This window comes from Stenella coeruleoalba, assembly GCF_951394435.1.
Source record: "Stenella coeruleoalba genome assembly, chromosome: 3".
NCBI classification, from domain to species: Eukaryota; Metazoa; Chordata; class Mammalia; order Artiodactyla; family Delphinidae; genus Stenella; species Stenella coeruleoalba.
Window position 1 is genome coordinate 173,389,122 of NC_137148.1, and position 133,891 is coordinate 173,523,012.

At 63.1% G+C, this 133,891-nt stretch overlaps 8 protein-coding genes across 19 annotated transcripts; 2 read left to right on the top strand and 6 right to left on the bottom strand.

The window, feature by feature from the left end:
* Positions 1–1,343: 1,343 nt before the first annotated feature.
* FAM174C (family with sequence similarity 174 member C) lies at positions 1,344–4,029 on the bottom strand. Its single transcript, XM_079916762.1, has 3 exons — positions 3,720–4,029; positions 2,482–2,598; positions 1,344–1,714 (listed from the first exon to the last, which is right to left on the bottom strand). Coding segments are annotated over exons 1-3 (402 nt in total). The 5' UTR covers positions 4,004–4,029; the 3' UTR covers positions 1,344–1,713.
* A 721-nt stretch (positions 4,030–4,750) lies between these two features.
* On the bottom strand, positions 4,751–9,751 carry CIRBP (cold inducible RNA binding protein). Of its 2 annotated transcripts, none has more exons than XM_079916761.1 (7): positions 9,662–9,751; positions 8,490–8,598; positions 8,299–8,405; positions 8,067–8,205; positions 7,905–7,986; positions 7,718–7,788; positions 4,751–5,395 (listed from the first exon to the last, which is right to left on the bottom strand). In XM_079916761.1, exons 2-7 carry the CDS (start codon positions 8,590–8,592, stop codon positions 5,391–5,393), a joined length of 507 nt encoding a protein of 168 aa, XP_079772887.1. In that variant the 5' UTR covers positions 8,593–8,598; positions 9,662–9,751; the 3' UTR covers positions 4,751–5,390. The 2 variants fall into 2 exon arrangements, with proteins under 2 accessions (XP_079772887.1, XP_079772886.1); XM_079916760.1 differs by lacking the exon at positions 4,751–5,395 and adding an exon at positions 6,569–7,341.
* Positions 9,752–19,236: 9,485 nt separating this feature from the next.
* Positions 19,237–28,579, bottom strand: MIDN (midnolin). 2 transcript variants are annotated; one of them, XM_079917610.1, is made up of 9 exons: positions 28,512–28,579; positions 26,671–27,298; positions 25,542–25,629; positions 25,272–25,334; positions 23,196–23,324; positions 22,807–23,112; positions 22,506–22,653; positions 22,032–22,277; positions 19,237–21,294 (listed from the first exon to the last, which is right to left on the bottom strand). In XM_079917610.1, the coding sequence occupies exons 2-9, from the start codon at positions 26,901–26,903 to the stop codon at positions 21,017–21,019; spliced, it is 1,491 nt and encodes a 496-aa protein (XP_079773736.1). In that variant the 5' UTR covers positions 26,904–27,298; positions 28,512–28,579; the 3' UTR covers positions 19,237–21,016. The 2 variants fall into 2 exon arrangements, with proteins under 2 accessions (XP_079773736.1, XP_079773737.1); XM_079917611.1 differs by lacking the exon at positions 23,196–23,324.
* Positions 28,580–31,771: 3,192 nt separating this feature from the next.
* ATP5F1D (ATP synthase F1 subunit delta) lies at positions 31,772–33,956 on the bottom strand. Its single transcript, XM_079918263.1, has 4 exons — positions 33,697–33,956; positions 33,053–33,206; positions 32,472–32,560; positions 31,772–32,352 (listed from the first exon to the last, which is right to left on the bottom strand). Exons 1-4 carry the CDS (start codon positions 33,835–33,837, stop codon positions 32,230–32,232), a joined length of 507 nt encoding a protein of 168 aa, XP_079774389.1. The 5' UTR covers positions 33,838–33,956; the 3' UTR covers positions 31,772–32,229.
* A 2,152-nt stretch (positions 33,957–36,108) lies between these two features.
* CBARP (CACN subunit beta associated regulatory protein) lies at positions 36,109–44,479 on the top strand (the record flags this gene model as incomplete). The annotated part of the gene is made up of 10 exons (XM_079917953.1): positions 36,109–36,696; positions 38,442–38,555; positions 38,634–38,773; positions 39,038–39,102; positions 39,447–39,591; positions 39,791–39,962; positions 40,176–40,313; positions 40,722–40,932; positions 42,223–42,424; positions 43,429–44,479. The coding sequence occupies exons 2-10, from the start codon at positions 38,463–38,465 to the stop codon at positions 44,477–44,479; spliced, it is 2,217 nt and encodes a 738-aa protein (XP_079774079.1). The 5' UTR covers positions 36,109–36,696; positions 38,442–38,462.
* Positions 44,480–44,802: 323 nt separating this feature from the next.
* Positions 44,803–63,188, bottom strand: STK11 (serine/threonine kinase 11). Of its 5 annotated transcripts, none has more exons than XM_079915653.1 (10): positions 62,782–63,089; positions 54,725–54,808; positions 53,833–53,922; positions 53,112–53,244; positions 52,885–53,021; positions 52,001–52,128; positions 49,738–49,795; positions 49,323–49,516; positions 47,155–47,368; positions 44,803–46,350 (listed from the first exon to the last, which is right to left on the bottom strand). In XM_079915653.1, the coding sequence occupies exons 1-10, from the start codon at positions 63,069–63,071 to the stop codon at positions 46,128–46,130; spliced, it is 1,551 nt and encodes a 516-aa protein (XP_079771779.1). In that variant the 5' UTR covers positions 63,072–63,089; the 3' UTR covers positions 44,803–46,127. The 5 variants fall into 5 exon arrangements, with proteins under 5 accessions (XP_079771779.1, XP_079771781.1, XP_079771782.1 ...); XM_079915655.1 differs by having other exon boundaries at positions 46,215–46,350; positions 47,155–47,373; positions 62,782–63,188; XM_079915656.1 differs by lacking the exon at positions 44,803–46,350 and adding an exon at positions 46,371–46,798 and having other exon boundaries at positions 47,155–47,373; positions 62,782–63,188.
* A 19,950-nt stretch (positions 63,189–83,138) lies between these two features.
* Positions 83,139–126,716, top strand: SBNO2 (strawberry notch homolog 2). 5 transcript variants are annotated; one of them, XM_079916890.1, is made up of 32 exons: positions 83,139–83,238; positions 95,719–95,910; positions 100,385–100,458; positions 101,053–101,161; positions 112,921–113,082; positions 114,257–114,340; positions 114,632–114,728; positions 115,056–115,210; positions 115,317–115,450; positions 115,531–115,621; positions 115,720–115,863; positions 117,478–117,595; positions 117,881–117,986; positions 118,405–118,558; positions 119,280–119,456; positions 119,945–120,042; positions 120,787–120,869; positions 121,774–121,965; positions 122,212–122,381; positions 122,940–123,071; positions 123,531–123,666; positions 123,740–123,852; positions 123,979–124,050; positions 124,162–124,270; positions 124,376–124,450; positions 124,538–124,684; positions 124,762–124,856; positions 124,929–125,021; positions 125,179–125,310; positions 125,527–125,603; positions 125,705–125,895; positions 126,004–126,716. In XM_079916890.1, exons 2-32 carry the CDS (start codon positions 95,758–95,760, stop codon positions 126,480–126,482), a joined length of 4,152 nt encoding a protein of 1,383 aa, XP_079773016.1. In that variant the 5' UTR covers positions 83,139–83,238; positions 95,719–95,757; the 3' UTR covers positions 126,483–126,716. The 5 variants fall into 5 exon arrangements, with proteins under 5 accessions (XP_079773016.1, XP_079773017.1, XP_079773020.1 ...); XM_079916891.1 differs by having other exon boundaries at positions 124,541–124,684; XM_079916894.1 differs by having other exon boundaries at positions 124,934–125,021; positions 126,004–126,164.
* Positions 126,717–128,277: 1,561 nt separating this feature from the next.
* Positions 128,278–130,696, bottom strand: GPX4 (glutathione peroxidase 4). Of its 2 annotated transcripts, XM_079917955.1 has the most exons (7): positions 130,567–130,696; positions 129,460–129,554; positions 129,238–129,382; positions 128,980–129,131; positions 128,840–128,864; positions 128,621–128,680; positions 128,278–128,548 (listed from the first exon to the last, which is right to left on the bottom strand). In XM_079917955.1, the coding sequence occupies exons 1-7, from the start codon at positions 130,648–130,650 to the stop codon at positions 128,516–128,518; spliced, it is 594 nt and encodes a 197-aa protein (XP_079774081.1). In that variant the 5' UTR covers positions 130,651–130,696; the 3' UTR covers positions 128,278–128,515. The 2 variants fall into 2 exon arrangements, with proteins under 2 accessions (XP_079774081.1, XP_079774080.1); XM_079917954.1 differs by having other exon boundaries at positions 128,278–128,680.
* Between the last annotated feature and the right edge of the window lie 3,195 nt (positions 130,697–133,891).

Here is a 133,891-nt window from a genome sequence, read left to right on the forward strand (position 1 = left end):
GGCAACAAGGTGGGGTCGAGAAGGCGTGCGAAACAGGGCCCCCGACTTCGAAGTACTTCCCCACCTGTACAACGGTTTGCCTCAGGCCACCCCAAGACGACAGGGCAGCATGGTAGAGGCCGGGCAGCACAAGGCTGCCACCTGGTGGCAGCTCCTCCTAATGACAGCTTCTGCTAACGACACGGCCTCGGTGCCTCCGGCCAGCGGCCCGGGGAGACCTCAGGCTGTGGGCAGCCACAGGCCAGCCCCACCTCTCCCACTCTCCAGGACCACAATGACAGGGTGCGGGCGGGGAACAGGCCAGAGCTGGACTCCGCCTAGAAACAAGGCCCACAGAGGAACTCATCAAGCCCCTCACCAGGGATGGGGACTGAGGTACCCCGATGGGACTCAGGTGCCCAGTATGGATCTCAGATGGCCAGGATGGGGATTGAGGCACCCCAATGGGGTGCAGGTGCCCGGGATGGGGCTCAGGTGGGAAAGGAGGTCAGGTGCCCAGGATGGGGGTCAGTTGCCCCAGTGGGATTCAGGTACACAGGATGGATCGCAGGTGGCCAGGATGGGCAGTCAGGTACCCCAGGGGGGCTCGGGTGCCCAGAATGGGGCTCAGGTGGGAAAAGGGTTAGGTGCCCAGGGTGGGGGTCGATTGCCCCAAGGGGATTATGGTGCCTGAAAGGGGTTCAAGTTCCGGGGATGGGGCTGAGGTGATCAGGATGGGGGCCGAGGTACCCCCCATGGGACTGGGGTGCCTGGGATGAGGGTCAGGTGCCCCAGTGGGACTCAGGTACCCACGATGGATCTCAGATGGCCAGAACGGAGGCCTGAGTGCCAGAATAGGCTTCCTGGGATGGCGGACCAGGTTCATCAGTGATTCCACAAGAGGCTGATGGGGGAGAGGCAGGGTGGGCACAGGGAGCCTCGGGCTGCACAAAGCTCCAGACCCGTACACTACAGCCTGGGGTTCCCTAGGAAACACCTCCAAAATAGTGGTGTGAGTGTGGTGAGGCAGAGAGCATGGCCCTTAGGGGCCCCAGGCTGAAGGCATTATGGACCGGGGAGCCCTGAGCAGGAGCTTTGCTGGATGAATAGGAGTTCTCCCTAGGCTCAAAAACCATGACTGGCAGGGTCTTTTTCCAGGCAGGTGGGAGTAGTTCTCCCCCATCTCTTTGTCTCCTTTGTGGGATTCTTCACGGGACCCTCTGGACACCTGAGGATGGGACCAAATGGTCACAGGTGGGAGAACTAAGGCCCACATGGAGCCCAGGTCTGCTGCCCACCCCCCACCTGTGAGCCAGAGCGCTGGGTCTGGCCCACTGTGGAGCTGGGTACCAGCTACAGAACCACTGGCTGCCTTTATTGTCCTCAGCCCAGGGATATGGTGCTCCCAGACAGGCCCCCCAGCCCACCCGCCTACCAGGCCTCAGCTTGGAGCTGCCGCATCCCCACCAGGAAGGGTGATCGGCACAAGTCACAATGTGGCCAGGGGACCTCAGAGTTCTGCGTGCTGCTGCCGGGGACCCTCTGGCTTCCAGCCGGTATCCTGGGCGGTCTTGTCCAGGGGCAGGGCTGGGGCGGCTCCTGGCAGGCCGGGCAGGCCCCACACAAGCTCTTTGGCGGCAGGAGAATCAGCAGGGCATTCCAAGCACTGGGAGGGGTCCTGTCTCTTGTCCTTCCCACAAGGCCGCTGGAAATGCTGCCTTCCCGACCCGTACATCTGGAAACGAGAGGTAGGAGGTGAGAAGTGTTGGGTGGGGAGCCCGCCCCGTCCCCGCCCCGCCCCCGCCCCACTGTGCCTGTGCCTCTAACATGCCCAGCCCCCACCCCCAGCCTGCAGGCCCTGCCAACTCCCTACCTGGGGGAAAGGGGTGCCCCAACCAGGAGATGCCGGGACCAGAGGGATTCCCAGGCCATACCCGCACCTCCCTCGGGGGGCTTGGAAAGTCAGAATCGTCCTGTGGTCTCTCAGCTTCGGTGCCTGAGCCCCCGATAAGCTGGGGTTAAACAGGCCATCCCTCCCCGCTCAGGCCCTGTCAGTGGCCCTGAGCCCAGTGGCCACTGGGTCACCTCCGTTGTCAACCCTCTTTCTTTGCCTCTGCCATTGCCTCTGCCTGGGATGCTCTACCCCTGGCTGGGGCCGTGGAGAGGCCTTCTCTGACCCGCCCCCCGGCTTTGGTAGCACCTCGCAGTTCATTCTCCACCTCTGACGCTGATTTTGGCCTTCGGGGTCAGGCCCAGAGCAAGTGCCCACTGACTCAAGCACTGCAGCCCGTTCCCATCTTAAAGAAATGGGAAACTGAGGCTGGGAGATGGATGTCCCTGGGACGAGGCCACACAGCCTGCGACGGCAAAGCCAGGCCCGGCCACTGTTGTGTGCTGACCGCACTGAGGACCTCACCGGCCGACAGTCTTCCTAACTCGCTGGCCTGCTGACCCCACCCCCCAACCCAAGGAGCCCCTGAGGTGTGTGGAGGGCTGCCTTACCATCTCAGGTTCCTTGTTTCAAAGACCGTCTCCTCGTCGCTGTCCAGCGATGCCATCTCGGTCGGGTCCTCGGTGTTGGCCAGGAGCCCGTACCTCCTCTGCTGCGGCTTTTTCAATCTGGAAGCAGACCCAGGCTCGCTCAGCGGCCCTCTCATGGCCCTTCGCTGGAGCTGCTGACACCCTGCCCTGCTTCCCACCTTCTCCGATAATGCTCGTCTGCTCGACTCCCAGAGTCTTGCTGTGAACTTTCCGGTTCCAACTGCGTTTCTTCTCATAATGGTCACAATCGTTATGAGTTGCTGTGCACATCTCCCTTGGCAGGCCCCCAGGGCGTAGGCCCTTGGGCGAGGACCCCTGGGAGGGGGGCGCTGTAATTCCATTTTACTAATGAGACGACTGAGCCTTAGAGAGAGTTTGCCAAAGATATCAAGTAGAAGGCTGTCGCGGGCAGAAGGCCCGGCTCCTGACCACCACCAGGGAAAGCACGGGAACCTCTGTGGTGGATGTGGCACGTATTCAGATGGGAGACGAACATTGTATACCCACAGCAGTGTCAATGCAAGACAGAAAAGGCCCCTTCAGAGCATCTGGATATGATCAGCTCTGCGTGACAAAGGCCCTCTGGAGATCAGCCCCAGAGAGGAAGCCAAACGGGGAGGATGGGCCTGAGGAGGGGGTCACGGGCCTGCAGGAGGCAGGGCGTATGCCGCGGGGAAGGCAAGGGGGTCCTCAACTCTTGGGGAGAGCGTGGGCAGAACCTAAACACTGACGATCACAGCCAGCTCTGGGCTGAAGAAACAGGAGGAGCAAGGTGCGGGGGCAGGCTCCCGCCGGGCCCTGGTCAGGCTGTGGGCGTTAACTACAGGAAAGGATGCGGCCAGGCCCGCGTGGCAGATGCAAGTTGGGTTAGTGGGCGCTGCGCTCGTCGTCACCGGGCTGGGGGAGCCGCAGAGGATCCCGGGAATTCCCGGTGCCCTCATCATCCCGCAACCTCTAGTCTCGGTGGCTGCGTCTAGAAAACCAACCCCAACATCCCGAAGGAGCGGCTCGTCACGTGATTGCATGACCCCACCCACTCACCACCCACGTCCCCACCCACTCACCACCCACGTCCCCACCCACGTGACGATGGCGAACCGCGCCGGAGAGGCGGGGCTTTCGCGCCGCAGCACTTGGGGCGCGAGACGCGCGCCCATTGGCCGCGCCAGGGCAGCGGCGGCGGCGTGCGCCTGACGCACCTGAATGCCCGGATGAGGAAGTAGAGCACGGCTAGGACGATGAGGCCCGTAACCACGTAGAGGGAACGCAGAAGCGGCGAGTCCGGCGAGCCCAGCGGCCAAGGGCGTGTGGTGTTGTGCGGCGCGCCCGGCTGGCTCCCGTTCGTCACGGCGGGACGCGGCAAGAGCGTGGCCTGCGCGCGGCGCAGTAACGGGGGCGTGGGGTCCGCGGCTCCGAACAGCTGCACCGACAGCAGCAGCGCCGACAGCAGCAGGAGCCGCGGCGGCAGCACACGCAGCCCCATAGCCCGGCGGAAGCAGTAGCCGCGCCCCGCCCCCGCGAGGAGCAGTCACTCACTGGCGCGGGGGCGGGGCCAGCCAATGGCTCGCGGGGGCGGGGCCTGGCTCCCGGAAAGGCCCGGGCCGCCACCGCCCCCGGCCTCTCACCTCGCTTCACCCGAAGCGGGGAAGTACCCCGCGCCCCGCTGGCTCCGCGAGCACCCCGCCCCCGAAGGCTCGGAGCCGCAGTTCTGTGTCCCCGGCCCAGAGCGTGAGCACCGCGGCTGCCCCGCAGGGGGACTACGGTGAGGGGACAGGCGCGACCGTGCCCTGCGGGCCTCCCTCCCACTTGGGCCCTGGAACTCTCGCGTCCCCGCCCCCAGTCACCCTGGGCTTCGGTGACACCAGCACGGTGGCCCGCTGTCCCTGGCCCTGCAGGAGGGGAGACCTGTCCCGGCTGTGAGCCTGGGCATCCCGCCTTTGGCGGGGTCCAAGAGGGACCAGACACACCCCGTGGGAGAAGGGGGGGGTACCGGTGACCCGGACCTCACCCTGCTGAGACTTGAGGTAACTCGCCCAGAGCCCAAGGCAGCTAGAACCGGGGCTCAGCCCCAACGTTCTGCACCCCAAGACCAGGCCTGGAGGCAAACAGCCTGGGAAGGCAGGCCGGCTCCGGGGGCGGACAAGCTGAAGGTGCCCGGGGTTACTCTGACAAGGCCTCTGCCTGGCTCCGGGGGACGCGCCGCCAAGGGACCACCTCCTCCACGGCTCCCTCTGCCCGAGAGAACTGCCCTGGGGGGGGGCAATGAACTGCCGCCTGGCCTTCCGCGTCTGGATCCAGCTCGTGGCCAGAACGAAGGCCCCAAGAGGAGGCTATCTCTAGCGGACTCCCCGCCACAGCCCCTCCAGCCAGGACTCAGGCTGAAGCTCAGTGTCCGCCCTCCACGACGCACCCCACACCAGACTCAGATTTGTGGGTGTACACACCATCCCTTTATTCAAATGCACCTTCCACATTTGTCTTGTCACATCGCGAGTGAGGACTGGCCGCCGTGCCAGCACCACACGCCCATCCTCCTGGAGCACCTTGAAGCCCCGCACCCCAACCTCGCCAGTGAAGCACCTGCTGGAAAGACGGGAGAGGTGAGAGGGGGACACGAGGGCTGCTCCAGCAGGAGATGAAGACGCTGCCCCCGACAGAGGTCACACAGCCAGGACGGGGGAGAACCCACCACAAGGGCCAGGGCCACAGGGCCACATGTCTCCCCCGCCGAGAAGCACTTACAGGTGACGGGCTGCAAGGGCAGGCAGCTGTGCCGCTGGCTCTTGCTCCCGGGTGAAGTTCCTCCTGGGGCAGTGACCCCAGATCGTTGTCGCTCTCGGGTCACCCTTCCAGGTCGCACTGGCTTCCATTCAACCTGCCAAAGCAAAGGAGTGTTAACCCTGACACCCTGGCTGAGCTCACAGCCGCCCCTCCCCGACTCCCGCGAAACCATCCACAGCTCCTAGGAGGGTCTCAGCTAGTCACCGGGGCCAACCCAAGAGGCCCCGCCACGGGCCAGCGTGCCCAGGGCGGGCCTGCGCCTTTCAGACGGGCCAGGCCACTCTGTGCTCTTAAGCAGAGCCAGCTACCCACTTGGGATGCAGCTGCTTAGAGATCGGCGCGGGCTCTGAGCAAAAACTCATGGCAGCAACAGACATCAGAGAGAGCTAGTTAGGAGTGTGACTCAAAGAGGTCTGCAAAAGACAGTCAATTGATGAACAAAAAATTCCAAAAGGCGGGGCGTTTGGTGGTCTCCAATCCTGCTCAACTGCCCGGGCCGCTCGCCTGGCTGCAGGCGGGGAAGGGCAAACGGCCGGGGTCTGCCTTTAGTTCTAGCTTGATTTTTTTTTTTTTTTTTTTTAAAGGAAAAAGAAAAAGCAAAAAAGTCAAAGGAACATTCCCCGGGTACACGACTTTACTTTCAAATGAGCTCTCAACAAGAGGAGGGATGCGGACGAGCAAAAGGAGTTACCTCGAATTACAGGACTATCTCCACATATGAGCTAGCCCAGGGAGCAGCTTGCGTCTCAGAGCTTTCTGTTGGGCGCACAACACTTCTGTCCTCCGAGGGGCTGCAGCTTCCATAGGCTAGCAGAGAACGCTCAGAACTTGTAAAGCAACAGCAGAGCTAGCTAATGAGCCGGTCAGTCTGGGGTCACCCGGGGACCCTGCCTGTGTCTGCTCTCTGGCCTGCTTCTAGACTAAGGAGTTCAGGGTCAGCGTCGGGCGCCCGCGTGTCTACCGTCCCTGCTAGGCTGCCCGCCCCATCGAGCCTTCTGGCTGCCACGGCCAGAAGCGCTCCGGGGCTGCCCTGCGGTCCGAGAGCCCGCTCCCGTCACCCACCTGCTCGCCTAACTGGGGCCGGTGGTCGTTGGCTGTCACAGGGGCCCAGCCAGCGTCACTGACCCTGCCTTTCTCCTCTAGCTGTGGCAGCCTCGGGCGGGACTGCGGACCTAGTCCTCTAGCTGCCCTCTCCGCTCAGGTCTGCCTGCCTCGAGCCCCTGCAGGGCGCGTGTGGTGCAATCAAAGGGAGATGGTCAGAGCGAGGTTCATTCAGATGGTCTTTTAATCGGCTTCGTGAAGCCAAAGAAAACTGCGTACAAGAATTCCTTCACCACTTCAGATACAACATTGACGGGATATGCGTATGTCTTCCGGCAAAAAAGGACAATATAAATACACATTTTCAAGAACCTCTCGGGGATGTCTGCAAGTCTACTGTGGGTCCCACACGACAGGTGGGCGCCCGGGCCGGGCCAGGGCAGCCCGGGTGCTCTGCTGCCACCCGCACGGTTCTACCACGCTACACTCAGAAACGTGACACCGAGTTGGAAAAAAGCTACAACTTGCTCAGCTTCCGACAAAGAGCAGATTCAGAGTCTGTTCAATCTCAAAGAGAAGTGACTCGGGGCACCCAAATTCATGGGGCCAACCCCACTGAAAAGAAAAAGAAAAAAAGCAACACAACCGAAAACAAAAAAACAAAACTCTCACAACCCCTGGTGATTTTCTAAAAAAAGAACTCTTGGCTCACGGTAAAAAGGTGAAAGTAAAACTGGAAGTGCTCTTCAAAACGTTTTTAAGACTCTTAAAAACGGACAGCGCTTCCTTAAAATGCAAAGTGTAGTAACGAGGCCATCTGGGGGCCAGAAGCAGTCAGGCTGTGTTTGACAAGATCAGAACCAATAAGACTACAAAAGTGGGTACAAGGAGGTGTGATCACTACACATTAACGATTCAGCGGAGCTCCCAAAATCTTTAAATATACGGCCATTGGAAGGACGATCTCGAGCAGGAAGGATTTTTACTCGTTGTGTGTAGCTGAGAACAAGAAGCAGGCACAGTGTAAAGGCGCTGAAGCACGCGACGAGAGGCAGCATTCCACTCCCGGCCCAAACCTGGGGGCTCAGCCCTGGGGGCTCGGGAGCGACCAACCCCCCCCATGGCCGAGGGTGGCGGGCACGGCCCACATGCACGGATGCGGCCTGCTCTGCTCGGTGGGCCCTCGCTCTCCCTTTCCTCCTTGGTCAGCCTGGTTTTGCCTTTACGTTCTGTGGCAGAAGTGGCTGCTGGCACCGAGACCCAAGAGGACAGTCTCGTCCCTTACGGGGCAAACATAGTGACCGGGTCTGAGCACTGCCCAGAGGGCACCGAGGCTCACTGAGCTCCCACCACAGGCCCTTGGAGCGCCGCTTACCGTAACTGTCGTAGCTGTCTCTGTAGGACCCGCCCGAGCTCCGGTCACCGCAGCTGCCACTCTGACTCCGGCTGCAGGAAGGACACAGGTGAGCGCTGGGGGCCACCTCGGGGGACTCTCACCAGTCCCCGTGCCAGCGTCCCCACAGAGCCTCCCAGGCCCCCCTGCGCAGGACCACCGCCCGTACCTGCTGTAGTAGTCTCTGGAGCCTCCATAGCCCCCACTCCTGGACTCGAACCGGCTCCCCCCGTAGCCGCGGTCCCCTCCTCCTACAGACGGGACGGGAAGGAGAAGTGAGTGTCAGCTTCTGCAGCAGTGCCCCCACCTTGTCCCTGCAAGTGGCACTCACCTCTGGAGAACCCACGGCCCCGACCTCGGCCCCCGCGGAAGAAGCCCCGGCCCCCGACAGAGCCACCTCGGTACCCGCGGGATCGGTTATCAGACGATTTGCCAGCCTGGTCGACCCGGATCTGCCGCCCATCCACAGACTGGAGACCAGAAGTGGACACAGTTAGCCTCTGCACCTCCCGCCCTCGGTCTACAGCCCGGACCCACTGAACCCCAGAGCAGCCGGCCCTCACCTTCCCGTTCATGGCCATCATGGCGTCCTTGGCATCGTCGATGTTCTCAAAGGTGACAAACCCAAAGCCCCTCGATCGCTGGGTCTCCCTGTCCTTCACGACCACCACTGTGCAGGGGAGAGGTCCGCGGTCAGCACCCAGCCCTCCCCGTGAGCAACCCCACTCAGCCACCAGTCTGGCACCAGCCTCACCTTCTGAGATCTGTCCATATTTTGAGAAGACCTGCTCCAGTGACTGCTCGTTGGTGTCAAAACTCAGCCCTCCGACGAAAAGCTTGCCTTCATCTGATGCCATGGCGGCCTGTGACAAACATCATCAAAAGCCTCAGAGGTCCTGCAGGAGCTTTGAGACTCAACGCCCCCCCCCCCACTTTACTTTATACAAATAACGTATGTTTCGGGGGGAAACGCTAGGAAACTATTTTTCTGCCCTTTAACCATCCCAAGCCCATACCCAGGACTTAATTCAAACAAACCCTTAATTCCTTTATCACTTTGGGTCCCTGGCCGCTTTTCTGTGTTTGGGCCAACTCCGCTCCCCAGACTGGGGTCGGGGGGGAGTCCCTGAAAGCTGGGGCCACACTGCGGTTCTGCAGTACTCAGTGCTGCCTGGCTGTGGAGCCCCAAAACTCCAGGCAGGGGACTCCCTCACGGGACGTTTAGGGGTACACCCCGAAGGCAGGCATCGGCCACCATCGTCACTGGCTGAGTGCACCTTGGTTTCTGCCCGTTGCAAACAGCGGGGGGGCTAACTCCTAACCCGACCGTCGCGGGGCGGGCGGAGTGGCAACGTGCTTGGTCCACTGCAGGGCGCTGTGCAGGCGGGGCGGGGACTCTGCGCCGGGATATCAAAGCGGGGCGGTGCTTATACCGACCCTTTACAGGCTGGTAGCCTACGCTGAATGGCTCCGAAATACAGGCCAGAAGGCGCCCTGCAGCACGTAACTGGGACACAAACTTGGGGCGTTGGGGGTGGCACCGGGGTTGTGTCGCCCTCGCACTACTCCAACGGGAAACCGGGGAGGAGCCCCAGCCTGGCCCCACCCACGCGCGCATGCGCCCCACGCCACTCCATCCGGGCACTCGGCGCTCCCGCCATTTCGCAGGGCGCAGCTTCGTGCTCGCGGCCGCCATTTTGCGGCGGTGTCCCGCTCGCGAATACCCTGGCCCACGGGGGATGCCCTCCGACCGCGGTTCGGCCCGGTCTCCGCTGCCCCTCGCCGCCGGCGGGGCGGACTACACCCCGGGCCCGCCCCGGCACCGCCCCCGCCCAGGGGCGTGCCGCCGCCGCCCCGCCTCCTCCGGCCGGCCGCAGGCCGCCCGCCGCCCCGGGCCCGTGGAGCCGGTGCCGCCAGGGCCCTCACCACTGAGTCGGGCAGGTCCCTGGCGCAGGCGGGAAGACGGCACAGCACAACGACCCGAGCCTCCTAACGCGCGAAGTGACTGGGGGGGCGCCCTGCGCCCGCCTTATGTACTTCTTCGCTAGGCCCCGCCCCCGAGCCCGCCCCTCCGCCCCTCGCTGGCCAATCCGAAGCTCTGGAGGCCGTGGCTGTGCCTCATATTCATGAGCTGGGGGCCGGGCCTGTACCGGCCGCGCCCCCTCCCGCGAGCGGGCGCGGGGCACAGTGAACGGCGGGGACGCGCATGGTCCGCAGTTCCCCGCCCGCGCGCGGGAGGCGGGGCCAGTGCTCGGCGGGGCGGAGCTGACCCACTTCCGCGCGCCCGCCCCCCTCCCCCCCCCCCGGCCTGTGGCGGAGAACAAAGGGGTTCGGGCGGCTTCTGCCAGTGGCCCAAGCCTCCTGGAAACCTTCTGGGAGTCGCTGGAACCCAGACCTTTGCGGTGCTCCCGCAGTCGGCGACTTACCGACCTCACCCAGGTCCCCACACCCACCCGAGATCAAGTTCTCGGACACCTCAACTTCATGTGAACCCCGATATCAGTCATTATGTACTTGCCAACATAACCGACACCCCAGAACTCTCAGAACCCCAACGTTCCACTTCGTGTGATCCGCCCCAAGGCCCGCCCAAACCCTAACACTGAGGCAACTCCATTTATGTGGACCCCAATATTCTCCACGATCCCAATTCTTCCTGCTTCCCAACTTTGGGTCACCCCAACTTCACCCAACCCAGTTTGCCTACGAATCCCAAGCCGCAACCACACCTAACTCCCACCCCAATCCGGACTTCACCCAGTCTGGTGCAGCACCCACACGCCACAGTCACCTGGCCAGACACTTTTTTCATCCCAGCTCTGGACCTCAGGCTGACCTCGACTTGGGCTCTCAAATCCACCACTGTGCCCAACTCTTGAGTCTCCACTGCACCCCAAAATTCAGCTCAGCCCCCCATCTCCCTTTCACCGCTGTGCTCCAGCCGCCCACCAGCACACCCAGAACCCACTTGGCTCCTCCCCCTGCATCTTTTTTCTGTCTGGGAGTCCTGAGACCTCTGCTATCGGAAGAACCAGCTTTGCAGAGATCTTCACCCCCAAGGCTGCTCCTGGGAGCCCCTCTTGTGGTCACCCCTTTCCCCCTGCCCAGGCCTTGGCTCATGTTACCTTCTGTGGCCCTGGACCCTTCCATGGGTGGAAGAAGCTAGTGCAGACCCCTGCCTGCCCAGACCAGAGGCCCAAGCTATACCCCTGCCCCAGAAAGTCTTCAAAGGGCATACCTTCTGCATAAAAGTTAGGGGGAATTTGAGGGACTTCCTGGCTGTACAGTGGTTAAGACTCCGCGCTTCCAATACAGGGGGCGTGGGTTCGATCCCTGGTTGGGGAACTAGGACCCCGAATGCCGCACGGCACAGCCAAAAAAGTTAGGGCGATTTGAGAACAGAGACCCCTGCTTTGCTGCCTACCCCAGGAAAGTTCCATCCCCACTCCAGGCCCCAGACTCGGTGGGTCTAGCTGACGCAGTAGGAACGAGAGCATGGACACTGTCTCCTGTGACAAGGCCACTGGGACACCCTCCTCGGGCTCAGGACCCCTTCCCCCAGGCAGCAGCTCATGACTCATGGCAGCCATGTCCGCACCTCGTCCCCCCACGCCACAGCCCCCCCCCCCATACAATTCCCCGTCAGCCACAGCCGGCTGCTCCGTCAGCCACTCACGCAGGGCGGTTACTAAAAGGAGCAGAGAGAATCAGCACTCAGCTCTCGCCCTCCCGCCAGGGCCCATGGAGGGGACCTGGGGCCAGGCATGCCCAGCCCAGGAGTAATCCCCTCCCTTCTCAATCTGCTCCCCCAGCAAAGTCAGGTCGGCAGCTCCTGTCCCCAGACCAGGCGAAGGGGTCCTTGCAGTCACCGGGGCCCCTCATCACTCTTTGCACCACCCCCCGTCCCCGCCCTCACTGTTCTGTGGTTCCTAGTCTGCCTTCTCCTGGTTTTGTGAAGTTCCCTGGTTCATTCATTCATTCCACCAGCAGTTATCAAGCGTGTACTTACTACGAGCCTGTTGCTGGGTACGGGGCTCCATGCGTACCCACGACTGTCCTGGGTTCCCATCACGGTGTGGACCTTTACCTATGGATATCTATGGATACCATACCTTTACCTATGGATACCTGTCCCCAGGTGCGCCTGCACCGGATATTGTGTGGGAACTGTGTGCTTGCGTCTCAGGTGTGTTACCTGTCTGCCCACCTGTGTTTCTGCGGCTACCGACGTCGGCGTGTCCCTGTGACTCGGTGTGTACCTACGACCTTGTGAACCCGTGAGGGGCGAGATGGGGGACTGGTCTCAGGGGGCTGGCACCACCTTCCTCCCTGGAAGGTGATGCCAGCTCCCTCGGCCGCGACTCCACGCTCTCCCCGCGGACACAAGGGGGAGCTACGGCCTCGCTGTCAGCCTGGCCGGGGGCTCCCGGTCCCGCCCCGCCGTCCAGCCGACGGCCGCGAGCACCAGCGTGGGAAGGGGCTCCCGTCCCGCCCTCAGGCCCGCCCTCGAGTCTCCGCCCAAGCGCTGGGGGGTGGTCGGCGAGGAGGGGACTTAAAATAGCCGCGGGCGGGGGCGAGGCTGCTATTCACGGCCGGGACACGCGGTGCTCACCGCCTGCCCGGCGGGACGGGGCTTAGGCCGGAGGTCCCCGTCTGCACACTCACAAGACGCCCCTCCCCGGGCGCCCGCCGAAGACCACCCCCGGGGCTGCGCCGGCGTTGCCACGGAGACGGGGGCGGGGCCTTCTTACTCCCGCACCGCCCCCTCTGTCCTCCCCGCCGGGTCGGGCCCGCCGGACGCCGGGTCCTCCCCCGACCCCGGCTAATGACCGGGCGAGAGGCGGTAATGAGCGTCTGGGCTCGGGTCGGGCGTGGACGGGATGAAAGGCGCGTGGTGGGGGGGAACCCTGGGGCCGCGTAATTACCGGCCCCTCCCGGCCGGCCAGGCGGGGGCAGGGACGGTGCACCTGGAGGCCGCCCGGCGCGGGCGCGGAAGTGGACCGCCCTGGCAGAGACTCCAGCCCGTCCGCCTGGCCCAGATCCCCGGGGCTCAGAGCCAGGGAGGGGGAAGCGGGGACTGGATGTGTGTGTACGTTGCCAGGTGTGGTGCACATGTGTGCCGTGGGCAGGGGACTCGTGGGTACAGAGATGGAGAAACAAGGTTTCTGGGGACCATGCCTGTGTGAACATGAAAATGGGGCCGTGTGCCTGTGCACATGGCTGTGGAAGTGTGTGCATAGAACTCACACGTGTGTGTGTGCGTGTGCACACATGGAAACATGTTTGCATGGTCATGCCTTATGTGCAAGAACACAAGGGGTTGTGCGTGGACCCCAAAGCATGTGCATAACCAGGATGTGGGATCAGCCGGGGACAGCACTGCTGCGTGTGCATGACGCGGGGGAACCGGGACTCACAGATCATATGTGCCCATGGCTGGTGGCGTGACTCATGCCCCTGGGGTGGGAACATGCCACGCACTGTCAGCAGCCGCCGGGGTCTCTAGGGCAGAGGAGAACTACAGGAGCCCAAAAGCCAGGAGGAAGAGTTTAACTTTAACTGACTCCCCCGTCCCCACCCACCCCGTTTCCCACCTGCATGAGTAGGTGGGGACATCTGAGATCCCTAGGTGGCTGCCAACTGTGAATTGGCAGGAGATTCAGCTGCCTGCGCCCTGGCCTCAGTTTACCTCCTGTTCCTAGGAGGGGTCTTCCTGGCGGAGGGGGACGTGGGAGGGGGCACCTGGGTGGAGCTCCCTGTGACTCATGGCCCAGGAATGTGGAAGCTGCCACTCTTCTGCTCCTGCCCCAGCCCCCATCCCAGAAGTGCAAAGGCCAGGCAGCGCATCGGCCTTGCTGGTGACCGCAGTCCCCATCAACGGCAGGCACACGGGCTGTGGAATGGGACCCGGGGGACACCCGGAGGCCCACACCAATAACATGCATTCATGCAGAGGACATACGTCAGGTGTGTATGAAACGCCAGGGCCTGTGCATGCGCAGAGACCCCTGTGTGCTCGTGGAAACCCCAAAGCTTGCCTCGGTGGGGGCTGGGGATGCAACCCCCTGGGTTTCCGAGACGGGGGGAGGGCTGAGGTTCACAGCCCCGCCCCAGGGGTGGGAGGAGCTGACCCCCACTGATGCCCTGTCCGCTCCCTTGACCTTGGCCCCACGTACAGGCTCCCTGCAGGCACACAGAGGGGCCGAAGCACCCCTGACTGGGGCTGTGGCATCTCCATGGCAACACTGGAGTGGCAGTCATGGAGAGCACACCCCCCTGGGGCAGCTGCCAGAGGCTCAGGGAAGACACCTGTGTGTGTCCAGGCGGCCGCACACAGCAGTCCCACATCCTGGCCCCCACACCCAAGCAGGAAGACACAGGTGCCCATGGACCTCGTCCAGCCTTCGATCACCATCCCACCCTGGAGTGTCAGCGATGGCCCGGTGCCCAGCTGTGCAGGTAGGCGGTGTCTGGGCTCCTGTCTGAGCCTAGGGTGCATCATCTGAGAAGTGGGCACAGCAGCAGCATCTCCTGGGATCAGCGCGGGTGATGGAAGGGCAGCCGGTGACAAAAACACACCACGGAGCGGCTCCCAGTTCTCTGCTGTTCTCTCCTTTCTCCGTGTCTCAGGACACTCAGGGAATCGCCGGCCATGCCGGAGGAAGCCCCACTTCTTCTGTGGGCGCACACAGGCCCCTGCACCTGCCCCAGCCCAGTGGCCGGCTCTGCTCGGCTGGGCCTGCAGGCGCGCACGGTGCGTGGGTAGTGTTTGTGGCTGGAGCGTCCGCGGGTTTGGGTGCCGCCTCGGCTGAGCTGCGTCTCTGAGGGTCTGAGTTTGAGCTGCCTGGTGTGACCTTCAATTTTGCGGGTTTTGTCAGCGAGGTCTTGGCCCAGGGTGAGAGTGGGTTTTGAGGGTCACACTGTTGATTGAGGTTGTGGCCCCCAAAGTGTAGCTTGGGGCGGGTTTGGGGGTGTGGGGGCGGTGTGCATTGGGGTCCTTGTGCTGCAGAGCCGGAGCCTGTCACTCAGGTGGGATCGGCATGTACCCGTTGACTGCGGAGGGTGTGCAGCGCGTGTGTGGGACGGGGAGACGGGTTGGTCTGGGTCTGGTGGCGGTAAGAGGCCCTGCGTGGGCGTCTGGGCTTGTGTTGATTTTCTGCGAGGCCTATGGATAGCGTCTGGGGTGTGGGCCGTGTGCAGGGCAGATGTAGCCAGCTGTCTCGGGCCACCGGCTCCGCCTGCCGGCGGGCGACCTCCTCCCCCCGACCCCGTGGGGCCGGCCCCGCCCACATTCCAGAAGAGTTAGGGGGTGCCCTCCCCATCCCCCGCCCGCTCCCGCCCTCTGACCCCGGCTCAAGCCCACTCCTAGCATCCCGGGCACCGAACGCCGCAGCAGCTGGCCCCAGGGAGGGGCGGCGAGGCGGGGGTGGAGGCTGGAATGTGTGCGGGGGGTGAGGGAGGGTGCCCCCGAGAGGGGGCGGAAGCGGGGGAGGGGCCAGGAGGAGGAGCCGGTGAGACCGAGACGGGAGGAAAATAGAGAAGAGACCTCCAGGGAGAGATGGAGACCCGGACAGAAATACAGACAGGCCCAGAGATCGAGGAAGGCGGAAAGGGGAAAACAGAAAGACACAGGAAAAGAGAACTCAGAGGGAGCAGGGAGAGGGGCACACGTGGGTGGGGGGAACAGAGGCAGCAGGCCAAGGACAGAGGCCCCTCCGAAGGGCAGTCTCCAGTCGTGGAAGGGCCCCAGGTGACAGCGGCCCCGCCCGCACCTGCGGGCTGGACGCTCTCCCATCCCGAGTGACACCGGCGGCTGCCTGTCCTCTGCCCTCCCAGGTCTGGGCGGCCGTGGGTGGGGCCCCAGCACCCTCGGCCGTAGCTCGGCGACTCCCGTTCCCAAGGTGCCTGGAAAGGAGGGCGTTCCCGCCAGGCGCGGTAGGGGTGGCTGTGCTGGGGCAGCCTCCGGGTGCTGGGGGTGCCGGAGTTGGCCCCAGCGGGGCACCACTCCCTCTCATCTTTCTAGGGGCCTGGCTCCTCCCTGCCTTCTTCCCCAGCCACCCCTCACCGCGTCCTTTGACATTTCAAAACCGTGCAGCTTGCCCCAATTACCCATTTGGCCGCCCCCAGGGGACTCTGGCCTCCAGCAGAAAGACGTGACCCCAGTGACCTTCTATTGCCCGCCCACAGCCGCCTCATCATCCCAGAAGCCAGCACCTGGATCCAGGCCTCCGACCGGACTCCACACTTTGGTAGCCACACCTGTCCACACCGCCAGCTCCAACCCCCATCAGTCTCAGGGCTCTCTGCCCGTCCGGCTAGCCCCAGGGGCTAACCTCGGACCAAAGGTTTGCTCACATCCTCGCCACCCGGCAAAGGCGACCCTGTTTACGCCGACCGCGGCCTGCTGCCTTTTCAGAGGGGACTCCTGGCCACAGCAAAACTGCGCCTCAGCCAGGCAGCGATGAGGACTTCCTGCCGCCATAAGCCCCCCCGGGCCCCCAACTGTCCCGGCTCCTGGCTTGTAGGCTTCCAGGTGCACAGAGGCGTCTCCAACTGCTCCCCTCCCCCAAATCTCCGAGCTCCCTGCAGCCCCCCTGCCAACCACCTCACTGTGAACCAGAGGCCACGTTCAGACAATGCCCCATCGGTCCCTTCCCAGGCCTCTCCGAAGCCCAAGCACAGCGTTCAGAAAGCTCCTGGGGTGTTCTGGCCTTTGCCCTCTCCACCCGCCCCTCCTCCCTGGGGTTCCCATCTCATCCCCCCCCAAGCTAGACTTGAGGAATCACCCCTTTCGAGTCCTTGCCTTCGCCTTTTGGTTTAGGACCCCAAATGGACTTCCCAATTGTTCCCCAAATGCACCCGCTTTCACGTCTTCAGACATTTGCACACGCCACGCCATGCCCCCCACCTGGGGCACCAGTTCCCTCTTCCTATCCTTGGCAAAGTCCTATTCCTTTGGCAGGGCCTCAATCCAAGTGCCCTCCTCCCGCTCCTCGCCCTGCGCTCCCCCCAGCCCGGGGCTCGCGCACACGGGGTCGTGAGGAGGGGGCAACAGGCAATGGCCCGGCTGAGAATGGGGGGTGCACGTGCGGCGCCCCCGGGTACGCCCCCTCTTCCGTCCCGGAGCTGCCGCAGGCGTCAGACCCCTTGGCGCGCATCCCGCCTCCAAACTGAGGACGGCCGCACGCCTCCGCGCCGCGCCGCGCCTGCGCACTCAGCCGGGCCACGCCGCAGTCCCACCTCCGGGCGACAACCCCGCGCAGCTATTGGTGCGTGCGGAAGAGCGAACGACGTGGCCACCAATGAGGCGTCCCAGAAGTGGGCGGGGCCTGGGCCGCCCGACGCGAGGACGGGGGCGGGCGGGGCGCCCTCCCCACGGTGACGTCAGGCCCGGTTCGCGGCGCGTTGCCATGGAAGCCGCGTTTCCATCCCTGCGGGCTTCCGGGGGCCGCCCCCTCCCATTCAACTTTTTCCTCAATGGGGGAGGGGGCGGTGCAGGGCTGTCCCCGCCCCCTGTGATTCCGCGGCCCCTGCCTACTCTGGGCCTCGGTTTACCTTTCCGTGCTGCCCACGCCCACGTGGCCTGGCGTGCTGCCTTTCCGGTCGCTGCACCCCTTGGCTGGGCACCTCTCCACTCAGCCCCCGCCTCAGGTGTGTGCGTTTCAGGCTCGCGCAGTGGGAAGGGGCTAATGGCCGCAGCACCCAACCAGGGTGGAGTTCTTCTAGGACTCCCGGGCAGGGCTGTGACCCTCGGACCCCAGGGCTGGGCGCCAGGCAGCGCCCTGTGGAGTGAGTTCCCCGGCAGTAGACCAAGTGCCCCCTGCTCTGCAGCATGCAGACACAGCCCCCGTGATTCAGCGGGTGCCGCCATCTACTCCCTCCTTCCGCATCTCCCACCCAGCCCTGTAGCGGCCACCTGGGTCACAGCCCTGACCTCCGGGGACCCGGCTGCGTGGGCAGGGGGCTCGACCTGAGCTGTCCCACCCACACTTCCACCCTGCGGTCCTCCGGGCCCGCGGGTACGTTTGACCTGAAGGTCTGAAGGGATCAGCCTGACCTGAGTATCCTACCTTCCTGGCGTGGGCGTGCGATGATTTGGGGGTGACAGGGTGGCAGGAGGGACAGAAAGGCCTTAGCAAGCTGCTCCCAGGACACTCCTGGGACTGCACCTGTTTCCGTTCCCCATGGGCGGGACTCCTAGAACTGAGGCTTGGGAGGGCAGGGTCTTGGGCTATAAGAAATCAGCCCGGGGATGGTGGTCGCTAACGTAACAATCACCCCAGTGCTCTGGAGCAAACGGTATTTCTCTTCGGGCCTCGGTTTTCTCATCTACCAAATGGGAGGGTAATTAGTTCTCTTAGGTGGCTGCGTTAAGTGAGGAAATACATGTGAAATGACCTTCAGTGTTGTTGTGATTGTGTGTCTTTGCCCAGCCCCAAAGTGGATGAAGGTGGGACTCGCCACCTGGCCCGGCCCTCAGGGAGCTCCAGATGGGCAGGGGTGGGAGTTGCAGACAGGGGAAGTTCCCAGGCAAAGCAGGGGCGCTGGCTAGGGGTGTTCCTGGGTAGGGCACGGCCCGGAGGCTTAATCCCGATGGTCAGGGATGGGGAGCGCTGGAATGCAAGGCCGGGCAGGCCGAAGGGAGTCCACGCAGGGCTGGGGTGGAGCCAAACCGGGAGGCCTCGAGCGCCAGCCCCAGGCCCTGGCTTGACGGTGGGAGGGAGAGGGGGTGCTCTGGAGGCCTGGCGCCATACCCCGGGGGGGGCTCGGGTCAGGGTTCCTCAGGCTGGGCCCCCCACGTGTGGGCGGGCAGGTGGAGCTGCTTCCCCGTTTCTGGGGCTGGGGAAACCGTGGCGCAGAGCCTGCAGCCAGGTCTCCCTGGAGACTGAGTCCCTGGGCTCGCCTGCAGCCCACTTTATTATTTATTTATCTTTGCGGTACGCGGGCCTCTCACTGTTGTGGCCTCTCCCGTTGCGGAGCACAGGCTCCGGACGCTTAGGCTCAGCGGCCATGGCTCACGGGCCCAGCCGCTCCGCGGCATGTGGGATCTTCCCGGACCGGGGCACGAACCCGTGTCCCCTGCATCGGCAGGCGGACTCTCAACCACTGCGCTACCAGGGAAGCCCCCTGCAGCCCACTTTAGAGCCTAGAACGGAGAGGCCCCACCCAGGGCACGCAGGCTGGCAGCCCCATGCCCACACCCTGCAGGACTTCCGGCCTTGGGTACCGGGAAGTGGCCGGCCCTCCCTCCCCCGCCAGGCGGCTTCCTGCCCACCCTCACCCCAAAGCGGGGAGGGGGCGTGGGAACTGTTCCGGGACGCGCCCCTCCCCCCGCTGGGCGCCCTGGGAGCACGTTCCACCTCCCACTCCCTGGGGTGGCGGGCTACCCCAGCATCCAACCCGACCCTCCTGAGACAGATCACCCCCTACCGTACTCAGCCCACTCTGTGACATCCAAGACCACCCCGCCCCCCGAGATGAGCAGGCCGGAGGTTCACTCGTTTCATTTTGTTTATTCCTTGAAATCACGGTGTTTGTGGAGGCTGTTTTCTTTTCCAATTTCATGTTTTCATACAGGAAACTCCCGCAAGGTGCTGGGACACCCCACAGCCCGACCCCCCGAGGGTGGGTAATGCTTTCTTGGGGGGGGCCCTGGAGAGGGCAGAGAGGGGTGGGCGGTTCCTGCCTGGGGCCTCCACTCTCAGACCAGCGGAGGCACAGACGTTATTTAAAAATAGTTAAAAAAAAAACCCCATCAGAACACACATTAAATAGATATCCAAGACAGCGCTTCAAAAACAAACCCGCCCCTTTTTTTCTTTTTTCTTTTTTTTTGGAAAAACGAAAACAAAAACAAAGATCCTTGACCCCTATCCTCTGACCCCTCCCTGCCCACCCCCCCCCCCACAAAAAATGTACAGAGCTACAGTTAACACAAGATGTTCACATCTGAAACCATTAACTTTAAACACATAATCGGGGGCAGGGTGAGGACCTGGGGTTCATCTAGGAGGGAGGGGCAGGCAGAGGGCGAGGGGTGTTGCGCAGCACAGAGGGGCGGGGCCAGGACGAGACTGACAGGTGGGGGGGCAGGGCCCAAACATCTCCTTTATCAGTAAAAAATAAAAGTGAATGAAAAAAACCCTCCACCCCACTGAAATGGCCCCAGTAAGGGGGGAGAGGTCTGTCCCTCTGCCCTGGGGGATGCCCCTGGGGCATGGGCATGAGTGGGGAGGGTCCAAATTAGACCAGCAGCGAACCCCCCCCCCCCAAGGGGGTTAATGCTACACAGCGTTGCCCCTCCTGGGGTTTCACAGCTCAGCACCCCCTCCCCTCCCCTCCCAGCTGCCGGAGGGCCCCCAGACACAGTCCACAGGCCCAGATCCCTCAGGTTGGGTGGGGAAGGAGGGCTGGGGGCGTCAAGCCCGCCCCCCCAGCCATTGCTCTCCGTATTTTTCAAGAGATTCCCAACCACTATTGGCTCAGTCAGAAAATTAATAGTCTATAAATACCCCAAGCTCAGAAAAACGGGGTGGGGCGGTGGGGTAGCGCTGAAGGAAGTCCCACAGTGCGTGGACGGGGTGCAGGCTGGCGGCGGGCACCACCCCTCCCTCCCTCTCCTTTCCTGGCAGGAAAGGGTCCCCCCCCACGCACCCCAGCCCACACCGAAAGGCAGGCTCTGGCCAGCCTCTCCCCTGAAACGGCTTTTCTTTTCTTTCCCAGGAAAAAGAAAAATGGAAAAGGAGAGACCAGGAAGAGAAAAGAGTACGGATGTGGAAGAGAAACAGTCCCTGGTGGTCAAGGTCGCACCTGCCGAGTTGTTTTAGGGCCAGGGTTTGTGGTGGGGGCCTCTCCTCTCCGCGGCCCCCTCCCCTGTCTGTAAAGTGCATAATGAGGCATCTACATTTTTGACTTCAACCTGAAAAGGGTGGGGAGGGCGGCAGAACGGAAGTGGGGGGCGGCTTCCTTGTCTCCGCTCTCAACCATCTGGAAAGACTGCTACATATTTGGAGCTTGGGAAGGTGGGCGGGAGGGACCCGGCCAGGTCGGGGATGAGGATGGGAGATGGAGGGAGGGGCGGGCAGTGTGAGCCAAACCGAGGAGGCAGGAACCCAAGTCCATGGAGAGTTCGGAAAACCACGGTAGGAAGTGAAATTTCAAAAAAAAAAAAAAAAAAGGCCGCGTAACCGGGAGGGGGAAGCGCCCCACTGCACCAGCCGGCCGCTGGCCCTCCCGCGTGGGGCCACGCTCACAGGCCACCCTGGGCGAGGGACAGGGTTCCTAGGCCACCACGAACTCTGACTTGATGTCGGGGTTCACTTCTGGCTTCCAGACGGCGTCCTCGAAGTCAAGGCCCAAGCCAGCTGCCTCACTGGGGCCGCCGCCTCCCCCGCCGCCGGTGCTGTCGCTGCGGCCGGCCTTGCGGCTGGGCGGCCAGTGGTAGGGGCCCCGGGCATCGCGCCGGGCCTTTCTGCGGAGCCGTTTCTGCTGGAGCAGCAGCTGCAGGCGCTCCACCTTACAGCGGGTGGCTCGGTTTTCTGTCTGCCGCAGCCGGTCCCCTGCAGAGGCGGCAGTGACCATGACCCTGAGCGACCCTTGGAGGCCAGACCCCCAACCAAACGCGAGGACCCCCAGCAGATGGGCATCAGGCCCGATCCAGCTCTTGTGGACGCTCCCGCCAGCGAGTGAGTGGGTCAAGAGGGTCTGCTGGACCTTTAGGTCATTAATTCCACGTCTGCTGAACAGCAGGCTGTGAGCTCCATGAGGGCAGGGGCTGGCCTGAGCCGGGCACTGGGGACACGGCTGGCATAAAAATGAGCTGGAGCTTGAACCCTTTAGGCTATTTCTGTGACCCAAGGTAGGACTCAGGCTGTGCCCTGGTTTCCCCTTTGAGACCGGGCCTGGGGGCCCACATCACGGTTCTACAGGACTCCGGAGGCATCCGGAATAACGAGATGGCTGTGGTGGTGGGGCGGCGGAGGCCGCCCTTGAGCGGGAGGGGGAAGCTAACCCCCTCCTCAGCCTGACTGGCCCATTCACAGAGGCCCCACGCACCATCTGGAGAAGGTGCCCGAGGGGGGCGAGGAGGAAGTGAGGATGGACTCCCCCCCCGGGGAGGGCACAAAGATGCTGTGTGCCCCCAGCACACACACTCCCTTCTCTACACGCGCCTGCAAAGCAGGGCGAGTGGCAGCTGGCGGCCCCCTCCCCGCCACCAGCGGCTCAGCTGCTCTGAGAGGCGCACAGAGGGGCCTTAAGAGACCCAGGACGGGGTGGGGTGGGGGTGGACACTCACCCGGGGGCTTGCACAGGCGGGCCTGGCTCAGGGAGGCCGGGGTCGCAGCCGCCAGCTTCTCGCAGGAGGTAGTTTTGGGGGCGAGGTCCGGGGCACACTGGGCGTGGCACCGCAGCTGGGTCAGCGATGGGGGCATGCCCTGGTAGTGCCGCGTGGCACTCAGGAGGTCGTTGAGGATCTGCAGGATGGTGCCGATGTCCCGCCTCGGCCGCCCGCTGCTGTCCTGGCAGTTGGGGTGCAGCGTACCTGCGGGAAGGGGTGTGGATGAGGACCCCAGTGGTGGACGTGAGGCCTCGGCAGTGCCCAGGTCTCACATGTGCAGGCGGAACCCTGGGTGACACAGGCGCTCGCACCCACCCATGAGGACACGTGGCTTGCTGTATGGCCGGGCACACGCGTGGGGATCCCGGGGAGTGTGTCCCATGCCTGGCGTGGGTTCACGTGACTGCTCGCAGGGCACGCCATGACACCTACCAGAGAAGGTCCCTGAGAAGACCCCCGGGGCGTGGTTCACGAAGCTCTCGATGACTGCGCCAGGTTTGCGGGAGCGGGACGTGGGGCTGCCCCCGGCGGGGGACGTGGGGCTGGCACCGGTGCTGGCGGTGGGGGAGCAGTCCATCTGCTGATGGGGGAGGGAGGCACATGAGCTTTGGGGTTCAGGGTCAGGGGATCACCCACCAGACCAACACCAGCCCAGGGTCTGGGGACGGCCCTTGATACAAAAGACGTATCCAGGGCTCTGACGTTCTCCCACCACGTCCTCCCCCAGACTCACCTCGGGGCAGGTGGCAGAGGCCGAGTGGGAGCGGAAGGAGCCGGCCGTGACAGGGGAGGACGTGGGCGCAGGGCCAGTGGGCACTGGGGGGACGCGGGTGGCACTGGACACTGGCCGGCAGGGAGAGGACACAGGGGTGGTGGTCACGCTGGGGTCTCCACGGGCGGCAGCAGCGGCGGCAGCCAACACGTGGCGGTGCTGCAGTGGGGCGTGCTGGGCTGCGAGCTGCAGCTGGACGAACATCATATGGTCACCCACGCGCAGCGCCAGAGTCAGCGGCGAGCGGCCCGACAAGAAGTCACTGACCTGCAGAGAGCGGCCCGTCAGCCCAGGGCTCCAGCCTGTGGTGCCCCCAGCCCGGCCCGGCCCGGCCCCCCGCGCTGCGTGACCTGGGGCCTCTCGCCGCCCCTCTCTGGGCTCTGGGGTCCCTGTCGGTGCCACGGATGCTTAAATAAAATGAATCGGTATTTCCGGAAGCTGCCTCCGCCAGCCCGGCCCGGGCTGGGCGCCGCTGGGGGCTGTGGGGGGACAGAGGCGGGTGAGACGGGGGCCTGGCCCGCCCTGGCCAGCTTGGTTCTTTCAAGGGGAAACCGAGGCCAGAGGGGGCGGGGCCCAGCCAGCAATCACTGTTCTCAAAGAACCCTCACCTCACACCTCTACCCCACCCTCTCTCGCCTGTGAACACTGCAGGGGCCTAGCTCAGGCCCCCTCCCAGCTAAGCCACTGGAACAGCGAGTGGGCGAAATTCCTGGACAAATTCTTGTCCTAACCTTTGCTTTCTCAAGATAAATATTTATCTGTCCTGGGCGGGGCCGAGGCTGAGGGGGAGGCGTTGCCTCTGCGGGCGCTGGGGGGACCCTGACCAGTTCCCTGGGGCCCGAGTTTCCCAGGGCTTCAACACAGCCCATTCAAACATGAACCTTCAGTCTGGCAGCCCCTTCGCAGCGGGCGAGGGGTGCATACCACCCCCATCTGCACTGGACCCCTCCTCTGGGGCCCGGCCAGTGCCGTGCTCTCCCCGGGCAGGGATGGGGCGGAGGTTTCTGAGAAGTGACACAGGCCGCGATGACTCAGAACCACCCCCTCCCTGCTGGCAGTGGCTGGCGTAACCTTCCCTGCTTGGGGGCCATGGGGAGAAGGCAAAGGAGGCGGGCCCAGCGCAGCCCCCACCCCGCAGTCCCTGTGCACACGCCCTCCCCAGCCCCAGAGATGCCCTTTGCAGGAAGGGCCTGGGGTGGCTTCCCAAGAGCAGCTGGGGTGTCCCCCCCCACACTCCACCCTGCAACTTCCTCCCAGGGGAGGGTGAACGGGCAGGCATGACTCGGTGCCAGGCGGAGAAGCAGCTCTGGGAGCCCAGTCACTCCGCCCAGAGCCTCCCATCTCCCTCCTGACGTAGACACCCTGCAGCGGATGTGAACCAAACACGCCCAGGGGCCCCCTGCCAACCACAGCCCCCCCAGGAGCAGGGAGCTCAGTTCACATCTGCCCCAGGAAAGCACACGCTAGCCCCACCCGACTCCAGGGACCCTGGCTCTCCCCCCACCCCACTGCTCCTCCTGACGGCAGACCACCCAGCTCCTGGGTCCCCCCCCCCTCCTCCGCGCCAGCTGGCTGGTGAGGGCAGGATGCTAAACGCCGGGAGGGGGCAAGGGCCTCAGGGCAGGAGGAAGGGAAGCCGCTGAGCAGGTTCCTGAGGCCGGGGACCTGCCACCCCCACCCTGGCAGCGGGCAGATAGCTGAGGCCTGTGTCACCCTCCTGGGAGGAGGGCCCTGCTGCCAGAAAAATGAGGAAAGGAGGAGGAAAGAAAAAACCTGCAACAAAACCGGGAACCCAGTGTGGGCCAGCCCCAGCCTTCCTCCTCGTCGCCCTCCCGGCACTTACTAAATATTTCCCTAACATCCTGTCTGGTCTGTGCTGGCCCCAGGGGCTGCGCGCCCCTGCCCCCTCCCCCTTTTGGGGCAGAGAACAAAGGGTAGAGGGAGGAGGGGGAGGGGTGACTCCCCACCCCTCGCAATGGGGTCACGAAAGGCGGAAAGAGTATCACTCAGTCCCATCCCTCCCCCCCCCATCAGAAATGTTAAAAAGGTCGCTCTGGGGAAACCACAGTGGGGCAGGGGGGAGAGTGCCTCGGCACGGCTGGTGAGGCTGGGGACGCAGGCCCGGTGGTGTGGGAGCATGGGCCAAGGTCACCCCGCAGGCAGGCTTGTGAAAGCTAGGCCCCCTCCCCCATGGCGGCCACCGTGGGAGAGAAGGCTCTCAAGGTCAGATGGTGAGTGCTGGGGGGGCGGGGAGGAGGAATAGGAAGCTGGGTGACCAGGCCAAGCTGGCACGAAGGCGGAGCGGCGCGTCCCCTCCCCTCCTCACAGGCCTGCTGGGGGCACAAACAACCCCCAGGCCCTCCAGAGTGGCCGGGCACTGGGCCTGCTGCCCCCAAGGGCCAGGAGGGGGCCGGCGCGGGTCTTACCTGGGTCTCAGTCAAGCTCTCGAGGGCCTGCATCACAGACTGTTCTGGCCTGGAGGCCTGAGACTACAGAGAGAGGAAGAAGAGACCCTGAGGGCGCACCCGAGCACCGGGGTTGGGAGGGCCCCGCTTGATGGGTGGGGTGGGTGGCCCGGAGGGGAAGGGGTCCAGTGTGTGATGGGGACTGTGCTGGCAGGGGAGGGGACTGCGCTCGCAGGGGAGGGGGCTGCCTGTCAGTGCGGGGCCTCGAGGCGCACCGCCCCAGCCATTTACCATGAGGCCCGCCTCCACGGTGGGCACGAGCGTCAGCTTGCTGCCATCCCCCACGCCGAGCTCCTGCAGCTTCCCCGAACTGAGCCGGCTGAGTGGGGAGGAAGGAAGAGGGTGAGGCTACACCGAGACAAGGCAGGGGCTCGGAAGCGGAGTCCGCGGGGGAGGGCTGGGCTCGTGAGGTAGAGACAGACGTCCATCACCCCCACCCCTTCCTGGTCTCCAGATCCAGAGACCTGAGTGTGTGCGTGGTTGAGGTCAGACCCTGGGAGCCCCTGCTGACGGTGCAGATCCCTTCTTCCAAGGAACCCCAACTCTGGACTGGGGGCACTCCCTCTGCGCCTCAGCGAGGCACGTTTTCACCATCTAGGCCCAGCGAGTCCCTTGGCACCCTCCCCCAACCCTGGGGCCGCCCCCCTGTAATTCAACCACCGGGGCCTGGGCTGTCCCTGCGGGCCAAGCGCTTAGCCTTTCCGGGCTTCGCCGGGCGGGCCTCCCCTCCTCCCTCCCTCCCTCCTTGGCGCAGGCCGCCGCCGCGGCCGCCGCTCAGACAAAGGAGACCCTCCCCCTCCCGCCCCTCCCCCACCGGGGCCCCTCCGCTGGGGATGGACACTGCGTGTCCCCAGAGGCCCGCGGAGGGAGGGCTCCCGGCTTGGAGGCGATTTAAATGGCGGGGGAGGAGGGGGAGACTGCGGGAAGGGCTTGGTGGCGAGAACAAAGGGGGGCAGAGAGACGCAAGTGGGGGGAGAGGCAGCCAGACGCAGAGGGGGCCGCCGAGCAGATGCGGAAGCCGGCGGGTCGCAGGCAGAGGAGGCAGCCGCCGCGCCCCCCACCCCCGTAGCTGTGACCCCCGCGCCGCCCCGTACTCCTGCCTTCCGGTGGGGGACGCCGCCTAAGCCCGACCCGAGGCGCCCTCGCAGCCGCCTTTGTGCAGCGACCCCGGGCGGGGGAGGGGGCCAAGACTGGCAGGGCCGAGCAGAGGGCGCCCGAGAGCGCGCGGCGCGCCCCCGCCCCCCGTCTGGCCGCCCCCTTCCTTCCCCGAGCGGCGCGCTCTTTGTTCCCGCCCCGGGGCCGGGGCCAGAGGGGGCGGCGGGCCCGGGGGGCGCGGGGGCTGGGGGCGCGCGGTACCTACGTGTCTTTGTGGAGCAGCGCCAGGCGCTCCTTGGGCACTTTGAGACGTTGGGACAGCCTCTTGCGCAGCCCCTCCACCGTCTCGTCGGGGGGCACCGACAGCTCGTAGCGGGTGCCCGTCGTGCTGTGGATGGCCAGGCTCATGGGCGCCGTCTCGGCCGCCGGGCCCAGCTCGCAGGCACCGCCGGGGGCACCGCGCCGGCAGCTCCGGGCGCCGCCGGGCTGCGGCTCCATCCCCGGCCCGCGCTGGGGGGCTGGAGTCCGCGGGGCGCCGCCAATTCTTGCCGCGCCTCCGGGCAGGGCGGGGGGGCTCCCCAAACAGGGGTCCTCGGGGCCCCTGAGGGCGGGGGGCAGCGCGCTTTCCCTTCGAGAAGGTCCCAGGAGCGGAAGGCGAATCAAGAATCAAAAATCCGAGTGGCGCTCCGGAGTCGCGTCGGCTCGTCGGGGCACCTTCCTGGGTGGGGACTACACTCTCAGCTCCTTTCAAGGGCGGCGGGCGCGGGAAAGGGTCCCGGAGGAGGGGGCGCCACTCAGCCGGCCGCGCTCAGGGCCGTCTGCCGCTCGGGCCGAGCTTCCCCGCGCGTCCCCTCCCTTAGCAACAGCCGCCGCCGCCGTCGCCGCCGGAGGATCTGGGGGTGAAAGTAACAAGAAAAAAAAGTTATAATGTATCAACGTCCCGAAGGGCGGGGCCTCCGCCCCCTCCCATTCACTACTTACTCCGCCGGCCCGCGCCGACCAATCAGCACGTGCTGAACGCCCAGTCGGCCACACGGGCCGGCCAATGGGAGCCCCCGCGGCACCGCCCCACGTGGCCGCGCGGGCCCACCCCTCGCTCCGCCCCTGTCCCGTTGGCCAAGCGGAGCGCGGCAGGGGCGGGGCCGGCGCCGCTCTGGCCCGCCTCCGCACCCCCGCCCCGCCGCGGCCATTCATAAGGCCCGGGCCCGCAACAAAGGGCGGGCGGCCCGGCCCGGGGGGCGCGGGACCCAGGCTTGGGGCGGCGCGCCGTGGGGGAGGGCAGTGGCTGCGCGCCGAAGGAGCAGGAAGCCGGGGCCTTCCCTAAGCGCCGATCCGGGAAGCCGCCGCTAGCGGAAGCTGGACGCTGTCCCCGCGCCTCGTGGCCGAGCCCAGGCTGGGGCGCTCGCGGGAGGGTCGGTCCGGGGTGCCCCCCACCCGTGAGGCGTGAAGCCCCGGCAAGGGGTGGAGCTGCGGGCGGGGCCTGCACCCCCGTGGCCGGTGCCGTGGTGACGTGGCCGGTGCCGGAGAGGCCCTCCCGCGCCGGTGCCACCTCGCGTCCCACCCCCGTCCCGCCGGGCCGGGCCCGCTTCCCGACTCGCGCCCGCCCGAGCCGTGACGTGACGCGGCGTCCCCGGCTGCGCCCGCGCGCGCCGCTCGGGGCTGCGGTGAGTCAGCAGCGCCGGCGCGCCCTCTGCCGGCCCCACCTGGGAGCGCTGCCCGGAGACCCGGGGAGGGGTCGCCGAGGCCTCCAGGGACGGGGGCAGTCCGACGGGACTGCGGGCGTTGTGGGAGCCTCGCTAGGGGTATGAAGCCTCCAAGTCAGGAGACTGGGGCCTCACATTCGGGGAAACTGAGGCCGGAAAGGCAACTAGCTCAAGGTCACTCTCGGGGAGGGGGAGTGCCCGGGGGGCGGGGCGGGGGCAGAGGTCCCTCCCGGGCTGTGCTGGCTGCGCCGAGTGCCTCCCACTCCACGTCCCGGGGGGCTTCCCAGGGCTGGAGACACCTTTGAACACTGCCTGCTCAAAGAACAAAGAAAAGTGGGACACCCTCAAGAGCCTAGAGTGAGAACCCCCTTCCTCGGCCCGCGAGGTCCCGCCCCCCACTCACCGGGAGAGGCAAGTCCGAAGTCCCAACTGTCCTGAGTGTACCCACGTCCAGGCTGAGTGCGCGGTGGCGGAGCCGGTCTGGGGCCGAGCGGGCGGCCCCCGAGCCTTTATCCGCGCCGCCTTCCCTCGGGGTGGAGTTTGGGCGGCCAGGGGGCGGGGGGCCGGGCAGGCGGTGACGCAGGCCGGCCCCCGCCCCTGCCTGCCGGCCAGGGCCCTGGGGCGCCGTCGGGCCTGGGCCACCCGCCCCCTAAATCTCGCATTTTAAACGGGGAGGGGGTGGCGCTCCTTGAATGCTACGAACCTGGGGTCACGGTCGGCCGCGTTGACGACTCGGGCGCACCCGCACTCCGGCCCGTGCTACGGGGTTTCGGGGTGCACAGCTGGATTCTCTGCCCCGCCCCCTTTCTGGCCGAGTGCTTCCGCCTGGGGGCGCCCGCGTGGGGGAGCGGTAAGGGGGGCCTGAGTCAGCGGCCTCGGTCCAGGAAAACAGGCTGGGGTCACCTGCCTGCAGTGGGGGGGGCCCCAGCCAGCTGCCCTGGCGGCCCAGCCAACTACATCCCTTAACGGTGACCTCAGAGGGCATTTATGGAGCGATTCACCAGCGCCAGGCCTGCCTTGTGCATCCAGTCACCGCCCGCTGGGCTTTGTGACCCCGTAGGGCACTGACCTTTGTGAGCCTCAGTTTCTGCAGGGTGGCAGTAGAATGAAGTGAGAGAACACAGCAGACCTCACTCTGGAGCCTGGGGATGTGGGGCCCTCACCTAGGCCTGGCAATATTGCCATCATCCCATCAGGCATGCTCACCTGCTGGTATCCTGCCTTTGTGGTGGGCGTAATCACCCTACCCATTTTACAGGTGAGTAAACTGAGACCACACAGCCATTAACAGGCAGAGGCCTGGCATGTCCTCAGGTGTGTCCCTACAGGTCGCCCTGTGTAAGGGGTTTTCTAAGGATGACCCTGGCTGAGGGTAGGGCCCTCTCAGTCGTCCCTCCCTCTCTGTCCAGAGGAGGGGGACCCCAGGCCACTTGTCCACTTATCTGGTGTCTCCCTTTATCTGACCCGACCACCTCCGCCCCCAGCCTTGCCCTGGGGGCCCCTCCCAGGGCTGTGCTCCTTTCCAGGTCTGCCTCCTGCTCCCACCCAAGGGCTCCTGCAGCCTCTGGCCCCCCACCCTCTCACAGGCACACCCAGACACTCCCAGCCCCATAGGGTCAGGGCTGGGCTTGAGGGAGGGATCAGGAGGCTGGGGTTGAGGCACGGATAGGAGTTTGCCAGATAAACAGAACAGTGCTCAGATGAGAAGCAAGTGAGCGCAAAGCACCGGAGGCTCTCACGAGTGCCCTGAGACCTGGTGATGGGGCCGGGCTGAGGGTCTGCGGGCCCGGCCTGCTCTGCCTGCAGAGAGAGCAGGAAGGCAGCACAGGGGACCGTGCGCTCTGAAGCCGGAGCATCTGAACGCTGGAGGGCTCACGGAGGGACAGGCCAGGTGGGACCCTCAGGTGGGCAGGTGGCGCTGGGTGGGGTGCAGCTGAGACCTCCAACGGGTCTGTGATCTCACTGGGGCTGGTTCGTCTGCCTGCAGGGAAGTGGGCTGTCTCCTGGCATGGGGCCCCTGAGGGTCACACACACAGGAGACCAGTGGCCCCTGCCTGGCTTTGCAAGTCCCAGTTGATAAACGTGCCAGATCAGCCTAAGGCCTGTTCTCTCCCACTCATAGCATCCCTGTGCTATGGGGGGCAGTCCCAGGCCGTGAGCGCACTCAAAGCACGAGGGGACCCCTTCCTGGGAAGGAGATGAACCCTTGGGCACCGCCTGCCCCCACAAGGCCCAAGGCCTGCACTCTCAGAAGGGGTCATGACCCCTGGTTCCTGGCCCTGTGACCCATCCCACCCTGGGTGCCTCCCACCCCAGGACGCAGCCTGGCCAGCACAGGCTGTTCCTGAAGCTGTCAGGGCGCAGGTGTCCCCAAGCCGGGCTCTGAGGCGTGCACATCCCCCAGGGGGCCTGCACCATGCTGGGGGTCCTAGCTGTGTGGCTGTGTCCCATAGCCCCGGGCTGTGGCCTCAGGGGGTGATGGTGCAGGCAGGTTCCCTGGTGTGGGGACCACTGGTCCAGGGTCTCCTCCCACAAGCCCCCACCAGCCCCCAACTGTGTCCTTGCTCTTATTTATAGAACAGATGAGAAGCCAGTCCAGGAACTCGAAGACCTGGGCTCTAAGCCGGGAGACAAGGAGGGGAGGAGTGGGGCTGCACCTGTGACCCCACGGCTGTCCCAGCTTTAGCTGAGCTGGGGTTTCCTGAGGAAGTGGGGGCCGGCTGCTTGGACCTCACCTGCACAGAAGGAGCGAGCCCCAGACGGACACCGCCCAGAGCCGCAAGCTTGCCTGGAGACTCCCCAGACATCAAGCCTCTGAGACAGCTACGGGACAGTCATTCGCATAAGATCGTGACACAAGACCACACAGCCCACCCGTGCCAATGACAAGCCCAGGAGTGGCCTCTCCGTCACCTTCTGGCTGCCGGTGACACACAGAGAGGCCCAAGCTTTCCCACACACTCACCCCCATGAAATGCCCCACCAGCTCTGCTCTGACCCAGGGCCGGGGAGGGGGACAAGGAGGTGGCCAGTGCCTGGGTCACCCCCATGGTTGCAAAAGTGAGTTACTGTCTGAAAGAAATGGGACAGCCCTGAAGCTTCAAGGTGCCAGGACCGCCCCCGCCTGGCCACCCCACCCATCTGGGGCCAGTCCAGGGGCCCGGGTGCCACGGAGGTGCCAACACCATCAGGGATCGGGCACCTGGCCAGCTGGGGCCACCCACAGGCCAGGCAGGCACAGGGCAGGGCCTCCGTTGGAGCAGGCAGGACCCACCCCCTCCCAGTGCAGCTGGGGCGGGGCCGGGGAGCCCACGGGACAGGCGTCACAGTCTGGAACCTGGCAGAGCCTCATGTCTGTCCAGCAGCCCAGGCCCAGCCCAGAAGTGGCAGCCACGCTGCTGCCTGCCATCCCCAGCCCTGGCTGGTGACCTTCGCCTGTGCCCACCCTCCCGGCGTGACAGCCAACAGCCTTCCCACAACCCAGTCTAGTTTTGCGAGCTGAGCCCGCACCGCCAACACCCCAAGCGGTTCAGACTACAGCCTGCTGAGCTGGGAAGGCTGAGGCTGGCTGCCCCACCTCGCTGCGCAGACACAGGACACTGGGGGAGAGGCCGCGCTGGGTCCCAAGCCCACCACCAAGCAGGATAAAGTCAGCGTATGCAAACTGGATTCCAGGTGTTTAATGAGGGTTCGGGCAGGGAGCAGGCTGTCCGTTGCCGGTGGCTGGGAGCAGAGGTCTCTGCGGCAGATGCGGCAGAGGAGTGGTGGCCAGCACGTCAGGTTGGGGAGATCTTAGGAAGTGGAAGAGCCTTCCGGGGTGAGAGTAATCCCCACGGGTAGGGCAAGTGCCCGACCTTGACGCCAGCCCCCAGGCCTACCAGAGCTGGCTTGTTTCCCTGGTTTATTCACCACAGAGAGGCAGAGCCCTGAAAGGCGCTCTGGGCAGGCGCCGGCACTGCGCTGCCCCCTGGTGGCTTCCTAGAGAGGATGGCTCCCCCAGGATCACTCCCCCAGCCTCCCAGACAACCTGCACCCACAGGAACTGGGTCCTCACGCCAGGCCATCCCCTGCCCAGCTCTGGCCCAGTCTCCCTGCCGGAGCCAGCATGGGGCATGCACCACCTACTCCAGGGCCTTCACCAAGGCCTCGTTGGCCTCGATGCGGATTTGGATCTCGGCCCTCATGGCCTCGTCCGTGGCCCCCAACAGCTCCGACTGCGCCTTCTCCAGGTTCGCCTTGGCCACCTGCAGGGGGTGGGTGGCAGGTGAGGGCGAAGCAAGGAGCCCAGCCCGGTACCTGTTCCCTCCCTGCAGTTGGGGATTTCGTGGCAGCTCGGAGCACCAGCTTCCCCTGGGACACTCACCCCCAGATCCAACATGTCCAGTGTGACGGCTTCCTCAGCCAATAACTGCACCGAAGAGTCAGCGTTCACCGTGACCGAGCCACTGCTCACTGCAGGAGAAGGGGGAGTGAGAGGTCCATGTACGGGTGTGGGGACACAGTCAGCCCCAGAGCCCCTGCAGGGCCAGGAGGGTGACCACACAGCGTGGCTCCACGATCCAAAGGCCCCAGCACACAAGTGAACAGAGGCCACCAAGCGCATCTACTGTAGACTGGACATGGGGACAGAGCCCCCTCCTTTTGCCCAGCAGCCCAGGAGTTGAGCCAGGGTTAGGAGTGAGCCGAAGCTGATTTCCAGTCTGGGTTGTACCGCTGGGGCCACGCTGTGGAAAACCTCCTCCGAATTGAGGATCCTTTCTCCTCCGATGGGCCCCCGCCTGGCCCACTGCTGACCACTTACATCCCTAACAACACCCAGCCCAGTGCCGGGGAGTTCTATATCCTTGGTGTCCTTCCTGACACTGCCAACTGAAACGAGAACTAACCCGTTGAGACAAGCATCTCCCACCCAGCCCCTTCCCTCTGCCCTCCCAATCAACTCACCAAAGTATTTGGAGATGGTGCCGTCCTCAGCGTGGACCACAACCAGCCCTGGTCGCAGGACCTGCAGTGTGGGTACGTGGGCTGCCAAGATGCCAAACGCTCCGGTCTGCGTGGGCACGTCCACCTGTCGAACGTTGACGCCGTTGAAAAACACCTAGACAAGATACATAAAGAAAGGGTCACTTAAGGCTAGTCCCTCGGGGAACAGCAGTCAGTCTCCGCCGCAATTAAACAGCCAAGGCAAGACTGAAAGCTGACGGGGGACACGGAGGCAGCCGATGCTTCGGTGGGGTCCTCGTGCAGGACTGCAGCGCCTTCGTCTACTTGACAATGGAATCCAGGCACCCTAGCCCTCGGGTAAGGAGGCGCGGTCAAGGCAGAACCAGCGAGCCACCTGGGAAGGAGCGTACAAGAAAGGTGCCCAGGGACTCAGGTTCTGAACCACGTGAGGAAGGGCGCACATCGAAATGGGAGGCTGAGGAGCGACCTGAAAGTTGGGCGGTCAGATCCCGGACCACACGGGGGAGGGGCGCGGGTCGGGAATGGGGGTCGCCGACCTGAGGGTTGTGGGCTCGGATCCTGGGCCACACGGGGTAGGGGCGCGGGGTCCAGAATGGGGTCTCGAGCCCGGCGGACGTCCGAACCTGCGTGGGTGAGGCGAAGGTGAAAGACATCTGTCCCGGGCCCGCGGCGGGGGCCGGGGCGGCGGCGGCCTCGGCGTAGGCGCGGGCCTGGCGCACGAGGCGGCCCAGGCCTGGGCGGCGGAGGAGCGCAGCGGGCAGCATGATGGAGGGCGGACGGCGGACAGCAGAGCAGGGGCGGGCGGACTCCGGCTGAACGCCAGCGGCCTGGAGGTCGAGGAAGACGACGCTCGAGGACTTCTGGGAGAAGAATCCCGACGAGTGCGCAGGCGCGAACTACGACTACCGGCGCGCTGTGCGCGATGTTGTAGACGGCGAACCGCCTGGACGCGCGGCATGCTGGGGGTTGTAGTTTCCTTCCGGCAAGAGCTCCCAGCCCGGTGGTCAGGTGCGGGGGTCGGTTACACGGCTCTGCACGGGGAGCACCAGAAGCCCGCGCGGAGAAAGAGACACTTAATTCAAGATTTTGGGGGCGCTCATTGGATGTCAGGCGCTGGGGAGACATCAGGGAAATATTAAGATTCCTGCTCTAGTTTGGGGTGGTGGGGGCGTTTAACAGACACTCAACGTAATAAATTGTACAGTATGTTAGGAGGTGACAAATACTTAAAAATGAAAAAGAGTATGGGGGCCGGATGGGGCAGGCAGTGATTGTAGGAGGTGCAGGCGTCCCGGGAACGGTATCCCAGGCGGAGTGTCCAGCTCCCGTAAGCGTCCAGCGGTGTAGGAATCTCTTGGCTGCACCCCTAAGGGCGCCGGCAGAGGGCGCGCCGCGCCCGGAGATGCGCCCCCCGCAGCCCCTCCCGGCCACCGCCTCCGCGCGCTGCTGACGCAAGGGCGCGTGCGCGGGCGGCCCTGGGCTCCGCGGACGTCACCTCGGCCCGCGCAGTCTCGCTCGCGGCGCTGACGTCACCGCTCCGCCCCCGCGCGCGGGCAGGTCGGCACCCCGGGTTGGGCCCCAGCCCCCACCTTGGGCTCCGGGAAAACGTGGAGTCCGGCTAGACCGGGCTGGGGTCCACATCCGGAAGGGCCTTGGGTGAGGAGCGAACGGGTGCAGGGCGCGGGGGGTGGGGGTGGGTCACACCTGGGCTCGTGGCTGGGCAGGTGCTGTGGCCGAAAGAGGCTCCCACACCAGGGAGGCCCGGGGCCTGGCGCCCAGGCCCCCGCACCCTCTCTAGGTCAGCGCTGTGAGAGGTACTCGTGGAATCAGTCCTTATGCGCTGGGCATCCTGGCCCTAGTCAGGTGTGTGCAGAGGGAAGCTCTGCTCCCATTTCTTAGGGGTGCGTCCTGTGCACGGCTTGCTCGTCCCGGAACCCTGGATCCTACTGGAAAAGAGGTCTATTTTCATATGCTTCTCAGACCCATCTATTGGACTTGTCTCTAATCCCCACTCCAGGGTAGCCAAGGGGTCGGCGCATCACCTGTTACTCAGGTCCCCAACCCGGGTTTATCCTGGAATTCTCTGGTGTACCCATCGACAAGCCACCCAGCTCGGCCCCTGCAGCTACCTTTACTGACTTGGATGGCCACAGGCTCCTCCCCTAGCTTCACCAGGGCACCTTCTCCACAAACAGCCAGAGGGACCACATCATTCCCCTGCTGGGAACACAAGCTGCCTCCCCCTGGTCCTCCAACACATTCACCTTCAGCCCACACACTTGGGGACCTCAGGGACTTTGCCCATGCAGTTCCCACACGCCTGGAGCCAGCCTTCCCGGGTAATTGTCCACTTGACTGCCCCTTGCCCTCCTTGGGCTGTGTCACCCTTTCATCCACTGGACACACACCTTCTCTCCAGGGTGCTGCCCCTGTGCTATGCTCTGCTCTCGGACCCAGCTGTAAATGAACTGCTTTTGGAGGTCACCGCAGTGGGGGCAGGGGTGAGGAGGGACACAAGGCAGAGGAACAAGTAACAGGCAACGACGTGCAGGGCCTCGGAGAGAAGCAAAGTGCAGCAGAGCTCCGGAATGTGGGGTGGGAGTTGCTTTGTTAGCAAAGGGAGTCAAGAGGAGATGAAGACTTCGTCGTTGGGAAAGAGATGAAGGAAGCTCCGGAGGGGACAAGCTGTCCAGGCCTGGCACCTGCACGTGTAAAGGCCCTGGGGTTGGACTGGGCCTTCCTCTTTCACTGGAGGAGAAAGGGGTGCCATTGTGCTGTGCTGAACACAAGGCCTGGCAGGCTGGGATGGGACCCCGACCTGGCTGGTGGCAGATTGGTGGCCTGAGCATCTAGAAAGATGAGGCACAACTGTCTGAGAAAGAGCAGTTTGGGGTCGACCAGGCATGGGGTTTCTGCAGAGGTAGTCCTGTTGTCACCCCACCCCAGGCAAGCCCTGGTGGCACTCAGAATGCGTTGTGTTCCATTATCTTTGCTGCTCATCCTAACAACAAGACAACCCTGACAGTGCTGCCCATGTAGGGGAAGAAAAGTGGGACATGTGCCGTGGAGCCCCTAGGCTGTGCACCCCGGAGACTCCCAAACCGGGGAAGCGATGGTTAGGCAGTCTGGGCACCCCCGGACTCCAGGCCGCGGGGAGTCGTGCGCCCTGGGACCAACACCCCTTTGGTCCCCCGTCCCCGGGGATCCAGTGAAGGTCGGGGAATCGTGCCTCAGGGGCCGGGGGCGGAGATTCAGCTGCCTCGGGAGAGGGCGGCTTCGCGTGGGGAGGGGGCGCCCAGGAGCACAGGCTCCGCCCCCCGCCCCCGCCGGAAGGGACGGGGAGGCGGTGGCCGGCGCGGAGCAAGCGAGAAGCGGCGGCGAGCGAGGTGGGGGCGGCCGGCCGGGGACCCGGCAGCACCGGGCGGCACCGAGCGGGTCGGAGCGGGCTGGCCGCCAGCGCGGTCACGTGTGTGACCCCTCCTCTCGCGCCTGCCTCCCCCGCGCGCCGAGCTCTCCATTCATAAATTCTCCGCCTGCTCCGCGGCTACCGGGCGCCGGAGCCCGCCGGGAGCGCCGTGCAGCAGCCCGCCCGCCGCCCATGGGCCGCGCGCCCCGGCGCTGAGGTAGGCGCGCGGGCCTGGGGCTGCACCGGGGCGGGCGGGGGACAGGCCGAGGCCGCACGGCCCGCCCTGGCTAGAGACCACCGGCCCTCTCCCGCGAGGCGGCGAGGCTGGAGGCAGGGAGCGGAGGGGCCAGGGCCGGCGTGGGGGCCAACCTGCCAGGCTCTGCACCCGTCTTCGGCGGCCCGGAGAGGGACCCTCGCCCACGCCCTCCCTCAGCCTCAGTTTCCCCCTGAGAAATTCGGCGAGGGCCGTGGCGTTTCCGACCCCGGGCTTAGCCCGGGGTTGAGATGTGCCCGAGGTCGGCTGTCTGCATCTCATCGCTCGCCATCCCGGTCCCCCGGGCCGGTTGGGGACGCGGGGGTGGGCGCGGTGGCGAGCCCGATCGGGAGCCGAGGCCCGGCAGGACTTTAGGGTGGCCCGTGGGCAACCTCCGCCCTGGTCTCCCGTCCCCACCTGCTCCCTAGGAGTCCACCTCCCTTCCCCTTCGGCCTCCTGCTGTCTTTCCTGGTCTCCTGTCATCGTCCCTGTGCCTCTACCCCCTCCCCCCTAACCTGAACTCATTTCCCGACCTACATAGAGGCGCCCCCTCCCCCGAGAATGCAGGGGAGCCGCGGCCAGCCTCTGACCCGAAGTGCCGAGGACACCTGGCTTTTCCCGGACCCTCCCCTGCTATGGGCCTCAGTTTCCCCCGCTGTCGAGTAGGGTGAAAGTCCCAAAGGGTTGGGGGCGCTGGAACCTGTACACAGGCTTTCCCTTTCGTGTGGGGACGGGCCGCGCGTCGTGCCCACTCAGGGCTGCTGGTCGTCCCGGCCCCGGACTCGGTTTCCTGAGATTCCAGAATGCGGCCACCGGTCCTTCCCGCCGGGAAGAGCCGCGTGTTGGGGAGGGCGGTCAGGTGCAAGGTCCAGGCAGTCCCTCTCCCGAGAACTGAGACCCTCTCTGCCTCAGTGCCCCCGGCTCCAGGCAGACGTGGAGCCCGGCCGGCTAGGGCGGGGACGGGTGCGGCGGGGGCGCGCAGCCGACCGGGCACCGGCGGGCGGCGGCGGCAGCAGCCATCTTGCCGCCCGGGGCTGGCTCCAGCCGCCCCTGCAGGAGGCCTCCCTCCCCCGCGCCCCCTCCCCTCCCCAGTGCTCCCTGGCAACCCGCCCCCCCCCAGCTTGGCCTGCTAGCTCAGTCGCCATGGGAACCAGATTCTTGAGGGTTGGGAACAGATGCGCCTCCTTTGGCCTTTTCACTCCCACCGGTACTGGGCGGAGGGGGAACCTGTACATCCAGGAGTCGTAACCTGGAGTCCCGGCGCTCAGCCCCTCCACCCCCTTCCCGGGCTGGCCAGCCCCAGGGATGGCCCGAGTCCCCGCTATTCTGGAACCAGTCTCCTGGGGCCGAGGCGGCCCCTCCCGCTCCCTGATGGTGCAGGCAGGGCCCCTGGGGTCTGGCGGGAGTGAGTTGACAGCCTCAATTTGCCTATTCCTCGCAGAGGCACTTCTCCTTTCCTGGGCAGGGCTCCGGCCCCATGCCACCTTGCCGGGCCGGCCCCACCGGCTGGGGAAGCTGTTGATACGCACGCGCCTCCCCCTTTTCAAAGATGGGGACATGGATGTCTGATCTGACCCGGGTGGGGGCTGCCTCGGGGCTCCTCCCCACCTCTTCGTGAGTCACCGCCCTGTGTGGTCCCCGGCTCGAGCTCCCGGGAAAGCGGGAGGAGGGACAGAGGAGCTGGAGCTGAGCAGGCCCTGCCCCTCCAGGCCCCTCCTCCTAGCCTCAGAATGCAGCCCACGGCCACCATGGCCACGGCCGCCACCACCTCCACCACGGTCGCCCTGACCACGACGTGGGACAACGCCACGGGCCGCCCCACCGTGAGTGAGGGGGGTGTGGGGGGCGGGGCCGCCAGAGTCCACGCCCACAGGCCCTGACCCTTGACGCTGGCCCCGCAGGGGGAGCCCGACCCTGTCCTGGACAACTACATGCTGCTGGTGGTGGTGATGGCGCTCTTCGTTGGGGGCACCCTCGTGGTGCTGTCGGGCACGCTGCTGCTCTGCAGGCGCTGCTGGGAAGTCCACAGGCGCGTCCACAGGTGCGCGGGCCCCCAGCCCCACGACCTGCCCCGCAGGGGAGCTAGGACAGGTCAGCCTAAGAGCCCACGCCGCAGGGGCGCTGGGCCTGCTTCTGAGTGACGGTGCCCACGTGTCTGCGCAGGAGCCTGGGAGAATGGGGTGGGTCCGAGGGAGTGGGCTCCGTGAGCTCAGGATGCCCCGGTGGCCATGAGCCCTGCGGGGGACCCCGTGGGCAGCGCCCTGGGTCCTCTGGCCCACTTTGCTCTCCTGCTGCCCCTCCCCAGAGCCACAGAGGAAGCAGAGAAGACCACCACCAGCTACCTGGACAATGGCGCCCGCCCTGCCCAAGGTGAGGAGCCCTGCCAGGCCTGTCGCCGCCCGTCTGTCCGCCCCCCCCCCCCCGCCCCCGGGCCGCCTGACCATCTGTGTCTGTCTGTCTCCCCCACCAGACTGGGCGCAGCTCGAGTCCGACTCATCTCTGTTTCCTTAAGCCCACGCGTAGGTGCTCACAGGCGCGTGCTGCGTGAGTGAGTGTGTGAGCGGATGAGCGAGTGCCCTCCACACCCCCACCCCGCCCCCGGTGGTCAGTCGGGCCCTCGGCGCTCCCTTCCCGACCCGGCCCCGCAGCCCAGCCGCCCGCCGGCGCCCGGCGCGGCCCACCCGGGGCCCACCCTCTCTTGGCTCTCCTCGCAGACCCCGAGTTCAGGGGGGAGGAGCCCGAGGGCCAGGACGCCGAGACCGAGCGCTTCCTGTCCACCAGCTCCACCGGCCGCCGGGTGTCCTTCAACGAGGCGGCCCTGTTTGAGCAGAGCCGGAAGGCGCAGGACAAGGGCCGCCGGTAAGGAGGGCCCAGTGCCGGGGCTCACCTGGGAGGTCACCTTGCTGCGCTGGGCTTGCGGGGCAGAGCTGGCCCCCGCCGGTGCCTGGCTGTCCCCCACTCTCGGCGGGCAGGGTGACGGTGGGGCCGGGGAGGACGCTGGGGTGTGGGTAGAGGGACCCAGCTCGCCCAAGGTGACGGGCAGGCGCGCTGGGCGCAGGTACACCCTGACCGAGGGGGACTTCCACCACCTGAAGAACGCCCGCCTCACCCACCTGCACCTGCCGCCCCTCAAGATCGTCACCATCCACGAGTGTGACTCAGGCGAGGCCAGTGCGACTGCCACACCCCACCCCACGGCCGCCCCCAAGGCCAGCCTTGCCATCTTCCAGGTGAGTTGGGGGTGGCAGCTGGCCCGGAGCTCAGGGGCGGCCCACCCTCCCCCAGCAGGCACCACTTTTCCCACCTTCTGGCTGCGCCCTTCACCTCCGGGTGGGGAGTGGGGCCTGGCCGGGTCCAGCGGGTGGTGGGTCCAGCACGCATCCCCCCCACCCGTGCTCTTTGACCTGTCACTGCTTCCTCCCCACCCCGGCTCTGTCCCACAGCCCCCGGGGAAGGCCCTCACCGGCCGCTCTGTGGGCCCCAGCTCCGCCCTGCCAGGTGACCCCTACAACTCGGCCGTGGGCCCTGCCGACTTCGAGATCAGCCCCTCGGCTTCCAGTGACTCTGGGGAAGGCACCTCGGTGAGGCCCCCGCGCATGCATCCCCCATCCCACTCCAGGACAGGGCAGCCTGTGGCCCCCTGCCTGGTCCCCGAGCTTGGGGGGAAGAGGGGCAGGTGGCACACAGGGCACATGCACGGCTGGCTCACCTGCACACAGGGCAGTCCAACAGCTGCAGAGGGTGTGGTCAGGGACCCATCTCAGCCCAGGGGACGGGACCCCTTGTGTCCAGGGCTGGGGGAACAGAGGTGGCCAGCGCCTGGCCGAGCCCTGGGGAGCCTCTCTCTCGGGGGGAGGAGGCCCCAGCCCACCCCCAGCCCCCTGTTCTTCCTCTGCCTTCTGTGTGAGTGCCGGGTGGCCTGGGCTGGGCTGGCACTAGTGCAGCAGGGAGAGGCTGGGGGGTCTGAGAGCATCCCTCTTCCCTCACAGTTGGATGCAGGGGCCAGGAGTGCAAAGCCTGGTGGGCCAGGGGCCGCAGCAGGGCCTGGGGAGGCAGGCCCAGCCTCTGGGGCAGGCCCCGTCCTGCAGTTCTTCACCCGCCTGAGGCGCCACGCCAGCCTGGACGGGGCCAGCCCCTACTTCAAAGTCAAGAAATGGAAGCTGGAGCCCAGTCAGCGGGCGTCCAGTCTGGACACGAGAGGTGAGCTGTGGTCCCTGGTGGGGAGCGAGGCCCAGGGGCGGCCCCAGGAGAATGTGGAGCAGGCGGCTCTGCACCCTGGGAGGGGTCCCCAGCGCCCACCCCATGCTGGCCGGCATCGCCCGCTTACCAGCGGGCATCTCGCCCAAGGTCAGAGCTGGTCAGGAGGAAGAGCCAGGGCTGCACGCTGAGCCCCGGTAAAACAAGGGGTTGTCAGGCTAGAGCGGGCATCAGCGAGCGTCACCTACGAGGCACTGCATGGTGTGTTTCTGGTTCTGCGGTCAGTGTTTCTGCTGCGGTGGCGTGAAAGCAGCCCTAGATGGCGTGTAAAAGAGTACAGCTTTGGCCAATAAAACTTTATTTACAACTACAGGTGGTGGGCCTTCGATCCTGCAGACCCCTGGTACGGGGCCCTGGATACAGGGCTTCCAAACCTCAACCCAAGGACCATGCATGTGTGTCTTGGGGGGGAGGTAGCACCAACAGCTACAACCATCCCTGCTCATGGGAGCTCAGCGGGGCCAGGCGCTGGGGTGCCTGCTGCCCTGTGGCGGAGGTGGTGGGTCCCACTGCCAGGAAAGGCGGGGTGAGGGGATGAGCAGAGTTGGAGGCCAGGGAAGGTGCGTGGCCAGTGACAGTGCCAGTCCCCTTGTTGGGGCCCGGCTCCAGCTGCTGTGGGGTGGGGGGAGGGGTCAGTTCTGGCTGAAGTGCTCCTGGCCGGGGAGGGGAGGGGAGGGGAGGGCTCGTCCCACTGTGCCATTGGGAGCCCAGACAGAGCCTGTGATTCGGGAGGTTGATTATAGGCAAATGCAGGCACAGAAGCACCCAGAACCTGTTTGCTGGGTGACTGTCATCCCTACCCCTGAGGCTTTCCCACTGAGGCCTCCCTTGTGGGAGGGTCCTGGCCCTGGGCCGGCAGGGCTGGAGCTGGCAGGAGAGGGCGTCACCTCTCCCCCCTCACCTGTCCCTCACTCTCCCCCACCTTCGGCCTTCTTTGGCACTCTAGCCGGACTGTGTCTGTTACCTGGTGTCCAGGACAAGGCTGTGCTCTGGCCACACCTGCCTGCCAGGGCCACTCGGACCAATGCTGCCACCTTGGCACCTCCAGTCCCGCCTGCCCTGGCTGCTGGGCTTTCGGTCCTGGTCTTTCTGCCCTCGGCACCTTGGTTTCCCCACCTGCATGGCTGGGTACATGCTCACCTGGTCCAGGCTGGCTCTGTTGGCTCAGGGGTCAGGGGGTGGGGCCCGCGGTGGGAGGGGCCCAGGCAGGCTGCTGTACCTTCCTCTGCACAGGCTCCCCCAAGCGACACCACTTCCAGCGGCAGCGGGCAGCCAGCGAGAGCATGGAGCACGAGGAGGGGGACGCCCCCCACGTGGACTTCATCCAGTACATCGCCAGCGCTGGCGACACCGTGGCCTTCCCGAGCCCCCGCCCCTTCCTGGCCAGCCCCGCCAGCCCCGCCAGCCCCGCCAGCCCGCCCCCCACTCTCGGCAGGTATTTTTCAGTAGATAGAGGTGCTAGGGGTGGGCCCCTGCCCCACCCCGTCCCCCATAGGTGGCCCAGGGAGCGCTCTCCCCGCCCTTCGGACAGGTGGTCGTGTTCGTGTTCCTCTGGCTCCACCGTCCTTCCCGGAGGCTGCCTCGCTGGGGCCACCTCTCCAGCACGGACCAGAGGAGGGAAGCAGGGGGAGACTGGGTAAGGGTAGAGGGGCGGGCGGGGCCTCCAAGACAGAATGCCTGCTCAAGTAGGGCCGCTGTGGGTATGTGTCCGCGTGGGTATCGCTGCTTCCTGGTGGAGCCTGAAGGGCTCCGCTGTGGCCCCAGGGTCCCTCTTGCCTGTCCATGCTCCTGAGGGCTGGAGGCCGCTACTCAGAAACTGCTGTGACCACTTCTGCCAGCGGTACCCCCTCCCCCAGCCCAAGGACAACTCTGCTGAAGCTCTGGGCCCACGTCAGTGGGATGGGGAACTGGATCCCGGGAGCAGGGCTCCCGACTCTTGGGCATTTCCTGGTCTGGGTAGTTAACACTTCCTTCGTGTGTATCTTCCTCCTGGCTACTTGTCAGTCTATGGCGGGGGGCTGAGGCGACACACTCAGAGTCACCCAGGCGTAGGGGCTGAGCTGGACCCTGCTTGGTCCAGTCCATCCCCAGCCACCCCTTGGTACATGAAGCTCTTAGGCAAAGAAGGCCATCTCCCGAGAACAGCCTTCACTCTTTCTGGGCGAGGGGCCAACCTCCTGCAGTGGCAGCAGATGCTCTGGTCACATTTTGTAAGAGGCCCTGGTTGAACGGCAGGCGCCAGGACGGCTCCGGGTTTACTCGAAAAGCATCCAGCGCAGAGTGAACAGGCAGCATGCAAATACATCATCTTCCACAGGGCCTGGCCAACCCTAGAGGGTTCCCACCCGTGCCCACCCTCCCGGACCCAGAGGCAGGGTGGCCGGGGAGGGGGTGCGGGGGGCCTGGGCTGCCTCCTGACGGCTGTGGCCTGGTTTGCAGGCTAGAGGCAGCCGAGGAGGTGGGCGCCGCAGGAGGAGCGAGCCCCGAGTTCCCCCCGGAGTGCGGCGTCAGCGCGGAGCCTGAGCAGCAGCAAGACTCAGATGGTGAGCGAGACGCGGAGCCAGAGCAGGCCCAGACCATCTATCGCGACATCTGGAGCCTGCGCGCCTCGCTCGAGCTGCACGCGGCCACCGCCTCAGACCACAGCAGCAGCGGCAACGACCGCGACTCGGTACGCAGCGGCGACAGCTCGGGCTCCGGGGGCGCCGCAACCGCCTTCCCGCCACCCTCGCCGCCGCCCACACCACGGACGGCGGACGGCGAGGCGGGCGGGCCGCGCAAGCTGCTGCAGATGGACAGCGGCTACGCCAGCATCGAGGGCCGCGGCGCGGGCGACGACGGGCCCCCCAGCGCGCCCGAGAAGCGCTCCTCCTTCACGAGCTCGGGCCGCGAAGCCACCGTGGGCTGCAGCTTCGAGGGTCCCACGCCCGAGGCGCCCGCCCGGCCTGGCAGCCCGCGCGCCTGGCCTCGCCGCGCCCCGCGCCGCGACTACAGCATCGATGAGAAGACAGACGCGCTGTTCCACGAGTTCCTGCGCCACGACCCGCACTTCGACGACGCCCCTCCCGCCGCAGCGCGCCACCGCGCGCGCGCACACCCGCACCCCCACACGCGCAAGCAGTGGCAGCAGCGCGGCCGGCAGCACAGCGACCCAGGCGCGCGTGCCGCACCCTCCGCCCCACCCGCAGCCCAGCCCGGCGCCCCCCGCCCCGCACGCGCACCCCTGCGCCGCGGAGACAGCGTCGACTGCCCACCCGACGTCCGTGTGGGCGACGACCCGGCCGCGCCTCCCATCCCCGTCATCGAGGAGGAGCCCGGCGGCGGCTGCCCTGGCTCCGGCTTGTGCGCCGGGCCCCCGGGCGCGCTGCTGGATAAGCTGGCGGCCAGCCTCGACGACAGGCTCTTCCCGCCACGCCTGGCCCAGCCTGTCGCCGCGGCCCCTGCGCTGGCCGTGGCCGCGCCCACGTCCCCCGACCACAGCCCGGTCTAAGCCTGCGCCCCGCGCCCACCTCGTCAGCTTAGTCGGCACCGGCGGGGCCTCGGCGCTGGACACACCTGAGGTGCGACGCCCCGGCGCGCCTGCGCTGGGACCGCGGGCCTCGAGCACGCACGCAGTGCCCCAGGCACCCTGCGCCAGCCCAAAGTGCGCACGCACACAGTCCCCTCCGGGCACTTCATCGGGTCGACTAAAGGGAGTGTGGCGGATTCTCAACTTAGGGGTTCCGAAGACCACATTCAACTTCCCTTGGCCCCAGACAGCGGCCTCGGGCTAGTGACCGGGGTCGCCGCGTCCACGGCACGACGCAACGGGAAGCGCATGCGTAGGGCTTGCATCCTGGAGGGGCAGTGCGAGCCGACTGCGCGACACGCATGCGCAGAGCGCCCCTCCCAACACCAATCGAGCCTAGCGACGCGTCCGGTTCGCACGCGTCCGGTTAGCACGCGCCGGAGTTCGCGCTAAGGCGCACGCGCAGGGACCAAGGGGCGCCGAGGCTCCGCGAAGAGAGGGCGCGCGGGCCCGGGCTGTGAGGTTAGCTCGAGGCCGTGGCCTCCAAGCCCCCGAAGCCGTTTACCTCACCGCGGCGAGTGCTCGCGGCAGTCCGCGCCCCCTCCGAGCAATAACCGTACTCGCCGCCGCCGCCCCCAGCCCTGTACACGCCCCCCGGTCCCCTTCCTCCCGGTGTCTGCACCCTGAACCCGCCCTCCGCATGTTGAGCGGGCCGCACTTCCCGTAACCACACCGTCCAAAGAGCAACCAGGACTCACCAGTGTTTGAGACACAAAACCCAAACGGTCAAAGTTTCAAGTTTCCCAAGCTTTATTTATTGCCAAAAGATGGGGCAGCCCTCGCCAGCGGCCGAGTCGCCCTGCCCCGCCCCTCGAAGCTTCGTGCTGTCTGTGTACCATCCAGTGATGGAGTTTGTGTTCTGTTTTCTGATTGATTATATTTACTGCATACTCTTGCTTGCTCTGGGTTTTCTCTGGGGACCCAGGAGTACAGAGGCCTTGGGCGAAAGGGGATCAGGCCCCCCTGGCCACTGCACTGTGGAGCTGTGGCCCCTGGGCTGAGCAGAGGGGCCTGTGGAGCTCTGGGGAAGCCGGGTCACCAGAGAGCACAGAGATCCAGCATGGCCAGAGGCAGACACGCGTGGGAGGCCCACGTTTCCACCCGGCACCACCAGCAAGACCTGCAGACCCGGGCCAGCCCGTCCACTGTGGGGTCCACAAAGGGCCCCAGGCTCAGGCTCAGACTCACACCCCCCCACCTGACAGCACGTCCTGCCACCCACAGTTCCCAAACATCCCTCACAACCACAGCTCAAATCCACCTGTTTTATTTTTTCTTAAAAAAGGAGAAGAAAAAAGAACCAACCAAACAATGAAAACAAGGCAGCCGCCGGGCTCCCCTGGGCACTGGGCATGCATCTCGGTCGACAGGCCCACTTGTCCTGCCCGTCCCGCTGAGGCTGTGGTTGGTGGGAACACATCACCAGGTGTGGGAGGCGCTAACGAGCGGCAGAGTAAAAAGAGGGGTCGGGGCGGGCGAGAACCAGTAGTCTCAACGTAAAGTGCATGGCGAGGGCTGGCGTGGGGCCGCGCCGGGCCCACTCCCTCCTCCCCCGGCGGGGGGAAGGGGCTCAGCACAGGATTGCAGTCAGCAGGAGGTCGTGTCCACCGGCCACCAGGGGAGGGCGGACCCCAGTCCCTGCTGTCCCCCAACCACAGCCCTCCAGGACCCTCCGGCTTCCGGAGGGGCAGTCAGCACGAAGGGTGCAGCGGCCGCCTTCCTGGGCAGTGGGCAGCAGGCCAGCAGTCGGCGCGAAGACTGAGCAGGACCTGGCCGGGGCTCCTGGAGACAGGCTGAGACCAGAACAGAAGGTGGGTCACTTTTGGGTCAACGAAAGGCCCTGCATCCCAGGAAGCAGGCCCCCCTGGGGCCGCCCAGAGGGTGGGGAAGCTGAGGCCTGGTCATGCCTCAGTGCTGTCAGGCGCCTCAGGAGGCTAGGGAGGGCTGCGCTGCCTCAAGAGCCACCCCGGGCATCTCTGGCCACCTGGTGGGATTGAGCACGGCCTTTCTGCCACGGAACCGGGCCTCCCTCCAAAGAGTTCCTACCCCACCTGGCTGGTTCTGCTGCTGGCATACAAATTCCTTGGGAGGTGTTTCAGGGGCAGCTCCCTGGGAGAGGGGACATGGCTGGACAGGGGCTGTAGCCTCAGACCCCTACCCCACTGCTCACATCCTGAGCAGGCGATGGGGTCTCCAGTGCCTCTGGGGCCCAATCACCCTTTGTGGACTGGGCGGTCAGGGCTGGGAAGAGGAAGCAGGGAGGGGAGATGACGGCCTCAGTCAGAGCCCAGCCCCTCCTGACCTGCTCACCCCCCAACCCCCAGCCTGGTCTGACGCCAGCATCGCCCTGTTGCAGAAGCAGCCTGGCGGGGTGGGGGTGAGCCCCGCAGGTCTGCAAGACAGGCTGCCGGCTTAGGGGCCCTGATCCTGCACACGCCGCCCCCCGACCCCAGTGTGTGGCCAACGCCCTGATGAAAGTAACCTCCAACCCAGACCCCGGGGGCGACAGGCACAGGCCGTGACAGTGACACCAGCCAAGCAGGGCAGTGCCCACGGCACACCCCCAACCCATTCCTCCGGTCCCCGCCACTTCCCACCTGCAGGCGGCCACCCTCACTGCTGCTTGCAGGCTGACAGCCGGCGAATCTTGCTGCTGGCCGAGCAGGCCTTGCGGGCAGGGTTGGAGGCGGCACTGGCCCGGCGCTCCGCCCTCGACCTGGCGCTCAACTGGGCTGACTCGGTGCCATTCACACACACGGCTTTGGGCGGGCCCCGGCTCTGTGCGCTCCGCCCAGCCTCCTCCTCCGGGACCTGTCCTAGGAAGGAGAAGGCAAACTTGTGCTGACTGGGGGTTCCCGACCAACACGCCCCCAGCGCCCCGCCTGCCCGGGCCCAGGGCACCTCCACCACCTGTCCCACCAGGTCCTGCCAATGGGGAGCAGCGGGGCTGGCCTTCGAGCTGGCTGGGGCGGGGCCCAGCCTACGCTCACCTGCCTGTTCAGGTGTGAGTGGAGCCCTGCACTCAGGTGGGTGGGAACACGGTGGACATCAGGGACCTGGGGCCCGAGCCTTGGCTCTCTCACCTGTGCGATGGCCAGACCTCGCTGGGCCCCGTGGGACTCGGAGGGGCTGGGCTCGGGCCGGGTGTCCGGACTCGCCGTCTCTCCCACAAGAGCCCGCCCCGGCTCTCCACGCCCGCACAAACGGAGAGGCCGTCACAGGTGCCTGCCATGCCCCGGCCCCAACCGTGTGGGCTGCCAGTGCTCACCGGGTCCCAGGGCCACTGGCCCGGGGCCGCCCTCCCCACTCTGTCCCCGCTGAGGCGTGGGGGGAGGGAAGGGTGCAGGAAGCCCGTGCTGCCCATGGTGCACCCCCCTCCCATGGATGTCGGCAGGAAACTGCCTGCAGCTGCCTCAAGCCCATCTCCTCCGCACACGGAGCCCCGTCTCCACCAATGGCGTCCTATGCCTGACTCAGCCTCTGAACCTAGCCGGGAGGCACCGGCCCGTGACCGGGAAGCGTCTCAGGTCAGAACCCAGAGCGTGGGGCAGTGTCAGCTGCCTGCTCTGAAGGGGGAGGGGGGCTGCAGGGGCGCTGAGCACCGAAACTCTGCGCAGATCACCTGGGGCCCAGCCTCTGGCACAGTGACCACGGTCGGAGGGTGGCTGGAGGGCACGGGATCTGCCCCACATGCCCTCAAGGCACCGGGGCCACTGGCCCCGACCAACCAACACCCGGCCCAAGGCCCAGCACCAGCCCTCAGGGTGGACGGCAGAACCAGGGACCCAGGGGAGCAGCTGAGAGCCAGCCTCTGACCGTGACCACACGACAGGACCAGAACGGGAGAAGCCCCAACACGGCCCTCTGCCGGCCCACGGGCAGGTCAGCGAGAAGCGGCTGCCCAACCTCAGCACAGGACCGTCCGTCCCCACGTCTCATGTGGAGGACGTTCCCAGGCCAGGGATCTGGCTCCGGCCCAGAGAGCCGCTCTTGAACAAGCCCTCCCCCACCCAGGCAAAGCAGCCCCAAGCCTCTGGAACAGGCCTGAAGAGACGGTGTGTGGTCAGTGCCTCTACAGCCGGCTGACCAGCAAGGCTCACGCCCAGGCACCTGTCCCGGGGCCCTAGTGCCTCTGAGAGACAGGACACCTTGCTTCTATCCTGTGGAAAGGACGGAGGATCCAGGAGGCCTCAGGACTGGACCGTGGCCAGGGTTCCCAGGGCGGGGCATCCCACCTGACCCCAGGACCCCATGGGGAACAGCTGCAGCCAGATGCACCAGAGGCCTGAGTGTGCCCCCAGGAGAGTGGGACACGCAGACCCACCCTGGGGCTGCTCCCTGGAGGCCCCACTGGCCACCCTGCACACGGGCTCTTTCTACAGTAAACGCCTAAGCCCTAGGCGGCGAGCCGGAAAGAAACAAGCATGACCCGCACACGCTCAGCGGGGCAGACCTTTATGCAGGAGCCTGCGGAACCAGCCCCGGGATAGCACAGCACCGCGGGGAGGCGGGTGGGGCAGCGCTACACTAGGGCCCGAGCTCTGCCCGGAGCTCCTCGGCGGCCCTGGCCTCAGCTTCCTCTCCAGAAAGGTCTGAGCACTGGCTCTCCTGCGGGTCTCTCTCTCTAAGCCCTGCCTCAGACGCCTCCTCGCCACCTGGGGAAGAAGGCCACTCGTCAGAAGGGTGGCCACTGCGGGGAGGGCCACTGGACCCTCGGGCCGGGGGCGGGGCCTCCCCACTTCTCCCGTGACCCCCGGGGACTCACCGGGCACCGTGAAGTCCTGAGTGTAGATGATGTCGTCCTCAATGTCGAAGAGCTCGTCATCCGCAGCGTCGGCACAGCCGTGCAGGTCCTCCAGGTAGGGCACCACTGTCATGCCGCGCCACCGGTCCTTGCAGTCCGCGCTCGGCGGGATGGGCACCGGCTCCTCGGCCGGCGGGTGCTTCTTCCGGAACCAGCTGCGGAAGCCAGCGGGTCACGGCAGCCGGAGGCTTGCCTGGCTCACCACGTGGGCCCACCCCCAATTCCCGCTGAGAACCACGCGGGGTGGGAGAGGGAGAAGGGGCCCAACGGGAGAGACTGAGCCAGCAAGACCCCCGCAGCCCTGACCTCCCCCTCCCCTGCTCCCACTTGCTCTCACCACATGGGCCCCCAAGTGGGGAGCCCTGCGGGGACTCACCTGTGCTGCCGGATCTGCTGTATGGAAAACCGCTTGGCCGGCTCGTATTCCAGCATCCCTGCCGGGGAGACCAGCGGTGGGTGCAGGGGCCAGCACGGGCAGAGGGCCCTCCCCTGCCTGGGAGAGGTGGGGACGCCCGTGGGTGCCCGTACAGGGGAGGGGGTGGCGTGAGTGAGCGGAGCCCCCTCCCCCGCAGGCCTGGCCTCTACAGCCGGGTGCCCAGCACGGGGGCAGATGCTAAGCCCCCAGCTGAACGGAGAAGGACACAGCTGGGGCCGTCTCCCTGTCTTGACACGAGGGGCTGCCCGGCAGACACTACAAAGCCAGGTTGGGAGGACCAAGACCAAAAAAGGCTGGGACGCAGGACGGACAGCCCACCCCAGTGACCCTGAACCTGTTCACACGCCCTAAGGAGACAAAGCACATGGCTCGCCCCTGCTGGTGCCCACCGGCTTTGGCCAGCAAAGCCTGTGACTAGCCATTCTAGCTAGGACACCAAAGCCCCCCGAGGCAGCGGCAGGAGAACCGGAGGCCTCGAGGGCAACACACCGTATGTAGACACTGGTGTGAGGGCCTTTTGCCTGGCACCCGGACACTCAGAAGGGGCAAGGCTGACCTGCAGGCTGTGCTGGGCTGGCCCGAAGCAGCAAAGGGCGGCACCCCCCCCGCAGGGCTGCAGGGGGCCCAGGGCCCAAGGTCCCCAGCCCCCACCATGCTCAAGTGCCCACCCCCTTCCCCACGGGAGGACCGAGCGTGACGCAGAGAGGGGGATGGGGGCGGCAGGGCTCTGCACACCACCTCTTGGAGGTGCCTTTGTTCTCAGGAAACGAGAGGCCATTTCAGAAGCTGGGGCTCAGAGAGCTGAGTGTCTGAGTGATGTGAGAGTGATGTGAGAGAGGAGGAAAGGTCAGGGTCGCGGGCTCGCTGCAGGAGGGCAGGGCCAGCGCGGTGTTCCAGACACTCACGGGGGAGGCAGCTCAACAGCCCAGTGGCCGGGAGGAGCCTGCATGCGGAGTGCAGTGCAAAGGCCCTGAGGCAGGCCTGGGCGGAGGAAGCGAGAATGGGACACCCTGCCTGGACCTGGGGACAGGGACACGGGTGCCCTCTGCCATCTCGTCGGCCCCTCCTGGGGCTGTTTTGAGCGTTTATGAGAGCGAGGGTGGCAACAGATCATCATCTGTGTCACTGGAGCAAAGAAAGCTCCATACAGAGGAAACTCCAACCCACCAGCCCCTGGCGAGGGAAGGAGAGTCCGAAACAACAGCTCACCGCCTGCAACAGCCCTCGGCCCTCAGTGGAGCTGGGGGAGGCCAGGGGGCACGCTCCGGGCACCCCCAAGGACGGGGCCCACGAGCTGCTAAGGAGCGCTCAGGTGGGGAGGGCTGGGACTGAGCCAGCCGGGCCACCGCCTCCCGCTTGCTGGCTCCTCTCACATTCCAAGAAGACCCCAGGCAGGCGGTACGCCCACCCCTCTGAGGGCCCTGGGGCAGCTGGCAATGCAGGCCTGGACTGCGGGGGGCGGGGGGGGGGCCGCAGAGCACTGGGAACGCGGCTGCCCAGCTTCATTTCACCTTCACTAACAAGCCAAAGAACCGGCGAGACTCAGTCATCAGAAAGCTCAGGCGCCACGCAGGGCTGTGAAGATCCTCTTGGCTGTGCCTCACACGAAGGCCGGGCACTGACCCAGCGTCCAGCACAAGCCGAGGGTCAGGTCAGTTACACAGAGCCCGGGACTGTGGGCAGGGAACCTAGGACGGTGCCGGTCACACAGGGCGATACCCTGCATGTGCTGCGTCATCAAAACTAACTTCAGGCAAGCCCCAGGATGCTGGTGTGGCTCTCACCCATCCACGCCCAGACAGGCCCCTGCCATACACAGACAGCGCCACCTGCTGTACAGACCGGGAACTGCAGCAGGAAGAGGCCTCCCCCCCCGCCCCCCCCCGCAGGAGACCCCCACTCAGCAGGCGGACTGGGGTCCCCGCTGCTACTTCACTGTAGGGATGGGGGATCAGAACAGGGTGGAACGAAGGCCCAGGGCAGGCAGTGGAGCCCAGAGGAGCCAGCGGCCCCTCGCAGGCGCCCCTGCGCCCACTGCTCTCCACACCCGACTAGGCTCTGCACCACCCCGCCCCGCCCCATGTCGGGGAACTGCACAGAGAAGGGTCGGCCCACGGGAAACCCACGGGGGCCCCAGTACCCGCCGCCAGCCCACCCACCCCACCCACCCCTACAGCCCAGCCTCCTGCCTCGAGGGCCTCACCTTTGAGCAGGTCTGAGAGTGGGGGGCCGCAATCCCCCGGGATGGTGTAGTCCCCCTTCCCGATGTTCTCAAACAGTTTGTAGATATTGTCCCCCTCGAACGGGTACAGGCCTGTCGTGATGTTGTAGCTGCGGCCCCAGGAAGGACAGACCAGTCAGGAGGGCCTGCCTCACGCCCCAGCCTGGAGCCAGTCTGGTCCCGAACCTTAACCACCCCCACCTGTGGGGACTTGGACTTGGTGAGGAGTCCAATGTTCTGGAACACATGGTGGTGGCGGCTCACTAGGAAGATATGGAAAGCCACCGGATGGCACGCTCTGACATGGTGGGTCAACGGTATACGAGTCAGCTCTCAGTAACATGAAACGGGACACCCACGCCACTGGCTGCGCGCACAGGGGGCTGCAGCGTGAACTCGCCTCGGGCAGGAGAGGCTTCCAGAGAACACAGGCCCACCCAGTGCCGCCTGAGCTCATGGAGGAACAGACGACCACGTGGCGGCGTCTGGGTCGGGGGTACGCAGCGGTGGGCCGAGCATCGCCGGCGACTCATGGTGTCTGAGAATTCTCAGCCCCAGGAGTCAGGATGGAAACACCCACCCAACAGCGACTGTGGCCGGTGTGGGAAGCAGCGCAGGTGGAGACCAGCACAAGCCCAAGGTGGGCGGGGGCCAGGAGGATGGCCGGTCCCAGTGCCTGTCTCCCCACCCATGGGGGCTCCTGACCCCGGCTCTGTGGCCTTCACAGACTCTAGGGGGCAGCAGCAGCTGGGGGACCTGCCAGGAGGGGCAGGTCAGGGAAGCCTGGAGCCCAGACGGGGTACCTGGGGCCGGGGGGGTGATGGAGGACCCCTGGGGTGGAGGGACCCAGGCCCAGGGGCACTTACAGTGTGACCCCAGCTGACCAGATGTCCACCTTGAAGCCAGAGAAGGTGTCCAGGCCATTGGCGATCTCGGGCGGCTGGAACGCGGGGGAACCCTGGCTCGTCCGGCACGTGTCGTCCTCGGCAAACGGGTGCAGGGCCTGTAGCAGCACCAGACAGCCCTCAGGGAGTGGCCCTCGGCGGGGCTGGGACCCCACCCTGGGTCTGGCTTGGGGGTGGGGGGCACCTACCTCGGCCACGCCCAGGTCGGAGATCTTGAGCGTGCCACCCGTGGTGAGCAGCAGGTTGCCGGGCTTGATGTCCTTGTGCACGATGCCCTGGCTGTGCAGGTACTCCAGGCCGTCCACCAGCTGGCAGAAGTACCTGCAGGGCACAGCCTCTGTGACCCACCGCACCAAGAGGCGCGGCCCCACCTGTCGGGAACCTCAGCTGCCTGGAACAGCTGCCTGCAGCGACCCAGCGGGACCAAGGATGGGAGGCCGAGGCTCAGGGGCCGTTGGTGCCGGGCAGCCCATCAGGGAACCAGAGGGCCAGTGGCTGGGCTGATCCACTCCTGGGCCCCCGCTGCAGTAGCTCCCACCACGGGCACCTGCCCCAGCTGCCCCCCCAGCCTGGGCAGCCCAGGGGCCCTGCTATCATCCCAACCTCTGTGGCCTGGATACAGCCCTGCTGCCCCCCCGTCCCCCCTGGGGCCAGGGACCCAGGCCAACCCACTGACCCCTCACACCACAGGCCAGCTGGTCCTACAGCAATTTGGTGTTAGGGGTTGACTGCCCAGGAAAACTAGCCAGCCGGGGCAGTACAGGCCGCTGTCAGCAGCTTCCCAAGCACAGGAGGCCCCAAAGCCTCGGTGGCGGCCACAGTGGGGCAGGGAGGTGCACAGAGAGGAGCTTGGACCCGTGAGTGACCGGGCGGGGGCGGAGGGGGCAGCAGTGGGGTCCGCACGCTCACCCGTGGGCCTGGCACACGGGGAAGCGCTTCTCGGGCACGCTGTCCAGCATCTCCTGCATGCCGCACACGCAGTACTCCATCACCATATACGTGCGGCAGTGCTAAGGAAGGCACGCTCAGCCAAGCCTCTGCCCCAGATGGGCCATCCCCAGGGAACAGACAGATGCCAGGGGGTGAAGGCTGCACTAGTGCAGTGAGCTGGAGACCCCAGAGGGATCACAGGTGCTGCAGGAAGCCCCCCGGTCATTCCACACCCCAAGGAGGAGCTCAAGCCCCAGCCCTGGCCCCCAAAGGAGCGAGGAGGGGCGTGCTGGCCCTGTGGAGAGAAGGCCTGAGCAGGGGCGGGAGGCCAGGGAGAGACGAGGGCAGCACAGGGGTGGGGCTGCGGAGCAGGGGTGGGGAGCCCAGGGCCAGGCTGAAGCCCCCCAGCCGCATCTACACCGTGGAGGGGCAGCCCTGCGACTAGGATGGAGAGGACCCCCATCACCCTGCATCCAGCGAGTCAGTGACAGGCCCCTCTGCGACACAGGCCCCTCAGCAGGCCCTGGGGCCCCTATACCCTGCTTCTCGGAGCTGCAGCCCAGGAGTAAAGGGCGAAGGCCGAGGACACTCCCAGTACACCACTGCCGCAGTGACACAGTCCCCATCCCTTCCCCCATGCATCCGCCACAGGCCAGGGCGCACAGCCCCCCAAACAGAAGCCAGGAAAGCGTCTCGCTCCTGGGACCAGGCTGACAGCAGGGCCCCAGCTCCACATGAGAACAGGAGATCTAAGCAGAGAACCAGCCTGCATCCTGCAGCGCCCCCCGTGGGCACTCACTGGAGAGGGGCCCCAGCCCCAAGGTCGGCAGCGCTCAGGGAACACCTGGCACCCCGAGCCCCAAAAGGATATATCTTCTGCTTCTCCTCGTTGTACAGCACGTCCACCAGCTGGATGACGTTTTTGTGCCGTAACCTCCTCAGCAGCTGGATTTCCCTGAAGACAGAGGACGGAGGCGTCAGCCAAGCCCCTTGGCCCGGCAGTGCCGCCAGCCCCCAGGAACCGTGCAGAGGGCAGCACCGGAGTGAGCAGCTCCGCACAGGGGCAGCTAGTCCTGGGCATGTCCCCGAGCCCAGCAACACGACCAGGCCCCGTACCCGCATTTTAACTGAAGACGCACAGAGACCACAGCGAAGGCCGCGCGGGGACAGCAGGAGAGCACGCGGGAGTTGGGGCTCCAGCCAGGTCCCCGCATCCCCCCACCCACTCCTCCCTCTGGAACTGAAGCCCAGGCTCCCCGCCGCTGTCAGGGCAGCTCCACGAGGACTCCCTGCAGGAGCTGGGGGCGGGGGGGGGGCCGGGCAGCTCCGCAGAAGGTTGAACAGTCACCAACTGACCCAGCACCTCCAATCAGGGCACGTGCCCGGGAGGACCGAGAGCACGGCGACCCGGTCACACGTGCTCATGGCAGCACTGTCCACGGGAGCCCAAGGGCGGATACAACTCCAGTGTCCCTCCACACATGGGAACATCACTCAACCCTGAGAAGAGGTGAAAGCCCTGACACTCGCTACAGCGTGGACGGACCCTGAGAACATGATGCTCAGTGAGAGAAGCCAGACACAGAAGGACACACAGTGTGTGATTCCATTGATGGGCAACGTCCAGAACAGGCCAGTCTACAGACAGAGAGTGGGTTCCTGGTTGTCAGGGACTGGGGATGGGATGGGGTGACTGATGAGGACAGGACTTCCTTTTGGGGTAACGGAATGTTCTGGAACTAGACAAAGATGAGAGTTGCTACGAAGATACTAAATGTCACCGAATTGCATGGTATGTGAATAATACGTCAATAAAGATTTTTTAAAGTCCTCACCGGGAAGCCCAACCATGAAACATAAGACCAGCCGGGCAGGTGAGGGGTCCCCAATGTCATGAGACCCGAGGCGCATGCCTCCCACTGTCCACATTCCATGAAGAGGTCGCCTATTCCAGGAAGCCGTTCCTGACCACACCCCACCCTCGCACACCAGCACGGATCCTGTGCCTTCGACACCACCCACCCTCCCCAGCGTAGGTCCTCCTCCCATGCAGATTCCCTGGCCCGGCACTCATGCAGCCTCTGAAGGGAGGGTGCCCCGGAAACAGCATTTCTGTGTAGCACCCACTCCCCAGACCCATAGCACAGGAGGCCACCGACTTGCTGGAGGAAACACAGCTTTACAGCTGCTTCCCGTGAGCTCACTGCCTGCCTGGCCTGCCCCCCACCCCACTCCCACCCTCACCAGAGGGTTGCGGGGCGCAGCAGTAACTCTGCCCTCATTCCCCCCATCATTCCGCGCTTATCCCTAACCACCTGACCTCTGAGGTCTGGGATGCTGCACACATTTCAATCCACACCTGAGTGGGAGGGAGGGGAGGAGACTCACAGACGTTGGGGTCACCCTGGTTTACACCGCCTGACCTTTGGGATTTATCCTGGTGTCCAGTGTGAACAGGGATCACACTCAGTTTTCCCCCAAATAAATGACACACAGTAGCTCCGCCTCAGCACTGTGACGTTGGCGTGTCCTGGGCTCTATGGGGTGTGGAGCAGCATCTGACCTCCACCCCTTTGATGCCAGGAGCCCCCCTCCCTCATCGTGACAACCACAGATGTCCCCAGGTATCGCCAGGTATCCCTGGGGGCAAGACGGCCCAGGTGAGAGTCCTGCTATAAAGGACCAGGAACGTTCTGGGGTGTGGAGAGCAGACCCTGTACCGCCCCTTCTGGCCTGTGAGCCCCTCTTGACCTCTGGCAAGTGCTCCCTGAACCTTCCCACCTCGGGCCCCAGTGCTGGTCCCCCAGATCTCACTCACTCACTCAGTCTTGCAACGGACGGACCTTACCAGGCCCCTGTGGGTCAGGCCCCGGTCAGGTGGGTGCCCTGTCCGTGGGGGCTTGGGTGCACCTCTGACGCTCCGGGTCCACCACCACTTGTCAGGGAGCGGCGCTGTGCCCCCAGGCGTCCTTCCCGCTCTCGCCCAGACCACCCCACAGCTCTGACTCCCAGCCTTGCTTGCTGCCAGCTCTCCGGGGCCAGAGCTCAGCTCTGCTGACTCAAGGACCCTCCCCCGCGGGCAAGTCCCCTCCCTTTCTGACAGTCGAGGGCTGGTGGCCGCCCCGGGCCACACGGCACAGCAGCCTTTGTCATGACAGTGGTGACCAGGCCTTTGGGGTCCCTGCCAGGACTGAGTATAGAACTCCTCCTCGCAGGGGTCCCAGGGGCAGGGGTTCCAGGGGCAGGTGCAGAGCCGGCTCCCCTCAGAGACCAGTGTTTGGCACCTGCCGTCCACCCAGCCAGCCAAGTACCCGCTGAGCTACCTGGCCAGAGCCGCCATGGGGTCTGCGGCCCAGAAGGGAAGGGTGTCACGTGGGGAGCAAGCTGTCGCGAGCTACAAGCTGGGGGGGGCTGAGGGGGGTGCCCAGCGCAGACCCTGACCCTGTGCCAGCCTCCCTGGGAAGCTGGCTCCGGGGGGGCTGAGGGAGGGCCCAGCGCAGACTCTGATCCTGTGCCAGCCTCCCCGGGAAGCTGGCTCCGGGCACTCTCCCTCTCGTCTCCATCCAGAGGCGCTGCAGCGGCTAACTAAACCACACGTGTGGACACCAGAAGGCCCTTCGTACCTGGAGCCAACACGTGGCCACCACCTGGAGCGCTTACAGCCAGGCTTCAAGCAGCGTCTGCCGACCCAAGTGTGGGAACCCGCCTGAACTCAGACACAGGCTGCCAATAACACGCGTGGCAGCTCCGGGAGGGGGGGCCCGCGGCTAGTCCAGGGGCCCCGGGGAGCTCACCCCAGGCCTTCCAAAGCGAGGACAAGCCCCATGGCTCTGCCTTCTGTGCCGTGAGATACCTGGGCCTGGAACCACCTTCCGGGCCGCACCTCCCCATCCGCCCACTGCCTTTGGGGCAAACTTCTGTGCGGGAGGAGGCGGACGGCAGCACCCCTCCCTCCACAATTAAACAGCTCACCCCCTACTCTGATGCCGACAAAGCCAGCCCTGAAGGGAGGTCCCCGCGCTGTGGGTGCGTCAAGCGCTCATGTGGTCAGTTAACCGTGATGGAAACCTCCTGGAGAAAAATGTGTAAGTTCCAGTATGGATACCAGAGAAGTGGCTACAGTGTCCAGCTCCTCCGAAAGAGGAGAACCACACCCACAGGCGGCATGGAGACGTGCGCTCCGAGCGGGTAAAATGGGTGTGGAGGACCCCCGAGACATTCACTGCAGAGACCCGGCCAGGGAGGAGCTGCTACACCTTCTCTGAGTTCTCCGTCTCCTGCAAAGCACACCACTGACCGGAAAAATAGAAAAACAGTATTTAAAGAAAGAGGAAAAGCCAGGCGCTCAGCCAGGATGCAGGAAGTAAAGTGACAGGAAGCTGAGCCTTCCGGCCCGGCCGCAGCTGCTCAGGGCGGGTGTCACAGGGACCTGCCTGCAGTGCCGCCTGAGCAGAGCGGACTGCTGGGGATGGACTCGCTGACTACCCAGGAGGGAAACGGAAGAGCCCCTGGAGCTCACAGAGGAATGGAAAGGAGCTGCCACCACGGTCGCCCATCCCACAGCCGCCGGGGATGCACCCACCTCTTTCCCTCCAGACGGGGATGGTGACAGGCATGGGTCCACAGAGAGCAGGGGAGGGGACGATGGCAGCTCTGGACGAGGGACACTGAGCAAGACCCCCCTCACCCCTTGGCCTCTCTGCTGATGCTTCTAATCATATGGCAAGAGGCCATCGGGGATCCGGGAGAGAGACTAAAATGAGGAGGAATTCACTAAAAGTGAAGTTCAACACAAACACTCGCTCACTCAGCTTCCCAGAAGCACAATTCCTAACGGGCACCAAGTGGGGACAACCCGAATGTCCACTGACGGTTGAGTGGATACACCACGTCCCTCCACACCCGGGAACATCACCTGAAAAGGGGTGAAGCACTGACACTCACTACCACGTGGATGGACCCTGAGAACACGATGCTCAGTGAGAGAAGCCAGACACGGAAGGACCCACGGTGTGTGATTCCACTGGTGGGAAACGTCCAGAACAGGCAGATCCATAGAGACAGGGAGTGGGTTCCTGGCTGTCAGGGGCTGGGGGAGTGAATGCTGATGGGGGCGGGGTTCCTGTTGAGGGGATGGGAGGGATGTCCTGGAATTAGAGGTTATGGTTACACTCTCTGAAAATACTAAACGACACTGAGTTATCTACTAATAGTTGAATTTTACGTCACGTAAATTATGTCTCATTAAAGCCGTTAAAAGAACGAATCGCCGTGTAAAAGAACGCATCGCCGTGCAGCATGAGGTCAACATGGGATAAAGGGCAGCTTTGATGTGATTCCCAACACACTCCTGAGTGAGGAGCCAGAGTGCCCCCCCACCCCCTGCGCCACAGCCTGGGGTGTATCCCAATGGCCCCTGAGCTCCCACTGCACCTCACAGTCACACCCCTTGGCCAAGGAAGGACCAGACAGGGAGGCTGCGAGGACGTTCATTGCGGGGCGCCTCAGTGGACCAGCCGTGCCCTATCGCTACCAGCCTGGCCTCACGGCAGAATCCTTCCCAATGGGGGGTGGGGGGCAGGTGCCCAGCAGATGCCAGGACCTGGCAGAGGCCACTCAGGACGGGAACAAAGGCCAGCAAAGTCCAGGCTCTGCTGTACGTGCTAAAATCCCAACCACTCACCCCTCAGGTTTAAGTACCTGCCAGTCGCTACTGGCCTGGCCAAGGGAGGCCCAGCCTAGAGACTGGCGTCGGCCTGCTGGGACCCAGCCACACGGGCAGGGACGCCGATGAAGGAGGCTGGCAGGGCCGCGAGCCGCCCAGCGCCGGCCCCACACGGCTAAGTGCCCGCACCCCGCACACACTGGGTACAGACCCTGACCTGCCTCACACAGACGGGCCGTGGGGCACACAGACTGCCCTGGCCGCTGTACGCTTCTAAACAGCTGATGAAAGCCCACAAAGAACAGTATCTTGGGACAGGTGAGAATCCCGTGAGCGGGGCCCATCTGCCACCCAACTTCCCCGGGGGGTTGCGTCAGAGGGGCGTGTGCCCACCGTCTGTATGGGTGCGAAACCCCACGGCTGCCCCCAGCCAGGGAGGCGCCAGCGCGGCTTCTGCTGCCAACCGGGAAAGCAAGCAGGTACAACTTACTGTTGAAAATGATCTTTAGGGGAGTTTAATTTTTCATTAAAAAGTGCTTGGATAGGTGACGAAAACATGCTAAACAAAGGCTCGAAGGGAGCGTGGCAAAGGCATTAGTATTAAAACGATGAGTAATTTCTGTCTTACTTCTCGGTGGTTTTCAGAACTTTCGTGTTTTACAATAAGAGCAAATTAGTCTTTGTGAGCAAGAGGGGGACAAGCACAGACCCACAGCAGCCCTCCTGGGAAGAGCCACAAGGGGGGAGGACCTCCTTTAACACAAAGTGCATTCTTTAAGGAAAAGCTTCCCATCCCAACTGGAGCTGGAGGACTCCTGAGGCTTCTCTGGAAAATTCTGGATGCTTCACTCCAAGAGAAGAGTCTGGAGTTGAGTTCATTAAGTCTCTCCAAGACAAAGGAGCCTTTTTTCCCTGCAGCCGCCTGGCGGCAAGGCTGACCCAGAAGCCTGGATCTCTGGGCCGGGGAGTGGACACCCAGCCCTTGCTTGAGCCCAGGGCCTCACCTCCTCCGGCCTCCAACCCGGGGCACTCTGTCAGGACTCAGAACAAGGGGACAGGGTGCCTCCGAGCAGGGCGCGCCCCCTCACAGCGCCCAAGGAAGGAGGCACGGTGGGTTTTAACCCGCAGCCGCATACCCAGCAGGTCCTCACGCCACACGCTGCAGATGGCAGGTGAACGCACGGGGCCAGCGCTGCGCTCCAAGGGGCCTCAGAGAGGTGAAGACCTGCGCTTCTAGGGCTAAGCTGGAGGAACCGGCCCAGGCCCTGCAGCTGTGACACCTCGTGTTGACTGCCAGGCCGGCTGTGGACCGCCAACCACTCTGCCTCCTGGGCCTCAGTTTCCCCTCCGGTTCTTCGGATGGACACTGTGTCTCCACAGCTCCTGGGACCGTGGCTGACCGCTCAGGAAACGAGGACTGGGAGCCAGCAGGCTGCGACCCTCCAGTGGGGCAGCAGAGCACGAGGGTACGCTTTGGGTGGTGAACGAACGTCCCCTAACTTGACCTTGAGCATGTGCATTTGCATGTGGGGAGGGCCTTTATCACGTGTACATCATGCTTTGGCAGAAGTGGGCGCTCGACACCTCCATCGCATCTGCGGATGTGCTGGGACCCACTCAGCTCTGCTGCCCCCAGTCCACGCCCCTGGACGCGTGCACTCCCTGAAGCCCCAGGGATGGCCAGCAGGGTGGGCTTGGGCGACTCTAGCCAGACAGATCAGTTGGGGCTGGAAAGCAGCCTGGCCCCTTGGGGATGGACTCTGGGAACCCCTCCTACCTCCGAGTGCTACTCCCAAGAGGCTGGGGCCTGGGGTGCCAAAGCAGCCCAGCGTAAAGCACCGGCACCAGAACACCTCCACGGACCCAGGCTGACCTCAGGCGGAGGGAGGGTGCATCCATTCTGCAAGAGCACAGCACCGCGTTCCCTGGACAGATTCAGGGATGAGGCCTAAGAGGAGCCAGGAGGACGAGGACCAGCCCTGGAGAGTGGGGGGGCCCAACCCGGAGCAACGGCCAACTGGCATCCCGAGGGCCACGTCTCCCCCACACGCTTCTGCCTTAATGAGAAAATGTGACTTAGAAGCAAGGAGTGGGGATCTGATGAGAGGCATGGCCTCGCTTGGCCCACAGGAGGGCACCCGCTGTCCCCTGGCCTGTCTCCCCAGGACACCGGTGGCCCCTGCCCCACCCCCACCCTGCAGGTAAGAGACGGGCACAGAGAACTGAACAACTGGCCCTGGGGCGCCTGGCCCCACCTTCGCCGGGGGTCCACAGCTGGGGCACTGACCACAGCCAATCAGGTCTCAACACCCTGCTCCCCGACTTGACCACCCTAGGCAGCCCAGAGCAGGCAAAAACAGCTGGGCAGCGCGCTGTCACACTGCATGAGAGCAGGGGGGCCAGGAGGAGGGAATGAAAGTGGATCTGGGAGCAGCACTCCCAGTACCGGCCAAGGTCACCAGCCAGTCCCGCTGCCGCCTGGCCCGTGAGATAAACCCCTCGGCTCGGGCAGGGCAGCAGCGATAAGGATGGGTGGCCCCTCCTGAAACCAGCAAGAGGGATGGAGGCAGGGCTCCCACTGTCCTGGCGGCGGTGGGGTCTGCACACAGACCCCACCATCTCTGGGATGTCAAGGGGCAGACGGGTGCCTGAAAAAATACGTGTAAAAAGTTTGCGGGGTCACAAGTTGACCCCCTTCTCAGGAGTCACCGGGCCTGCGACTCGCCAAAGTGTCCTGTGTCACATCCCAGGAAAGTGAGAAAGGGCGAAGTTCCCCCCTGCTGACTGATAAGCCGGTGCAAACAATTATTTTTGGCAACCGCACGGTCCCCCTCCAACAGGATAAACAAACCGCGTGTCCCCAGCCCTACTAAGAGCCGCGCGCTGCGCGGAAACCTGCCGGCGGCGGGCAGGCCCCTTTCCGAGCCCAACTGCTCTCAGCCAAACCAACGCCGGCCGCTTCCGCCGGGCACCTCAGCCCTCCGGACAGCCGGGAGGGCAGAGGGGGTGAGGGGCGCCCCCTTCCGAGGAGGGTTCCGCATCGGCCGAGAGCACAGGACGCCCAACCGCAACAAGCTAGTCTGACTTCACCAAAGTACCCTAGCGAGTTGCCCACGACCTTCCCCGGCTGGTCGGCTCGGGTGCTTAAGGAAAGAGAGGACGAAAGGAAGAAAGCGAGAAATGGAGGGAGAAGAAAGGGAGGAAAGGAGGAAGGAGGGGGCCGCCCAGCGGGCCGCGCCCCCACCCAGGAAGCCCGCACTTACTTCTTTACGTTGGCCTCCCCGTTGGGGATCCTCCGCAACTTCTTCTTCTTGAGAATTTTGACGGCTCTCCGGCACAGCGTCTCCGAGTCCAGCACCTCCTTCACCTTGCCGTACGACCCCTCCCCCAGCAGGTCCCCCATCAGGTACTTGCCGATGAGCTTGGCCCGCTTGCGGCGGGGCTGGTAGATGACCTCGGTGGAGTCGATGCGGTGGATGAACGTGTCCATCCCCACCGACATCAGCTCGCCCTCTGTAAACATGCCCAGCTGCTGCGGGTCCGCCACCTCCATCCTAGACCCCAGGCCTCCGACTCCCGCCGGCGGTCCCTTATCCCCTTTCTGAGCTTCGCGGTGGACGGTTCTTCCGTTTGTCACCCCCCCCCCAAATTCCCTTCTTCAAAAATAAAAGTCAACAAAATCTCAAAAAAAGAAAAAAAAAAAAAAAGGAAAACCCTTCTTGGAAAAGAAACGATTGTACTGAACGTGAGTTCAAGAGGCGCGCCTGCTCCAGAGCCCGGGCAACCGGGCGTGCGCAGCGTCCCAAGTTTGGGGGCCGCCCGGCCTCGCAGCTTCGAGGCGGGCCGGCGCGTCCACGGGGGCCCTCGAGAGGCCGGTGGGGCCGGGAAGTGCTAGGTCATTCTCCAGGGACTTTAGACCCTCGAACGAACACGGCCGCGGCAGAGTCGAGTCTTCTCCGCGCCGTCCATTACCAGCGGCCCATGGCGCGCGCCGGGGGCCCCGCACAGGCCGGCCCCGGGGCCCCCAGAGCTGGGCAGGCGAGCTTAGCCGGGGGCCGGGCGCGCCTCTCGGGGGCGTCTCCCGCCGACCTCGCCGTCCGGGGAGCCCGAAACGCCGGCAGGTGCGTGTCCTGAGCGCGCGGGGCACCTCCGTCCGGCCCAGCCGGCTCCCGCCAGCGCCGGGGCAGCCCGGGGCCCGCCGGCCGCAAGAAACAAGCCCCGTCCGAGCCGCCCACTGCCCGGGCGCCCGCACACCGGCCCGGGACCCCGAGCGGCCGCGCGGGCCCGGCGGGCGCCCCTCCCCAAACGGCAGCCCGCGCTCGCTCTCCGCCCGAACGCCGTCGGCCGCGGGCCGCGGGCCGCGCGGGGCTCCGGGCGGCCGAGGCGGCGCAGGCCGCAGGCCCCGGGCCGGGGTTCCGGAGGCCGCCGGAGCCCGGGCGGCGCGTCCCCCGCCGCGGCCGCCGCGCGCGTGGAGCAGGCGGGGCGGCGCGGGGACCCAGCCCATGCAAGGCGGCCGCACTGCCGGCCGGCGCCCGCCGCCGCTGCCGCCGCGCCCCGCCTCACTCGCGGGGGCCCCGGGCCGCCTCCCCCTTCCGCGCCCGACACGCCGCCGCCATCTTGTTTACCTCCTCCCCCGCCCTGGGCCGCCGCGCCGCCGCACGCCCGCCGCGGGCCCGCCCCTCGCGGCACCGACGTGCACGCCCGTTGGCCGAGCCGGCCTGCCCCGCCCCCTAAGCGAGCCCCGCCGCCGCCCCCCATTGGGCCGTTTGGACCCAGGCGGGCGCCCGAGCGGGGATTGGCTCGAGCCCGGCCCCGCCCCAGGGGTGGATACTCCTTGATCATTGGTCCGCGGGGGCGACCGTCAATGGGAGGGGGCGGGAAACAGGCGTGCGGAGGCGAGGCCACGACGCTGACCTGGGAGGGGTTGGGGGCTGGGGGCGGAGGTCGCTAGTGCCAACAGCGTCCTCGGAACCGGCGGGGTCGGAGCGCAGCTCTTGCGGCCGGGACGCGGCTCGGGGACCCTGGTGGGTGCCTACCAGGGCCTCTCCCCCGAAACCCCGTTTGAGGCTAGGTCAAGGGTCAAAAAGTAGCCGAAAGTGGCCAATTCGAGGCAAAAAGCCTTTAAGAATCTCTCGGCCCAGATCGTGAGAGAAGTGCGCTGGGCGGAGTCTGCCCAGAGAAACTCACGGGCTAAAATTCAGAACCCAGCTGGGATGGTGCCGGCAAAGTGCTTTGGATGAAAAACAAACAGTTGGCAAAATACTACGTCTTAATGAAACTGAAAATACTTCCAGGCCTGTGTTTTTTTTTTTTTTTTTTACCTTTCTGTTTTTTATCATTAGATTCTTACTTTGCCGGAACAAACTGCTTGAGTGGAAACGTTGGGAGCTGACACCATCGGATTTGAGCTCCAGATTGGTGGTTCTGAGCCTGACACCTGTGAACTACCTAAACCTATGTGCAAAATTGAGTGTGCGCATGTGCTTGTTCTTGGGGACATCCGTGAGTTTCATCAGATTCTCAAATGACCCACAGAAGAGGGATTGCTGTGGCTTTGGGGGTGGGGGGCCACAAGTCACACCAACATACCAACAAGTCCTAATCAGACCATGTGGATTAGCCTGAGATTTCTAAATCATAAAGATCAGAGCAGAAACCACTGAAACAGAATAGAAAAAGAATAGCGAAGGGCTTCCCTGGTGGCGCAGTGGTTGAAAGTCCGCCTGCCGATGCAGGGGACGCGGGTTCGTGCCCCGGTCCAGGAGGATCCCACGTGCCGCGGAGCGGCTGGGCCCGTGAGCCATGGCCGCTGAGCCTGCGCGTTCAGAAAAATTAAAAAAATAAAATAAAATTAAATTAAAAAAAGAATAGCGAAAATTGATGAAGCCAAAAGATCGGTCTTTGAAAAGATAAAAACAATTGATAAAACTCTAGCCAGACTGACCAAGAAAAAAGGATGACCAGTATCAGGAATTAAAGAGGAGATATCACTACAGACCCTGCAGATATTACAAGGATTAGATATAGGAAGAACTCTATGCCCATAAAGTCAACATGAAATGGACCGACACCTGAAAAGGCACTAAAATGAAAGCTTACTCAAGAAGAAATAGATAATTTACATCATTTTATATCTATTAGAGAAATTAAATCTGTAGAGAAAAACCTTTCTTATTTTGGCTGCACAGCTTGTAGGATCTTAGTTCCCCCATCAGGGATTGAACCCAGGCCCATAGCAGTGAAAGCACAGAGTCCTAACCACTGGACTGCCAGAGAATTCCTGGGAAAAACCTTTCAACAAAGACAATTAAGGTCCAGATGGTTTCATCCGTGAATGTCCATCAAACATTTTGGGAAGAAATAACATTGGTTTCAAACAATCTCTTCCAGAAAACTGAAGAAGAAGGAACACTGCCCAACTCCAATTCCTTTTAGTATTTTCTATGTTTTTGACTGCTGGCTTACGCCCAAATTTCTTGGAATCTGGGGTATTTGATAATTTTGGCATCTGTAGGCCTCACTCTCCTTCACTCCACCCCTCTCCTGATGTTCAGGACACATGGAAGGGACTTGGGAAATGTTTGGTGACCATTGCAGAAAGAGTCCATGAAGGTGAATCTCAGTTCAGACGCCACCTTTTCTGAGAAGTCCTCCTGATCATTCCCTTGAATGTAACCCCTTTCCAGTTTGATTTTCTTCTTAACACTTGTCACCAGCAGAAACTCTCATTTATACATTCCGTTACCCGTTTTTCTTCGGTGTCTGGAACTACGCTGGGAACTCTCTGAGGCAGAGCCTGGGTATGTCTTGGCCACTGCTGCATCCTCTGCAGTTTGAGCTGTGCTGTCCAGTACAGCAGCCACTGGCCACATGTGTCTGTTAAGCTCCTGTAATGTGGCTGCTGGAATTGAGATGTGCTGTGGGTGTAACCGCACACTGGAATTTGAAGCCTTAACGTGAAAACATGTTAACATAATATATGTGTATATACATATATATATGCGTATATATGTATATCTTAATAATTGCAATGTGAAAACACCCAATAACTTACATTGATTACATGTTGAAATGATAAATTTTGGATATGTTAAGTTAAAATAAATGTTATTAAAATTAACCACTTCAGGGAATTCCCTGGCAGTACAGTGATTAGGACTCCACACTTCCACTGCTGGGAGCCCAGGTTCGATCCCTGGTCAGGGATCCCACAAGCTGTGCGGCACAGCAAAAAAATTAATTAATTAAATTCAATTAGGTTAACCACTTCATACCCACTAGGATGACTATGGTCAAAAAAAAAAAAAAAAGAAAGGATGATAACAAGTATTGGTAAGGATGTGGACAAACTGGAACTTTCATATAGTTGGTGCAGCTGCTTTGGAAAAAAAGTTGAAAGTTTGACATTGAGTGACCACGTGGCCCAGTAATTCCACTCCTAGGTGTCTGCCCAAGAGAAATGGAAGCATACGTCCACACAAAAACTTGTACACAGATACTTGCAGGAGCATGATTCACAGTAGTCCAAAAGTGGAAACAACTCAAATGTCCATCAACAGATGACGGATAGACAGAATATGACATATCCACACACTGGAATAATATTCAGCCATGAAAAGGAATGAGTCATTGACACACATGGATGAACTTGAAAACACGGTGCTCAGTGAGAGAAGCCAGACACAGAAGGCCACCCAGTGTGATTCTATTGATGGGAAACATCCAAAACAGGCAAATCTGCAGAGACAGAGAGTGGATTCATGGTTGTCAAGGGCTGGGGGAGGGGCTGGGGGTGTTTGACTGCTGATGAGGACGGGGTTTCCTTTCCAGGTGATAGAATGTTCTAGAATCCTCCTTCCACCCTCCTTACAGGTGACTGAGGTTTGCAGAGGCGAAGCCCCCGACCAGGTGCCTGGTGGAGCGGGCACTCACATCTCAGTGCCCAGCCTGGGAGCCCCCAGGAGCCCAGTAAGAATTCTAGCATCATCCTCTCCGGGTGATGCAGGCCTTGGAGCTGCCCAGCTGTCGTGCTTATGTAAGGTTCAAACCCAAGCCAGGCTAGCACAGAGCCAGTTTTGGGGGACCTTCCCAAGCACGATGAGGTTGAGACCCCTGTGAGGGCTGCTCTAAGCCTCAGCTGCGGAGCTGGTGGGGGGGAGGCGGGGGGGTGGGGGGGGTGGAGTGCTGGGGGGGTTCCTGGCTTCTCCTATACCATTTCTCTGAGTGGGGGAGTAACAATACCGTGTCATGAAATATAAGAGCCATGGGAAGTGAGATATACTTTTACTTTATGAATCACCACAAAAAGAAAAGACTTAGCAGCCAGGGATGACACTTTGGACCTAGAGAGGCAGCATGACCTCTGGGACAGTAAACTGTGACACATGGGATTAGTAATAGGCCTAAGCCGTAGTTACAAATATCTACGGGAGCCCTGGGGAGAATGCTTTGCCAGCACGCTCTCACCCTCACCATGCTTCGGGTTCTGTTAAGGACCCTGGGTTACAGGTGGGGCCCAGGTTATAGAGGTGGGGGGCCCCAGGATGGGGTCTCAGGTTACCATTGAGGGGCTCCAGTTTCTAGCTGGGATCCCCAGGTTATACGTGGAGGCTCTAGGTTTAGGTGTGGGGCCCAGGTTACAGATGGGAGCCCCAGATTACAGGTAAGGGGCCCCAGGTTACAATGGGAGGCCTCAGGTTATAGACGGGGGCCGCAGGTTGTAGTGGGGGACCCAAGGTTATAGGTAGGGGGGCTCATGTTACAAGTGAGGGGCCCCAGGTTTGAGGTGGGGACCCCAGGTTATAAGTAGGAGCACCAGGTAATAGCAGGGGGCCCCAGGTTATAGGTGGGTGGCCTCAGATTATAAATAGAAGTCTCCAGGTTACAGGTGGGAGCCCCAGATTACAGCTAGGGGACTCCTGGTTATATGTTGGGGCCCCAGGTCATAGCAGGGGGCCCCAGGTTATACATGGAGCCCTCTAAGACTCAGGACTTTCCTCTGCCCCTGTCTCCTCCTGTGTACCCCATCCCTCTCACCTCTCACTTCTCCCAATCCCGCACAACTGTCACACACAGACACGCATACTCAGCAGGGTCCCAGACTTGCTCGCTCCCTCGCAGCCCCCTCGCTGACCCCCTTGCTTCCCTCAGCTCTGATAGCAAGACCCCTTCACCCATTCCGTGAGGACCGAGGAGGCAAAGGTCCTCCTGGACCCTCTCCTGGCCAGCTGCCCCACCCTGGGTCTCCTCCCACTTGGCGGGTCTCTTAAATGTTGGGCTCTGGGCCCCAGGACCACCCCTCTCCAGAGGCCCAGCTAAGCCCCCCACCTGCGGAGTGGGGCTCCCAGGAGCCGGAGGTGTCGTGGGGTCAGCCTCTGCCAGGAAGCCAGCCATGGTTAGGTTAGGGGCTGCGTCTGTGTGGGCCAGCGTGGCCGCCAGGGGGCGAGTGGGGATCGTGGCCGAGGTTAGCCGGGTACGGGCGTGAGCATGTGCATGTGTGCGTGAGTGTGTGTGTGTGTGTGTGTGTTGCCAACACGAGAAGCCACCTCAATGAGAAGTCTGCGCACCGCAAGGAAGAGTAGCCCCCGCTCGCCGCAACTAGAGAAAGCCCCTGTGCAGCAATGAAGACCCAACGCAGACAAAATTAAATAAATAAGTTTATCAAAATAATAAAAAAAAAAAAGCCCCCGTTCCCCCCCTGTAGTTAAATCCCTCCCCCAGCCCTTCTCAAGTGCGGATCAAGTTTTGGCCTCTTATTTTGATCTTCTCTGGGATGTCACGCGGTGGAATCAGACAGTAGGAGCCTGCTCTCCTTCACCTCACATAATTCATCTGCGATTCATCAGCATTCTTTTTTTTTTTTTTTTTTTTTTTTTTTTTTTTTTTTTTTGCGGTATGTGGGCCTCTCACTGTTGTGGCCTCTGCCGTTCCGGAGCACAGGCTCCGGACGCGCAGGCCCAGCGACCATGGCTCATGGGCCCAGCCACTCCGCGGCATGTGGGATCTTCCCGGACCGGGGCACGAACCCGCGTCCCCTGCCTCGGCAGGCGGACTCTCAACCACTGCGCCACCAGGGAAGCCCGCATCAGCATTCTTGAGAGCACTGACTACTTGTTAGGTCTGGATGATGTTCCTTCGTACGGACATCCTGTAGGGTTGTTTCTCATCCTTCGACCAGTTGAGAACCATTTGGGTTGTCTTCAGTTTTTGGTGATTACAAGTCATGCTACTATGAACACGTGTGTGCAGCTTTTTCTGTGGACAGAAGACTTCATCTCCCTTGGGTTAACACCCAGGAGTGGAACAGCTGGATCATCTGGCAATTCTGCATTTCACATTTTGAGGAACCGCTGAGCTGTCTTCCAAAGTGGCTGCATCCCCGCTGGCAACATCTGAGGGTTCTGGTGGTTCTGCATCCTTGCCAGCACTTCGTTTTGTCTAAATTTTTTTGGTTTTGGTTTTGCCATTCAAATAGGTGGCACGTTAACACACAGGCATGCACAAAAATGTGACCACATAGAGGAAAGGATGGAGGTTCAGTTATGTGCTAAATAAATATAGTAGAATGTTAATCGTAGGAGCTAGGTTTTGAGTTTTTAACCGCAAAATCCTTTCAACTCTTCTCCACACTTGAAAATATTCAAAATAAAAAGTTGGAAGAAATAATCCAAGGGACTTCCATGGCGGCGCAGTGCTTAAGAATCCTCCTGCCAATGCAGGGGACACGGGTTCGAGCCCTGGTACGGGAAAATGCCATATGTCGTGGAGCAACTAAGCCCGTGTGCCACAACTACTGAGCCTGCGCTCCAGAGCCTGCGAGCCACAACTGCTGAGCCCGCGTGCCACAACTACTGAAGCCCGCGCGCCTAGAGCCTGTGCTCTGCAACAAGAGAAGCCACCGCAATGAGAAGCCCGCGCACCGCAACGAAGAGTAGCCCCCGCTCACCGCAACTCGAGAAACTCTGTGCGCAGCAATGAAGACCCAACGCAGCCAAAAATAAATAAATAAATTTATAAAAGAAATAATAATCATCCAAGGGTGAACTGGAGAAAAAACAGGGGGTGGATACTGGTTGAGGCTGGATGCGGGGGGGCGGGGAGTGTCCATCTACTTTCTCCTCTCCTGTGTGTTTGAAATACTCCATAACAAAGAGTTAGGGGCTCATACCTCACGCCCCTTAGGTTGGCTATGAAGGAAAAAAAACAGAAATAACAGGCTTTGGTGAGGATGTAGAGAAATTTTTGGAAGCCTTGTGGACAGCTGGAGGGAACGTAAGAGGGTGCAGCTGCCATGGAAAACAGCCTGGAGGTTGCTCAAAAAATTAAACATAGAATCACCATATGACCCAGCAATCCCGCTCCAGCGTACATACCCAAAAGAATTTAAAGCAGGGACTCGAAGAGGTATTTGCACACCCGTGTTCACAGCAGCATGATTCACAAGAGCTGAAAGGTGAAAGCAACCCTAGTGTCCATCGAAATATGATGGATAAACACAGTGTGGTCCATCCACACCACGTGGTCCATCCATGGTCATCCTCAGCCATGAAAAGGGGAGAAGCACTGATACTCGTTACCACGTGGATGGACCTTGAGAACACAAATGCTGAGTAAGAGAAGCAAGGCATAGAAGGACACACAGTGTGTGATTCCACTCATAGGAGGTCCTTACGGTTAAGATAGTGAAATTTATGTTATGTGTTATGCTATTTTATGTTACGTTACCCCTAAACGTACGTTACATTACGTTCTCTAAAAATTTGGAGGTCCAGGAAACAGTCTCTGGTCTTCGCTGGTGGGACCAAATGGTCCCCCCAAGGGCAGTGAGGCCACATCTTCTGAAATGACAGACAGCTGCCAGGGCTTGCTCCCTGGTTCACTTGCCCACGTGGAGGAGTCGGGACCACGTGGCTGCCCCTGGCAACCCCAGGGGGCTAGGTCAGGGTATTGTCTGGCTGAGATTCCTCTGGAAGGACACCCAGGGCACCGTGGGAGGGGGATGTTCATCTGGGCACACCTTTTTGTGGTAAAATACACATAATATAAAATTAACCATCTTCCCCATTTTTAAGCTGACAGCTCAGTGGCATCGAGCACCTTCACACTGTTGGGCAACCGTCCCCACCATCCATCTCTAGAACTTTCTCATCTTCCCAAACTGAAGCTCTGTCCCCATGAAACCCTGACTCCCCACCCCTCCGCCAGCCCCTGGCCCCCACCATCTACTTCCTGTCTCTGCGGATGTGACTCCTCTGGGGACGTCATGTGAATGGAATCAGACTGTATTTGCCCTTCTGTGTCTGACGTATTTCACTGAGCATCATGTCCTCAAGGTTCATCCACAGTGAAGCAGGAAATCTTCCTTTTTAAGGCTGAGCAATATTCCACTGTGTGGATGGCTCATGTGTGTTTATCCCTCATCTGTCGATGGACACTTGGGTTGCTTGCACCTTTGGCCATTGTGAATCCGCTACTGTGAACATTCACACACAGGCAGGTACCTGTTTGGGTCTCTGCTTGCAGGTCTTCTAGTTCACACCTGGTAGAAGAGCTGGTGGGTCAGGTGGCAATTCTGTTCAACTTTTTGGGGAGCCACAGACTCTCCCACAGCAGCTGCCCTCTGGATGTCCTTTTGACTCTTGAATTTTGAAACAAGGGAATGAACTACCTATTCAAAAACTTAAATCATCACAGGGAAACAAATCAGCAAGTTCTAGACTGTGGGAAACTTAACAGGAAAAACAACCGGGTTTCATGCATAAAAGCACAAAGAACAAAAAAACCCACCAAACCACAGAAAAAAAGGGGGGGGAGGTGAAGCTATAAATTAAGACGTGAGCGGCATCAGCTACATTTTGTTTATTTGTTTATCCATCGATAGGCATGAAATGACCAGGTTGGACTGGGTCACCAGGGCCAGCATCTGCTGAGATGCTGTGGGCACCAAAAACCTTGAGCAAAAGAATGAGTGAGTGAATGAATGAATGGGTGGAGTGAATGAATAAATGAGTGAGCGAATGAATGGGGTGAGTGAATGAAGGAAGGAAGCAAGGAGTGAGTGAATGAATGAGTGAGTGAAGGAAGGAAGGAAGGAGTGAGTGAATGAATGAGTGAGTGAAGGAAGGAAGGAGTGAGTGAATGAATGAATGAGTGAGCGAATGAATGAATGAGGAGTGAGTGAATAAATGAGTGAGTGCGTGAATGGAGTGAGCGAATGAATGAGTGAGTGAGCGAGCTAATGAGTGAGCAACTGGGGTGATGAAGGAGGAGAAAACCTGCCCGTGACCACTCCAGCTTGCTTAGGACTCCAGGTTCCCAGCCCCAGCTCTGGGTTTCCAGACCTACCTTGAGCCTCTGTGGGCCCACCTCTGAGATAAGCTTCTCATTCAGATCCAGGATCCCTGGGTGGCCAGGGAAACGCCAAGGAAGGGGCAAGGCCGACGGCCAGCCCTGTGGGAGCAGGGTCCTGGCAGAGGAGGTTCCTAGGGTATCTGTCCCCACTGTGCCCAGGGCTCTGCTCTCCCTGACAACCGCACCCTCACATTGATCCTTCTTGGCCTTAATGGCAGGGTTGGGGCTTGGGGGCAGCACTTACTAGAATCGGACACCTGTGGGGTGGGAGAGACATCTGTCAGTATTACCCTCCCTCCCGGGACCATTAGCCCATCAGCCCATTGCTGGGCTTTGGGAGCCAGAGATGTGGTGGCCGGCTTGACACACAGCCAGGCCAGCACAGACCTGAAATTCCGGGACATCATTGGGTACTAGCCCCCATTCTACAGTTGGGGAAAATGAGGCTTGGGAGGGGAAGGCTGGATTGGGGGTGGATGAGGGACCCACCAGCCCAGTGTGCCTGGTGGTCTGGGGCATGTGGCTTTGGCTAGGGGTCATTTTGTGCCAGTCACATTGTCCTTTCATCTCCAGTCACCAGAGCAGCTTCTGTCTTACCCCAGGGCCTTTGCAATTGCTTTTCCCACAAGTGTCCACACAACTCACTCATTCAGGTTGTGGCTTCAGGTCCCCTGACCCTCCTGGCTAAGCCCCCACCCTGACACACACACACACACACACACACACACACACACACACACACGCTGCCCCCATCAACCCAGGCTGCAGGATCCTGTTGCCCTATTCGACATGATCTCACAAGGTTGTGCTGTGGTTCTAAGGCACAAGCATGTGTAGGTGCACAGGATTCAGGTGTGGCTTCTTCTCCCACCTGCTGCCTGGGAAAGCTGGAGGCCTCATGCCCCAGGCCACCTAAAGAGTGACAGTTATCATCATAGTGCTGACCCGGAGTTCACCTCTTGCTGGCTTGGAGGCCAAGATCCTTCCTCCCTCTCACCAACCCCTTTTCTTTTTTTTTTTCCGGTACGTGGGCCTCTCACTGTTGTGGCCTCTCCCGTTGCGGAGCACAGGTTCCAGATGCGCAGGCTCAGCGGCCATGGCTCATGGGCCTAGCCGCTCCGCGGCATGTGGGATCTTCCCAGACCGGGGCACGAACCCGTGTCCCTTGCATCGGCAGGCGGACTCTCAACCACTGCGCCACCAGGGAAGCCCTCACCAATCCCTTTTGACAGAGGGGACTCCTGGGCTCAGAGAGGTCCCTGCATCCTTGCCCAGGGATGTACATCCATGTAGAGCAGGGCTCAGCCAATCCTTTGTGTCAAGGGCCAGAGAACAAACATTTTCAGCTTTGCGGCTGGATGAACTCTCGTAACTGCTCAGCTCGGTCCGTTGTGTCACCGAAGTAGCCACAGATGATGCTTAATGGAAGGTATGTGTCCGTGCCAGTGAAACTTTGTTCGTGGACAGTAAAATGTGCATTTCATGTCATTTTCACGTGTCACAAGAGAATTCTTCTGATTTTTTTCACCCGTTTCAAAATGTAAACATCACTCTTACGGTGATAGAGTCCTCATTACAGACGGACGGTGGCTGGACCAGGCCTGCAGACCAGAGTCTGCAGACTCCTTCAGGCAACCTCACTCTATTGCACTCAAGCACTGAGCTGCAAGATGGTGGTCCTTCTTTGCTAAGGCTGGAGGCTGTGTGGAGGACAGGCCCTTAAGTGGCCTGTGATTCCACCTCCTGCTGGTCATGCCTTGGTGTCGTCCACTCCCCTTGAGGTGGGCGGGACAAACAGGCTGTGGACGAGGTGACGTCATACACGACCAGACCTACATCCCCTCCCTGTGGGTTTGACAAAGTGAGAAGCTGAGTTGGAGAAGCCCACGTGCAGCCGAGGGCAGCCTCCCGCCAACAGCTAGCAAGAAACAGGACCCTCAGTCTTAAAACAGCAAGGAAATAAATCCTGCAACAACGTGAGTGGGCTGGAAAGCAGCCCCCTCCATGGTGGAGCCTCCCGATCAGCCCCCAGCCCTGGCCAACACCAGTGATTCAGCCTGAGCAGAGGACCCAGCTCCACCAGCCTTGGAAACTGTGAGATAATCAATGCGTGTGTTGTTTTAAGCCTCTGTGTTTGGAGAAATTTGTTATGCAGCAGCAGCTAACTAATACAAGCTATATGTGGGGACCATCCCAGCTTCCACCACTTGTCAGTCCATTCATTACTTTACATCCAGCATGTATTTATTGAGCACTACTGTATACCACTCATTCATTTATTGATGCTGCCACCCCCAAAGCCCAGAGCGGGATGACTGGCCAACCTTGCCCAGCAGGGGTCTCTGCTGCCCAGGGCTACTCCTCCTGTTTCCAATCCAGTCCAGAGGGTCCTTATCCCACTGGCTGACTTTATACACCCCACTAACTGACACCATGGAGTTCTTACCCCATTGGCTGACTCCATACAACCATGTGATCCCAGCTCGGCCAATCAAGGCTTTCCCTTACCTGGCCACAGAGATTGGTTCAACAAGGACATGTGACCAAAGTTGGGCCCCAGAGATTGGCTCAACAAGGACATGTGACTAAAGTTGGGCCGATCAAAACCTTCCCTGTGACTTTTGCTGCTTTTCTTGAGGAAGAAGTGCTGACCTTCTTCTGGGGCTGTTAGGCTGACGGGGGGATTTGGTCTGGGGCTGCCGGCACCATCTTTGTCCCCTCAGAGGGGGAGACTGTTGAGGAAAAAAGCCAAGAAAGAGGATGGCAGAACTGAGAGATGGAGAGGTAGACAAATCTTTGCGACACTGTTTGAGGGTCCTGGATCCAGCTGAGCCTGAAACTAGCTGGACCAGGGACGGTCCTGCCCCCAGGGGACACTGAGCAACACCTGGGGCGTCTGTGGTTGTCAAGACTGTGGGGCTCCTGGCATCAAGTGGATGGGGGGCAAGGAGGCTGCTCCACACCCCACAGTGCCCAGGATAGCTGCAAAACACAAAGAGCCATCTGGTCCCAAATGTCAGCAGTGCTGAGGGGGAGAACTCTGAGTTAAATCTATCCCTGGACCTTTCAGTTCCATGAGCAAAATTTCTCATTTAAAAGAAAAAAGTGCCAGTTTCAGTTGCAGTTTCTGTCACTTGCAACCAAAAGATTCTAATCAAACTGGAGTTAAGACTCATGCAGGGGGTTTTGGATATGGAAGCTACGGTGGCCAGCCTGGCTGGGTTTCATTCCACAGGGTGGGGTGGGAGGACAGGTCAGTCCTTACACTTTCATTATTTTTAATAGGCTTATTTTAGATTCATAGAAAAGTTGCAAAGATGGTACAGGGAGTTCCTGTATCCTGGCACCCACTTTGTCCTGCCGTTAACATCTTCCACGAGTGACAATGACATTTGTCGTTGATACATTATTATCAACTAAAGTCCTCGTTTTTTTTTCAGATTTCTTTAGTTCTTCCCTAATGTCCCTTTTTTGTCCCCAAGACTCCATCAGGATCCCACATGACATTTAGTTGTCACATCTCCTTAGGCCCCTCTGGGCTCTGACAGTTTCTCAGACTTCCCTTGTTTTTGATGACTGGACAACTTTGGAAGGGGTTTGTCTGGTGGTGTTCTCAGGGTTCAACCGGAATGATGGGCTTGGGGAGGAAGACCATAGAGGGGAGGGGGCTTCTGATGCCATCACTTCAAGGGTCCATGCTGCCCACACCGATGATCACAGTCAGGGGCCACGGAACTTCTTGAGTGTGTCTGCAACTTTTTTTTTTGTTTTTTTGGAGGCCTTACTGGGATTTGAATGCAACTTTAGTTTAGGATTTGATGACCACCTGGCCGTGACATCTATCACCCCTTTGATTGCCTTTTGCTGCTGCTTCTTTTTTTTTAATTTTGGTGAAATTCGCATGACATACAATGAAGGATTTTTTTTTAATGTTATTTATTTATTTATTTATTTTATTTATTTATTTTTAGCTGCGTTGAGTCCTCATTGATGGGCACGGGCTTTCTCTAGCTGCGGCGAGCAGGGGCTACTCTTCTTTGCAGTGCACAGTCTTCTCTTGCTGTGGAGCATAGGCTCTAGGCACCTGGCCTTCAGTAGTTGTGGCACGCGGGCTCAGTAGTTGTGGCTCGTGGGCCCTAGAGTGCAGGCTCAGCAGTTGCAGCACACGGGTTTAGTTGCTCTGTGGCATGTGGGATCTTCCCGGACCAGGGCTCAAACCCGTGTCGCCTGCATTGGCAGGCGGATTCTTAACCACTGCGCCACCAGGAAAGCCCCATGGACATGGGTTCGAGCCCTAGTCCGGGAAGATCCCACGTGCCGTGGAGCAACTAAGCCCCTGCACCGCAACTACTGAGCCTGCACTCTACAGCCCGCGAACCACAACTACTGAGGCTTCGTGCCACAACTACTGAAGCCTGCGTACCTAGAGCCCGTGCTCCGAAACAAGGGAAGCCAGTGCAATGAGAAACCCGCGCACTGCAACAAAGAGTAGCCGCTGCTCGCCCCAACTAGAGGAAAGCCCGCACGCAGCAATGAAGACCCAACACAGCCAGAAATAAATAAATAAAATTTTAAAAATAAATAAAAAATAAAGTGTACAGGACAGTGGCTTTTAGCACATTCACCTTGTACAATCACCATCTCTCTCTAGTTTCAAAATATTGTCATCACCCCCTAAAAACATCGAGTACCCAATAGCACTCCCCCCCACCCGCCTTCCCAGCCCCGAAAACCACGAACCCACTCTCTGTGTCTGTGGATCTGCCTGTTCTGGACGTGTCCCGTCAATGGAATCACACCCTGTGTGTCCTTCTGTGTCTGGCTTCTCTCTCTGAGCATCGTGTTCTCATGGTCCGTCCACGTTGTAGCGAGTGTCGGGGCTTCACCCCTTTTCAGGGCTGAGTGATGGTCCCGTGTGGGGAGGGACACATCATGTGTATCCATTCATCAGCTGAAGTACATTGGGTTTGTTTCCACTTCTTGGCTGTGATGAATCGTGTTGCTGTGAATTTGTTTTTTTAAACAATTTTTACCATAAAGTCCCCAAGCTCATACTGGTTCATGACAAATTCTCACAAAAACCCTCCAAGGGAGGTACCATGATTTTTCCCATTTTATAGGTGGGGAAACCGAAGCATGTAGAGATTAAGTAACCTGCCTGGGGTGACCCAGCCACTGGCAGAGCTGGATTTGAACCCAGGAAGTGTTAACCTCATGGTCTGCTGCTGGACCTCCACTCCATTCTGCTGGTCATTTTTGCAGCCCTGGGGACATGACACGACCATCAGAGAAGGACAAACACCCCAGACCAGCTCCAATAGCCACCCCCAAATTCTCACCCATTGGAACCCAGATTCCTGGCCTCACCCTGCAGATTCTGATGGGGACACCTGACCCAGGGCTGGGGAGTCTGGCTTCTTCCTCAACTTAGGGGATGCAGGAGGGTGGGATTCCACAAAGTTTTACAAATGCCCCCAGTACCCCTCAGCAGCCTGGCCGCTCACATGCCACTGGGGCCTGGACGTGAGTCAGCTTGGCCCCGGCTGGTTTGGAATTTCCCCGTGGGTCCGGGCAGATCCAAGGTGAAGGTTCAGAAAGTTCCAGCGCAGGTGACATCAGTGTGCAGGGCTGGCTGTGGTCTACACCCGAGAGGACGGGCCGGGGCAAGGAGAGGTTTGGTCCACCTGCTCAAACCCTCCTCTGGCCCTTGTGTTGCAGGGACTTGCCGGGAAAGGCCAGCATAGCCGTGCCCTGTGCTGCAACGGTGTCCTGTTCCCTTGTGACCCAGGAGCATAACGGGTGTGCCCTGCTCTCTGTTCCATCCCTTGTGCCTGGCCCAGGATGATAAATGTTTAGTGGATGAACATGTGGCCTCAAACTTGCGGTCAGCCTCGTCTCTGTGCCCTGCGGCAGCCCACCCACCTCCCTCCCGGGGCCCTCGCCCCTTCCTATGTCCACCCTTGCCCTAGCTGCCTTTCTGCTGGTGCTCTAAATCCTCCTATTTTCCTACTGCCCTGGGGATAAAGCCAAGCCGAGTCCCCCTCTGAAGTGGGGTTGGGGGTGAGAGCACATCCTGAGGGTCCTCACCTCTCTCCAGCTCAGGCCTAGCTCACTGCTGGCCTTTGATAAAAAGAAATTCAAAGTTTGGCTCCTTTGGCTTTGGGACAGCAGCTGCACCTCCTCCAGCCTCCATCTTTCCACCAGATGAGCTTTGGAGAGGTGGCCCCTCTGTGCCGCCCTGTCCAACATATGTGGCAGATGGAGTGACCTCCAGCCCCACCCTGACCATACCACACCATTGCTCCATAACCTTCAATAGCTCCCTAGTGTCCCCAGGATAAAGGCCTCGCCCTAGCTTTCCACGCCCCCCACCATGCCACCTCTCCCTTCCCAGCCTCACTGCCTGTCCCCCGCCCCCTCCCGGGGGGGGGGGTTCCTAGTCAGGTGTCACATTTAACCCCTGCTGCCCTTGTGTCCCAGGCTCCGTGCAGAGGCAGGAAGCCCTGTCTGGGGCGGATCTCAAACCCGTTAGACAGGTTTGCTGTTCCCTGAAGTGGCTCTGGCTCAGAGGCAGCCCTGCCCAGGCCTGGCAGGATCCCGCTCTGGGCTCAGGCCAGGCAGGAGGGAGCCTCAGGCCAGGCAGGAGGGAGCCGTAGGGCCCTGGAAATCGCCAGTCGGCGCCACCTGAGGACACCTCCGGGCAAGTGGCAGGTGGGCCGGGTACAGGGAGGGCGTGGTGGCTGGACTGGACAGAATAGGCTCCAGGCTGGAGGGCTAGTGAGAGCCGGAGATAGAGGTGGGGACAGCGACAGAGACAGACAGAAAGACAGAGAGAGAGGCGGCAGAAAAGAAGGAAAGTGACCAGAGACAGAGGCCGGGGAGGGCACAGACGTGGCTTGTGGGACCTTGCTGCCTCTGCCTCAGTTTCCTCTTCCACACCCTGGGGAGGCCTGACTGGGACTTGAGAAGGAGAGAAAAGAGGGGAGTGGGACTAGGGATGGGAAAAGATGGGGAGGAGGGGGAGAGGGGAGGGGTGGGGTAGGTGAGAACCCAACCCGCTGAGCCGGGGGGAAGTGGGTGTGGAAAGGAGAAGTGGTGAGGGACCCAGGCCCTGAGGAACAGGGAGGGAGGAGGTGCTCCGTGGCCCGGGAACGCCGGGGCTTTCCAGAACGTGGAGAAACAGGAAGTGGCTAGTCTCTGCCCCCGCTGGCTGGATGGGCCAGGCAGGGCCCACCTGCCCCGCCTCACCTGCCCGATCCCCCAGGGTTCCTCCTCCCTGGATGGGCCTGGCCCAGGAGTCCTTCCCAGGAGGGAAACAGAGGCTGGCGGGTGGGTGGGGCGGTTTCTCCTAACTGAGGGTTAGCCCAAGAATCTCCTGACTCACAAGGAAGCCCCCAGGGATCTGACCTCTGTCAATCTGAAGTTTTCTGCTCTTTAAAATAATGACCTGCACAGTAAGCTTGCCTGTATGTTGGTGCTAGCATCTCGCCAATTTAGCAGGCGGAAACACCAAGGCTCGGAGAGAGGGAGCTGCTCGCCTGGCCCCCTCCTGGCTTGGCTCATGGGCCCCATTTCTCTCTGTGGTCTCCCCATGTCGGGTCCCTTAATTTCACTGATAAAAACACTGGACTCCCAAACGAGTTAGATGTGAATTTCAGATACATGGAGGCTACTTCTTTAGTATAAGTATATCCCAAATATTGCCTGTGATATACTTGCACTAAAAAGTTATTCTCCGTGTACCTGAAATTCACATTTAAGTGGGTGTCCTGCATTTTATCTGGCGACCCTACTTCCTCGAGCCTGGTCAACGTGCCTGGGGTACAGTTAGGGGGCCCCTGCATGGGGCGGGGGCAGAGGGAGGGCTTGAAGAGGAGGCTTTTTTACCTCAAACAGCGCTTCACCAGACAGACCTGTGGCCTTCTGTGAGCCCTCTTCTCACCGGACGAGGAGCCTTGGGCATTTCTGACTATTGAGTGTTCACTTAGGTGACCAGATCCAGATGTTCACCTAGAAATATTCATAATGGCTTAATACTAGGCACTGTTCATTTAGCTGTCTGAACAGCCTTGGAGATAGATACTATTATCCGTGGGAAACGGAGACACAGAGAGGTTAACTCACTTTTCAGGGGTCACACAGCACCCAGCCCAGAGCCATGCCTCGAGTTCCAGAGCTGCATCCTTTCTGCTCTCCCAGGCCTCCTCTTGCGATTCCCTGGAAATCCCCAAATCTGACTAATTCCCTAGACATCCCCAGACTTGGCTGTTTCCTCCATGCTGAGATGGCTGGACCCACCCCGGCCTGGGCAACCTGCCCCCATTTCAGGCAGAGTTACCCATAGAGACCCTGTGTTTACCCGAGGTGGACGTGGTGGAGGTCGAGTCCACGCTTCCCTGCAGCTTGCTCCCTGACCTGGGCCAGCTGCGAAACACTTCTGTGCCTCACTTTCCCCACCAGCAAAACGTAGGTAATACCGGTCCCGACCCCAGAGGGCCACAGTGGGAACAGGGCCCGCTTCGGGGGCGTGTGACTCAGGACCTCGCCCAGGCCTGGCGCTGGGGCGGTGGCGGTGGTGCTCTGCTCAGTTGAATGCTCTGCGGTCTCCAACTTGAAGTTCTTAATACTTTTTGAACAAGGGGTCCTGCGTTTTCACGTTTCACTGGGCCCTGCAAATTGCGTGGCTGGTGCTGTGTAAGTGGAAACAGGAAAATGCCACCAGATACCCTGTAAATCAGTTTATTCACCCTTTCAAAGCTTAAGTGTCTGTTGCTCAATTTGATTTCTTCTCATTAGCTGTAAAAAATAGTTCCAAAGTCAAGGTCATAACCCAATTGCCGAAAACTACACATGCCAAAGTGAAGCTTGCTCTGGATAAATCACTTCTCTCTGGGTCTCAGTTTCCCCATCTCCTCCCTTGTGCTTGTGGGTTTGGGCATAGGGGTCCTTGGCCTGAATTTTTTAGGGCAAACAGATTTTAAACAGACCAGGCCTTTGAACAGCTTATAATGTGCCCTTCTTGGGACTTCCCTGGTGGTCCAGTGGTTAAGGCTCGTGCTTCCAATGCGGCGGGTGCGGGTTTGATCCCTGGTTGGGGAACTAAGATCCCACATGCTGCACAGTGTGGCCAAAATAATAATAATAATAATTTCCTAAGTTTAGCTGCCTGGCAAACTCCTACTTGAACTTCAAAGCCCCAGCTTCAACACCCCCTCAACCCCTCCTTCCACGATGCCCTAGGCAGACACTGTACTCCTCCCTGGGCTCTAGGCTTGATCTTGCAGATGGAAGTGTCTGGTCCTGGCCCTATTTCCCCTAGCCTGGGGGCTTCCTGAGGGCGGAGTTGAGAACTGAGTCCTCTCTGGGGCCCCGGATTTGTCTCCAGGCACGTAGCAGCATCCATAAGAATTCACTGAATAGATAAGTAAGTGGAGAGGTGATCTCTAAATTCAAGGGGTACGGGAGGCCTCTGGCTGGTGGTGAGGTGGGTCCAGGGATATGGTGGTATCTTCATTCCTGCACATCCTGCTGGGGAGGGGATGGTGCCTCCTGCCCTGGCTCTGCCTGAACCACCAGGCCCACCCCGTGGTGGGCCCAGTGGGCTCTAGTCGCAGGAACACAGCTTGTCTGTGCCAGGGCTGAGTCCCATCCTGTTCCTGGCAGTAAGGCAAATCCCAGCATCATCTGCATCAGGCCCCTAGAAGCCCTAACAGGGAGGGAGCCAGGAGGGGAGCCACCCAGACCCCGTGGCCCTGCCTGAGAGGATCCAGCTTTTTCTCCTGGTGGCCCCTGGGGCTTATCAGACGCCTTGTGTCAGGCTCCCCGTTGGGGTGGGGGGTGGTCCCAGGACTCCTATTCTGGGGTGGAGACAGATTCATGAGCAGACTACTTTCGGTGGGGAGGCAATAAAGGGAGGGGGCATGACTGGGGGACCCAGGGCCCTTTCAGATGGTTTCGAGGCCAAGATCTGGGTTGTCCAAGAGCCCCAATGGCTGACAGGTCAGGGTCGGAGTGCACCAGGGGAGGGCACAGCCGTGCAAAGGCCTGCAGGTGGGGGTGATTCCTCATGCTACAGAGGAGGAAACTGAGGCTCGCGAGGGTAGCCAGTAACAGTCAGGACGGGATTCAAATCCAGGACCCATGTAGTCTGAGCCTCTCCCTAAGGCGGAAGGGCCTCAAGGGGCTCAGGGGCCGTCGCGAGATGGCCCCGCCCAAGACCCCGCCCACCAGAGGCTCCGCCCCACGGCATGACCGGAAGTGCGCGGGGCCCCCAAGATGGCGCCCGAAACCCGGAAGTGAGCGGGGCCGCGGCGAAGCTCGGAGGAACGGAGGCGCCGCGGGCTCCGCGCCCGGCCGGACCCGGGTCCGAGGTGAGGCGCGCCCGGCCCCACCCCCCGGCCCGTCCCCGCCGTCCCCGCCCGGCTGAGCCGCGCTCCCCGGCCTGCGCGGGCCCTGGCACCCCGCGGCCGCCAGCGCCCCGTGCCGGGGGTTCCGGGGTTCCGGGGTTCCGGGGCAGCGGGCGCGGGGAGCGCGGTGGCGTGTCCCCGCCCTCCTGGGCGACCCCCGACAACGTCCTCCGCCGCGATCCTGCGACCGCGTCGTCCGTCGTGAACTCTCTCTAACCGCGTCCTCCTCGGCGACCCTCGACCTTGCGCTGCTCCGTGACCCCCGCCCGACACTCGCCTTGGCGTGAACCCTGAACCCAGGCGACTCCCCAGCCTTTTCCTCTCGCCCTCCTCGGCGATTCCCTGACCCCTCCCGTCTTGGTGATCCCCGGACTTTACTTTGGTGACCCTTGACCCCGCACTTCTCTGTGACTCTCCTGCAGTTGGTGACCCCCTCCTGACTGCTCCTCCGTCATTCCCCGATCCCTCTGTTCTTGTGACTTTCCAGCTCCATTACCTTAGCCCCCCTTTTCTGGGTGACCCCTGACCCCAGGCTGCTTGCAGATTCCTGCCCTTCCTCCTCAGTGTCCCCTCTCCCAGGACCCCTCCTGTCCTGGCTTCTCCACCCTGGGGCTGTTGTTCCCTGTGTTTCCACTGGTGGGATCCTGTGGCCTTGGGATGGGGGCCTTGCTGGTATTAGCTGAGCTGGCAGAGCGTGTTGGGTGGGAGTGTCTCCTGGAGCTGGCACTGGAAACAGCCCCCAAGGATGTGCCGGGGGAGGTGGTGGGCAGAGGGCTGCCGGGGCTTGGAGTGGGTGGAGGAGCAGACTGTGACGGTGGATGGGGACAGTGAGGCCCCCTCCCAGCACCCCAGCACTGGCCGGGAGAGGCCGGGGTGGGGGAGCAGAGGCGTGGACAGCCAGGCAGGAGTGTCTCATAGCATCGTGTTGTTAACGTCCTGGAAAAGGAAAAAGAACCGAGCGTGTGAAGTGTGTCTGCCCCCCCTCGGCTTCTGCTTCCCGGAATGCGCCTTGGTCCCGCCTGCCCTGGACATCCTTTCTGCCTGTCCACTGCCTGGCCCGGCCAGGTTTGTTGCCATCTGTTTGCACGAGGGGCGGGCCTGGATGTGGCCTGGGATGGAGCTGCTGGCAGTCGCGGGGTGGGGGTGGGGGGGTGCGAGTGAGTGTTCCACGTGTGGCGAGGGGGCTGGTGTCGGACGGACTTTAGGTGGGAACCTGCCTACCTGCTGCCGGGCCAGGTGATCCAGCCCCGAGCCCACCATGGTGGGTCTGTCCCGGTACGAAAGGTTCGAGGGATCTGGGGCTGGTCCCCAGGGGCTGGAGAGCCCGGAGGGAAGAAAGGCCACCTGTCAGAGGCGTGAGACTCCAGACAAGTCAGTGGATGTGAGGCCCGCCCTTCCTCCAGGCTGGGCGGTGAGGGCTGGACCTGACCCTGTGTTTCCGGTCCCTGCCCTGGGCTCTTCGTGCTTGGCTGTGTGGGGAGCTCTGCCCTCAGGGACCCTTGTGAACAGAGGAGAAGCTGCGGGCTCCTGTCCTTGGGGCTGAGACCTGGGGCTCTTGGGCAGTCTGGAGAAGCCACCGCCAGCCCAGCTGCACCTTTTCTTCCAAGCACCCTGGATTTTCCCAGGGGAGTCCCCACAGATGGGTAATGGATGTTTAGGGCTGTCTGCTTGGACCCTGGGTGGGTGGTCTGGGGAAGGGTGGTCCTGGGACACCCCAGGGCCGGGGAGATTCAGGCAGGCGCCTGACAGACCCTGGGGAGCCTGGCGAGTGTGAGACACTGTCCCCAGGGACAGCCAATGGGGACCCAGGGGAAGGCTCTCTGGGATTTTGGAGGGCTGGAGGGCCCTTTGTTTAACTCTGTGAGATGTCTACTCACACCTGCCTGGAGCGGACCCACCCTGTGTGTGTGTGTGTGTGTGTGTGTGTGTGTGTGAGCGCACGTGCACGCACACACTGGGGAGGTGTTTACACTTTGGCGGCAGGATGGTGGGCCCCGGGGCCCAGATGAGGGGCCTGATTTCCAGGGGAGCCTCACGGCACAGCACAGAAGAGGCAGTTGGCTTTGAAGTCCAGGTGGGGTGGGCCTCAGGTGTGCAGCCCAGGGCCAGTGCTCTCCGGCTGCCTGACCACCTTGACCTGGGTGGGGTGGGGGAACGGAGCTGGCCCCCACTGGGAACATGACCAGCCCAGCTGGCCCAGCTTGGTTCTAGCAAAGTCTCAGACACCCCTCCAGCAGGGGCTGGGCCGGAAACGCTGACCCAGCACAGGGCTCTGGCCACGTGAACAGCTGGGCTGGGAATAAAGAGGCAACTGTGCCCAGTCTCCAGAGGCCGCCTCCCTCCCAGGACAGCCTCCACCCTTGAGACTTTTACAGAGGCTGCTGGGGGCGGGGATCTGCTTGTTCTCCGTGCAGGGGGGTCTTGTCATCAAAAAGAGGCATCTGGAGGCTGACACAGAGTGGGGAGACAGGCCCCCGGGGTGTCAGCACAGTTCCAGGGGGTGCGTGTGTGTCTGTGCGCGTGTGCGAGTGCATGTGTGCAGATTCGTGTGCAGCAGTGCACATACATGCCAGAGTGTGCACGCGTCACGTGTGAGTGCCACGTGCACACGTGTGCATGCGTGTTGCACGTGTGCATGCGTGCGTGTGTGTGTGCGTGTCTTGAGTATGTGCAATCCGTCAGTGGGCAGGCTTGGAGCATCTCCAGCCACTTTTACACAGCCAAGGGCCGTGTGTTCAGATGCGGGGAGGGCTGGTTACGGAAGGCTGCCTGGAGTAGCCGAGAGCGAGGTCACTCAGGCCCGGTCCAGGCCTGGCCAGCCCTGCTCACCCACCATCTCCCCATCTGCCCAGCTTGGGTGCGGCCTGGTGTCCGTGGGCCCCCTCTCCCCTGAGTGGAACCCCAGTCCCCATCCCTTGGAACTACCCTCTCCTCTGCTGCTGGCAGGTCAGTCCCACATGGGTGACCTGAGCTGGGCTGGGGAGGACAGCAAACTTCCTTCATCTTCCTGCCATGGTGACAGCCACCAGCTTCCTCACTGGGAGGTGGGGCCGCCCTGCCCTCAGGCAGGTGACTCAGGTGAGGGCGATTTCTGAGGCTCTGGGCTTGCCAGCCCCCTGGGGTGGGGGGCAGAACTAAGGACTGTCGTTTATGTACAGCGACAGGGACTGACTTTGAGAACAAGATGCTCAGTGAGAGAAGCCACACACGGAAGGACACACAGTGTGTGATTCCATTGGTGGGAAACATCCAATCCAGAGAGACAGGGTTAGTGGTTGTCAGGGGCTGGGGAGGGGGTGGGGGTGACCGCTGATGGGAGTGAGGTTTCTTTTTGGGGTGACGGAATGTTCTGAAACTAGATGGAGGTGGTGGTTGCAGAAGTCTGGATGTACTAAAGGCCACTGAATTGTTCACTTTAAATTGGTGAAGGTATGGCGTATGAATCGCGTCTCCATAAAACAAAGAAGTGTTAAAAAAAAAGAGAGATAGCAGGGCCTGACCGAGCCTTCAGATGCCCAGCGCTGCGGCCGGGGGTGAGCGGGCGCCAGCCGGCCCAGCGCGTGGAGGTCTGTCTTCTCCCAGCCCCACAGGAGGGCAGGGGAGGTGCCATCTGCCCATCTTATGGTGGGTGAACGAGGCTCCCCTGGGAGCCCCCAAGCCCCAGCTCTGCCCTGCCTGCCACCGGCAGGAAGCGGTCTTGAGGGGACGTGGGCTCTGGTGTCTGGGCCTTGGTGCCTGGGCCTTGGTGCCTGGGCTGTGGTGGGAGGCCTGGGAGCCCCTCCCTGAAGCCCGGCCCTGTAGGAGGTGGCAGGCCCTCCTGTAGGTTCCCCTGATTGGCAAGGACACCCCCCCCCCCGCCCCTGCCTTCACCCGTTAGGTGACTTGTCCCCTCCCGGGTCGGCTCGGCGCTCCCCCCCTGCAGCCCACGGGGCAGAAAGGGTGTCCCCCGCACGGCAGGCAGGGACACCACCAGGGAAGGCATTGAACTTGGCTCCGCTGTGTGCCGGGGGCAGGGGGGGGCGGGAGTGGGGGCAGCGGTCACCCCGCGCCTCCCTGGGTCCTCAGGCACCCGCTCCCTCCAGGCAGCGACCGCCCCGCCTTCCCCGCTGGCGCCTTCCCCCGCTGGCCTCGCCCCCGGGCTGCGCCCTCTCTCTGCGGGCAGGTACCTCCCTCCGGGTTGGCCTCCGTCCCCATTGCAGCCAGTCCCCAAGTGAAACCGAAAGAGGTCTCGCCGGCCTCGCTGCCAGGTCCGCAGCTGGCGCGGGAGCCGGGCCACATTCCGGAAGGCCGGCGCCTGGCATTTCCCGGGAGCCGGGGTGGGAGTTGCAGCCCCTGGGTCAGAGGCTGACACAGGAAGCGGGATGGAGGAGGACGGGAGGAGGGAGCGGCCTGGGGCTGCTGGCGCAGTGAGCCTGTATGGCTGTGACTCATCGCCGGATGGAGATGGGGTGAGAATCCTGCGTGGAGTTGGCCGGGAGGCGCCAGGAGCGGGTGTCCCCCAGCACCTGAGGTACGGTGAGGAGAGGCTGGCGCAGGAGCTGGGACAGTGGTGGGGGCAGGGCGAGCCTGAGGGATTGGCCCCTCAGCCCTCAGCCCTCACCTCTCGCGGACCGGACGAGGGACCGGACGACGCAGCCCTGTGGCATTGGGGGGCTCGGAGCTCGGCAGGGGCCGCCAGCAGAGCCGCTTAGAGTGTCTGCAAAGCTCTGCGTGGCCTGCACGGCTTGGGGGCGGGGCTCGGCCCTGGAAGCTTCACAGTGGGGGCGTGAGACCCTCCCCACCACCCACTCCTTGGCCGGCCATGGTGCCACAGGGCGTGGGGGCCCTCCTGGTGTTGCCTGGGGTATGTCTGCGGGCCGGGGCATTTGGGGGCAGTTCCGTGAGATTCAGGCCCTCCAGAGGCCCAGCCACCGTCCTGGGCACCGGGCTCAGGGTAAGTGAGCCTGCAGGTGGGCGTCGGGTGGCGCTCAGGAGGACCCTGGGTTGGGGGGGAGCTGGGTTGTAACTGGAGAGTCTGGCAGCTCTGCCCCCAGCACCGTGGGCACCAGGAGGAAGGCACCCCATGCTGGGACTGCACCCCAAAATCCAGACCTGCCACTCCCCTTGCAAAACCAGCCCATCTGGAAGCCCCGGGCCGCATCCCTGCGCAGAGGAGGCCCCGCAGCCCCTTTGTGGCCCTGAGGAGGTTCCCTGGCGGCGTCACCACCTCCAACACCTGTGGGGTGGTACTATGCACAGGGTCAGGCCAGTCCCAACCAGGCTGCCTGTCCACTCGTGGGCTGTGTCCTAGCTGGGTTCAGGAGTCTGCTCAGTAACGGCCCCAGAGATGCCCCCATCCTGGCCCCGGGACCTGCAGACGTGTCACCCCACACACAAAGGCACTTTGCTGGTGGGGTTAAATTAGGGGCCCTGAGATGGGGAGGACCCTGGATTCCCCGGGGGGCCCAGTGTCATCACACAGTCCTTATAAGCAGAGGACTTTCTCCATGGAGGCTGAAGGGGACTGAGTCGGAGCTCAAGGGGCCTCCATATGCTGCTGCTGAAGCTGGGCCGCAGCCCCACCTTGCCGACAGGATCAGCACCAAGCCGGGCCTCCGGAGACCCAGAGGCGAGGGCCAGCGAGCTCGCCTGGGCTTCTGACCTGCAGGCCTGGGAGAGGGCCTGAGTTTGTGGTCCTTCATCTCGACAGGAGAAGGGGACGTAGGCTCCATCTGCTGTGATTTGGGGGCGGGTGCCCTTTGGCTTGGGCAAAGGTCTCTTAGGATGTTCTTGGGACCAGGCTGGACCTAAGGAGCCCAAGGAGGGTACTGACAGGTCTGACCACTCGCCTGGGACTAGTGCGACTTGGCTGTGGGCAGCACCAGCCACTGTCTCGCTCCGGACTCTCTGAGGAGCTGGGTGGAGAGACCTGGCATGCCAGCGGGCCTGAGACACTCCTGTCATCAAGCAGCAAGCGACAGGAGGGACAAACCCTTCTCCCCACAGAGCTTGGACAGACTGGGGCACGTCAGTGTCAAAGGACTAGGAAGTTGGGCCTGCTGAGATTTGGCTTTAACATCCACTCAGGGGAAGAAGACCTGGGGGTCAGAGGAGACCACAAGCTCAGTGTGTCTAAAGCCTTTTATTTTAATTATTTTTTATTTTTGGCTGTGTTGGGTCTTCTGTTGCTGTGTGCGGGCTTTCTCTAGTTGCGGCGAGTGGGGGCTACTCTTTGTTGCGGTGCGCGGGCTTCTCGTCGCAGTGGCTTCTCTTGCGGAGCACGGGCTCTAGGCGTGCGGGCTTCAGTAATTGTGGCTCGCGGTCTCTAGAGCACAGGCTCAGTAGTTGTGGCTCATGGGCTTAGCTGCTCCGTGGCATGTGGTATCTTCCCAGACCAGGGATCGAACCCATGTTCCCTGCATTGGCAGGTGGATGCCCAACCACTGTGCCACCAGGGAAGTCCTTCTAAAGCCTTTGTTTTTTTTTTTTTTTTTTGCGGTATGCGGGCCTCTCACTGTTGTGGCCTCTCCCGTCGCGGAGCACAGGCTCCGGACGCGCAGGCTCAGCGGCCATGGCTCACGGGCCCAGCCGCTCCGTGGCATGTGGGATCTTCCCGGACCGGGGCACGAACCTGTGTCCCCTGCATCCCAACCACTGCGCCACCAGGGAAGCCCCCTCTAAAGCCTTTTAAAGACCACGAGTAATCACAGGCCCTGAGCACGCGCTTCCCAGTGGAGGAAGCCCGCGTGAAGATGCCCTGCCGCTGTGGGCAGCCGCTCCACACATGTCCACGTGGACGTAGGTTGGAAGGTCCGCCACCAGCAACGGTGGGCCAGTAGGCACCACAGCGGGAGCTTCATCCTGTGGGCTCTCCCCTGGTAAGGCTGGACCACACCTGGGAGTGGGGACCAGGGGTCGGGGCCCCAAGACCCAGGCACAGTGTCCCCAGCTGTGACTAAGGAAGCTCCCGGTCTTCGACCCCATTCCCCACTTGGCCCTCGGGTGGATACAAAGGGCTACGTGCCTCCAAGCTGTGCCGTGAGGGCTGGCGGGGGCGCTGACTGTCCTTCTGAGGGCTGTAAGGCAACGACAGGCCCTTATGGATGCGGGGCGGCCGCTCTGGGTGTGTGAGTTGCTTTGTGAAGCACCCGCCCTGCCGTGGGCCATCAGAGCACCCCAGGCCGGCTCTTCTGTGCCCACACGCGGATGGGTCTGTGGGCGCGGACACAGCCAGTGCAGGTGAGCCTGGGTTGGTGCCTCTGGGACTCAGCCTGAGGGTCTCCTTTTCTGCATAAACATTCAGCAAATACCGTTCTGTCACCTGGATCTGGGGTCGGTTCTGCATCCCAGGGTGCAGTTTCTCCTAATGGCTGGCCTTGCCCTCCTGGCCTCTGGTCTGTCCGAGACGCGTGGGGGGAGCCCTGACACCCGCCACCTGCTTTTCTGGCCGGGGCCTATCCTCAGGCATGTGCCTGCCCCCGTGGTGGCTCCTGGGGTAGTGGCACCGTCCCTGGGTTGGTGTCCGGTAGTGGCACCGTCCCTGGGTTGGTGTCCCACGGTTGGTGTCACCGTGCGTGTGCCCTGTGGCCGGCGCCCATGTGGTCTGACTCTGCTGTGGTTGCCCTCCCCCCAGGGCCTCCTGCGTGCGGCCTGGTGTTGACTGTACCAGGCCGGGACCGAGGCTCTGATGCTGTGGCACCATGATGGGGGTGGGGGCCGGCGGGGGGTGGTCTGTGTCCCAGTAGGCCGGGAGGTTTTGCAAGAGACTGCTTGTCACTTCAGCCACCTGCTGGCAGTGAAGTGTGGGCGCTGGGGAGCCTGCAGGTCCTCCCCCCACTGGCAGCAGAACTGGAAGTTGGACCCCTGGCCTTCTCCGCGGGCCCACCTCGTCCTCCTTGTTCCAGACCATGGGGCTCCCCGTCCCGCCCGTTGGGCGTGTGCTCAGTGGCTGGGCCCTTCCCACCGCTGGCATCCCAGGGCTGCTGTGTTCCACAGGCCTCCTGGGAACCCGTGGAGGTCCTGGGTCGCACGCTTGGTGCCAGCCTCGCCCTGGTCAGCAGTGCGCCCAGCCCCGGGTGGCAGGAATTAGAGCCCAGTGTCAGGGTGGCTCCTTGGCTCTGCTGAATGAAGCGGCCGAAGGAAGCCCCCCCCGTCCTGTCCGAGTGTCCGGGGGTGGCCGTAACAGCTGACTGCACACTTGGCTTAAACCAGAGATTTATCCTCTCCTGGCTCTGGAGGCCAGCCATCTGAGATCAAGGTGCAGCAGGGCTGTGCTCCCTCCAGAGGCTGGGGTGGGGGGCGGCTGGGGGGTGGGGATCCTTCCCGCCTCTTCCAGCTCCTGGGGCTCCAGGTATCCTAGGCCTGTGGCTGCATCACCCCAGCCTCTGCCTCTGTCTTCCTGTGGCTTCTCCCTGTGTCTCTGTGTCCAAATTTCCCTCTTATAAAGGCACAGTCTTTGTGTTAGGACCACCCTGCTGCAGTACGACCCCATCTTAACTGATTTCATCTGTGAAGACCTTATTTCTAAATGAGGGCCTATTCCCAGGTTCCTGGTGGACATGAACTTGGGGGACACCAGTCTCTCCAGCACACCTCCTCTGTCCCACCACCTCCCTCCTGCACACTGGGTTCTGTCCACCAAATCCCCATACCCCCATCGCTCACCAGCTGACCCTGTGTCCCCATGCGTCCCACCCGAGTACCGGGCCTGGTCAGTTGGTGGGGAGGCCCCTGAGGCTTCCCTCCCTTTCCGGCCTGTCCATGGAGGTGACTGTCCAGTGGCACGTGCCCTCCTGGGGGTCCTGACACAGCCGAGCGGTGCCAGCCAGCCCAGGTGGGACCTCAGAGCGTGGCCGGTGCCCGCAGGACAGGGCCCCATCCCCTTGCCCGAGCATCCCTGTCCCTCCATCCCTCCGACTTCAGCACGGAGCCTCTCCGGGCGCCCCCACTGGGGACTGACCCCAGGCTGGCTCTGATCAGCAGGGCGAGGAGGGAGCTCCCCACTCCGGCCCTCCCCCAGATACCCCGTTCAGCCCAGTCGGGGCCTGGCCAGGCCTCCCGATTCCACCAGGGCCTCTGTCCCCACGCGCCCCCAACTCTTCCCCCCGTCCCAGGATCCCAGGGCTGTTGCTCAGACCCCAGTGGAGGGGTGACCAGAGGGCTGCCGTCCTGTGGCCTGGAGGAGGCCGGCAGGTCCCTGATGCCTGGAGACGCAGTTCCTGGGGGGCCGGATAACAAGTGGCCAGCGGGGCCAGGCACCACCCGGCGGGGGTCCAGGCGGCCGGTTCTGAGGGTGCTTGGGGGGCTGAGCCAGTAGCACGCATCGTGGGTGAGATCCAGCGGCCTGCCCTGGGGACACCGGCCCCGCGGTGAGGTCTGGCCAGGGTGATGGGGTGAAGTGGGCTCAGGCAAGAGGCAGGGGTGGCCGCGGTCACCTGCCAGCTGGGCGCATCCTAGGGGTCCGGCTGTCCCAGATCTCGCCTCTTCCCACATCCCGCGCCCCCCCCCCCCCCCACCGTCGTCTGGTCTGGGACACCAATTCTTTGATCTTTCTCTTTTACAATGACTCATTCGAAACCTGATCTCAAAAGGAAATCCTGCAACTCAAAGCTGGGTGAAGCGTGGGCCCTTCCCTGAGAGCACCTTGTGGGCACCCACGTGGCACGTGTCATGGGGCTCACGTCTAAAAATACACTCTGACCCGGCCTCCTTCAGCCCCAAGGCCCTGCCTGGTGGGGTCGATCCTAGGCGGCTGGAAGCCCCCCAGGGACGTGGTGAGGTCACCCTCTGCAGCTCTGGGGCTGGCGACAGGGTCTTGAGCCCGGGCCGGGGCAGGGCTGGTGGGGCTGCTTAGCAGAGGTCAGAAAGTGAGGGGATGGATGGGGGGACTGTGTTTGGGGGCTGCCCCAGTGCCAGCACTGGTGGGACGGGGGAGCAGGAAGCCAAGACTGTGGAGGTGGGGGCGGGGAGATGACCTTGGGCCTGGGCATCGAAGGACAGGGACACCATAGGGGTGGCCCTGGGGGCATGGGGATGGCGGTGGGCACAGTGTCGACCCCTCCCCAGCCCCCGACAACTGCTCTCTGTCTGTGGATCTGCCTGTTCTGGACGTTTCCCATCAGTGGAATCACACCCTGTGGGTCCTTCTGTGTCTGGCTTCTCTCACTGAGCATCACGTTCTCAGGGTCCGTCCACGTGGTAGCGAGTGTCAGGGCTTCACCCCGTTGCGTGGCTGTGTGATGCCCCCGTGTGTGGAGGGACCACGTGGTGTTTATCCATCATCTGCTGGTGGGTACTTGGGCTGTGTCCACGTTTTGGCTGCCACGGTGACCGTTTAACCGTGTGAGGAGCTGCCGACCCCCAGGTGGCACCACGTTCACTCCCACCCACCGCGTCCCCCCTGCCCCATCCCGGATAATGGTGCCCTGCAGACGCCTTGACTCGCAGGCACATCGCTCCCCTCCCCACACCCCCCTCCGGGTCCTGGTCTGAACCCCCGCTTGGCGGGGTCCCCAAGGCATGCCCCCTGCCCCGTGTCTTTGAGAGGACAGGATGTACAGGCTCCGTTACAGGAACTCCCACCCAGTCATGGAGCCCTTGCTGCGGGGACAGACCTCTTGCTGGGGGAACGTGATGCCCTGGATGGCAGGTGACGGCGTGGGGCCTGAGCCTGCTGGGGCTGCTACTCAGAACGGGGGCCATGGGGGCGCGCAAGCCTAGCCTGCAGCCGGGGGGTTCCTCGGGCGCAGCGCACCCTGGGGACGGCCTGGGGTCCCCCTCCCATGCTTTTTGGCCGTGGGCTCTGGATGGTGCTTCCCAAGAAAGCAGCCCCGCCCTCCGTGGCTGCAGAGCCTGGAAGTGCCCGCGAGTGGGACGGGGTCGGTGGTGCTCGGGGTGTGGCTGCCGAGAGAGGGACGCTGTGGCAGCAGGGGTGTCAGTGGGGTTAGTGGGGGTCTCAGGCAGAGACACATGCCCTGCACTTGCTGCAGACAAGTGACCCAAGGGACACAGCGAGCCAGCCCGCCTTCCATCCCAGAGGGATCCGCTGAGGGGTCCCATGAATCGAGGAGCTTCCCGGGGCCTCCGCGGAGGTAGCGGTCACTGGAGTGGCTTGGGATCGCGGAGGCTCTGGGCTCCACTGCGCGCCAGGTGAGCCTTGTGCTCATACTCGAGCAGCCCATCCTCCCGATGACCAAACCGAAGCTCAGAGGAGCTCAGGCGCCCCGAGTTGTGGGAGGTTCTCCGACCCTTAGACGCGGAGCTGGGCTTTGACCGTCCTCCTGACCGAGACCGTGGGTCCCAGAGCAGCCTCGCATTCCTCCTCCTCCCGGCGGGTCTGGCCTGCAGGAGGCTGGGGGCCGTGGCACTGGCGGCCGGCCAGCAGCTGGAGCCCAAGGCCTGAGCAGAGCGGGGCGGCCCGGCCTCCACTCCCTTCCTGAAGGGCTGGACGCAGCTGTGGGCTGTGGCCCGGCCCCCGGGCCCCTTTCCTTCTGGGTCGCAGGGTGAGGCGCGCACGGGCCGCCCAGCCGGTGCAGGCGGCCCTCCCCGCCCCCACGGGATTGCACAAGCTGCCCGTGTGCAGCAGTGATTACTGGAAGTCCCGAGGATTTCTTCACTCTGGGCTTGGCCGGGAGTGCCAGCCGCCTCCCCTTCCTGCCTCCCCGGGTGATTAACGTCCTGGGGCTGCTTCCCAAGGTGTGCTCCGCCAGCCTGGGGTCCCTGCTATCGGAGGCGGGCGATGGGGCCTGGGGACTGGGGTCCCAGGCCACAGGCGGGTGCGAATCGGGGGAATCGCGTGGGGCTAGGTTGGCCCCTGCAGCTTTTCCCGGCTGGGTGTCTGCCCTCCTTCTCAGTGGGGACCCTGTGTGACGTTAGCCCCATCTGGGTCTGGGAGCTCTTCCCCACTCAGCTTGGCCCCAACCACCCAGAGACCCTCGGCAAGCCTGACCTGGTTGCAGAGGTGTGGGGCTTCCCAGCCCCGGTGGGCCCCCCAGCTCAGAGCTGCTGGCTGGTCGGGCTTCCTCTCTGCCAGACATGCTAGGTACAGAGAGCCAGGGGTGCGCCCCCCCGCGGCTCATGCTGGGCTCGCTGGGCTCCCAGGGCTCGAGGCCCACTTTGTGGGTGGAGGGAGCAGCCCCCGGCCAGCATTATTCAGGGGCCTGAGAACGAGGGTGGGAGAGCGGTGGGGCCTGGCCACCCGGAAGGGGTTGCCCTCACCCTGGCGGTCCCAGCCCGGGTCCCCAGGAGGGGGTGGCCGGACAGCAGGAGGGCCACCCCGGCAGCACTGCGATGCTGGGAGCATCAGCTTGCCCCCTGCGTGGATGGGGCAGTCAGAGGGGCTGGGGGGACATCTACGGGGTCCCCTGGGGGTCCCGCCACCCCCTAGCCTGCTGACCCTGTCCCTGGAGGGCGCCCTCCCCTGTCGGGATCAGAGGGCAACCTCAGGACATGCGTGTCTTTCCCCAGGTCATGATGCCACCACCACGGAGCAAGAAGCCCAGATAGATGCCCCTGCGGCCCGGCGTGTGGAGCCCCCCGATGCTGGCAGTGGGGCCCACCATGGATGGGGAGTTCCCTCCGCACGAGCCTCCACCAGCCGGCAGCGTCCTGTACAGCCCGCCGCCCCTGCAGACCCCACTGTGCGGGCCCAGCGTCCAGGTGAGCCCCAGCCCTCAGGGTCTCCTCCCGGCCCCTCGGCGCTTCTCTGGTGCCTCAAGCCCATATCCCAGCCCCCAGGTTTGCAGGCAGGACCCTCCAGGGGCTCCCGTCACCCCCAAGTCCCTCACGTGTTAGCCGTGAGGTTTCTCCTGCCAAGGCCTCGGCTGGCCCTCGGGACGCTCGGCCCAGGCGGCTGCCCTCACCTGCGGGACGTCGAGGGCTTGGACCACTGTGGCAGGTCACACTCGTCTGCTCTGCTTCATCACTTCTTTCTTCTTACTTTATGAGACTTTATTTCTTAAGCAGTTCTAGGTTTACAGGAAAATGGCACAGCAAGTTCCTGTACACCTCTCCCCCCCCACTTCCCCACTGTTAACCTTCTCACACTCGTGGGTGTGCTGTGTTCCAACCTGGGAGCCGGTGCTGACCCAGCATCGTTACCTGAGGGCCACGGTGACGTTCGGTTCACTCTTGGTGTTGGATGTTCTGTGGGTTTTGACAGATGTCAAGATGACCCGCATCCACCATTACGGCGTCACACAGCGTAGTTTCACTGCCCTAAAACCCCTCTGGTCCCCACCTGTCCATCCCTCCTCCCCCCAGCCCCCGCATTGCTGATCCTTCCCCTGGCTCCAGAGACCTGCCTTTTCCAGAATGTCCCAGAGTTGGAATCACAGTGTGTAGCCTTTTCAGATCTGCTTCTTCCGCTTAGCGATGTGTATTTAAGGTTCCTCCGAGACTTTTCCTGGCTTCACAGCCCATTTCTTTTTAGCACTAAACAACTTTGCATCGTCCGCATGTCCCATGGTTGCTTCCACCCACTGAGGGACATCTCGCTTGCTTCCGAGCTCTGATGACTGCAATAAAAGTACCACGAGTGGTAAAACGACCCTAGGGGCCAGGCCTCCTCATATCACAAAAGGTACAACAGGCCTCGTGAAGAGAAGTGTCCAGAGTCCTCCAGCGAGTCAGGCCTAGAGCCAAACAGGGGCTCTTTCCCTGCAGAAAAGAAAAGAAGCCGAGTTTCTCTGTGTGGAGACTCGAGCTGCCGGGTGGGGAGACCAGATGGGGTACAGGCACCAGGGGGCCGCGTGGGCTGCGGCAGTGATGCGCACACCTGCGTGGGGAGAGAGAGCAAGGATCCAGCTTGGGGTTGGGAGAAGCCGGGCCCTGGGCCTCGGGACCCAAGTGGAGCTCCAGGTTGAGGGTCCAGAGCTGTCATGAGGCATCCCAGACCCCAGAGTGTAGCATCAGATGGGGCTGGGAGGTGCGCGCGAACCCAGGACTCACTCCGTGCCTGGCTGTGCCCACAAGGCACCCTAACGAGGCGGAGCACAGTGCCAAGCCACATTGAGTGGGCCTTGCCAGTCGGCAGGGAGGGAGCAAAAACGGGTCACAGCTGCAGACCCACCCGCAGCTTCCAAGCCTCGGCTGATGGCCAGAGCCTCCGGCCAGGGCCCCGGGCACACGTGTGCCAGGCCAGCTGTACCCACGGGGCCCCTGCCCTCCTCAGCCCCCACCTCCCTCCAAGCCTCTGGCCGCCCGCGCCCACCCTGAGGCTCTCGGATGCCCCGGTGCCATCCCACACGCGGCACAAAGCGTGCTCCTTCCTTGGGTGCTATGTCGCCCTGTTTTGCAGGCTCGGAGCACGCGCCTGTCATTCTTGTCTTTGTTTTTTTTTTTTTTTTGCGGTACGGGGGCCTCTCACTGCTGTGGCCTCTTGCGTTGCAGAGCACAGGCTCTGGACGCGCAGGCTCAGCGGCCATGACTCACAGGCCCAGCCGCTCCGCGGCATGTGGGATCTTCCCGGACCGGGGCACGAACCCGCGTCCCCTGCATCGGCAGGCGGACTCTCAACCACTGCACCACCAGGGAAGCCCGCGCCTGTCATTCTTATAACGCCTCAGGGTTCCTTCTCCTCAGCATCCCATCATTTGCCTAATTATTTTCCTGTTGTTGGGCCTTTGGGGTGACTCCAGTTTTTTCTGCTGCTATAAATAGGGCCACTGCGTTTTCCTCCCCCCTCCTGGATGAGTCCCTGGAGGTGTGTTTCTGGAATAGAATTCCTGGGTCAGAGCGAGCCCCAGCTTGGGCGGGTTTGCAGAGGATGGAGCTGTTCCACAGGGAATGGGCTCCTGCCACGTCCCGTGGTGTTGACCCAGGAAGCTGACTGAGGGCCAGGACATGAGCTCTGTCTGGACAGCCCGTGTGGACCAGAGGGGCTCAGATACTAGAATTGGGGGAGGGATGTTTGGAATAAGACAGAGACCCTTTTACAAGGGAGGTGCCGCGTGGAGCCCAACCTTGGCTCCGAGCCCCACTCCGGGCAGTCAGAAACAGCAAGGCAGGCTCCCCAGTGCCCTCCAGGGCTCAGGCTGTGCACAGAGCCTGTTCCTCTTGGGCCACCGAATGTGGGGGTTGCCCCTCAGACCACACTGGGCCTGGCCCAAGAGTGACCAGAAGCCCGGGCAGCCCGTGGAGGCTGGGGGCATCAGTGTTGGCACTGTGCTCCTTACTTCTCTCATGTGTCCTGGCCGAACCAAGCTTGTAAGGAGGATCCCAGGGTGGAGCAGGCAGGGAGTGGAGCTGGCCCAGGACTGCCTGGCAGGAACATGCCCCCAGGACTGTCAGTGTCCCTAAGGTGGCCAGATTTAGCAAATAAAAATATAGAGCCCGGTGAAATTTAAGTTTCACATAAACACAAATAAAATTTTAGTATGTGGGTGTTCCATACAGTATTTACACTAAAAATTATCTTTTGTTTATCAGAAATTCCAATTCCTGTTTTTTATCTGGCAGCCCTATGTTATCTGCCGCCCTTGCTGCCTTAGCAGGAATGTCATCTTCCTTCATCAGTTTGCACATGGCCTAGTAAGCTTCTGGCTAATCTCCCAGGGCCTGCTCCTTCCCAGAAGAGGGCCAGCCTCTCTGTCTCCAGGCAGGCTCTGATTGGCTAGCTGGGGTAAGGGCCCATCTTTGGACCAATGTGGTCCCACAGGCCTGCCCTCTGAAGGTGGAGTCACCCCTCTGGCTGCAAGTGTAAAATCCCGAGGAAGGCTCTGATTGGCTGGCCATGCTGTACCACCCCTGTGAGATGGGGCTGGATGTCCTTGGTTGGCAGCCTTGCCAGAGCAACGTGCTGGGGGAGGAGGTTGGGGTGCTGGGTAGACAAAGTCATGAGGGACCCTCCCCAGCCTGAGGCCTCCCCAGCTTGAGGCCTCAAACTCCTCAAGGACCTGGGGGTCCCCTGGTCTGGGAGCTCCACAGGGACCGCCCCAGGCCCAGTCTGGGTGCAGGTGGAGAAGGCTGGTGAGCAAGGGGCCCCTTGGACCCCTTCTCCCTGGCTGCCCCCTTCTGGGCCCAAACTACATCCTGGACTGGCCTCTAGTTTGGAGGCCAAGGGGCCTCTACCAGTTGATACCATCTCACCACATCTCCTTCATGCCTCTTCTCTGAGCTGGACCGTGGGGAAGCAGGCGGGGCCCTGTGGGCAGCCCAGGGCTGGGGGCACAGTGATGGAAAGTGGGGCTGGCAATCCCCTTGGTAGAGAGGGGCGGTCCCGGCCCCGCAGGCTGGTTCTGGGCCGGTACTAGGTCAGTGAGTCCCGAGGGGTGGGCCTTGTGTGGCCAGGGCTGGCACAAGCGGGCACGGCAGCTGCAGCCAGCGGGCCTCCCTGATGGAGCTTCACGTGGCCAGCGGCCCGTTTAGGGCAGGGACGCAGCACCCCGATTCTACAGAGGGTGTGAGTGTCCACAGCCCTACCCCTCAAGCCAGTCCTGGCACATGCTGCCCCTGCTGACCTCAGGCTCACCTTCCAGCCATCCTCCCTCCCCCTGGTGTTTCCTAAAGCAGGTTCTCCTGAACCCCTGCCTGTGCCTCACTCTTGGGCCACACGGGCTTGGCCTCTGGGAGCTCTGAGAAGGCTGGGCTTCAGACCTGCCTGGAGTGGTTGGGCTGCGAGAGTCTGGCTGGGACAGGGCCATCCATGGTGCTGGTGGGAGCCCTTCACCCTGACTTCAGCCCCCGCCCCTCTGAGAAGTCCCCTGCCCCTCTCCCCCACCCACCCGCTGGCAGGCTGCGCGTCTCGCTTATGGGTGCTGGCTCACGAGGGACTCTTACTGTCTTGCTTTACACAGGGTCCCCTCCTCCACTTTCTAGAATGCAGGCGTCCAGCCTGGGCTCCCCAGGCCCTGCAGGGATTCTGGGGGCCCTGCCAGTCCAGAGTCACAGCCATGCCCGCCATCCCCTCCCCGGCTGGTCCCCAGACCTGCTTGTGTACTGACCAAAGCCTTCCTCTTCACCACAGCCCTCTGGGTGGGTTCTTCTGTGCACACGGGGAAGCTCCTGGGCAGGCGGGCTCAGTGCTCTCTGGTGCCTGCCCCAGGGCAGTGCAGTGGTGGGGGGGATGGGGGGGAGGAGGGCCAGGGACCCTGCCCTCCTGTCCTCTCCCCTGACGCCTGCCACTCTGTCTCAGAATGCCATGCTGCATTATCCCTGGTGGAGCAGCTTCTCGCCCACGCCATACCCAGCCTTCTCCAGCGAGAGCCAGTAAGTGCCCAGCCCCACTGTGTCCTGCTGGGGGGTCCCCCCTCGCAGGGGCTTCACTATGCCTCCTCATCCCGCAGTCATGGGCTAAAGAAAACTAGAGCTCTCAGCCACGGGGGCTGTGGGCCCGGCCCTGGCCACATGGGGAGAGCTGAGACTGACCTGCTGTGGTCTGTCTAGCGAGAACTCTCCAGGGAAGAGGGCAGAGGTAGTGGGGACGAGGGGGCCAGGAAGGGCTATACTGTGGGGGGCACACCAGGTGGTGGTGAGAAACTTCAGGGGTGAAAGGAGCTGGGAGGACAGCTTCCCCATGGAGGGCATCAGCAAGCTGGGTTTTGAAGGGTAAGTAGGAGTTTGCCAAGAGAGCATGCCTGGTACCAGGCCAAGGAATGGCCCATGCAAAGGGCACGGAAGCACATGTAGCCAGAGCCTCGAGGTTCTTCTGGGGCGCCATGTCCCGAGACATGGGTGCGTGGGCCCCTCCTGAGCGGAGTTTCTGAGGCACCGGAGTTGTTCCTGCTGGCCTGTCCTGCACCTGGGGTGGGCAGGCAGCACCCCCATCACGCCTGCTGGCTCAGCTTCCTTCTCCGCCTCCAGCCAGTTCATGAACTCCTCCTTCATTGTGGGCCAGCCCTGCGTGGACACCAGCTATGGGCCTGCAGCCGCCACCCCCAGCTTCCCGCCAAAGAGCAGCGACTTTCCTCAGGTAGGAGACCTCGGCTGGGCTGTGCCCCGCGTGGGGTGTCAGTGCTGGGGGACTGGGCTTGTTTGGGGGACGGGCTGGTGTGACTTCCCCGCAGCAGACGGGGGTGCCGGGTCGGAGGTCACGAAACCGAGGCTGGGGGCCCAGCTGCGCTTCTGCTCATCTGCGGGTTATGGGGCCACATCTCGAGCGTCCGATTTCCTCGCCCACTTGCTCCATCTGGGTGCCCTAGCGCCTTGGCGGGGTCCACGTTCTCGGCGCCCCCCCAGGCCGGAGTGATGCCCCATCAGGTCGAAACAGCATAGTGAGCATTTATGTCCCCGAAACGGTAACCGCTTGACGAACGTGAGCCCCTCGAGTTGGAGGAAGGGAGGACGTCTGACCTCGATCTTTTGGGGGACGCCAGGCAGCTCAGCCCCCAGGGAGTCAGGCGGACCCTGCCTTGTAGCCTTGTCCACGGGGTTCACAAGTGGGTCCCACACCTCTGTCCCGCACGGCAGCTGTCGAACCTGAGAGCCTCAGAGGGGGTTTGCGGGAAGGAGCCCAGCAGTGTCGTGGGGTGACCCCAACAGGGGCCAGGTGGCGCCGAGTTTCCCTTGGGAAGCTGAAACCGTTGGCAGCTTCCGTGCTGGCCTCTGGGTCTGGGCTGCTTCGGCGCTCAGTTAGGGAAGCATCCACGTGGGCCCGCCAGGGAGTGGGGTGTCAGGTGCTCAGCTCCCCTGAGCCTCAGTTTCCTTCTGTAAAGTAGGGGCTCATGGGCCCCACCAGGTGACAGGCCGAGGGAGGCCACGGCACACACGGGCCGGTGCAGACCTGCTGGACTCACTTGGACCAAGGCCAGGGCCGTTCAGACCGGCCCACACTCACTGGGGCAGCAGCAGGGCCGGGCAGAGAACCGGACCGAAGGGTGTGTGCTGCGGTGACAGCATCCCCCCAAATCCAGGTCCTCCCGAGACCTCAGGACAAGACCCTACTTGGCAGTCAGGTGTTTGCGGGTGTGATTAGGTAGACGGAGCTGAGGTCCTCCCAGTTAGGGTGGCCCTAAACCCTCTGGGGTCCCTGTGGAGATACAGCTGCGGGGGCCGGGGTCGGGGGCAGGCACGTGGCCGGGGAGGTGGAGCTCAGGCGCTGGGGAGGTGGGGGAACCCGGAGCCTGGGGGGCACAGCCCTGCCACACCGTACCCTGGACGTCTGCCCTGAGCTGCCCTGTCAGTGACCCTCTGTGGCCACCCAGGAAACAACACGGCTGGGCCTCGTGGCGACGGGAGCAGAGCCTGCCCCTTGGGAGCCCCAAGTACCCCAGGGTGAGGGCGAGGGCCGTGGGGCAGGAACAGGAGGCCCGTGGACGCAGCCTCCCTGCCTTTACAGAGGCATACGTGGTTTCCTCTGCCCGCCGCCAGCCCGTGAGGAGACCCTTGGCCTCCAGGAGAGGAAGGGCCAGTGGGTTCAGCATCCAGGGCGCCCGGCCGACGGCCCAGGACCTTCTCCCACCCACTACGGCCCCATGTCTCTGGCCATCTGCGGGCTGGCGGCTGACGGGCCTCCTGTGCACCGTGTCCTGGGCACCGCTCTGCGTCCAGACTTGGTCCCCTGCTGGGGCGTCCCTGCTGGGTGGATGAAGCCTTTGGGGGTGTCCCGGCCCCTGCGGCCACCCGCCTGGCCTCGCTCCGCCCCCCACTCGCCCGCTCCCGCTGCTGCCCCAGCTCTGCGAGGGATCCACGCGGCTTCCGAGCCCAGCAGCCCCCGGGGCGCCGCGTCCGCTCCTTGCTGCAGGTGGGGAAGCGCGCCCCGTGTTGGAGGTTGCTCATCCACCTGACAGATGCTCGCTGAGAGCGGCCGCAGCCCACCCTCTCTCCAGCTGCCCTTGCTGGGGGCGACTTGGACCCGGATCTCCCTTTAGAGCAGCGAAACCTTCTTCAAACGCAATCTCACCTCACTGCCAACCATGGGGTCAGACAGATGTGAGACCACAGTGCAGCCAGGCTGAGGGTCTGAGGCCTAGTGGTCAGCCTCCTCCACCTCCCCCGGAACCCTGGGCCTGTGCGCCAAGCCAGGATGGAGTCCAGAGCGAGCCTGGCATTCAAGGCCCTTCCCAGCTCAGCCCTGGCCCGGTGGGTCCACCACAGCCACCTCTGCTCCTGGTTCAGACTGAGTGACGTCGCACGGGGGCCGGCACAGGGACAGCCCCAAAGACGCCCCTGTCCTGGTCCCGGGACCTGTGGATCTGTTGCCTCACGGGGCAGAGGTGACTTTGCAGGTGGGATTAAATTAAGGCCTCTGAGATGGGGGTGACCCTGGATTCCCTGGGGGGCCCAGTGTCATCACAGGGTCTTTTTTTTTTTAATATATATATATTTTTTTCAATTAATTAATGTACGTTTGGCTGCGTTGGGTCTTCGTTCCTGCGCGTAGGCTTTCTCTAGCTGCGGCAAGTGGGAGCTACTCTTCGTTGCGGTGCGCAGGCTTCTCATTGCGGTGGCTTCTCTTTTTGCAGAGCACGGGCTCTAGGTGTGCGGGCTTCAGTAGTTGTGGCATGTGGGCTCAGTAGTTGTGGCTCATGGGCTCTAGAGTGCAGGCTCAGTAGCTGTGGTGCACAGGCTTAGTTGCTCCGCAGCATGTGGGATCTTCCCGGACCAGGGCTTGAACCCGTGTGCCCTGCATTGGCAGGCGGATTCTTAACCACTGCGCCACCTCAGAAGTCCACAAGGTCTTTATGAGAGGGAGGCGGGAGGGTCAGAGGCAGAGAGAGACGGGAGATGCTGCGCTGCTGGCTGTGAGGATGCAGGAGGGGCCGCGAGCCAGGGGTGCGGCGCCTCTAGAAGCTGGAAAAGGCGGGAACCGATGCTGCCCTGGAGCCTCTGGTAGGAACCGACTCTGACAACCCATCTCAGACTTCTGACCTCCAGAACCATAAAGTAATAAACGTGTGTTGTTTTAAGCCGCTTCACCATGTGAAGCCTTCATGAGGCCCATGGCACACCGTTGAAGCGTTCACTCCTGTTTGTACATTAGAAGGAGTTGGAATGGGGAATCCAGACCTGGGCTGGGGGCAGGAAGTGAATAGAAGCCCACAGGCCTTAACACACCTCCTGGTTACTAAACTTGAGCCCTGAGTTTCCTAGCAGCCAAAGCAAAAAGAGAAAGGAGATGGGTTGTGTGACTCTTGCTGCCTAGCAGGAGAAAGCTTCTCCCCGACTTCCGTTTTGGGCCGGGAGCAGTTCCCTGGGGGCTGCACATGAGCCAGCCCAGGCCAGGACCTTTGGTGAGGGTCGAGCCAGCCTCTGTGTGGGGTCCCCATTTCCCAGGTACCTGGGAAGGATCTCTAGCCAGAGGGACTCTGCCCTGGGGAAAGCGGGAAGCCAGTCCGGTCCCTGCTCTGGGGCAGCTCTGCTTCACTGGACAGTCCTGGCCATCAGACCTGGCACCCATTGAGCCCCCAGAGCCAGGGCCCTGGGTTCCAAGTGTGGGAGGGGAAGTGCCCCCAGGGATTACCTGAAAATTTCAGCTCTGACGCTCTTGCCTACACATTACACATGGCATCTTACGTAGCCGAGACCAGCGTCACAGGGCAGAAATTAGCCCTGGTGCAACACTGGTGACCACACCCATGTACACCCATGGGTGTGCTGAGGCGCCGAAAGAACCGGCCAGGTGTCTGTAGGGTGCCCCACACTGGGAGGGGGTCTGCGTCCCTGGCAGGAGGCCCACAAACACGGCACGTTGTCTTCAAGGCCTTGTCGATGGGTTTCGTTGCTGATGGGTTGACCTTGACCCCTGGTGAGGCAGCTTCCTCTGGGTCCCCCCACTGTGCACTGTCCTTCCCGCCCTCAGGTTGACACAGAGTTGCTCAGGCCCTTATACCCCTTACACCTTGAGGGGCCCCACCTGGGGTCTCCCACTGCAGGGTATGGTGCGTGTTGGGGGGTGTGGACGTGTGGCTTTTCTTTCTTAATTGGAATGTGACTTGCATTTCATACGGTTCAGCAGCTTTTGTGCATTCACAGTGTTGTGCAGACATCACCTTTGTCCAAAGTCCAGAACCTTCCATCCCCCAAAAGAAACCCCATCCCCCTTAGCAGTCACCCTTCCCCCTCCTCCATCCCGACACCACAAGCCCCCTCTCTGTGTCTGTGGATCTGCCTGTTCTGGACGTTTCCCGTCAGTGGAATCGCACACCGTGTGTGCTTGTGTCTGGCTTCTCACTGAGCATCGTGTTCTCAGGGTCCGTCCACGTTGCAGCGAGTGTCCGTGCTTCACCCCTTTACGTGGCTGAGGGACGTCCCCGTGTGTTGGGGGACACGTGTGTGTATGTGTTTGTCCATCGATGGACATTTGGGTCGTTTCCACCTCTCGACTGCCGTAAATCATGCTGGTGTGGACGTGTGTGTAGACTTCAGTGTGAGCGTGTGTTCCAGGTGTGGCTGACTCTCGCTAGGAGGGCTGTTTGGGGCCTTGTTGGAGTCGGGGTTGGGGGGTGCCCAGCCTTCCAAATGCCCCCCGAGGCGTTGTGCCTCCAGCTCTTGCTGCCCCTGCCCCTCCAGGCCTTCCCCTGGGTTCTCCCCACCCTGGTTTCTCTGGGGTCCTGGCTGCAGGAGTGGCTGCCCCGCCCTCCTTCACTGCCCCCCAGTGCCGAGCCCCGCTGCAGCCCCCGGGATCAGGTGCTGCCCTGACCCCTCCTCCCAAGGCCCCCTGGACCCTCACGTCTCAGCCGGGCCCCGGGGAGGGGGAGGGCTCTTTTTGGTGGGCTGAGACCCCCTCACGCAGTCGCAGTTGGCAGGGCAGGCGTGCGCCCTGAGGGTCCCTCCAGGCATCTCAGGTGGGCCCCGCGTCCGCCCGATAAGGACACTTTCTGTCTGCCAGCCCAGGCTTCTGGGAAGCAGGATGAGGTCACAGCTCAGAAAAGTGCTTTGCAAACTCTGGGCAGCTCCCCACACGGAGAGGGGTCGGCGACATCCTCTGCTCCGCGAACAGATTTCCACAGGGTCAGAGGCTTGGCCTACCCCGCCAGCAGGCTCCTGGCGATTTCTGGCGCTGGCAGGGCGCGGTGGGGGGCCGCTTCCCATGGGAAGCCCCTGGGTCACGCGGGGCCACGGCCAAGGTCCCCCGCCCTGGGGTCCGCACTCCCTCCGCAGGCTCCAGGGGAGGGTCCATCATGCTTCTCACAGCTCCTGGGGCCCCAGGCGTCCTGGGCTTGTGGCTGTGTCACCCCACCTCTTCCTCTGTCTCCACGTGGTCTTCTCCTCTCTGTCTGTGTCCAGACCTCCCTCTTGTAAGGGCACCGGCCGTCGGCTTAGGGCCCGCCCTGCTCCAGTGCGACCACATCTTAGCCGACTACATCTGCAGTGACCCTATTTCCAAAGGAGGTCCCGACATGGGCCGCGCCCACCCCTCTGTGGCCAGCCCGGGGGCAGCCTAGGGACCAGCGAGCGTCCTGTTGGCCGGGCAGCCCCACGGATCGGACGCGCTGGCCGGACAGGGCCGACCAGCCATCTGGTGATGAGATACAGGGGGCAGAGAGTCCGAGTTTAGAAACTGCTGGCAACCTGACCAGTTTCCTGCTGCTGAAACCCAATCACAAAAAGTTTGTGCTTGTCCTTTGTGGGTTTTCTTTTCAAGCCCGTTTCCTAGTAATTCTTTTTAAAATTGAGACAAAATCACACACCTTAAAATTCATCCTTCTAATGTGTATTCACAGGGTTTTACAACCACCACCTTTATGTAATTCTAGAACGTTCCATCACCCCAAAAGGAAGTCCCATCCCCATCAGCGGTCACTCCCTCACCTCCTTCCCAGCCCCTGACAGCCAGGAACCCACTCCCTGTCTCTATGGATCTGCCTGTTCTGGACATTTCCCACCAGTGGAATCACACAACGTGGGTCCTTCTGTGTCTGGCTTCTCTCACTGAGCATCGTGTTCTCAGGGTCCATCCACGTTGTAGTGAGTGTCGAGGCTTCACCCCTTTACGTGGCCGAGTGATGCTCCCGTGTGTGGAGGGACCATGTGGTGTTTGTCCGTCATCCGCTGGTGGACACTTAGGTTGTGTCCACCTTTGGCTGCTGTGGACGTGCGTCTCCATTGCCTCTGGTGGGCACCTGGCAGTGGAATCAGGGTCATGGGGTGACTATGACTGTTTTCCGAGGATGCTGCCCGGTTTCGCGCCCCCACCGGCCGTGTAGGGGCTCTGATTTCTCCAGCTCCTCCCCACACTGGTCCCTGCTGGCTTTGTGGGTCCAGCCGTCCGGGCGGGTGTGAAGTGTGTCCCGCTGGTTTCGGGTTGCGTTTCCCCGTTGCCTGACAGTTTGAGTGTCCTTCCTCCCCTTGTTGCCATTTGTATACATTCCTCACCTGCGGCAGTGGCCGCTGGCCATGTTCCCCCTACTTCCTCTGCCGGCTGTGGGCTGGAGACAGGTGAGGGCTGCAGCATTGGGCCGAGGTCTCCCTGACCCCAGGGACCCTCCCCAGTCAGAGCTCTGGGGTGCTGGGCAACCGCAGGGAGGCCCATGGGCCCGCTTGCTCCTCTCGGCCGTGGATCCGCACAGAACCGTCCTGGAATGGGGGTGATGGAAAGAAACAAGCAGGACGGGCACCAGGCCTCAGGGCTTTGTGCCCCCCGCCACTGGCCCTGTCTGCGTCCTGCCCTCTGTTCTGGGCTGCGGGTTACAGGGGCTGACGCAACAGGGAAGAGCAGCGTTTTGGGCACAGCCAGGCCGCTTGCCAAGGCTGGAGGAGGAAGAGCAGGGCGGGGCCTCGGGCCCCATGGGGACGGCCCTCCAGGTGTGGCCACAGCACAGGCAAAGGCCCTGGGGCGGGCCCTGTGAGGCACTGGCGGCGGGCTCTGGGTCAGTGAAGGTCCAGGCTGAGGAGCTGAGGGCAGGCCCAGGAGGGCGTGGGGGGCACGGAAGGGGCAGCCAGCCTAGGTTTCCTCCCTGCGATGCAGGGGCCTCTGAACCTCGAGTCACTGCTGTGGGCATCCCAGGGACAGCCGTGGTCCCTGCCAGGCCCAGCTGGGCACATGCTCTGGGGGGACAGTGGTCTGGGGGAAACTGAGGCCGGGGCCAGGAGAGCGCCCGGGGCAGGCAGGGGGCGAGCCAGTGGCAGCCCGCGGGCGTTGTTGACAGCCGTCTGTGGTAGATTCCGCCCCGTTCAGTAATTCTCCGCGCTTTGCCAGTAATCGTCCTGACTTACCAGGCAGGCATCATTTCCTGAAAGTCAGCCGGCCTTAGGGGAAGTAGGCGCAGGCGGTGACTAAACCAACATGCAAATGCGGCCGGGCGGGCTGAGGGCTGAGGGCCGGCGGGCTGAGCCGCCCGCGGTCATGAGGCAGCTGCTCCCACCGCTTCCTCGGGACCCGGCGGCCACCATGTCCCAGCTGCGCTTCTGGCTGCAGTTTGCAGCCCTCGGCAAGGTAACCCTGGGCTCCTGCCTTGCGAGGGGGGCCGGGCTGGGAGGGCCCGTGGGAACCGCCCGGAACAGCCGGGCTAGGGGCGGGGGGGAGGGCTCCCCCAGCCTGCTCCGTCTGTCTGTTTTTGGCAGCGGGGATGACCCCGCTGGAGTTTTCCGAGCAGAGCCACGTGGAATGTGGGGACAGCCAGGGAGGGCAGGGGGCTGCAGGGGGCTGAAGCCGTCCCACCTGGAGTCTTGTGGGCACTCCGTGTCCTGGGATGGTGGCAGTGGCTCTGTGGGGCATGGTTTGAGACGGGCTCTGATTGGACAGGCAGGCTCGGTCCCCATCCCTCCGTCTCTCTGTCCCGCTGTCCCTCCTCAGGGCCCCTGCCCAGGACCAGTGAGAGGACCTGTGTCCGAAGAATGTTTCTGGGGTCACTTTCCTGGCTGGGAGGGGGTGCTGAGCAGACCCAGAGCCGGGTCCAGTCTGGGGGCCATCCTGTCCCAGCCTGCTGGGCGGTGGCAGAGATGAGGGGGGGGGGTCACTGCATGGGCAGCTCCTCGCTGGTCCAGGGTCCCCGACATGCTGAGAGGCAGTAAGCACAGTGGGCAACCCTGTGCCCTCCTGGCCCCCCAGAACTGTCGGGGTAACCAGCCAGCTCCCCTGCATTGGGGCCTGCAGTGGGAAGAGCGGGGGCAGGGGGGCCTGGGATCCCGGAGGAGTTCCAGGTGGGGACGCAGGTCGGGAGGTGAGCCCGGGGACGGGTGGACACAGGCTGCCGGGTTGGGGGCTCTGGTGAGGGCCTGGGAGCTGCGGCCCTGCCCTGACTGGGCCCCTGGGGACCCAGGGAAGGTGATTCTGGGTTTGGGTCATCTTGGAGGTCTCCTGTGGCTGCTGGGAGTCAGGTCCCAACACTGGCAGGCAGCCCACCAGGGGGGTCCACTCTCACTTCCATCCAGCCACCCACGGTGGGGAGGGGGAGGGACCTCGGGAGCCCCACCCCCACCCCCTGGGGACCCAAGTGAGGCCCACCTCCCTTTGCCCCCAAGGATCCAGGGGCCCCCAGACGATGCCAGCTGCCCATCAGGGCATCTGGTGGAGACGCTGTCCACAGACTGGGGAGAGAGCACCCACTTTCTTAATAAATTATATTTTTTAGAGCAGTTTTAGATTTACAGAGAGACTGTGAATCAGTTCAGAGGGACCCTGTGTGCCCACGACCAGCCCCTTGGCGCCGCCCACGTCCCAGCTGATGGGCCCGTGTTCATACGTCGTCCTCAGGGCCCCAGAGTCCACGCTTCCCCACGTCGCCTCTGCCCCAGTAACACTGTGGCACCAGGACCCCCAGGCTGTGCCGGTGTCGCCCGCTCTCCTGGGGTGGGCTGGGGCCCTGGGCAGTCGTGGGGAGCCCGGCCTGGGACTCCTGAAGGACGTCCCCAGTTTGGGTTTGTCTGGTGTTTTCTCATGGTTGCACTGGGGCCATGGGTTCCCCGGGGGAGAACTCAGAGGGGAGGTGCCCTTCCCAACCATCACCCCAGGGGTCTCTGCTGCTGAACTTGACCTGACCTCCTGGCTCCTCCACGGGGGGCTTCTTCACCTGCACGCTGTCCTCCTGGGAAGGGTCTCCGTGCTCAGCCCTCACACAGGGTGGCCCCCGAGCGCCCCTTTCAGCCCCTGCCTCTGCCATCTTCGGGGCTGGCCCCTGAGGTCCCGCCCAGCTCCCTGCCCACTGCCCAGTGACTGTTTCACCTTTGGGAAGCAGGCCCACCTCTCAGGGCTCCAGGGTCATCGTCACCCTGACCAGGCTCGGCGGCGCTCGCTGGGAGGGCCACGCTGGTCCCAGAGGGACTTTAGCAAAGACAGCTTTCCCCGACTGTACGCGGACCCCACCCCAGCCAGCCTTCGGAGTCTCTGGGGGTCACTACCCCATGTCACTTCATGGGGTCCGAGCGGCCAGCTTCTGCAGCCCACCCTTCCCTGGCATTGTCCATCAGACTCGGGATGTGCCACCTCTGATCCCAGCTGACCGGGGGTGGGGTAGGGAGCAGGCCTCAGGGGCAGCAGAGCCAGACCCACTGCCGCCGCCTCAGCGTCCCCCGAGATGGATGCTCTGGCCTGTTGAGTCGCCGGGCTCTCGCATGGGGGTGCAGCGTGCCCCAAGGAGCATCATGGAGCACCTGTTCCCTGCTCTGGGGTTGGCATCCCCCTCCTGCTTCTTCCCAGGCTGTTGAGCTGGTCCTGCTAGGCACTGTCTGCCACGCCCCCATCTCCTCGCCTGGACTTGCCCAGTCGCCAGGTCCTGCAGCTGCAGGCGGTGGGGGGAGGTTGGGGTCTGCCCCCCTTCCGTGGGACCAGCCCTCCTTGCAAACCGCCGGAGCCAGGGCACCCTGGGCAGTGGGAGGCGTCCACAGGGGGCCCCCAGCCTTATACCAGCTGAGCAGGCCCCACCCCTTCCTGCCAGGCCCGCTGTCCTTTTCGCACAGTGCTCTCAAGCCTGCCTGTTGGGGGCTGTGCACGCACCAGCATCTGAGCACGGGGTCCTGGGGAAGCTGGACAGTGTTGCCTGGAGGTCCCTGCACCCCAGGGCGTGGGGGGCTGATTCCCATGCAGATCAGTCGGAGGGGAGCCCCAGAAACACGGCCCTTGAGGGGCCGTGGGGTAGGACTGGGAACTGGCTGAGATCAGGGGCCTGCTCTCGGTGACCTGGGACTGCGGAGACCTGCCCTCCACCCCCAGAAGCCAGCTCAGCTGTGGCCTCCAGGCCCGAACTGGTCACATCGGGTGGACCCTAGGCCCAGGCCCACCCTTCCTCCCCAGAGTCCACTGATCTGAGCCCCTGGGGCCCCGAGACCCCCACTGGTCAGCCCTGCCCACCCTCCTGGCCTTCTCTCACTGGTTAGTGGGACACCACACCCTCTGTCCCAGCCCGCCCGGCCGCGGCCTTCCAACAGCCCTGATGGGCCGAGATGTGTGAACAGTACGCGGGGCTGGGGGCTCCCAGAGGGCCGTTCTCCCTCCTCCTTGGCCCCTGCCCTGCTTGGGAAATGCTCCCGTTGATGGGCACGCTGAGGCCACAGCCCACCTGGCTCCACCCATGGCAGGCAGGCGGGGGTGGGGGGTTCCCTCCCTGCGGGGCTCGGCTGAGGGCTGCCCCGCATCTGAGCCTGGAGGGGCTGAGGGAGGTGGGGGGCCTGCACCTTCCCCAGCTCTGGGCACGGGGAGCTGTGCTGCACTGCCCTCCCCAGGTGGCAGGCGGTGTGAGCACCGTGACCCAGCGGGGCACCGCAGGGGACCCTGGTCCAGAAGCCCCAAGGGGCTGTCTCTGCATGTCCCCACGTCCAGCACAGGCCAGGCACACTCAGGAGCTCCATGCCTGTGACCAGGGCTGGGAGGGAGGGGGGCCGGTATGGGACCCCCCTGCGCTGCACCTGATTCCCTTTGTTTATTTATTTTTATTTATTTATTTTGGCTGCGTTGGGTCTTCGTTGCGGCACGCAGGCTTCTCTCTAGTTGTGATGTGCTGGTTTTCTCTCTCTAGTTGTGGTGTGCGGGCTCCAGGGCGCGTGGGCTCTGTAGTTTGCGGCATGCGGGCTCTCTAGTTAAGGCGCACAAGCTCAGTAGTTGTGGCGTGCGGGCTCAGTTCCCCACCCAGGGATCGAATCCCCGTCCCCTGCATTGGAAGGCGGATTGTTTACCACTGGACCACCAGGGAAGTCCCCCGATTCCCTTTAAATTTAGGTTTAGAAATTGCAGCCTCCACAGCAGCAGATGTCTCCTGAAGCTGTGGCGGTCCGTGCATCCTGGCATCCCTACACCGGTGTCACCTCCTCCATGGGGATGGGCCAGGGCAGGCACGGGGTGTCCGTCACCTTCTCCCGGTGTCCTCTGAGTAGAGTCCAGCGCAGCGCCTGTGGGGTCTGGTTTCTCTCACCTCCACTTGCCTTTTTCCTTTTTTCTTTTCAAACAGCTTTATTGATACAGTTCACATATTGTAAAACTGACCCATTTGAATTGCATAATTCAGTTTCCAGTGCATTCACACAGTCGGGCAACCATCACCTCTGTTTAGTTCCAGAACATTCTCATGGCCCCAAAGAGAAGCCCCGTCCCCATCAGCAGTCACCCCACACCCTCCCCAGTCCCTGACAACCAGGAACCCCCTCTCTGTCCCTTTGGATCTGCCTGTTCTGGACGTTTCCCATCAGTGGAATCACACACCGTGTGTCCTTCTGTGTCTGGCTTCTCTCACTGGGCGTCGTGTTCTCAGGGTCCATCCACGCTGTAGCGAGTGTCAGTGCGTCACCCCTTTCTGTGGCAGAGCAGCATCCACCGTGTGGCTGGGCCTCACAGCTGCCCTCACCCGGCCTGTCTTGCAGGACTCCTCGTACCTCGATGACCTCTCCAATGCCTCCATCTTCTCCTCGTCCGTGGACTCCCTCTCAGACATCGCAGACACACCTGACTTCCTGCCCGCCGACAGCCTCAGCCAGGTGCCCACCATCTGGGACGTGAGCACTGGCCCCTCCACCCATGACAAGGTCAGTGTGCCCCATCCTCGGCCGAACAGACACGGAGGAGGGTGTGGCTCGAGGGTGCTCATGTCTCCCATGTAGGCCAGAAGATGCAGGGGCTCCCCAGGGGGAAGAGGGGCTCCGGGGAGCCCGGCATACACTAGTGGACACTGGTGGGCATATGCCTAGATGCCCTGACGGGTTCAGTGCCCATGAAACCCCCGGGCCCTCGGGAAGCGTCTGGGCCCAGTCTGGGGCTGGCAGGGGGATACGAAGTGCCCAGAGTAGGTGCAGCAGGCGACCCAGGCCCGTCCTCGCCTCGCCAGGGCCCTCCTACCGGTTCCCAGCCTCCCGGGAACCTGAGGCCCAGGCGGGCAGCTGAAACGCCACGCCCACTGCTGCTGCGGCCAGCCCTGCCTGCGGGAACCTGAGTCAGCCTTCCAGGAACCTGCGTCTGCAGCTGTTTGTTTGTTTTCGTTAATTCAAAAAAGAAAAGGGAGAGGGAATTGAGAGTAGGTTTCAGACCTCCCTGTGCCTCATTTCCATTTTATTTTCATTTCAAAAAAACTTTGTTTTTTTTCCTTTCAGTTTTATTGAGATGTGATTGACAGACAGCAGTAAGTTTAAAGTGTACATACAGAATGGTGATTTGACTTGCATACATCATGAAATGATGACAAGTCAGTGAACATCCATAGTCTCATATAGATACAGAATTAAAGAAATAGAGGGAATTCCCTGGCGGTCCAGTGGTTAGGACTCGGCACTTTCACTGCTGAGGGCATGAATTCAGTCCCTGGTCAGGGAACTAAGATCCCACAAGCCACACAGTGTGCCCCCAAAAAAAAAAAAAAAAAAAAAAAAATTAAAGAAGTAAAAACCGTATTTTTTCTTTGTGCCGAGAACCCCTAGGGTTTACTTTAAGAACTTTCATATATAACATACAGCAGTGTAAATTCTATTTATCGTGTTGTACATCGCATTCCTAGTACCTATTTATCTAGTACTTTATGTATCCCAAGTACTTATGTATCTATCAAATCTAGGTTGGGCGGGCAACAGGAAGGAGGCTGGTGGCCAGCTGAGGGGCTTGAGGACCACAAGGCGAGCCCCCCCTGGAGGCCGGGGGGCCCATAGAGGCACTTCCTCCCCACCTGTGGCCTGCAGTCTCATGCCTACTCTCCCTGCCTCTCCCCTCCAGCTGTTCCTGCCCAGCGGGCCATTTACAGGCCTTGAGGACCCTGTGTCCTCTCTCTCCAGCACCCCACTTCTCGTCAGCTACCAGGTGAGCCAGGCCCCTTCCCTACCCCTGCCCATCCCTCCTGGGGACCAGGGAGGGCCACTCACTCAGGCATCTGCTGTATGCGGGCCCTGGGCCGGCTTAGAAGCATGGTCTGACCATTATACAGATGGGGAAACTGAGGTCCCAGGGAGGCACCATGCTAGGAGGGGGGACCTCTCCCTATTGCCCCAAGTCACTGGGCTGGCTGGTGGACCAGGCTCCTGATCCGGGCAGGGAGGCTGGCGTGGTGCAGGGGACAGTACTGTCCCCAGCATGACAGCACCTTGCCCTCAGTCTCAGAGTCATCCCGAGGAGGACGACGAAGCTGAGGAGGATGAGGCAGAGGAGCTGGGCCACGCGGAGACCTACGCCGACTACGTGCCATCCAAGTGTGAGTGTGCTGTGGGAAAAGACCCCCAGCAGCGACCACCGGGCTGCACAGCCTCACGGGGTCTGCGTCCTCCGGCCAGGAGCACCCATCCCCGGGGTCCCTGAAGGTCCCAGGGCCCCTTAAACTGCCAAGGCAGGTGTGGGAGCTGTGGGCGGGCTCCGGAGGGGCGGTTCTGTAATCGGGGTTGTGCTCCTCACTCGGCACATAGGCGGAGGGGGCAGTGGAGAGGTCAGCCGCCTTCCTGCTCTGCATCGATGGGCCACGCCCCCAACCCTGTCCAGACCACGCCCCTGACCTACCTCCCCCTCCCACCCCATGCCCCCCTAGCCAAGCTTGGGAAGCAGCACCCAGACCGCGTGGTGGAGACCAGCACTCTGTCCAGCGTTCCGCCGCCGGACATCACCTACACCCTCGCCCTGGCCTCCTCCGACAGCGGAGCCCTTTCCGCCTTGCAGCTAGAGGCCATCACCTACGCCTGCCAGGTGATCCCAGGGTCTCCAGGCAGGTCTGCGTCCGGCGTGGGGGGGTCTCAGTGCCCACCCTGACCCTGCCGCACGCTGACCCCCGTCTCCTCCCCCTCTCCCGCAGCAACACGAGGTCCTGCTCCCCGGTGGGCAGCGCGCGGGCTTCCTTATCGGCGATGGCGCGGGCGTGGGCAAGGGCCGCACGGTGGCCGGCATCATCCTGGAGAACTACCTGCGGGGCAGAAAGAAGGCCTTGTGGTGAGCTGTCCCTCCCTGGGCATGGGGTGGGCCGGCAGATGGGCAGGGGGTTCCTGAAGCCTACTGGCCCGCACCCGCAGGTTCAGCGTCTCCAATGATCTCAAGTACGATGCGGAGCGCGACCTTCGGGACATCGCCGCCCCTGGCATCGCGGTGCACGCGCTGAGCAAGGTGGGTGGCCCGCAGCCCCTCGCCTGGTAGGGGTGGGGGTCCCGGAGCGCGGGCGTGGCTATGCCCCGGCGCGCACCGATGCCTGGCCCTCTCCCCAGATCAAGTACGGCGACAACACTACCTCAGAGGGCGTCCTCTTTGCCACCTACTCCGCCCTGATCGGGGAGAGCCAGGCAGGCGGGCAGCACCGCACGCGCATCCGGCAGATCCTGGAGTGGTGTGGGGAGGCCTTCGATGGCGTGGTATCCTGGCCGTGATGCGGGGGCGGGGCCGAGCGCAGGGGGCCGGGAGGGGCGGAGCCGAGTTGCAGGGGGCCGGGAGGCCTTGGTCCTGGCCGGTGCCGGAGGGTGCGGAAGCGCGGGAGGAATTCCCGGAAGGGAGGGCCTGGTGGCGCAGGCTCGCCCTCAGGGACAGCTGTTACCCGCCCTTGGCCATCTGGCTCAGCCTCCTGGCTCCAGCTGGCCAGACCCGTAACCACAGGGTCGGGGTGGTGTTTGCTGCGACACCGCGGGCGGCGGGGCCGGAGGTCTGGGGGCGCAGAGCACTTCCTCGCCCGTCCTTGTCCGGCCCCCAAGCTGGTCCCACCCAGGCTCCGTCGGGGCGGGGCGGGAGGCAGTCCAGGAGAGCCAGAGCACAGCTAGGCCAGAGGCCCCGCTGCTCTAGCCCTGCCAGCTGCTGTGGGTCCCAGGCGCTTCCTGACTGGGCCGAAGCCCCAGGCGTCTCCCTCCTTTGCTTTTCAGCCTGAGATCACTTTCTTTTTGCTCCCACCAAACTGTAGGAAACAAAGCATAGGAAAGTGCGCCAGGGACTGCCCTGGTGGTCCAGTGGTTAGGACTCCCTGCTTCCGATGCGGAGGCACGGGTTCGATACCTGGTCGGGGAACTGAGATTCCGCAAGCTGCCTGGTGTGGCCAAAAAAAAAAGGAATGTCCATCAAGCTGTAGGAAGAAGTTGTTTAGGGGACTATAAGCTAGAGTCTGATGTGTATCTGGTGTTAACGTTTTCTTGTTTCACACATTCCTCTTACCAGTAACAGCCTTCAGGCCAACCCCCCTCGGCCTTCTCCCCAGCTGCTCCCCCCCTACACACACACACACACACACACACACACACACACACACACACACACACACACACACACACACACACAGAGGGGCCACAGCTTCCCCTGCGGAGTTCTGCAGGGGCCCTTAGAGGACCCTCGGGCTCTATCTCCCTGGGATTCACCCTTGTTCTCAGAAGTGGGGTGAGTGCACTTTCCCGAAGCTCCCCTCGCTCCCTCCGATGAGACAAGGCCTGTGGGCCCTCTGTTCACGAGGCATAGTCTGTTTAGAGCTCCCATGAGCCAGAAGAAGCAGCAGGGTTACTGATGCTTCTGGGCGCCCGGTGTCAGGTGACAGCTCAGCTCAGCAACAGCAGCATAAAAAAACAGCAATGTTAACCTCACACCTCGGGGGCGGCCACATGGCATCGGGCTAACCTCACTCGCGTTTCCGCTGATCCTCCGTCGAACCCCTGTACATACGTGTGGACACATGCGCGTGCGTGTGGCACTCACACCTTGCCTTTCAGGTAGGTTCGTGACAGACATACTTGTCTGTAACTTGCGCTTTTTCCCCTGAAAACATTAAGAACTTTCTGTGTCTTTCAATTCCTGTCCACGTTGTTCGGGGCCTAGAGGCTGTTTCCCTCTGGCTTTGGTGGCCTCACACACCCCAAGGACCACACCCCGTGGCCAGATCCCCCCAGGCACCTTCCAGAGTTCCCCCCAACCAGGAAGGGACCACCTAGGGTGTCGTGGTGGGTCTGTGGGGCGGCCCGCCTTCCAGCACAGTCCTTAACCCACGCCCACCCCAGATTGTGTTTGACGAGTGCCACAAAGCCAAGAACGCCAGCTCCACCAAGATGGGCAAGGCCGTGCTGGACCTGCAGAACAAGCTGCCCCTGGCCAGGGTGGTCTACGCCAGCGCCACAGGTGAGGGGCCTGGTCATCGACGAGCGAGCGATGCCTGCCCTGGCGCAGCTGTGTGTGGGAGAGAGTTGGGGGGGGGGGGCGTCTGGTCTGCAGCCCAGCTCCTGCCAGGCCCTGTTCTCAGACACCAACCCCTGTCAGGGGCCTCCCTTCTGCCAGCTGGCCGTGGGCACTTTCCCGAGAGCCTCAGGTCCCCATTCCTGGCCCTCGTGCCATTTCTGGGGCCACACCTGAGGCCCCCAACCTTCCCAGGTCGGAGGAGCTGACGGTGGCTCCCCCTTCCCCCAGGTGCCTCTGAGCCCCGGAACATGATCTACATGAGCCGCCTGGGTATCTGGGGCGAGGGCACACCGTTCCGGACCTTCGAGGAATTTCTGCATGCCATCGAGAAGAGGTGTGCGCTTTACCCCGTGCCCATCCCCCACATGATGGGAGCGGGGGCCAGGTGTCACGCTCACCCCTGCCCATGCTCCTCTGGCAGCCAGAGAGATCTTAAAATGCAAATCCTATCCTTCCTCTGCCTAGTACTTCCCATCGGTCTCAGGGCGAAAGGGCCTCCTCCCCACTTTTCCTGCTCCCGTGCAGGCCCCTCCTTGGTCCAGGCAGACTACCTTCTGTGTGTTTCCAAGGCCCACCAGGCCCTTGGTGACCACAGGGCCTTTGCAAGTGCTCTCTGCTCCATGCACCTGGCCCTTCCTCGCTCTCCAGGGCTCAGTGCTGGGTGACAGCCCCTCCCCAGGTTGCTCTGCCTCTGGGTGGGACCTAGCATGTGGTCCCAGGCCGTTGCCCAGGCAGCCTGTGTTCACCTGCAGGGGTGTGGGCGCCATGGAGATCGTGGCCATGGACATGAAGGTCAGCGGCATGTACATTGCACGCCAGCTCAGCTTCTCTGGCGTCACCTTCCGCATCGAAGAGATCCCGCTGGCCCCGTCCTTCGAGCACATCTACAACCGGGCGGCCCTGCTGGTGAGCCTCTGACTGAGTGGACAGCCTGCATGTCCCCTTGGAGTTACGCCCCCGTCACCTTCAGCGTCTGCCCTTAAGACACCACAGGGATTAGTCAGACTGGACAGGAGGGAGCACCTGGCCCGCCCGCCTCGGTCTTTGGCAGGAGCCCAGCATCTTGATCCTGTTCAAGTTGGGGATTCTGTACGGACTGTACGCCCCGCCTCCCCTCCCCATGATTTCCTGAGCACGTTGCCCCCAGGACAGAACCCAGAGCTGGTGGCCGTTTTCTGTCTCTCTCCGTGGGGCCGTCCTGGGCGCTGCGGGGTGGGAGCACCTCCCTGGACCCACCTGCTTGATGCCTGGATCCCCCCAGTGTGACAGCCGCAGATGCCCCAGACGTGGCCCGGTGTCCCCTGGGGGCAGGACCACCCCAGCGAGACCCTGGTCTGAAGTGTGGAGAGTCAGAGGCCGCTGGCAGGGAGCTGGCAGGGAGGGTATCCCCGCCGCCTCGGGAGGCGGTGTCCACCCGCCCCTGGGTTGCACGAGCACCATTCCACCACGGTCTCACCAGCATCACACTTGTTGTTTCTTAACATTTCCGAGCGTCCAGCTATCGCCAGGGCCTCCTTGTTGCTCTACTTACAGCCCCCCTTCCCTGGCCCACATTTCCACGGGGCGGGGGCAGCCAGGGTCCGGGCAGAGACGGTGGTAGTGAGCTCAGCCAGGCGTGTCATTTCAGTGGGCCGAGGCCCTGGGCGTGTTCCAGCAGGCAGCCGACTGGATCGGCCTGGAGTCACGCAAGTCCCTGTGGGGCCAGTTCTGGTCGGCCCACCAGCGCTTCTTCAAGTACCTATGTGTTGCCGCCAAGGTGCGCCGGCTGGTGGAGCTGGCCCGGGAGGAGCTGGCCAGGGACAAGGTGAGCTGGGCTGTGCCGGGCCCCCTGCATCCCTGTGTCAGGGGCGAGTGGGCAGAACCCGGCACGCCGTGTCAGCCTCACGATCGCAAAGGAGCCTGCGTGTGGCTGGGCCGAACCCCCAAGGATGGGGCTGGTGAGGGCGATGCTGAGACCTGGAAGGTTCTGGTCCCGCCTTGCCCCAGGCTACCCGCGTGCAGGCTGGGCTGGCGAGTCCCAAGAAAGAACAGGGCAGAGGATGGGGGTGGGGGTCCGGGAGCTGAGGCTGGCTGTGGGCTGCCAGGTGGACTTTCCAGGTGGATCTGGGCTTGTCGGGGCCTGGCAGCCCGAGGGACACGGGGGTGGGAGGAGGGAGAGGCTGAGGCCCGCCCTGGGTTTTGGCTGCTGGGACAGGGCCAGTGTGGGGCCTGGTGCTTCCCTGGGGGCCCCTCTGGGGCCCGCACTCCGGGGCTGGTGGGCAGGCCTCTGCTCACCACCACCCACCCCCGTAGTGCGTGGTTATCGGCCTGCAGTCCACGGGTGAGGCACGTACCCGGGAGGTGCTGGGCGAGAAGGAGGGCCAGCTTGATGGCTTCGTGTCCGCTGCCGAGTGAGTGATGCCTGCGGCCCGGTGGGGAGGGTGGGGGCTACGCCGGGGACCCCTCCCTCTGCGACCCACCCTGGGGCCGACCTGTGGCCTGGCCCTGCCTGTATTCCCAGCCTAGGGAGCGGCCCCGGTCCTAAGTGACCTTAGGCCCACCTCGCATCGTAAAGCCAGAAAGGGTAACCGTGGGGACCCCAGGACTCGGAGGGCGCTGGCCGAGGGTCCCAGGGCTTTAGAATGAGGCTTCCCGGTGCCTGCACCCACCCCCCCACGTGGGAACCGTGCCGTTTCAAGGACGACACTGATTTTAGGGACTGGCCTTGCTGGTCCCCAAAGCCCCTGGCCTCCCTTCCCACCCTGGGTGAGGGTCCCAGCACGAGGCCCCTTGCCTGGCTCACCTCATCCTGGCCTCTCCCCCTCAGCCCAGCATCACCTCCCTTCCCCTGGGACCCCATCCTGGGAGCCTCCACCTCGGCCAGTCAGCGCGTGTGGGCAGAGCTGTGGGCCCTTTGATGGCGGGAGCCCCACCCAGCTTCCCACCCACGCTCCGTCCATTGCCCACCACGTGGGACCCCCGCCCCCCTGTCCTTGCAGCTCCTTTCCCCTCCCACGCGCCTTCTCTGAGCCCCTGCACCCAGACCCACCCGTGGGGCCCCCTGGCGCTGGGTGTCCCCACCAGAGCAAACCCACACACGGGACCCAACCCCTCCAGGTCTCCCAGTGAAAATAAACTCTGCTTCTCACTTTCAGAGGCGTCTTTCTGTCGCTAATTCAGAAGCACTTTCCTTCAACCAAGAGGAAGCGAGAGAGAGGACCGGGCAATAAGCGAAAAAGTAAGCGCCTGCCGCCCGCCTGGACCTCGGGCGCCTTGTGGCCTCCTCCCTTGCTCCTGCCGCCTCCCTCCGGCCTCCCTCCTTTCTGAGCCTTGATCTGGGTCAGGCTGTCACTCCCGCTGCCCCCTCTGCTGCTGGCTGCACAGCCACGTGGCCTGACCCCTGATGCCCTCCCCAACCTTCCAGGGCAGCTTGCTCAGTCAGCTAAAAACCCCAGCGCTGCAGGATGGGGGTGTGGCTAGCGCATCCCCACGGCCTCTAGCCTCACCCCCAGAAGGCGGGGCCTCGCGCTCTCCAGGTGAAAGTGAGCCGGAGGCCAGAACCACACTGGTCCAGGGACTAGGATGGAGCCCTTCAAAGCACCCCGGGATGGGGCAGTGGCCTCATAGCGCCTTCTGGCATGCACTGCCTGCTGCTCTAGGCAAAGGCTGAGCATCCTCGCCCAGGGGGGAAGTAGGGCTCAGAGAGGCCAAGCAGCTTACCTGAGGGCACACGGCCAGCCTTGGGGGCCCAGTCCTGCTCCTCCCACTTCCTGGGACCGGCCTCCCGGGTGTCCTGGATGGTAGCTTAGTTACGTAGGCCCCTGGACCATCACCCCATCAGGGCCTGGGCTCATCCTCTGGCCGACCCACCCAGGGCCACCCTGTGAGGGTGGGCGTGTGGCCTCCCCAGGCACCACCCGAGGACACACTGCCGTGTCAGGAAGTCTGGCAGGGATGTTAGAGGTGCCCCTTTACGCTGTGCCCTGGCCACCAGCAGAGCCCAGACCTGCCAAAGGTGGATGGAGCAGGGGGCTCTGGCCCTGAGCCCTGACCATCCTGGCACCCGGGCCTGTCCCCAGACCGTGCCGCCAGGACAAAGGCGTGGGGCCAGGCGGCAGTGACCCCTGGCTGCTCCCCTGCAGGGCGGCCACGGGGCCGTGGGGCCAAGGTGCCCAGGCTGGCGTGTGACGCAGCGGGCGTGATCCGCGTCAGTGACGACAGCAGCACAGAGTCGGACGGCGGCCTGGACAGCGACTTCCACTCCTCCCCCGAGTCCCTGATGGACGATGACGTGGTCATCGTGGACGCCATCGGGCTCCCGGCCGACGACCGCGGTGAGGGCCGTGGCCACCCCCACGCCCTCCCCCCAGGTCCTCCCCCCACGTCCCTGCTTCTCAGGCTCCAAGTGCGGGCGTTGGGGCGCGCGGCTGGCAAGGGCTGGTGGGGCTTAGGGAGAAGGTTCTGGACCCCTGGCTCAGCCCCGCTCCCCAGAGACCCCCGTCATCCTCAAGGGCCAGGGCTGGGAACAGGGCCGTGGGCAGGCGGCCTGGACAGTCCCCCTTGACCCTCTGGCCCCACAGGCCCCCTGTGTCCCCCACCGCGGGACCTGCACGGCCCCGGTGTCCTGGAGCGGGTGGAGCGGCTGAAGCAGGACCTGCTGGCCAAGGTGCAGGCGCTGGGCCGGGAGCTGCCCGTCAACACCCTGGACGAGCTCATTGACCAGCTGGGGGGTCCAGAGTGCGTGGCGGAGGTGAGCTCTGGTGCTCCCTGGTGGCCAGCTTGGCGGTGGCGGCAGAGCCGGGGGTGGGGGTGGGGGCGTGGGGGGGAGGAGGGAGGGGGGCGGCGGTGCTGCGGCTGCTGGGTCCAGCGTCCCGTGTCCTGCACTACCCCTTCAGCCACTGCCGCCCAGCTCCACGCCCACCTCCCCCGCACGCCCCCCTGGGCCAGGGCTCCCAGGCCTGATCCCCGACCCCGTCCCCCACCCTGTCCCCGCTCCCGTCCTTCTTTCCCCCTGTGCTCCTGTGCTCTTTCCTGGGACGTCCCTCTGGTGCCACCTCAGTTTCATCTTGGCTCAGGCGGCTGGGTTGCCATAAAAAAACTTAGGAAGATGGCAGTTACCATTCCTGCTGATGGCCCCGTGGGCACCCGAGCCTGGCAAGAGGCCGGGTCCTGGCAGCCCCCTGCCACACACACCCAAGAGCCCCAGGGTCCCAGGTGGGGGGACAGGGAAACTGAGGCCCACGGGGACCAGCCCCTGGGCGACCACAGCGGCTGACAGCCTGTCCCCTCGCCCCCACCACGGCCACAGATGACCGGCAGGAAGGGCCGCGTGGTGTCCAGGTCCGACGGGACGGTGGCCTTCGAGTCCCGGGCGGAGCAGGGCCTCTCCATCGACCACGTGAACCTCAGGGAGAAGGAGCGCTTCATGAGCGGAGAGAAGGTGGGGTGCGGGGCTGTGCCTGGAGGGCACCCCTGTGCACCTGCGCATGGGCTGGGAGGCACAGGTGTCCCGAGCGGCTGGCTGGAGGACCACCAGCTGTGTGGGGGTGTGTGTGCTGTGCTCCTGTGCCTGTGTGGGGCCCTCACAGCGCCCCCCGGCCAGCCCCGCCTTCAGCCCGAGTCCCACGCGCCCTGTGTTGGTGCCTGGCCCACCGCTTCTCTGGGCTGCCCCGTGGGAGCTGATGTCCACAGGGCAGGCAGACCCTCCAGGGGTGACCCGGGATGGTCCAGATTCCATTCTAAGCCTTCGGAGACACCTTCACGGACACACATCTGAACTTCCTGTGTGGGTCCCCCCAGGTGCAGCCGGTTGAGCCAGGGCACGCAGGGTGCGGGGCGAGGAGGAGCAGGCTGCCCGCCCTGCCGCCCCACAGACCTGTCCCCGTCCACGTCCCTCTAGCTCGTGGCCATCATCTCAGAGGCCTCCAGCTCTGGCATCTCCCTCCAAGCCGACCGCCGGGTACCGAACCAGCGGCGCCGGGTGCACATGACACTGGAGCTGCCCTGGAGCGCCGACCGGGCCATCCAGCAGTTTGGTGAGCCCCGCCCCGCCCCAGGCCGCCCCACCCCGGGGCCTGCCTGGTCCCTAAAAGCCCTCTCTGCCTCCAGGCCGGACCCACCGCTCCAACCAGGTTTCCGCGCCCGAGTACATCTTCCTCATCTCAGAGCTGGCCGGGGAGCGCAGGTTTGCCTCCATCGTGGCCAAGAGGCTGGAGAGCCTGGTGAGCCTGTGGGCAGAGGGGGGGGCTGGGTGTGGGACTGGGCGGGGAGGCTCCCTGGGGAGGGCGGAGGGCGCAGGGAGGAGCACCACGTGGGCAACGTGTGACCGCTTCCCCCATCCCGGGCAGGGGGCTCTGACCCACGGGGACCGCCGAGCCACCGAGTCCCGTGACCTGAGCAAGTACAACTTTGAGAACAAGGTACCCGAGGTGGGAGAGCCCAGGAGAGGAGGGTCCTCGGGGTGCCAGGACCCCGAGACCTGGGGTGCCCCAGCCTCTGACGCGGCCCGCGGCCCTCACCCCTCCCCACAGTACGGCGCCCGGGCGCTCAGCTGCGTCCTCACCACCATCCTAAGCCAGACAGAGAGCAAGGTGCCGCTGCCCCAGGGCTACCCTGGAGGGGACGCCGCCTTCTTCCGTGGTGAGTTGGTGGACCCTCCCCACACACCCCAGGGGGACACGGGTCATGAGGGGGAGCCCCCGTGGGCTGGGGCGGGCAGGCGTGCGAGACTCTCCCTCCCCACAGACATGAAGCAGGGGCTGCTGTCCGTCGGCATCGGCGGGCGCGAGTCCCGGTCCGGCTGCCTGGACGTGGAGAAGGGTGAGTCCCACGCCCCCGGCCCCGCACCTCCTGGGTGGGTGGACAGGGAGGGCCGGCTGGACGCAGCCTGAGGCCCCCTGTCGCCAGCAGACTGCTCCATCAGCAAGTTCCTCAACCGCATCCTGGGGCTGGAGGTGCACAAGCAGAACACGCTCTTCCAGTACTTCTCCGACACCTTCGACCACCTCATCGCCGCCGACAAGAAGGAGGGCAAATACGACATGGGCATCCTGGGTGAGCCCCGCTGGGGATGCCCTTCCCCCCGGGCCCGGGCCCCCAGACCCGCCGCTGACCCCGCTTGCCCTCCCCAGACCTGGCCCCTGGCATTGACGAGATCTACGAGGAGAGCCAGCAGGTGTTCCTGGCCCCCGGCCACCCGCAGGATGGGCAGGTGGTCTTCTACAAGGTGAGCGGCTGCACCCGCCCGCCCCGCCCCCTCCCCTTACCCCCACCCCCCCTGATGCCTGCGTGTCCGCAGATCAGCGTGGACCGCGGCCTGAAGTGGGAGGAGGCCTATGCCCGGTCGCTGGAGCTGATGGGCACCCACGACGGCTTCTACCTCTCCTACAAGGTGGGCCCCCCAGCAAGCCCCCGGCGCACCCCCACGGGCAGGACCCTGGCTGGTGGGCCGGGAGGGGAGGGCAGCGGGCTGCACGGGCCCGCACACCGTGGGGACCCCTGCCCAGCACGTGCGGCGCAGCCCCAGCCTCACGCACGCCCCCACCCAGGTCCGCGGCAACAAGCCCAGCTGCCTGCTGGCCCAGCAGAACCGCGGCAAGCTCTTCACCGTGTACAAGCCCAACATCGGGCGGCAGAGCCAGCTGGAGACCTTAGACAGCCTGTGCCGGAGGTTTCACCGGGTAGGCCCCGACGGCCCCGCAGTGCGCCCCCACTGTACCCCTGGCGCGCCCATCTTCTGCAGCCCCCAGGCTGGCCCTCCACCTCCATGCTCCGCTGCCCTGGCCGCCAGGCGCAGGATGAGCGGGCCTGGGGCCTTCGGACCTCCTGTTCCCCACCTGCGCGCTGGGGAGCATGGACAGGCCGCGGTCCAGGGGCTCAACCGGCTGTGTCCACAGGTGACAGCGGAGGAGGCCAGAGAGCACTGGGAGAGCAGCTACACCTTCTCTCTGACTCACTGCAGCCACACCACATGGTGAGGGCCCAGGGCAGCCCGGGGGGAGTGGGGGGGGGGTGTTGGGAGGGGCTCGCCCACGCCCCGTGCCGCAGCTGGTCTGAGCCGTGGTCCCCGTGCAGGAACCGGCACTGCCGGCTGGTGCAGGAGGGCAAGGACTGCGCGCAGGGCCTGAGGCTGCGACACCACTACATGCTGTGCGGGGCCCTGCTGCGCGTGTGGGGTCGCATCGCCGCCGTCATGGCCGACGTCACCAGCAGCAGCTACCTGCAGATCGTGCGCCTCAAGACCAAGGACAAGAAGAAGCAAGTTGGTGAGCAGTGGGCGCAGGAGGGGTGGGGGAGGGCGGTGTCCCGCCGGGAGGGGGGCGCCCCGCCCCGCCCCTCGGGCCCTGACCGCCGGCCCCGCCCCCACCCCGCAGGCATCAAGATCCCTGAGGCCTGCGTGCGCCGCGTCCTGCAGGAGCTGCAGCTCATGGACGCCGATGTGAAGCGCAAGCAGGCACGCGCCCGGGGTCTCCCCGCGCTGCCGCCCGCCCCACGCCCGCTCGCGCTGCCCTGCGGCCCCGGCGAGGTCCTGGACCTCACGTACAGTCCGCCGGCCCAGGCCTTCCCGCCGCCCTCGCCCTTCGCCTTCCCGGCCCCGGCCCCCGGCCCCGGCGGCCTGCTGCTGGGTGTTCCCGACGCCCCGGCTGACCCCGCGGCGCTCCTGCACCAGGGTTGCGACATCAACTTCAAGGAGGTGCTGGAGGATATGCTGCGCTCCCTCAACGCCGCGCCGCCCCCTGAGCCCCCCGGCCTGCTGGGCGCCGGTGGGGGGGCAGCAGGCGCGCCGGAGGGCAGCGGGGGCCCCGAGCGGCAGAGCGTCATCCAGTTCAGCCCCCCCTTCCCCAACTCCTAGGCCCCGGGGCATCCTTCCTGCACGAAACTTATTTATCTATAATAGGCGCCCTGTCTACACCGGGGAAGCGGGTGGTGAGCAGGGCCAAGAGCCCTGCGGACTACTGAGAGGAGCAGGCGGGGCCAGGAGCCCTTCGAGGCGGGGACAGGGGCCCTTCGTCCGGCCTCCCGAGGCCTCCACTGCAGTGCCTTCCCACCGGTGCCTGGGCAGACGCTCGAGACGCTGCCGGCCCTGGGGGTGCCCTCCAAGCCCTGCCTGGTGGGCAGTGGCCATGCGCAGGCCCCACTCAGGACACTCAGGGGCCAGGCAGGGCCTGGGGGTGGGGGGCCTCCTCTGTGCCTCTGTCCTCTGCTGCCCCCTTCCAGGCCGGGGTTGGGGCTCCCACCCCACCCACCTTACCAGGCCCGGTCAGCCCTGAAATCCACAAAACTGGGTGGCCCCAAGAGCTGGAAACTCAGGAAACCCCAGGTGCTCAGGGCCCCACCGCCTCTGGGGGGCTCCGTGGGGCAGATCTTCTATTAATATATGCAACCCCCTCCCTGCTCTCTGTGCCCTAAATTATTGCCCAGCCACCTCTCCCAGGGCCTGGAATCTCCTGCGGAGCTGGTGGGTGGCCCCCTGGTTTCTATGTGTATTTATAATGAATTCAAGTGTATATATGTAAAGAGATCTTTTTTAAATATATGTGCCTTTTCACTACTTCCCAGGCTGTCTGCTGCTCTGGCCTGCAGGGACGGCGGGGAGGGGCCGTACGGTGGTCCGGGGAGGCTGCTGGCGCTCCCTCTGCTGCCTCACCCCACCCACAGCGCCTGGCCTTCTGGATGACCGGGGCCAGGCTCGGGGAGACACCCGCCCCAGGAGGCTGTTTGTCCACTGCATGGTCCTGGCACCAGGGTAGCAGGCCAGCTGCCTCTGCACTGGCCGTACCAGGCCCCAGGCGTCTTGGAGCAGACACTGCTGCCTCCTGCCCACCGAGACGTGAGCCGCCTGGGCTCGTTCAGAACCCCATGTTCAGGACTGCGGGCTCTGCCTTGGTTTCTTTCCAGGTCTTCCTCGGGGTGTTTGTTGGTTGAGGCAGGCAGGGCAGCCTAGGGACAGGAGAGCCCAAGAGCTGGGCCCAGTCGGGAAGGCAGGACTGGACACCAGGCCCTTCCTGGAAGCTGTGGGGAGCATGCCCGGCCTCTGGCCCGGAAGTGGGAGGGGGCTGCCCCCAGCCAGGAGGCGGACTGGTGGGTGGGAGTCGGGAGGCCCTGGTAGAAGCAGGCCCTGGTAGAGCAGCTCAGCCACTCTACAGCTGTGCCCCCCCCCAACTCTCACCAGGATGGCTCTCCTGAGGTGCAGGCAGGCAGGCTGTGCCCACCAGCCCTCCTGGGGGGGCTCCCTCTGCCAGGTGAAGCCCGTGGGCAGGCCTGGTGCAGACTCCGCGTCCTCACCGCGAGGCGGGCTTGGTGCCCAGCTGGGCCCGACGCCCAGCTCAGGTGCAATGGGCCTCCAGTAGGCAGGCCCACAAGGCCCAGGTCGCCTGACCCTCCCACCTGGGTACACTGGAGGAGACCAAGGCCCCCCCGCGGGCCTAGAGCAGCGGGCCAGTCAGGAGGCGGCATCTCTGCCAGGATCAGCTCTGCCCTGGCTGGGCTGAGGAGATTAGCAGCTGGGGCAGCAGGGCAGGTGCAGCCCTCTGAACCCCGAGGGAACTCCACCTGCCACATCCCCCGCTCCCCAGCCTGGGGAGCTGACTACACCTGCACCTGAGCCCAGAGGGGCCTGGGACAAGACACCCCCCACCCCGCAAGTAAGCAAAAGCAACAAGCAAGTCAGTTTGTATTGTGTGTTTTATTCCCACAAGGCAGCAGGGGGTGGGGTTGCCGAGCCGTGAGCCGGGCCGAGGAACCTTCCTCCGGCAAGGGTGCACGCCGGGTTCTCGGGTCTGCCCCACCAGGGGCTGGTTTTCAGGCAGACCATCATGGACGCCGGGTGGAAGGCTCCGAGGGGCACAGGCGGCAGGCTCGAGTCGGGGGAGCACACTTGTGGAGCTAGAGGTAGCACGGCAGGTCCTTCTCTATCACCTGCGGGGGAAAGGGGGTCAGGGGCAGCTCTTCCCAGGGCCCTCCCGGGCAGGCTCCCCAACAGACACCTACCAGGGGCTCTTCCATGGGACCGTACCGCTTCACCACACAGCCGTTCTTGTCAATGAGGAACTGCGGGGGAGGCCGTGTCAGGACCCGAGGCCACCATGGGGCTGGGGCGAGCCAGCAGTCCCCATGCACCGCCCCATTTAGGTCAGGGCCAGGGACCCTCGAAGCAGCCCAGCTGTGGCTGGGTCTGTCCCCGTCCCCCAGGCCCCCAGCATGCCTTACCTTGGTGAAGTTCCATTTGATGGCACTAGAAAAGAAGCGTGAGATCGTGAGGAATCCCGTGGCAGCTGCAGACCCCCCATTGCCCCGGGGGAGCCATCCTGACACCCCCCCCCCACTCCCCGCCTCGGCCCCCAACTCACTTTCCCAGCATGCCCCTCCCATTGGGCTGGACTTTCATCCACTTCCACAGTGGGTGGGCATCATCCCCATTCACACAGATCTTGCTGAACATGTCGAATTTGACGTTATGGCCAGCAGCGAACTCTTTGATCTCGGCGTTACTCCCTGGCTCCTGTGCAGACAGGGGTGCTGGGGTGAGTAGGGAGGAGCCTGTACCCCTTTGGCTCCCACGCCTGCACACAGGGACACAGGGACATCCAGGGCCAGCCATGACGCACCTGCTTCCCGAACTGGTTGCAAGGGAAGGCCAGGATCCGTAAACCACGCTCAGCTAATCGGGCGTGCAGGTCGACCAGCTGAGTGTAGTTTACCTCCGTCTTGCCTCATTGCGAGGCCACATTGGTGATGATGCACACGTAGCCCCTGGAGGCAGGACAAGGCGGTCAGGTCATGGCCGCGACCTTCCCCCTGCTCCCTCCACCAAGTGGGCAGGTACCCACCGGTACTTGTCCAGGTTAACCATGTGCCCGTCGATGTCCTTAGCTGAGAATTCGTGCATGGAGCGAGCACTGCGCCAGTCGTCGCGGGACGCGCACTGCAAGGCAAGGGCATGACGAGTGGCCGGCGGACCTCGGGGCCTGGAGCCCGCGGCCGCCCGGCCCGCTCGCCCAGCCCGCTCGCCCGGCTCGCCGAGGGAGGAAAACCGGAGTCCTGGGGCAAGTAAAAGGGGAGGCTCCATCTCCTCAAAGGCGCACGCTCCCCTTCACAGCAGGGCACATTTGACCGTAGACACTGAGACCCAGGAAGTGTTCGGAACCCCGCCAGGTACCCCAGCGGGTGGGGATGCCGCCCGCGGGTGTGGGGGCCCCGCGCGCACCGCGTCTGGGGACTCGCTGCCGCAACCTCTTTCCCCGGCCGCGGGCCCCACCTGTCCAGGGCTCTTGGAAGTCGGTGGAAGCCGGGGGCGCGCCCTCCTGCGACAGCACGCTCGAGCCCTCCGCCTCCGGGGGGCTCGGCGCCGCCGCCCGGCCAGCAACCGGCGCCGCTGCCTGCGACGACCCGGGGAGCGGGCGGCTGCGCGGCCCATGCCCGCCCGTCTCCGGCCGCACCTGTGCCCACCGAGCGCCGCGCCCAGGGGACAAAGGGCCGGTAGCCAAGGGCGCTGGGCCGCTCCTCTGTGACGCCACCGCGCGGGACCCCGGGGCGCGCAGGGCGGGGGAGGGGCAGTGACGCCCCGTGGCGCGTGATCCCGGATTTCCACCCCGTCGGACACCCCCGCTCTCCGGGCCGCAGGCGGGGCTCCAGTGGCCAACGACGCCTCCCCCAGCTGCCCCGACGCTGCAGCTTCTGTGCGTCTGGGGCGCCCACCCGGGGGTCCCGACCGCCCAGCCCTGTCCCTGGCTCCCCCGGACGCGGCCCCCGCCCCCCACCGAGACTCGGACCGTGATCCCGGCCCGCGCGCTACCCACGGCCCCGACGGCCGCGGACGGGGCGCCGAGCGCTGTCCGCGCGCCCGAGGCCGGCGCCCCGCGTCCAAGGTCGCCGCGGCCCCGCGCGCCGTAAGGCAGGCCGCGCGCCCGCCCAACGGCCAGTGGCGCCGCGCTCACCATGGTGCTGGCCAGGCCGGGCACGGCCAGGGCCCCGCAAAGAAGCGTCGGCTTCAGCAGACGACACAGGCGGTTGAAACTCATCGCGGCGGCAGCGGGGGCTCCCCGGGAGGCAGCGCTCCTCCCCTCGCCGAGCCGACCAATGGACGCGCGCCGGCGCGCCTTGCCTCCTTGCCCTAGGCCACGCCTTCCAGCGCCCTCATTGGTTGGATGCGTCGGCTCTGCAGACGCGTGCCGGCGCCAGCCAATACGGGGCCGGGGTGTGTTGGCGGAGGGGGGCGGCGAGGGGGGGGCGGCTGGGGGGGGCGGCTGGGCGGGGCCGGGGCCCGACGGCGGTTTTCGTCACTGTGACTGCGCATGCTCATCGGCGGGCGGGTGGCAACGTAGACGCCAGCGGTGCGGAGAAGGCTTGCGAACAGTTATCTGCACTGAGGGATTCCCGACAACTTGAGATACTACTGGAAACCCGTGGGGGGGGGGGAGGGGTGGGTGGGCTGGCTCGAACTCTCAGAAAACTCGCTCCAGCTCATTGAAAACTGTTTTTTGGGGTTTTTTTTTGCGGTACGCGGGCCTCTCACTGTTGTGGCCTCTCCCGTTGCGGAGCACAGGCTCCGGACGCGCAGGCTCAGCGGCCATGGCTCACGGGCCCAGCCGCTCCGCGGCACGTGGGATCATCCCAGACCGGGGCACGAACCTGTGTCCCCTGCATCGGCAGGCGGACTCTCAACCACTGCGCCACCAGGGAAGCCCGTGGTTTTTGTTTTTAATGTAAATAAAACCACGCTGGTTGTCGGAGAACCCCCCACTCGGGCTGCGGTGTCGCTGCGAGGGCCTGGGGGTCACCTAAGGCGACAGCCCCGGACGGCGGCGTCCCTGCTGCAGGGTGCGCCGTCAGCACAGAGCCGAGTGTCGCCGCCCTTGGACACCGCCGCCTTAGCTGCTTGTATAAGTGACACGTGAGCCCTGGGGAGGGCCGTTTGCAATTTACCCTGTGGTCCCGCCCCCCTTTCTCCTGGAGGGCGCGCAGGTGTGTGCTTAGCGAGGAAAGCGCCAGCCCAGAGGGATCTGTTGTCATTTGCAACGTGACACAGCGTGCAGTTCGGGATGGGGCTCCCGCTGGCTTGGTTCCAAGCTCATTTCCACTCGAGGCTCAGGCGTTTGGCCACTGCCCAGACCCACCCCATTCTCGGGACCTGAGTCACAGAATTCCACACCGGCCTGGCTGCCCCCACCCCCAGCCGTAGCTGGACGTTGACCTGCGGCCAGGAGGGTGTTGTGCTGCCCGTGAACTTCTCTCTCTCCTTCTTGGACCCTCCCGGTGAACGTTTCTGCAGAGGCTTTGGGGGCAGGACTTTCGGGGCTGGGGTCCTTTGGGGGAGAAAACGAGCCCCCTCCCTCTGCCCCAACCCAGGCCAACCCAGGGCTTAGACGGCCGAGTTTGGTGGCAAAGGGGACAGGATCCCCGGGACCAGGTTGCTACATTCCTTCCTTGCCCAATAGCCTTCACGTGCTTCTCCCTCTCAGCCTGGTCACGAGGGGCCGGCGACTTCTGAAGTCGTTTCTTGGCTGGGAGCTCCCATTATCTCAACTGGGTGCCTCACTTCTCAGGAAACCCCCTCCTCACTTCCGCCCCCTGGCAGCACTGGGTGTCAGACCACCCTGGTGAGTCTGAGTGGCCCTTGGGAAGCCTCAGCTGTTCCCAGTTTCCCTTCAGCTGGTATCTGAAACTTTGTCGTGAAGATGGCCACCGGCTTGCTATTTACTTGAGGGTTTCCAGAAAAACAGCTCAGGGCGACCTTCCCTCCCCTTGGAGCCCACCGAGGGGGAGAGATGGAGCAAGGCCTCAGCCCATTCCTGACTTCAGGCCAGTTAAAATAAGAGCAGAACTGGGCAGGATGAGCTGCCCACTGTGGTCCCACTTGCTCTGAGGTTTGTGCCTGGGTTTCACCGCTTTTCCACACTTTCCCCACTTTACAGAGGAGCAGTGGAATCCTGGGGAAGTCTCAAGGCTCCAGCGAGGCTCCCCTGTGGTGACCAAAGTGCCTGTGTCCCCCAGTGGGGACGCTGAGTTGCTTACCAACCAGAGGCCTTTCCGGAACCAGCGCCTGATTTCTTCTTAGAAAAAAAAATGTTTTTAATTGAGTTAAAATCCACATAACATAAATTCACCATTTTAACCAAAGTGTACAATTAAGTCATTTCTAGTATATTCACAACATTGTGGAACCATCACCACTATCTAATTCTGGAACATTCTCATCACCCCAGAAAGAAACCCCGTCTGCATTTGTAGTCAACCCCCCAGCCCCTGGCCCCCACCGTCTACTTCCTGTCTCTATGAATTTGACTTCTCTAGGGACCTCATATGAGTGGAATCAGACAGTACTTCACTTTCTGTGACTGGCTTATATCATTCAGCACCCCAAAAAGTAACCCCCTGTCCCCATTACCAGTCTCCTCCAGCCCCCTCCCCCAGCCCCTGACAACCATGAATCCACTCTTTGTGGATTTGCCTGTTCTAGACGTTTCACATCATGTACTGTGTGGCCTCTTGCGTCTGGTGTCTCTCACTGAACATCACGTCTTCAGGGTTCATCCACGTTGTAGTGTGAGTCAGTGCTTCTCTCCTTTTCATGCGGAGTAATATCCTATTATATGAATGGACCATATGGCGTTTATCCATTTGTCCATTGATGGGTTGTTCCACCTTTTGGCTTTGTAACGCTGTACAAGTTTTTGTGTGGGCATATGTGTTCATTTCTGCTGGGTATGCACCTCAGAGTGGAACTTCCGGGTCACGTGGTAACTCTGTGTAACTACCTGAGGATCTGCCAGACTTTCCCACAGCCACTGGTCCATCTCACATCCCCACTCAGGAGTGTGAGGGTAGTGGCCTGATTTTTTTTTTTCTGATTTCTTTTTTGTTTAAACATTTATTTTATTGAAGTATAGTTGATTTACAAAGTTGTGTTAATTTCTGCTGTACAGCAAAGTGATTCAGTTATACATATATAACTTTTTTTTTAAATGTTATTTATTTTATTTATTTATTTATGGCTGCATTGGGTCCTGGTTGGTGTGCGCGGGCTTTCTCTAGTTGTGGCAAGCGGGGGCTACTCTTCGTTGCGGTGTGTGGGCTTCTCAGTGCAGTGGCTTCTCTTGTTGCGGAGCACGGGCTCTAGTAGTGCCCGAGCCGGGCACTGAATGTGGTCAAGGAAGTTTCCAGCAAAAACCCAAAGGGTGAGAGGGTAGGAGCCGTGGGGATGTCTGGAGGAAAGTGTATCAGGCAGGGGTGCAGTGTGTGCAAAGGCCCTGAAGCTGGACC

Bases quoted from the DNA above. Each gene is read 5' to 3' on its own strand.
- MIDN (XM_079917610.1), bottom strand. From the start codon at position 26,903: ATGGAGCCGCAGCCCGGCGGCGCCCGGAGCTGCCGGCGCGGTGCCCCC. The intron at 25,630-26,670 runs GTAGGTACCGCG...CTCCCCACTCAG, and splicing joins GCGCTGCTCCACAAAGACAC to CCGGCTCAGTTCGGGGAAGC. The intron at 23,325-25,271 runs GTAAGACCCGCG...GTCCCCCCACAG, and splicing joins AGAGCTTGACTGAGACCCAG to CCCCCAGCGGCGCCCAGCCC.
- FAM174C (XM_079916762.1), bottom strand. From the start codon at position 4,003: ATGGGGCTGCGTGTGCTGCCGCCGCGGCTCCTGCTGCTGTCGGCGCTG. The intron at 2,599-3,719 runs GTGCGTCAGGCG...GTCTGCTTCCAG, and splicing joins TTCCTCATCCGGGCATTCAG to ATTGAAAAAGCCGCAGCAGA.
- SBNO2 (XM_079916890.1), top strand. From the start codon at position 95,758: ATGCCCCTGCGGCCCGGCGTGTGGAGCCCCCCGATGCTGGCAGTGGGG. The intron at 100,459-101,052 runs GTAAGTGCCCAG...CTCCGCCTCCAG, and splicing joins GCCTTCTCCAGCGAGAGCCA to CCAGTTCATGAACTCCTCCT. The intron at 115,211-115,316 runs GTGATCCCAGGG...CCTCTCCCGCAG, and splicing joins CCATCACCTACGCCTGCCAG to CAACACGAGGTCCTGCTCCC.
- ATP5F1D (XM_079918263.1), bottom strand. From the start codon at position 33,837: ATGCTGCCCGCTGCGCTCCTCCGCCGCCCAGGCCTGGGCCGCCTCGTG. The intron at 32,561-33,052 runs GTGAGTTGATTG...CTTCTCCTGCAG, and splicing joins CACCATCTCCAAATACTTTG to TGAGCAGTGGCTCGGTCACG. The intron at 32,353-32,471 runs GTGAGTGTCCCA...CACCCCCTGCAG, and splicing joins TGGACATGTTGGATCTGGGG to GTGGCCAAGGCGAACCTGGA.
- CIRBP (XM_079916760.1), bottom strand. From the start codon at position 8,592: ATGGCATCAGATGAAGGCAAGCTTTTCGTCGGAGGGCTGAGTTTTGAC. The intron at 8,406-8,489 runs GTGAGGCTGGTG...TCCCCTGCACAG, and splicing joins ATATGGACAGATCTCAGAAG to TGGTGGTCGTGAAGGACAGG. The intron at 8,206-8,298 runs GTGAGGGCCGGC...TCTGGTCTCCAG, and splicing joins TGATGGCCATGAACGGGAAG to TCTGTGGATGGGCGGCAGAT.
- STK11 (XM_079915653.1), bottom strand. From the start codon at position 63,071: ATGGAGGTGGCGGACCCGCAGCAGCTGGGCATGTTTACAGAGGGCGAG. The intron at 49,796-52,000 runs GTGAGGCCCTCG...TCTCCCCGGCAG, and splicing joins ACTCTCAGACCTGCTCAAAG to GGATGCTGGAATACGAGCCG. The intron at 47,369-49,322 runs GTGAGTCCCCGG...TTCCTAGGACAG, and splicing joins TCAGGACTTCACGGTGCCCG to GTCCCGGAGGAGGAGGCTGG.